Raw genomic sequence first — 136,320 nt, 5'->3', positions numbered from 1 at the left:
CTGCAAACTGTTCAGACTTCAAGCAGCAAGCACCCAACAGGGCTCAGTTCTGCTCCACAATGCATGTCAAGTGGCAGAAAACCAACAGGGTTTACTCCTGCTTTTGCTGGAAAATCCATCAATACCATATGATAGTATACTCACCACCATAAACGTAGGTTGGGATAAGATAATCCTCACCTCCATGTCCTAAGTAAAGTGAAAAATTCTTGTTGTAAAAACTAGAAAATGTTTTTATTCTGTCAGGAAAGGAGCCTCCAATTATGCTGATTCAAATCTGACTAACAAATACATTTAACAAATGAAAAACTAGTTTACAATAGAACTACTTAAATGTCAAGTCCGAGGACCATTCAGCCACTCTTAAGGTGTCTTCAAGCCTAGAACCCAAAGAGAGGGGTTTAGAGGCCATGGCTCCATGGGCAGAGTGTACTCCAAGCCTGCTGGCATCAATACCTGTCTTGGCAATAATCCATCGGACCCACTGGGCAAAGTCGCTGCCACCACAGGCTTAAAAGATTTTTGTCCAGCAATCAAAAGTTGACCATTAGGATCTTCTGCCCTGCGAGATATTCTGCAATCACTGAAATCCAATATTTCAGTGCCAAAAATCCTTTATGATCTCTGCTAACACCCCGGGCTTGGTGCCCACCAAGTTTGTTGATATACCTGACTGCCAAGACGTCCATCTGCAGCAGCATACAAAAATTGTTCTTCTAAGTAGAATGTGTTTGAATAGCAAAAGAACCTGACAAAAGCTTTAGGCAACTTATTTGAAGATCCAATTCACAAGAAGCCCAACAGCCTCCAATGGAGATATCGCCACATCTGGTGCCCGCATTGTAGGAAAGTACTCTCTTTTTGGTACGGATGCTCCCACATTTTGCCTGTTGTCGGTGTGTTTTGACTGATTCACTGGGATCCTGCTAACCAGGACCCCAGTGAATGTGCTCTCTCCTCTTGAATTTGGTTGCTTGGGACTTCACTCACCCCACATTCGGCATACCAGTGGCCCTATATAAGTCCCTACTATGTGGTACTTAGGTACCCCGGGTATTGGGGCATCAGTGGTTCCCCATGGACTGCAGCGTGTATTGTGCCACCCATGGGAGCCCATGCAAAATATGTCTGCAAGCCTGCCATTTCAGCCTGCAGGAAAAGGATCAGGCACCCTTTCACTACAGGTCACTGTAAGTCACCCCTATGGTAGGCACTCCTAGCCCGGAGGGCAGGGTGCAGGTTCCTGTGTGTAAGGGCACCCCTGCATGAACAGAGGTGCCCCTATGACCTCCAACTCCATTACACTGGACTTCGTAAGTGCTGGGAAGCCATTTTACCCATGTTCTGGACACAAGTCACTTCCTGTGTCCACCTACATAATGGTAACTCCGAACCTGGGCATGTTTGGTATCAAACATGTTGGAATCATACCCCAATACTGTTGCCAGTATTGGTTATATGCTTCCATGCACTCTCGGGGCTCTTTAGAGGACCCCCATGCATTGCTCCTTCCAGTCTCCTGGGGTTTTCTGGGCAGCCCGCGCTGCTGCCACACCTCAGATGGGTTTCTGCCCTCCTGCTGCTTGACCATCTCAAGCAGACGACAGCAAAACCAAGGATTTCCTTTGGGAGAGGGAGGCAACACTCTCTCCCTTGGAAATAGGTGTTACATGGCTTGGGAGGGGTGGCCTCCCCAAGCCACCAGTATGCTTTGAAGGGCAAATTTGGTGCCCTCCTTGCACAAAATGGTTTGCACCAGTCTATGGACTCTTGGTGCCTGCTCCGGTGTGAAACTGGACAATAGAAAGGGGAGTAACCACTCCCCTGTCCATCACCACCCCAGGGATGGTGCCCAGAGCTCCTCCAGGTGGCCACTTGATTCTGCCATCTTGACTCCAAGGTGAGCAGAGGCCTCTGGGAGCATCTGAGTAGCCAGGTCAGGCAGGTGACGTCACAGCCCCCTCCTGATAGATGGTCACCCTGCTAAGTGACCAATCCCCTTTCCTGGGCTGTTTAGGGTCTCCCTCTTGGGAGGGTCCTCAGATTCGACATGCAAGATTCCAGCAGGACTCTTCTGCATCGAGTACTACATCTTCTGGCCACGGGAATGCAACTGGCCCCTCCAGAAACCAACAATCTGCAACTCCAGTGACCACTCCGCTTTGCAACATTGTTTCTCCAGCTCCTTCCAGCAACTGCAACATTTCCCTGGCTGTGCATCCTCTGAGAGTGACGAGTCTTCAGCCTGCACAGGAAATAAGAAGGAATCTTCCTTGGAGTGAAGGAGTCACTCCCCTGCATCCGCAGGCACCAACTGAAACGACGACTGGCTGCGTGGATCCGCTCTCCTACAGGACTGCATGGATCCTACATCACAGGTGGTGGTCTGGAGTGGTCCCCTTAGTCTTCTTTACCAGCTATCCAACTTGGGAGACAGTAAGCCCTTGCTTCTCCTTGCATGACAGTTTCCCTGTGCAAAGCGACTCTTGCAGCAACCAAGGCTTGTTTGTTCCTCCTTCAAGGGATCTTCAGTTTCCATGTAGCCCCAGCCCCAAGCACTCCTTCCTGCAAAGCACAGTCTCCTGCCTGCTGCTCCAGCGACGTGGGCCTCCTCTTTAGTTGTGCTGAGTGGGCCTCACTGCGACTCCTGTGCCTGCTGCAGTGGGTCGCCTGTGGGGGCTGCCTCCTCATCTTGTATCTCTCCCAGCTGCTGAGGATCACCTTAGACTCCCCTCCTTGGGTCGGGTCTCCCAGTCATTGCCGGTCCTCTTCAGCCTTAAAAAACCTTCTTCTCCAACTCTTGCATTTGCCATGGTTTGTTGGTGGTTTCCCAGCACCACTGACCAACTGCATCACGACCGCCGATGTGAGACATCACTTGCATTACTCCTGGAACTCCTCTTCTGCTACTGTGCTGCACTGCTGACTTTTTTCATCCACCGTCGACCTGGTCGTGCATCCACAGAAGGGTGGGTGGTGGCTCCTGCCACAGCTGGACACTCCATCATGAACTGGACTTGGCCCCTTTCCTTTGCAGGTCCTCTTCTGTCAGGATCCACCTTTGGTTTCTTTCAGTCTTGTCTGGGTCTTGCACAGTCCTTTTCCAAAGTCCTCCTGTTGGTTTTGGGGAAAAGCAGATACTTACTTCTTCTCTCCTGGTAGCTCTTAGGGTTCCTAGTTCCCCCAGCTCCTTCCAGCAACTGCAACATTTCCCTATCTCTGCATTGTCTGAGGACGATGAGTCTTCAGCCTGCACGAGAAGCAAGAAGGAATCTCCCTTTGAGTGAAGGAGTCACTCCTCTGCATTTACAGGCAACAACTGCAACAACGACCGGCTGCGTTGATCTTCTCCCCTTCGTAGCTGCGTGGATCCTGCATTACAGGTGGTGGTCTGGCGTGGTCCCCTTGGTCCTCTCTACCAGCTGCCTGACTTTGGAGACAGTAAGCCATTGCCTCTCATTGCAGGACAGTGACTCTTGCAGCTACCAAGGCTTGTTTATTCCTCCTCCAAGCGATCTTCAGGCTCTATGTAACCCCACCGGCAGCACTGTTCCATGCAAAGCACAGTCTCCTGTCTGCTGCTCCAGCGACGTGGGACTCCTCTTCAGGTGTGCTGAGTGGGCCTCACTGCGACTCATGTGCCTGCTGCCTCTGGGGGCGGCCTCCTCTTCTTGTGACTCTCCCAGCTGCTGAGGGTCACCTTGGACTCCCCTTCTTGGATCGTGTCCCCATGGCCTTGCAGGTCCTCTGCATCCTTGCAAAACCTTTTTCACTGACTCTTGCATTTGCCAAGGCTTGTTGGTGTTTTTTCAACACCACTGACCGACTGCAATACGACCGCTGATGTGGGACCTCACTTGCATCACCTCTGAAACTCCTCTTCTACTGTGCTGCACTGCTGACTTTCTTCATTTACCGTCGACCTAGTTCTGCATCCACAGAAGGGTGGGTAGTGGCTCCTACCACCACCAGACACTCCAATTCTAACTGGACGCGGTCCCCTTTCTTTGCAGATCCTCTTCTGTCAGGATCCACCTTTGGTTTCTTCCAGTCTTGCCTGGGTCTTGTACAGTCCTTGTCCAAAGTTCTCCTGTGGGTTTGGGGGAAAACCAGGTACTTACCTCTTCTCTCCTCATCACTGGGAGGCACTTTGTTCTTACCTTTTGGGGTACCTAGTTCCTCCAGCTGCCCTGTACCGATTTCACTTCCTTGGGTGGGGGACTGCCTTTCACATTCTACCTACTTAGTACATGGTTTGGTCTTCCCGTAGGGCCTTCACTATTTCCTATTGTTTTAACTATTTGCTATTGCTTTCTATGCTAATCACTGTCTTCTAATGTGTACAGAATAGTGTGTTTACTTACCTCCTATTGGAGTATTGTCTATTCAGTATTTTAGTATTTGTGTTACTATAATAAAGTACCTTTATTTTTGTAACACTGTGTGATTTTTTTAATGTGTGTCAGAGCTGTGTGGCTGTAGTGGTTGTTGCATAAGCTTTGTATGTCTCCTACACAAGTCTTGGCTGCTCACCCACAGCTACCTCTAGAGAGCCCTGGCTTCCTAGACACTGCCTACACTTCACTATTAGGGGATACCTGGACCTGGTATAAAGTGATAACACTATAAGTGCTCACCACACACCAGACCAGCTTCGTACACTCACCCCATCTGCTGGCGGACTCGATCATCACATCTGGTAGAGCAACAAAGATGGCCCTCCCGTTCCAGACGTCCATGTTCCTTACCCACCAGTTCAGTTCTTCACGGGCCTCTTCAGAGAGGGGAATCTGAGTGTTGTATGAGAGGCCATTTCAGAGATGCCTGATCTTCTGACAATGAAGAACCCTGTAATGAAGTGGACCTGAAAATATGGCCTGAAGGGAGGACCTCAGAAGAGTGATCCTCGTAATCGTCTTAATTATATGAATCATTTACTCAACGTAGATCTCAAGACCTTCTTGATGTCTCTCAATTTCTGGGAGGAGAGCTGAAGGAGCACCTTGACCTGGTCGACCTGGAATCCCAGGGACTCTATTTTCTGGGTTGGAATCAGAATAGACTGAGTATGGTTGATGACAAAGACCAAATCTTGATGGTGATGAACGGTAAAGGACAAGTGGTCCAGAAGAAGAGACTGTGATTGATCCATAAGAGTCATATCATGCAGATAAATAAGTAATCTCATATCATTCTCTCTGATCTCTCCACCACAGGCCGCATCAGCTTGGTGAAACACCAAGGCGCTGATGAGAGACTGAAGGGGAGAGCCATGTATTCATACTATTGATACTGCCGTTTAAAATGCAGGAACGTACTGTCAGGTGGAAAGATCGGCACTGTAAGTTAGGCATCCTTCATGTCCATATGGACCCTCCAGCCGTCCACCATCAACAGATCTCTTAAATATATTCCCTCCATTTTGAAATGCTTTTAGACCATTCAGTGATTGAACTACCTGAGGTTTAAAACCATGCAATGACAGTCCCCTTGGACTTGGAAAATCATGCTGCAAAAAACCCTGGGATAAGGGAAAGAATTGCAAATCACATCTTTGCGAAAAAGCTCATGAATTTCTGAATCTATAAAAGTAATTCCTTGTTGGGATAAACATGGAGTGGCAGAGGGGGATTTAATTGGGAAAGAGTACCTGCAAGCTTCAAATGGGATCCCATACCTCACTCCAGAACCGTGAGTGGCCTGTCCCCAATTTTGAACAAACGTTCAAAAGTTGCCCCACCCAACCACATTTGAGATAAAGGGATAATGCTTACAGATGAAAGTTGAAGATGGGGGGTGGGGAGGAGTCTGGATGGACCCTGGAAAGAGCTCCTGCAGTGTCTGCCTCTGGTGAACCAGGACAAGAAGAAGCCTGCTCCACTGCTACCATCTTGCCAGCTTCCTCTCCTCGAGTGCACACTCGAAGGAAGGCCTCAACAGGTTTACTTGGCAGAATTTCCTAGGAGACACCTGAGCTTTGTCAAGGGCCGTGAAGGTGTTAACGAACTTATTGATGCCCTTGACAAACTTCTATCCAAACAGGAGGCCATCAACTTTGGGACCAGAGTCAGAAGTAGCCAGGTCTACTAATGTAGGGTTGTGCATAATCAGGATTTTCTGCGCTCCGAAGAGACAGCGCAGTTGGCGTTTCCAAGGAGGCAAACGCCCTATGCAACCAGCCTGCCAGGATCCCCAGATCTATTGCGGCACCAGTCTCCTGGCCTCAAGAGCCAACTCCACAATTTTGGCCAGGGGACTAAAGAGGTCCAAGAGTGTTGTGGGTCCATTCTAGTTAGTTGCTTTGGCTCAGTGACCGCTTAGTTTTGGCTTGCAGCCTGTGCCCTTTTAACCAGTTAGTATGCTCTTTATTCAATTTTATTCAATTTTATTATTGCTTCTTTAGTGGCATTGTTTTAACCCTTTCTGTGCCGGGACGTAATGGTTACGACCCACCGCACAGTGCTCCTATGCCGAGGACGTAATCACTATGTCCTGGCACTGGCCCACGGGGGGAGCGCTAGCGGTCTCCCCATGGGCCTAGGGGCAGGGATTAAATCCCTGCCCCTTCCACCCTTGTGACGTCTGATGATGTCAGCGCCCAATCGCGTGCTGACCTCATCAAAGGTCGCCCCCATCGTGCTGGAAGCTGAGGGAAGAGAAATGCTTGCATTTTTCTTCCGATCCGGGGATGGGGGCGGGCAAAGAGACATCAAAGGAAAGGAAAGGCTTTTCCTTTCCTATGATGTCTTTCTGAGCATTGCTGTAGCCCGATCGTAAAGCAATCAGGCTGCAGAAATGCCCACTAGACACCAGGGAGTTTATTTACCCTAGGTAAACAAAAAAAGGGGAGCAGCCCCTTTGGCAAGGGTCACTCCCCAAGGTGGGCATTTTATAATAAGGCCATTTCTGCCCCCTTGGGGGTAGATCGACCAATGCTAATTAGGCCCATCTGCCCCCAAAGGGGGCAGAATCATCTAGGCACTAGTTATCATTTTTATTTAATAGGTGGGGGGCGACCCCTTAGGCAAGGGTCACTCCCCTAGGGGGCACATTTATTTTAGGCCATTTCTGCCCCCCCCCCCCCTTGGGCCATGAGATTTTTGCTAACTCAAGATCGTCCTACTTGGAATGGTGAGGGCTGCACTTTTTGGACTTTAGGATGCTGTCCTGTAGAAGAATCAATGAGACCTAGACACATCTGAAAACTAAACATATGGGTGAGTCCAGGGAGGTGTGCTTCACATGCACCCTGCACCATTTTCTTACCCACAATGCCCTGCAAACCTCCAACTGCCCTTTTGGAGCCGCTTTGGTTCCTCCTCAATTTCAACATGTTTATGGCTCTTCCCTGTCACAGGCACTTGGGCCACCTACACAAGTGAGGTATCTTTTTTATAGGGAGACTGAGGGGAGCGCTGCGTGGTAGGAAATCTGTGCCGTGGCAGTGATCCTACACAGAGATGTGGGAAAAAATGTGATTTTGTTTTTAGCTAAATTTGAGATTTGTTGAGGATTCTGGGTAAGAAAACACTGGGGGATCCACACAAGTCACAACTCCCTGGACTACATCTGGTTTCTAGTTTTCAGAAATGTCTGGGTTTGGTAGGTTTCCCTAGATGGCTGCTGAGCCCATGACCAAAAATGCAGATGCCCTCCCCCCAGGACCAAAAACGCAGGTGCCCCTCCACAAAAACTGGTAGTTTTATATTGTTTTGGGGCATTTCCTATTGCGGGCACTAGACCTACCTATGCAAGTGAGGTACCATTTTTATTGGGAGACTTGGGAGAATGCTGGGTGGAAGGACATTTGTGCTTCCTCTCAGATTCCAGAACTTTCTATCACCAAAATGTGAAGAAAAAGTGTTTTTTTTGGCCACATTTTGAGGTTTGCAAAGGATTCTGGGTAACAGAATCTGGTGAGAGCGCCACAAGTTACCCCATCCTGGGTTCCCCTAGGTGTCTAGTTAAAAAAAATGCACAGATTTGGTAGGATTTCCTAGGTGAAGGCTGAGCTAGAGGCCAAAATCCACAGGTAGGCACTTTCCAAAAAAGACGTCAGTTGTCAATGTAAAATTTTGATGTGTCCATGTTGTATTTTGGGGCGTTTCCTGTTGCGGCACTAGGCCTACCAACACAAGGGAGGTACCGTTTTTATCAGGAGACTTGGGGGAATGCTGGGTGGAAGGAAATTTATGGCTCCTCTCAGATTCTAGAACTTTCTATCACTGAAATGTGAAGAAAAAGTGTTTTTTTCAAAATGTTGAGGTTTGCAAAGGATTCTGGGTAACAGAATCTGGTGAGAGCGCCACAAGTTACCCCATCCTGGGTTCCCCTAGGTGTCTAGTTTAAAAAAATGCACAGATTTGGTAGGTTTTCCTAGGTGAAGGCTGAGCTAGAGGCCAAACTCCACAGGTAGGCACTTTCCAAAGAAGCCGTCAGTTGTCAATGTAAAATTTTGATGTGTCCAAGTTGTGTTTTGGGGCGTTTCCTGTTGTGCCACTAGGCCTACCAACACAAGGGAGGTACCATTTTTATCAGGAGACTTGGGGTGGAAGGAAATGTATGGCTCCTCTCAGATTCTAGAACTTTCTATCACTGAAATGTGAAGAAAAAGTGTTTTTTTCAAAATGTTGAGGTTTGCAAAGGATTCTGGGTAACAGAACCTGGTGAGAGCCACACAAGTCACCCTATCCTGGATTCCCCCAGGTGTCTAGAGGTCAAAATACACAGCTAGGCACTTTCCAAAAAACACGTCAGATTTAAATGTAAAAATGTGATGTGTCCATGTTGCGTTTCCTGTCGCGGGCATTAGACTTACTCAGACAAGTGAGGTACCATTTTTATTGGGAGACTTGGGGGAAACACAGAACAGAAGAACAAGTGTTATTGCCCCTTGTCTTTCTCTACACCTTTTCCTTCCAAATGTAATACAGTGTGTAAAAAAAGACGTCTATTTGAGAAATGCCATGTAAATCACATGCTGGTATGGGGACCCCGGAATTCAGAGATGTGCAAATAACCACCGCTTTTCAAAATCTTATCTTGTGCCCATTTTTTAATTACAAATGTTTCCTTGATACCTATTTTTCACTCTTTATATTTCACCAAATGAATTGCTTTATACCAGGTATACAATGAAAACCCATTGCAAGGTGAAGTTCATTTATTGGCTCTGGGTATCTAGGGTTTTGATGAACCAACATGCCCTATATATCCTCGCAACCAGAAGAGTCCAGCAGACGTAACAGTATATTGCTTTCAAAAATCTGCCATAGCTGGAAAAAGTTCTAGAAGAAAACATGGACAGAAATGGCTCTTTTTTTACCTCAACTTCAATATCTTTTTATTTTAGCTGTTACTTTCTGTAAGAAAACCTTGAAGGATCTACACAAATGACCCCTTGCTGAATTCAGAATTGTGTCTACTTTTCAGAAATGTTTAGCTGTCTGGGATCCAGCACTGGTTTCATACCCATTTCTGTCACTAACTGGAAGGAGGCTGAAAGCACAAAAATTTGAAAAAATGGGGTATGTCCCCGTAAAATGTCAAAATTGTGTGGAAAAATTGGGTTTTCTGATTCATGTCTGCCGGTTCCTAAAAGCTGTGAAGATTGTAATTGTAGCACCGAAAACCCTTTGTTGATGCCATTTTCAGGGGAAAAACCACAAGCTTTCTTCTGCAGCTCTTTTTTCCTATTAAAAAAAAAACGAAATTTTAGCTGTATTTTGGCTAATTTCTTGGCCTCCTCCAGTGAAACCCACAAACTCTGGGTACCTCTAGAATCCCTAGGATGTTGGAAAAAAGGACACAAATTTGGCATGGGTAGGATAAGTGGACACAAAGTTATGAGGGCCTAAGTGCAAACTGCCCCAAATAGCCCAAAAATAGGCTCGGCACAGGAGGGGAAAAAGGCCTGGTAGCGAAGGGGTTAATTTCATTATCAACTGTTATTTTGCGAAAGCATCATTATCAGTGTTGTGGACGACATATTTTGCATCATGTTCTTTTCTCTGGAACAGAATGCGAGGCACACAATATATTATTTTGTATTGCCATCCCCAAAACTGCATGAACAGTCCAATGCTTAGGTACATACCCATGTCAGACTTCTGTGCATGACCATAAACATGTCCACTATAAAAACCTCTTGTAGGACAAAGAGTATGAGAGGGGGATTCCAGCCAGAATTTCCATCCATGTTAGATGCCGGTTTTCGGTAGACCTCAGCCTTTGTGTCTCCACTGATCCTGATGTAGGGACCGCCGGCCTGACCTTGTACCAAGGTAACGAGGGTGGGAGGTTGCTTCTCATGAACACTGTACGGACAGATTTGGCTCGCATTACCATGCTCTCACTTAGGGGCTAGAGATTAGGCTTTTAGGTAGTAATTGTGTATTCATGTTGTTACAAATATGTTGGGGTTGTTTATATTCACAGCTCTAATTTTCACAATCCTGATTCTATTGTTTCTCATTAACCTCATCATTGCAGCTCGTGCATTTTATCGTAGATTGCAGTTCCTTCAATAAATGTATTAAAAGTGTTCTGCCTCTCTTCTTGCCTTTGTGTGTGTGAGAGATTTGTATGTAGGGAGAAAAGGTAAGGCTTGTTTCCACTACAATTTCTCTGAGGGGTTTCAAGACTGCCACAAATCACCTTTACCGGTTGGGTTTTGGTGAGAGCATGCTAATGATCCGGGCGGGTTGGGCCGCTGCCATCTCAGGTAGGAGTGAATCAGTTGCCTACACTGCACAGGTGCTGCCACCTCAACTCCAGCAGTCTAGTTACTTTGCAAGAGTTGTTATGACAAGAGTATATCCAGGCACGCTTTCCATGCCCTGTCAATGCTCTTTTTTTTGGCTCCCCGGCATATTACTTTAAAAAGGTCCGCATTTTGGGGTCTATGTCAGGGGTATATATAGTCTTGCCCAGGAGGTCAGGCATACAGTTACTTCCAGACCTCTTTATCAAGCCTTTTCCTGAGACGATAATGCATGTACTCCACCACAGCCGGAGCAGGAGTCCAGTCAGAGGACCTGGGGGTGACAATATCCTGCGGTGGAAACTGAAAGGGATAAGAGCCACAGGGCCCTGGTTGCACTTTGGGGAGGTCACAGGATTTTTTTCTTCTTCCTGGGGGACCAGAGGAATCAGAGCGAGAGGAATAAGAGGAGGAAATATCTGTGTCCGAATCGCCCTGGGGCAGCTTCTGGGGAAGGGGCCAGAAAGGGTCACAGACACTATATCGATGATCACCCAGCCAGTCCTGGGAAAGCTGATCCAGGACATCTGCATGAGGCCAGTTCTGCGAATCTGAGGGATTGTCTCTAGGGGTAGAAGAACTCCCCTGGGTGGAGGTGGCCAAGGCAAATGTCTTCTTTTTGGTCAGAATCCTAATTGATCGGTAATGGGCTGAAGTGCCGAACCCATGGTCACCTAAACTGATTTCTGAACAGGCATATCCGTACCCCCCAAAAGACCCTCATCAAAGTAGTATTTACTCCTTGTTCAAATGCTTCATAGACAGCAGAATCATAGGGCTCACAGACATGATTAAATATCAAGGCTCTTGAACATTGGTACTCGCAAAAGTTTTTTCCACAATTTGTCTGTGGTGTGTCTGAGGGCCGTATTGATGCCAGCAGTGTGATGGTCTGGGTGTAAGATGGATATAAGGGAAGCAAAGCATGCACATTTAGGCCCATATTTATACTTTTTGACGCAAATCAGTGCTAGGGCAGATTTGCGTCAGAAAGTTTACCGCCGGCTAACACCATTCCAACGCGCCAGCCGGGCACCCTATTTATGGAATGACATTAGCCGGCGCTGCGGCCTGGTTAGCGTCAAAATAAATTACGGTAACCGTGCAGCGGAGGCGAAGGGAAGACTGGGGGTTGTGCACCAAAGAATGGTGCACGTCAGGTTAGAGTCAAAAATATTGGCTCTAACCTGACAAGCGCAATTTTTTTACACACAACCCCCATGGAAATGACTCTTGTCTTAGCAAAGACAGGAGTCATGCCCCCGCCCAATGGCCATGCCCAGGGGACTTATGTCACAGTGGCATATAAGGGGGCCCAAGTAAGGCCCCCCTATGCCACTTAAAAAAAAATATATATATATATACTTACCTGCACTCACCATGGATGGGTCCCCCCATCCATGAGTGTCCTCCAGGGGTGGGCGAGGGTGGCAGGGGTTGTCCCTGGGTGCAGGGAAGGGCACCTATGGACTGCTTTCCATGGTCTGCCACCATGGAAATGAGCCCACAGTTCCCTTAACGCCTGCCCTGACCAGGCGTTAAAAAACTGCGCAAATCCGGCTGGGCACCATGTTTTAAGTCCCGCCTCCTCCTGTGCCTCCTTTTGACGCCAGAGGATATATAAGGCACACATGCCTTAGAGTCATTTTTTGCACGGGAACGCCTACCTTGTTTGTCATTAGCGCAGGGTAGGTTTTCACATACAAAAAATGACTCAAACTCCATAACTTTGGCGCTAGACGGGCTAACGCTGAATTTGTGTAAAAAAAAAAAAAAAAACACTGGCGCAACCAGAGTATAAAAATGGGCCATAGTGGCTGAATTGGACAATTTTAACCCAGAAAACCTGGGACCAATCCGGGCTTCCCGACTTGACCAAACTGTGTGATCCTAGGCAATTGTTTTACTTCACCCCCTCCTTTTTTCTTTATTATCATGTACAAGACAACCTTGAAATGCATGACTTCAGGATGTGCGCTGTACAACACTTTCACCTGTGTTTGATTTAATAAACTATAATGCTGTCCCTGTAAAATAGCAACCTAGGCCACCCAAAGGGTGCACATCATATCTGACTTGACTCTTAGTTTATGATTGGCATTGTTGTCAGGGTGGGGAGGAAGCCTGAATGTTTCTAAATTCATGTTTGGAACTTATCACTTAAAAAAAAATTGCACTAATGTAAATTCGAATTTTTGAAGAGACGTTTTCATATTTTTACACCTTTTTGCAAGACGTCTTTGGAAATGAAATTGCACCTAAAGTTAAGCTGTGCAGGACACCCTAGATAATAGTTTTCTTTAACGTCAATCAATTCGTAAATTAATGGTTGCCCCTTTTGATCAGGGGGCCACATGCAAAGGTCAGGAGGGCTGCATGTGGCCCCGGGGCCGTAGATTGAGTATTAAGGCCCATATTTATACTTTTTTACGCCAAACTGCGCTAACGCAGTTTTGCGTCAAAAAAATTAGCGCCAGCTAACGCCATTCTGAAGCGCCATGCGGGCGCCGTATTTATTGAATGACGTTAGCCGCCGTTAGCCGGCGGCGCCGTCTGGTGTGCGTAAAAAAAAACGACGTACACCAGGCAGCGCCGGCGTAGGGGGATATGGGGCTTGGGCGTCAAGAAATGGGGCAAGTCAGGTTGAGGCAATTTTTTCGCCTCAACCCGATTTGCGCCATTTTTTTTCACTCCCAACCCCCATAGAAATGACTCCTGTCTTAGCAAAGACAGGATTCATGCCCCGTTGCCCAATGGCCATGCCCAGGGGACTTCTGTCCCCTGGGCATGGTCATTGGGCATAGTGGCATGTAGGGGGGCACAAATCAGGCCCCCCTATGCCACAAAAAAAAAAAAAAAAACACTTACCTGAACTTACCTTAATGTCCCTGGGATGGGTCCCTCCAGCCTTGGGTGTCCTCCTGGGGTGGGCAAGGGTGACAGGGGGTGTCCCTGGGGGCATGGGAGGGCACCTCTGGGCTCCTTCAGAGCCCCCAGGTCCCTTAACGCCTGCCTTTTGCAGGCGCTAAAAAACGGCGCAAAAGCGTCCGTACGTCATTATTTTTGACCCGCCCACTCCCGGGAGTGATTTTTGCCCGGGAGTATAAATCCGACGCACATGCCTCGGAGTCGATTTTTTAGACGGGAACGCCTACCTTGCATATAATTAACGCAAAGTAGGTGTCCACGCTAAAAAATGACGCTAACTCCATGGACTTTGGCGCTAGACGCGTCTAACGCCAAAGAATAAATATGGAATTAGTTTTGCATCGAAATTGCGTCAAAAAAAAGACGCAATTCTGGCGCAAACGGAGTATAAATATGCCCCTCAGGCTCTAGACACTGGAAGGATCAGGATGGGTTAATCACCCCTTACCAGCCCAGACGCATAGGAAGCGTTCTTCAATGACAGCCTGCACCCCAATTCTTGCAGCCTCCAACAAGGCCCTGCAGGCAGGAGCGTCAACGAGCGGTCAAGCCACAGGCACCAAAAACTGTTGCAACCACAATCCAAAACTGTTAGTCTTGCCAGGTAAAGATAAGGAGATTCAAGGCGCAATAAATGCCCAGGTGATGTGGGGAAGACGGGCCTCCTATTGTTACAGCCCGGAGTAGGCAACTGCAGCCATGCCCAACCCCGCGGAGCCGCGAGAAAGGAGACATCAAAAGAGGATTACACATGGCGTCCAACTGGGCTACACATGGCGTCCAACTAGGCTACACACGTGCAGGCCTCGCCCCCAAGAGCGGATCAGCAACTGAGACAGCCGCTCAAATCAACCCTGTGAAGGCGCGGAGCTTGTGGGGGAAGGAGGCAGGAGAGTGGGGACCACAAGGGTCCCGCGCAGGAGATCAGAGGTGTCGAGCACCTACAAAGCAGACTATAAAATCAGAGGCAAGCAATAAAAGCTCTATAAAATGGCAATTCTTAAAGAAATACCTACAGAAAATCAATCGATGAACCAAGTAAATACCCATCAAACAAACACACTACAAGGAGAAGGGGTACAGAATCGAGAGACACTTATCTTGACTGCTGCGCTGCAAAGAAAGAGGCAGCCGGAAGGTGTTTCTCGGTTCTATGGACATGGAAGAGCTATGTTTGGTGGTCTGGAAACTAAGGGGGTCATTACGACCCCGGCGGTAAGGTGGCGGTAAGTACTGCCAACATGCTGGCGGTACTTACCGCCATATTATGACATTTGCAGGTTGGCTGAAGCCAACCCACCAATGTATAACTCTGACCCCCGTATACATCTCCAGCCCGGCAGCCGTCACTGTTCCGCCTGCGGGATTATGACCCCGCCTACCGCCATAGTTTTCGTGGCTTCCATACCGCCACGAAAACCACAGCGGTAGGAACTATCAGTAACAGGGAATTCCTTCCCTGTCACTGATAGGGATGTCCCCCACCCCTTCCATCTCCAGTTAACCCTACTACCCCCCTGCCTCTCTTAAGTCCCCCCACCCCTACATTCACTCCCCCTTCACACACATAAACACACCATTTTCCCATAAACATCCATGCATGCATACAGCCACTCACACATACCCGCACACACTTTCAGACATCCACGCACACACACACACATTCACAAAACACAACATACACGCACTCACACCTCCATACATGCACACTTGCATCCAACACGCAACACACACCTGCATCCACACACATACAAACATAAACACAACACCCCCCAACCCTGTCGGAGATCAGACTTACCTGTGTGCAGGGAGTCCTCTGGCAGGGGACGGGACTTGGCGCTGCTGCCACCAGCAACGTCCCCCAGAAGAACACCGCCAGTCCGTATTATGGGTCATAATATGGTTGGCAGTGTGCTACTGGCGTTGCGCTGCTGGTGGCAGCAGCGCCACCTTACTGCCATCCGCTGGCATAGCCACAGCTGGGTTTCCGCCATCCTTCTGGCGGAAATCCGGCTGTGGTCATAATACGGTGGACGGCTGGTAGCCGTGGCGACGGTCTGTTGGCGGCCGTCGCCACGGCGGTAGGCAGTTTTTACCACCTGTATCATAATGAGGGCCTAAGTGTATGAAGGGGTGTGTGTTGGAAACTCATGGGATTTGTAGTTTCATTTATAAATGCTTTGATTGGCTGCTGTGGTTTTAGCAGTAAAAAAAGAGCAACATAATTGCCGCCTCGGGTTCGGATATAGAATTTCTAAAGGAATCAATGCAGTTGACAAACTACATTTTATTAATTCACTAAAGGAAGTGTGGGGGGGGTGAAGGTGCTGAAAATGAGACTCTTAGAACTTGTCCCAGGGCCAGAGCAACCTCCAAGCTCAGAAGCTGCATCCGTAAAAGTGTTTCTGTTCTTTACTATCCATCCGGTAGTTTGTTGTGCCAGATGACTAGCTTCTCTCCCCCATGGTGGTCCTACATCCAAAAGATCTTCATGGCATGCGCATCGCAGCACTCTTTAGATACAACGTTTTGCACCACAATGCACACAGTAGTTCCAAGCATCACTCAAACGCTGCCTGACAACATTACACACAACCTTTGCACTGTCATATTGAGAACACAACTGTTAGCAACCTACATGAATAAGCACTTGCCATTCACATACATTTCACACTCAAAGTGGTATCAAAGGAACCTAATGAGGAAATATGACTCAAAACAGAAGGAATTCCACCACCATTATCCAATGCATTCTGTAACACCACATTACACACATCCAAGGTTGCCAGCTTCTATAGATCACAGACAGACCACTAACTCCTGTTCTTTCTTGCCTTCTCAGCAGATGCTGTATATTGGCTTTTACCTGTGTCTCTTGATTTCCTTGCCAATGCACACTTACCTCCTTAGAAGGGCCCCTTCTTTCTTCCCAGCGTTGGCTCACCCCCGTGGCCTCTGTGGCTCTACACCCCGACTTCACTTCCCAGGCTAATGCTGCTGATGCAACCAGGTATCAAGCATTTCTTCAGCAGTTTAAAAATGCACTGCCACGTGTTCTGACATTCTGTGGGAGGGGTTTCCGTTTTTTTAATCTAAAAAAATAATTTATTTGCATTTAAAAAAAATACAGAGCTCAAAAGAATAACAATGAAGATGGCTGTGTCCAGCTGAATGGGGTCATATCCAGAGTCACCATAGAGTAGTTGATATTTGAAAGAAAAGTCCTGCAGCATTGAGTCTTCGTTGGCTGAGAGGAGTGAGCTACAGCAACAGGATACAGCTGGGTGTCTAGAAAAATCTATGTGCGTTGGGGGGTGAGACAGGTGCAGGTCTTGCACAAGTGGCAGGAGAGCACGTGAGGTATTGGTTTCATAATGAACAGGTTACACTTGTAATGAATAATGTTCGCTTGTAATGTTTACTTGTAATGAGTAATGTATCGTAGTGGATACAATGAGAGACAGACGAAATAAGGGGTATCGGAGAGAACAGGTGGGGGCGGGTTAGATGTATTGGGAGAGCGGAGAGGGCTAAAGATGGATTAATAACATATGGATTGGGGTTGCAGCTGAGGACCCAAAAAATTAATGAGGAGTTTCTAGGATGAGTTTGAAGGCAGGTGTCCAGGGCATCCCCGAGACAACTGTGTCAGAGAAAGGAGTTTGTGGAAAGTTGTACATCATTGTCTGCACTTCTTGTGAAGCAAAGCTCTGCCCACCATGTATGAAAGGATATGTTCAGGGCATTTGTCCACTCTGATAAAATGAGATTGCTTGCCCAAGATTAGCATGAGCTAGATTAGAAAAAGATCTGAGATTTTGAGAGGTGGCATCTTTGTGGAGGCAAAAACCCATAGTGAATAATCGCTAAATCTATGGTAAAATAATACTGGATAATTTCTGTATTAAACTTTGGACTTGATTATTTGATATCACTTTAGATAAAAGAATAAGGAGCAATATTTGCTATTTTGCATTGTATTTGTGAATTTGTTTTTTGTTGAAATTTGTCCTGATCTGTTGTCTCCATATTAGTGTGGTCTGAGTGATGTGTTTTGTCAATTATTCAGTGTTTGTCTTCGTGTCTTTACGTAAGTTAGAATAGTATTTTGGATTTATATTTTTGTATGTATAATATTTTTTTTTTGATTTATAACAAAATTTGTATAGTCTCAGACTTTTGTGGTATTTGTTGATGGATGAATGATGTATGTAGAAATATATAGGAGAGAGACAAGTCTCTTTAAGGATTAAACTTTGGATTTGATTCCAGAGCGGGGAGTATGTTTACATTGTAACAGCCTGTGAGGTAGGATCCCTATTTCTGAGTTGCAATTCTAGCATGGTTAGGACTCGATTAGAGTTTGCGGGGCGTCTAGAACGCATTGTGTATCGTCCAGAATCTGAGCAAGTGAGGATGAGATCTTCCCTTTAAAAGGAGAGCGCCAGATCTTTGACCATGCCATCAATGGGATAGTACTGCCAGTTGGGTTTTTAATTATTTAGTTCCATTTTGTAACAGTGTTTCTTGTGGTCTGGGTTTTTGGAAGCAGACAGTAATCCGTATTCTGCAACATGCCCTTGTTTTGGCAGCTTCCCTATTGATGATGGTAGCCTACGCGTGTGAGTGTTGCCTAACTTTCAGGTTGCTTTTTTAAAGAGCTTATAGAAGACCATGTTGGATAGGTAATGGGTAGCTTGTGTTGAGAACGATTTAAGAATTGTCTGTACAACCCAAAGCCTGTATTGCATTAATTCAAGTGGTTGCCCAATTTCCGTAGTAAATTGTTTCACCATCAAGTTTAATGCGTTTGTTGTGCCAGAGGGGGGATAGTATAGATTTGGGCATGTGATGCACAAGCTTTTTTGTCTTATTTTCTCAGAGCATTTACTGTATTGTTAATTATGCTGACGGAGTGAGCAGTTGGGGGAAGGTTAAATTGTGGAACTGAGGAGGACTATAAGGGGCAGAGGTTTGAGAAGATCTATTTCCACAGGAAGCAGCAGTGGAGAATTATTTGTTCTAATAAGAACCACCTGGCACCTTGTTGGATCGAGAAAGCTGTTTGATAGTTAGCAAAGTCTGGGAATTTTATACCCAGACTTTACTAACCACCAACCATCTTTTTCCCTTTTTTAGTCAGCGCTTTTTAATCAATATACAGTTTTCTCGTTCTTTCAAATGACATCAACAGTAAGTTTGTCTAGTGAGTGGAAGAAGGCTTGAGAAAATCTAACTGGGAGCATGCTAGTTATGAAATTAATTTGGGGGTGTTATCATCATCTTGATGGCCTTGATTGTGCCCCACGAGGAAATGTACCTCGGTGACCACTGTCCTAAGAGTTCTTTGATTTTATTGAGGGTTTTGTGTTATTTTATGGCGATAGTGTCTGAGAGGTCTAGTGCCTGAGGTCCTTACCCAAGTATATGCCTAGATATTTATGGGTTTTATTTTGCCATTTCAGGTTCGTGTCAGATATGTCAGATGCTGAGCAACGTATCCTACGGGGGAAGACCTCTGTTTTGTCTGTATTTGTTGAGTAATTCTAAACCATGGAGTATTGTTGAATTTCTTCCAAAATGTGTAGAATCATCTGAGTAGGACATCATCTGCGTGTGCAGCAGCCTTTTCTGGACCCGAGGAGAGAGGGATTCCTGCGATGTTACTGTTTAGACTGATGGGGTTAAGGAGAGGTTCTGTTGTTAAAAGGTCATAGTAAAGGGGATAACAGGGCATCATTTACATGTGCCAGGTTTGAGGGTGAAAGGGGTGGAAAGAGAACCATTACCTGTACCGGAGGCTTGAGAATTTGCATATAAGGCCATTGTCATTCTAATGACGTCATCACCTACATCAAACTTGTGAATGGTAGCCAATAGAAAGGTCAGAGGAACCCTATCAAAAGCCTTCTCTGCATCCAGATCCGTGGTCGCTGCTGGTGAGTGTAGTAGCTTTGCCATTTCTAGGATATGAGAAAACAACTAATATTATCACTAGCCGCCATTATTGAAGAAAGCTTGATTGTGTAGCATGGATCAAATGGGTACGAGCAGGTTCCAATCTGTTGGCAAGAATTTTTGCATAGATCTTGAAATTTGGATTTATTAAAGAAATTTGACAATAGTTTTTCAGGTCTGAATACTCCTTAAACCATCTTTAGGGATTGCCATCTTAGCGGCTTGGGTGGCCCTGCCACTAATCATATCGGTATTTGCAAAGTGATTAAAAAGATAATGGAGTGGATTATTTATTAATTGGGTGTATGTTTCATAGGATTTTCTAGTGGAGGCATCAGGCCCACAAGCTTTTCTACACTTTAGACTCTGATTGATTATTGAGATTCTCTTTTATGGTTCCCTTGGGTGCAGGGAGTTGATATAAGAAATAGTCTTCAATAGAGATCATTTTGTCTGGAGTTTACAGATGTTCAGAAAAGTCCCGAAATTATTTTAGAATATCATTGGTTGCTCTCAAGTTGTGGCCCTGCTTATTGTTTATCATTGGAATAGCAGTTGAGTGGTTTTTAAGCTTAAGATTGTTTGCTAGAGTGCAGCCTGCTTTACCTTTGGAATGTATGTTTTCTGCCTTTTTTAATTGAGGCCCATTTTTGAGTTTTTAAACTCGTAGTTTATTATATTTGTATTTTAGGTTTTTTCGCTCTGGAAGAGTGAAGGATCCTTTTGTGTGACTCAACGTGAATACAAGTGGTTTTCTTTTCTTTTCCAGGTGTGAAATAACCTTAATATTAATTAACTGAACCTCTTGTTGCACTACTATTATTTCATTTAACCTCTCATGGTCACTTTTATGGCGTCCCGGAAGGACAAAGTGGAGGTGACATTAATATTACTTTCATTTAAGGAGTGACCAATGTCTGTAGAGATGAGTTTTTGCAATTCAGCGGAGTCCACCAGAAGATCATTCATTCTCCATTGTTTTTGTGGATCAGCGACGTCTTCTAGCCTACACATCCATGGGTAGAGAGGCGTGGTCTGATACCACCACTGACTTAATTCAAGGGTTCAATATTAATTGGAGGTGTTGACTATCAATTAGTAAGTAATCTATTCTGGCAAAAATGGTGAGAGTGTAAGTAGAATGTGAAATCACTGCCAGTAGGGTTGTGAGTTCTCCATATGGTTGTTGGTTTTGCACAGGTTCAACAATTGGGCATGTGCTTTGTTTGGTCTAAACTTGACTTTCGAGATCCTATCGATAGAGCTCTTTAGGGGGGAGGTTAAAATCTACCCCGATTATACCCAAATTGGATGGTATGTTGCTATTTTCTGTACACAGTATTGAGCAAAATTCTGGTGAGTCATTGTCTAAGGCACAAATATTGACTATATAGAATTTTGTATTGTTGTGTTTTGCTAGTAGAATAAGCCACCTGCCTCCTCTGTCAGTTTTTTGGGGATTGTATTACAATGTTAGATCTTTTAGAAATCAGGGTAATCACCCTGTTTTTTTATCTTGTGCAGGGGAACTCTAACACCTTTCAGTCCAGCTTCCTGTAAACTTAAGCACTTCTCCTGGAGCTGTTTGTGTCTCTTGAAGAACTATAATATCACCTTTAAGCTTATGGTAATAGTCAGTTATTTGTTGCTCTTGACAGGTTGGTTTAACCGTTTAGTATTCAGGGACAGTATCTAAGTAGGTTGACTGTGTAGGCTATTCGTTTAGATTCTTAGATGTTATATGAGTAGTTCTAGGTGCGTGTGTGGTCTCACATCAGTGGATAAGCATGCCTCGTTAAATTCTGGGTCTTTATTGTAACAATAGAGTATTAACTTAAACCAGTAATGCAAGGAAGATAGGGATGGGACATTAGGGGAAAACCAGAGATTTTGAGAGGTAGAGTAGAGAAGGAAAATAAAGTTAAAAGGACAAAAACCCCAAACCACCACAACTTAACTGAAGAGAGCAAGAACGCTCTCTAACTCACATGGGAGTGATATCTTGAGAGAGGGAGCACAGAGCTGAAGCCCATGAAGAAAACTGTCAGGAATGAGAAATTGCTTAGCTCACGTAAAGGAAAGTTTCAATTCTATTAAGAACACGGAGGCAAGGATTATGCACATCTTTCTTCACTCTTTATTATTCAGCAGGCTCAAAGTTAAACAGAAAACACAGGAAACACTACAAATCCCATGAGTCCAGGGGAGCATGTCCATGACAACGATTAACCAATAATAACCCTGTCCGTGAATGCATATAAGTCCATGCCTTACGCAGTCATTCCTCTTCTTCACTGAAGGATGTTAAATTCAAGCAGCCTCAATCCACTTTGAAATCTGAACCTAGGGATGTAACAAACCGGTTAGAATATTCCTGAATTGGATTTAAGCATAAACTAACTCGTACTCCTGTAGCGTTTATGCTTACTACGCAAATTGTGAATAAATTATCATGAATCCATATGATACTCAAGAGTACACCATATGGAGAACTCCACATGTCATTAAATTTGTGAAATTTTAAAGGTTAAATGATGTTTTAAAAGACTAATCACAGGAGGAAAAACCTATAATAAACATTAGTCTACACTATTCATAGCAAATAACAAAGCAAATCAAACGTATACTGAACAGTACATGATACACTCCATTGTACACCCTGGACATGTATTCATTGACCTTACACCAGGTACAACATACTCCCTGTAATGCAGAAATCTGTGTGGGGATGGTATTAGGCATAGGATGATAGACATGGGTGGGATAATCCTCACCTCTGTGTCCTTAATAAAATTGAAACTTTCATTTACATGAACTAGGAATTTTCTCATTCTATGTCAGGACCAGAAGCGAAGATTATGTATTTTTAAAGCCTACGTACCACTAATGATGCAGCATCGTATATTGGTTTAAAGTAGAACCTTTTTAAGGTAGACTCTGAGGACCAATCCACTGCATTCCTAATATCCTACATTTTGCCACCAATCTGACAGTCTTGGATGCCATAACCCACCTGGCGGAATGAGCCTAAAAAGATGAGTATCAATCCTGGCCTCTGACATTATCCATCTTACCCACCTGGCAACGAGAAAAAATTACCTTTAAAGGCTTCTTAATGGCAATCAGAAGTTGCTTTTCGACTGAGGGGTCTTACCTCTGCTGTCATCTTCTCTTAAGCTTTAAGGTATTGTACCATTCAAAGTTTAGGAGAAGCCTCAAAAGATGGATAAGTTACTGACCTGGTATTTGTCTAGGTTCTCCATGAAATAGTAAAAGTGACCAACCCTGACTTTGATATCCAAAGCTCTGATATCCCAAACCCTCTTGCAGGATATGTGATACACAGTATCGTCAATTTTGTGAAATCTCTTTCCGTGCCAGGTACTAATTATCCTGCCACTATGCTAAGAAACGCAATACCATATTAACATCCTAAAGGCTAGAGTATCTGGGTTCTGTGGGCCTTGTCAATCTGATGCCCCTCTGCAGTTTACACACTCATGCGTGTTTGCCCACTAGGATATTCTTGAGAGGAAGGTGGCCCACTGAGATTGCCGATCTGAACAAGTTCACTGGCAGTAGGCGAGGTTCGAACTAGACAGTTCCGCAAGAAAATTCAGGACATCAGTAATTTGTGTCCCCATGGGATCCAGGTGTCTCTCCATACAACAACGAACCCATCTTCTCCAGGCCGACCTGCATCTCTTAGCTGGCCCTGGAGCCAATGCCTATTCTCAGCTACATCCAAAAGTCTGCTGTCTGGCCAACATTGCCTGAAATCCCCCATGCCATGACATGGAGGTGACCCTGCAATACCATAGGATGTGGATGGCTGCTGGGATCCCGAAGGAGCCCTTGGCACGGTGGAATTCGAATCGGTTCCCTTCAAGATAATTCCAGAAGAGATTGGAACCAGGCCTGGGACCTCCAAATCGGGGTCACCAGTAGCAAAGAGGCTCCCTGATGCCGGACTTCAGCCGCCACTCTGGGAATAAGGAGAAACTGAGAGAACACATAAGCTTGCCCCACTGTCCAGTCCTACAGAAAAGTATCCATCGCCCAAGCACCCGGGTCTGGTCTCCAACTGATGTATTGCGGAATCTATGCATTCAGTCTGGGTGCAAATAGGTCTGCCCAGCAAGGGGACCATCAATGCTTGAAAAATCAGTGGATCCAGTCGCTGGAATCCTTGAAGTGTCTGGCATTCCAGCCCACTCTGAGTTCAGAGATCCTGGGAGATACTCTGCCATGACCGAGATTTGCCGTTGGAGACAGAAGTGCCAAAATTCTTTGGCTAGTTCCGCTAAAGCCTTCAACTAAGAACCAGGAGCAGTCAATCCCCTTCTTAGGATCCTTCATATATTTTGAAAAGAAAGTGCAGAGTTTCAGGTTAATGTTGGGAATGGCTGCCACTTCCTCTCCAGCGTTGGTCTAGGGCATACAGCCCCTGCACCTCCTTGTCAATTGGGTGGCAGATTTTTCCAGTCACATAATATGCTATCTTTTGCCCTGGGAGCCATTCCGAGGACCCCAGGTGATAAGAGATCTTCTGGCTCAAATATGTCGGTCAAAGTGGCATTTCTTCCAAGGAACCAGACGAGTTGGGGCGCCATGGCCCCCCAGACTCTCCATGGTCAGATGACCCTGCATCGTCTGTGTAACCCCCAAACACCACTCCACCCCACACCCCCAAACCCCAGCCCAATTTGGGAAACCCTTCTTCAGGGCCAAAATTTTGTGGAACAGCATCTCTAGTCGCACCAGGAAAGTCTTCCTCCTGGTAGGGTACTGTGTTTAACATGTGTGCACTCTTATTAAGACTTCTCTCAGCTGATTGAAGCCTTCAAAGTGCCCCGTGTCACGCTTGTGGGCTTTTAGGGTGGAAGGTGTGAAAAATCCACAAGGCCCTCTCCCAAAGTCCCCAAAAATCCCTGGGCCTCCATAGACCTGGGAGGTCAGCTTGTTCACACTTACCTGAAGGGGTGCCTGCACAGTAGCAACGGCCTGCTTAAGGAGCCTGTCTATTCCCGCAGGAAAATGTTGTTGAGGGGGGGCATTCCTCCTCAGAGGCCAATGCAGGAGCATAGTCATGGTCCTGGAAGGACTCAATGAAATAGAAAAGGGGGTGTGAGCACCAAGCCAACTTCTTGCCCCTAGATAGTGGGCAGCCCTCTTTCAGGTTCTCAGTTTATGTAGTAGCCCCAAGTCCACGGGGATATTATCAATTTGCCTAAAGCCGTAATTTCTTACTGCCTCTACAGTGTAATAAAAAGGTTGTTAGGTGGGAATTCCAACAGACAGTGAACACAGGCCAAGAAGGCCTCACCGAAACTCCCAAAGTATCCACTAGTCTGAAGAGCGCTAAACTACAGCGCAATGCTTCACAGTCCGCGGAACGCCTCACACAGACCACCGATGGAGTGAAACAGCGCCCCTAGTGGACCCACGCGGTATAAAGATGCGCTGATGCCGAAGCTTGCAGCGTAAGAGGAACTGGTTGTAAACCATTCTAAATCGAACATGCACACTCAAAATTACCCCCAACTCAACATACAACCCCAGAAACAAGGTGTTATGTGAACTGATACAGCAGTGAAGAAAGAGGAAGGACTGCATGGACTTATATGTTTTCACGGACAGGGTTACTATTGGTTAATGGTTGTCATGGACATTCTCCCCTGGACTCATGGGATGTGTAGTGTTTGCTGTGTTTAACTTTGAACCTGCTGAATAATAAAGAGTGAAGAAAGATATGCATAATCCTCAACTCTGGTCCTGACAGAATTGGTATCAAAGGTACAACGAGGCAAACAAGCTTTGCAGTGTAATTGAGATATGTAGCAGACCTAAATATGAACAAGAAAAACATACTTTGTAACATACTCTGTAAGGTAAACATCATTACTTGCAAGAGATGTGGAGCATTTCCGATGCTGCAGGATGTTGATTTCTAGAAGGCTTATTAACATTACAAACAGCGCCAGAAGTCACCAGAATTACATTGTATAAGCAAATATAAAACATTGCTTGATAAACTTGGATAGAAATCTCAGAAGGTAAAATACATAACCAACTCTTAATAAGAAACCTATGAGAGTGTGGTGTCATTAGCAAAAGGTTGTAAACTTGATATAACCTCTAGGATACCACTGAAAGTACCTGTGGGTGAGATATCGCTTGTTGATGAATGAGAATCCCATGGAGCTGGTATAGAGACATTTAGTAAATAAGAATCATGAATTGTCTGCAAAGAGGTAGGTATAAAGACACTTAGTGAATCATCCTAGATTGTATGATACTTGCAAGGAAGTCTTGGAGATCCTGGGGTGCCTCAAAGTATCTTGAATTCCCAACATAGGTAATCTTGAATCGAGCAGGACCCGCTGAGAAGGGGATGGAAAGGTCTTGAAGTTTCTTCCCGAGTGTGGGAAAGCCTTTCCTGTGTGGGACTGTTTCCTTTACATGGTCTTGAGCAATGCCAATTTTGGAGCCATTCCATAATCACCTGTCGGTTTTTCTTCATGTGGTTTAGGATTTCTTCGGTATGCCTATAGCTCAGTGGTTTGAAGATCACTGTTTTCGGTCGCCTCATTGTAGGGAGCTGGTTTCTGGTTGCAGTACCCTCCTCCCCCACCTTTTGCCTGTTTTCTTTAAGCAACTTTTACTGAAGTGCACTGGGTTCCTGCTAACCAGCTCCAGTGCCAGTTTTCCTTCCCTAAAACAAAGACACCTGGTCACTTGATCCCCAAGTGACCAGGCCCTTCAGCCCCCTATAAGTCCCTAGTAAATGGTACCTGTAGGAGGCTGGCCTGGTTTGTAGTGGTACCAAGGGGTACTTACACTCTGCACCAGGTCCAGTTATCCCTTATTAGTGTAGAAGAGGTGTCTAGCAGCTTAGGCTGATAGAAAAGGTAGCTTAGCAGAGCAGCTTAGGCTGAACTAGGAGACGAGTGAAGCTCCTACTATATCATTGGTGTCATATGCACAATATCCTAAGAAAACACAATACACAGATATACTAAAAAATAAAGGTACTTTATTTTTATGACAATATGCCAAAAGTATCTCAGTGAGTACCCTCAGTATGAGGATAGCAAATATACACAAGATATATGTACACAATACCAAAATTATGCAGTAATAGCAATAGAAAGCAATGCAAGCAATATACAGTCACAATAGATTGCACTGAGAGCACATAGGTATGGGGCAACACAAACCATATACTCCAAAAGTGGAATGCGAATAACGTATGGACCCCAAACCTATGTGACCTTGTAGAGGGTCGCTGGGACTGTAAGAAAACAGTGGGGGTTAGAAAAATAGCTCACCCCAAGACCCTGAAAAGTGGGTGCAAAGTGCACCTAAGTTCCCCAGAGAGCACAGAAGTCGTGATAGGGGAATTCTGCAAGGAAGACCAACACCAGCAATGCAACAATGATGGATTTCCTGACGAGAGTACCTGTGGAACAAGGGGACCAAGTCCAAGAGTCACGATCAAGTCGGGAGTGGGCAGATGCCCAGGAAATGCCAGCTGTGGGTGCAAAGAAGCTGCCACCGGATGGTAGAAGCTGTGGATTCTGCAAGAACGACAAGGGCTAGAAACTTCCCATTTGGAGGATGGATGTCCCACGTCGTGAAGAAGCTTGCAGAGGTGTTTCCGTGCAGAAAGACCGCAAACAAGCCTTGCTAGCTGCAAGGGTCGCGGTTAGGGTTTTTGGATGCTGCTGTGGCTCAGGAGGGACCAGGATGTCGCCAATTGCGTGAGGAGACAGAGGGGGCGTCCAGCAAGACAAAGAGCCCACTCAGAAGCAAGCAGCACCTGCAGAAGTGCCGGAACAGGCACTACGAAGAAGAGTGAACCGGAGCTCACCCGAAGTCACAAAGGAAGGTCCCACAACTCAGGAGGTCGTGCACTGCAGGTTAGAGTGTCGGGGACCCAGGCTTGGCTGTGCACAAAGGAAATCCTGGAAGAGTGCACAGGAGCCGGAGCAGCTGCAAATCACGCGGTACCCAGCAATGCAGTCTAGCGTGGGGAGGCAAGGACTTACCTCCACCAAACTTGGACTGAAGAGTCACTGGACTGTGGGAGTCACTTGGACAGAGTTGCTGAGTTCCAGGGACCATGCTCGTCGTGCTGAGAGGGGACCCAGAGGACCGGTGATGCAGTCTTTTGGTGGCTGTGGTTGCAGGGGGAAGATTCCGTCGACCCACAGGAGATTTCTTCGGAGCTTCTAGTGCAGAGGGGAGGCAGACTACCCCCACAGCATGCACCACCAGGAAAGCAGTCGAAAAGGCAGCAGGATCAGCGATACAAGGTTGCAGTAGTCGTCTTTGCTACTTTGTTGCGGTTTTGCAGGCTTCCAGCGCGGTCAGCAGTCGGTTCCTTGGCAGAAGGTGAAGCGAGAGATGCAGAGGAACTCTGATGAGCTCTTGCATTCGTTATCTAAAGAATTACCCAAATCAGAGACCCTAAATAGCCAGAAAAGGAGGTTTGGCTACTTAGGAGAGAGTATAGGCTAGCAACACCTGTAGGAGCCTATCAGAAGGAGTCTCTGGCGTCACCTGCTGGCCCTGGCCACTCAGAGCAGTCCAGTGTGCCAGCAGCACCTCTGTTTCCAAGATGGCAGAGGTCTGGAGCACACTGGAGGAGCTCTGGGCACCTCCCAGGGGAGGTGCAGGTCAGGGGAGTGGTCACTCCCCTTTCCTTTGTCCAGTTTCGCGCCAGAGCAGGGCTGGGGGATACCTGAACGGGTGTAGACTGGCTTATGCAGAGATGGGCACATCTGTGCCCATCAAAGCATTTCCAGAGGCTGGGGGAGGCTACTCCTCCCCAGCCCTGACACCTTTTTCCAAAGGGAGAGGGTGTAACACCCTCTCTCTGAGGAAGTCCTTTGTTCTGCCTTCCTGGGCCAAGCCTGGCTGGACCCCAGGAGGGCAGAAACCTGTCTGAGGGGTTGGCAGCAGCAGCAGCTGCAGTGAAACCCCGGGAAAGGTAGTTTGGCAGTACCCGGGTCTGTGCTAGAGACTCGGGGGATCATGGAATTGTCTCCCCAATGCCAGAATGGCATTGGGGTGACAATTCCATGATCTTAGACATGTTACATGGCCATGTTCGGAGTTACCATTGTGACGCTATACATATGTCGTGACATATGTATAGTGCACGCGTGTAATGGTGTCCCTGCACTCACAAAGTCCGGGGAATATGCCCTGAACAATGTGGGGGCACCTTGGCTAGTGCCAGGGTGCCCACACACTAAGTAACTTAGCACCCAACCTTTACCAGGTAAAGGTTAGACATATAGGTGACTTATAAGTTACTTAAGTGCAGTGGTAAATGGCTGTGTAATAACGTGGACATTATTTCACTCAGGCTGCAATGGCAGGCCTGTGTAAGAATTGTTAGAGCTCCCTATGGGTGGCAAAAGAAATGCTGCAGCCCATAGGGATCTCCTGGAACCCCAATACCCTGGGTACCTCAGTACCATATACTAGGGAATTATAAGGGTGTTCCAGTATGCCAATGTAAATTGGTGAAATTGGTCACTAGCCTGTTAGTGACAATTTGGAAAGAAATGAGAGAGCATAACCACTGAGGTTCTGGTTAGCAGAGCCTCAGTGAGACAGTTAGTCATCACACAGTGAACACATACAGGGCACACTTATGAGCACTGGGGCCCTGGCTGGCAGGGTCCCAGTGACACATACAACTAAAACAACATATATACAGTGAAAATATGGGGGTAACATGCCAGGCAAGATGGTACTTTCCTACACAACCCTCCCCCCCCCCCCCAAACGAAGGACAATAAGACTAGCCATGACCTGATGAGTCTTCATTGTCTAAGTGGAAATATCTGGAGAGTCCATCTGCATTGGAGTGGGTACTCCCAGGTCTATGTTCCACTGTATAGTCCATTCCCTGTAGAGATATGGACCACCTCAACAATTTAGGATTTTCACCTTTCATTTGTTTTAGCCAAAGTAGAGGTTTGTGGTCTGTCTGAACAATGAAGTGAGTGCCAAACGGGTATGGTCTCAACTTCTTCAGTGCCCAGACCACAGCAAAGGCCTCCCTCTCTATGGCAGACCAACGCTTTTCTCTAGGGGTCAACCTCCTGCTGATAAAAGCAACAGGTTGATCCTGGCCCTCAGAATTAAGTTGTGCTAAGACTGCCCCTACCCCTAATTCAGATGCATCAGTTTGGACAATGAATTTTTGGGAGTAACAGGGGCTTTTCAGGACAGGTGCAGAGCACATGGCCTGCTTCAGCTCCTCAAAAGCTTTCTGACAGCTAGCTGTCCACAATACCTTTTTAGGCATTTCCTTAGATGTGAGGTCATTAAGAGGGGCTGCAATGGAGCCATAGTTCTTTATGAACCTCCTGTAATACCCAGTGAGGCCTACGAAGGCTCTCACCTGGGTCTGAGTTGTAGGGGGAACCCAATCTATAATAGTTTGGATTTCCCCCTGAAGTGGTGCAATCTCTTCTCCACCTACCAGGTGTCCCAGATAAACCACTTTCCCCTGCCCTATCTGGCACTTTGAAGCCTTGATAGTGAGGCCTGCCTTTTGCAGGGCCTCCAAAACTTTCCATAGGTGGACCAGGTGATCATCCCAGCTGGAGCTAAAGACAGCTATATCATCTAGATATGCTGCACTAAAAGCCTCCACCCCTTGCAGGACTGTATTCACCAACCTCTGAAAAGTGACAGGTGCATTGTTCAACCCAAAAGGCATTACTGTGAATTGGTAGTGCCCTCCAATGGTTGAAAATGCAGTTTTTGCTTTAGCATCCTCTGATAACTTGATCTGCCAATACCCTGCAGTCAAATCAAAGGTGCTTAGATCCTTGGCAGATGCCAGTGTATCTATGAGCTCATCTGCCCTGGGTATAGGGTGAGCATCAGTTTTAGTTACCTGGTTGAGACCTCTGTAATCTACACAAAATCTCATTTCCTTCTTTCCGTCTTTGGAATGAGGTTTTGGTACAAGTACCACAGGAGAGGCCCATGGACTTTCAGAGTGCTCAACCACTCCCAGTTCAAGCATTTTCTGAACCTCTTGTTTTATGCAGTCCCCAACATGGTCAGGCTGCCTATAGATCTTACTTTTGACAGGCAAGCTGTCTCCAGTATCTATAGTGTGCTCACACCAAGAAGTGGTGCCTGGCACAGTAGAAAAGAGTTCAGAAAACTGACCCAGGAGATTTATGCAGTGGTCTTTCTGCTCAGCAGTAAGACAATCTGCCAGAACTACACCTTCGACTAGAGCATCTTGTTCTGTGGAAGAGAAGAGATCCGGGAGAGGGTCACTCTCTTCTTCCTGTCCTTCATCTGTTGCCATGCGCAGGGTGAGATCAGCCCTGTCATATTAGGGTTTCAGGCGATTGACATGGAGCACCCTAAGGGGACTCCTGGCAGTGCCCAAGTCAACCAAGTAGGTGACTTCTCCCTTTTTCTCAACAATTATGTGGGGTCCACTCCATTTGTCTTGGAGTGCTCTTGGGGCCACAGGCTCCAAGACCCACACTTTTTGCCCTGGTTGGTACTGAATCAGAACAGCCTTCTGGTCATGCCATTGCTTTTGGAGCTCTTGGCTGGCCTGAAGGTTTTTACTGGCCTTTTTCATGTACCCAGCCATCCTAGATCTTAGGCCAAGTACATAGTCCACTATGTCTTGCTTAGGAGCTTTTAAAGGTTGTTCCCAACCCTCCTTTACAAGTGTTAGAGGACCTCTTACAGGGTGTCCAAATAGGAGTTCTAAGGGGCTGAAGCCCACTCCTTTTTGGGGTACCTCCCTGTAAGCAAAAAGGAGGCAAGGTAATAGGACATCCCATCTCCTGCTAGTTTTTCAGGGAGTCCCATTATCATTCCTTTGAGAGTTTTATTAAACCTCTCAACCAGTCCATTTGTTTGTGGATGATAGGGTGTGGTGAACTTGTATGTCACACCACATTCCTTCCACATGGCCTTTAAGTAAGCAGACATGAAATTGCTTCCCCTGTCTGATACCACCTCTTTTGGGAAGCCCACCCTGGAAAAGATTCCCAGGAGGGCCTTTGCCACTGCAGGAGCTGTAGTGGTCCTTAGAGGAATTGCTTCAGGATATCTGGTGGCATGGTCCACTACCACCAAAATAAACCTATTGCCTGAAGCAGTAGGAGGGTCAAGGGGGCCAACTATGTCAACCCCTACCCTTTCAAAGGGAACCCCAACCACAGGCAGTGGAATAAGGGGTGCCTTTGGAGTGCCACCTGTTTTGCCACTGGCTTGACAGGTTTCACAGGACTTACAAAATTCCTTTGTGTCCTCTGACATTCTAGGCCAATGAAACAAGGGGACAAGCCTGTCCCAAGTTTTCATTTGCCCCAAATGTCCAGCTAAGGGAATGTCGTGGGCTAGAGTTAGGAGGAACTCTCTGTATTGCTGAGGAATCACCAATCTCCTGGCAGCTCCAGGTTTTGGATCCCTTGCTTCAGTATACAAGAGGTTGTCCTCCCAGTAAACTCTGTGAGAGTCACTGACATCCCCATTTGCTTGTTTGACAGCTTGCTGTCTTAGACCCTCTAGTGTGGGACAGGTATGCTGTTCCACACTCAGCTCCTCCCTGGCAGGCCCCCCTCCACCCAAAAGCTCAGCAGTGGCTGCTTCCAGCTCCTCTGGTGAAGGTTCTGCACAGGGTGGAAATTCTTCTTCCTCAGAAGTTGAATCCACTGTAGAGGGAGGGATAGTAGGTAGTGTTTTACCTTTACTAACCTTAGCTTTAGGGAGCACTTGGTCCATTCTTCCAGGATCCAAGTCACCCTGTCCTTTTTGCCTTTTGGCCTGAGCCCTGGTCAAAGCAAAAATATGCCCAGGAATGCCCAGCATTGCTGCATGAGCCTCCAACTCCACTTCTGCCCAAGCTGATGTCTCTAAATCGTTCCCTAGTAGACAGTCTACAGGTAAATCTGAGGCAACCACAACTTTCTTTGGACCAGTAACTCCCCCCCCCCCCCCCACCCCCAAGTTGAGATTCACAACAGCCATGGGGTGGGTAAGAGTGTTGTTATGAGCATCAGTCACTTGGTACTGGTGACCAAGTAGGTGTTGTTCAGGGTGGACCAGTTTCTCTATTACCATTGTAACATTGGCACCTGTGTCCCTGTAGGCCTGAACCTCAACACCACTTATCAGGGGAAGTTGCTTGTACTTATCCATATTAAGGGGACAAGCAACCAAGGTGGCCAAATCAATGGCACCTTCAGAGACTAACACAGCCTCTGTGGTCTCCCTAACAAGACCAACCCCAACTAAATTACCAAAAGTGAGCCCAGCTACTCCCTTGGATTGGCTATTAGTAGGTTTGCTCCCACCACCACTGCTATTACTAGGGGCACTAGGTGTAGCAGTAGGGGTTGTGGTAGTGGGAGGCTTGGTGCTTTTCTTTGGACAACTGAGATCAGTTGTCCAATGGCCTTTTATTTTACATAAATAGCACCATGGTTTCTTTTCTTTATTTTGATTTGAAGAGGATTTGGGCCCACCACCCCCACCAGAGTGTTTTTGTGGGCCTGATGAAGACTCATTTTTAGATTTGTCCCCACCCTTGTCAGAAGACTTACCATCCTTCTTCTTGCCATCCTTGTCACCCCCTGTATGAACTTTTCTGTTCACCCTTGTTCTGACCCATTTGTCTGCCTTCTTTCCCAATTCTTGGGGAGAGGTCAGATCTGAGTCCACTAGGTACTGGTGCAACAAATCAGACACACAATTATTAAGAATATGCTCTCTCAGGATTAAGTTATACAGGCTTTCATAGTCAGAAACTTTACTGCCATGTAACCACCCCTCCAAGGCCTTCACTGAATGGTCAACAAAGTCTACTCAGTCTTGTGAAGACTCCTTTTTGGTTTCTCTGAACTTGATCCTGTACTGTTCAGTGGTTAAGCCATAACCATCTAGGAGTGCATTCTTAAGAACTGTAAAATTATTGTCATCACTTTCTTTAACAGTAAGGAGCCTATCCCTACCCTTTCCACTGAAAGATAGCCATAGGATAGCAGCCCACTGCCTTTGAGGAACATCCTGTACAACACAGGCCCTCTCAAGTGCAGCAAACCACTTGTTAATGTCATCCCCCTCCTTGTAAGGGGGAACTATCTTGTGCAGATTCCTAGAATCATGCTCTTTTACAGGATGACTATTTGGAATACTGCTGCTGCCACCACAGGGGTGTGGAATTTATTAAAATATCTACTTGTCCACGGGACAGGTTGCTTCTCAAATCTACTTGTCCTGTAAAAAGATCTACTTGTCCCTTTGGTGGCATGTAGTGTGGCGCCAAATTATGGCAGCAATCTCATTATGTAAGAGCTCTTATAATAGCCTCTCTGATTATGCCAGGGCTACTACCATAGTAGGGCTTGAATACTTGCAGTTTCAATCCCTACTGTAGCAATTTCCTTATTTTTCCACGTTTCTGCAGATCTGCATACTGGGGCTGGAGGAAGCAGTAAGCAATAGTTCCAGGGCTGGAATGCCTTTGAGTCTGCAAACCTACTAACCTGCATGTTTTAAAGATTTTCACCAGCTTCTCTCTAATATTTTCCCATAATAAGAAAGGTTGGACATTTACTCCTGACAATGGCAGAATTAGAACTTCTTCCAGGGTTGGGAAGAAAGTGGCTGGAGGGAAAATGAATTTGCAAATGCTCAATAGATTTTCACATGAGCAAATCTACACATGCGTATTAACCCATGCTAAAATACAGTTCACAAATATTTTATAGGGGTACGACATATACCATGGGTGCACTTCTGTGACTTTAAGAATTTGGGGCCACATGTAGGTAGGTTCAGATTTGCGACCCGCAAATTGCAAGTCGCAAATCCGAATGTAGGATGGTGTCCCTGACACCATCTGTGATTCGCAAGGGCTTCGCAAATGCACACCTCATGAATAATCATGAGGTGGGTCGCAATTTGCGACCCCCTTGCAAATGGCGGCCTCACAGGGATGGTGGCCTGCTGGAGACAGCAGACCAACATGTCTGTGACTGCTTTTCAATAAAGCAGTTTTTTTGTTTTTGTAATGCAGCCCATTTTCCTTAAAGGAAAACGAGATGCATTACAAAAACGAAAAATGAAACGTTTTCGTTTCATTTTTTCAGAGCAGGCAGTGGTCCTGTGGACCACTGCCTGCTCTGAAAAAATGTTTACAGTGACATTCACAATGGGGAAGGGGTCCCAGGGGGACCCCTTCCCTTTTGTGAAAGTGTTAGCACCCATTTGAAATGGGTGCAAACTGCGATTGGTTTGCGCCCGCAAAACAATCCTACATTGCACTGCGAGTCGCAATTAGGAAGGGGACACCCCTTCCTAATTGCGAGTCGCAAACCCGTTTTGCGATTCGGTAACCAGGTTAGCGAATCGCAAAACTGGGTTTGTGCATCGCAATGTGCTTTTTGCACGTCGCAAACAGCGAAAGTCGCAGTTTGCAACATGCAAAAAGCTACCTACATGTGGGTCTTGGTCCCTAATGAGGTCTGGTGTTAAAGACATTTTGTTTTTATTAAACTTCTATTTCTCTCTCTTTCGGCTGGCTTTACTGTGAGTGATCGCATTCTTCTCTTCCACAAGGAGCATATTGGCACACAAAGTAGTTTTGTTCAGTGTCAGGAACTACAGTGGCAATCAGTGACGTAACGAAACTGGAGGGTGCCCCTTTACAAAGAACATGGAGGAGCCCCCTCTCCAGACTCACTCAGGGCAGGTGCTGTGCTGAAGGGGCCCCCTGGAGGGCGGCTGCGGGGCCTTTGTTATGCCACTGGTGGCAACGTGTGCTTTTAGAGTTCAAAAACGTTTTGGGGGGGTTTTGCCAGAGTTTGTTACAATGTTGAGGGCCTGGTAGCTCCCACAACAATAAAGTGTTACAAAAGCCATGTCAAAACAAGACACGCATTGATGAAACTAAAAGACTTATAAAAATATGTCAGATCAGTTGGCTTTGTCAGTGTTTGTTTATTTTCATGCTTCCCATAATCATGTTGAAAATGGTTACACTGATTTTCCATTAGAAATATTTTTGGGAAATACTAGCATGCATCAAAACATTTTACTAAATGACACTTCATTTGCATCTAATCAGAGAGCATTCTGGGAGCATTATACTTAGCCTCATAGCCTAAACTTTTCAAACATGTGTATACACGTTTTTTTTTTTTTGTACTGGAACCATTGTCAGTAGTGAAGTGTGACCTTAAAACATTTATTTACAGCACTCACCCTAATAATGAAAGTTTTCAAATAATGAACCATAAATACAAGTTCGAACAGCATTATCTTTTGGAAACACATTACCTCAACTGTAGAGAGTTCCACTCTCTGTAAACAGGCAGCCAAAGGGTTTGTGCTGCAGAGGGTTGGGCCTACTTGTCCCAAGGACAAAGTAAACATAAAAACTTGTTGCCCTTGACCTCAAACAAGATGTCCCGGTCGGGCGATAGGAATTCCACATCCCTGCACCATGGGGTCCAAACCCCAACCTGTCTTTCTTTTTCTAAGTCAAATACTTCCCTGTCTAGATCCAGCTGTTGCTTTTTAAGCTTCAGCCTGGACTCTTCCACTCTCAATCTATTGAGTTCCCTTTCTAACATTCTGTCTTCAGGGAGGGTGGGTTGGGCATGCCTTGACACAGAAGAATGGTGTGAATGAACAGAGGGAGACCTGTCCCTAACAGATGGCACTCTAACAACCTGGCTTACAGAAGTAACACTCCTACTGTGGTGAGAACTCACATTAGTACCAGCCATACTAGGTGGCCTGCTAGGGGGCAGGTTGGGAAGGTTCCCATCTAACACTTTTACTGGGGCTACCCCAGAGTCAGAGTGTGAACCATCAGCTAATTTCTCACCAGATGTGCCACCTAAGGACTTATGTTCAATTAGCATATTAACCAACAATCCTCTAGAAGGATTCTTCCCTACCCCTAAACCTCTATCAATGCAGAGACTCCTTGCTTCTTTCCAGCTAAGGTTGTCATAAGCTATGCTGGCCAGATCAAGAGTTTGGCCTGTACCAGACATGATAGAAAAGAGTTTAAGGGACAGAAAAAGAAAGAAAACGTTTCAGGACTTTTTAAGGAACAGAAAAAAAACTTTTACAACTTTTTAAGAACTTTTTTAAAGTTTTAGAGGTACTTTTCAGCACTTAGCAATAGAGTAAGGAGAGAAAAGCAAAACATTTTGGTTAGGTGTACATACACTGAACTTGTTTTGTATATTTTTCTCTTATGAAAAGTACAAAATGACAAAGTGGTAAGTAGTTGCAAGTACTTATCCCACCGCTGCACAACCAATGTAGGAGGCTGGCCTGGTTTGTAGTGGTACCAAGGGGTACTTACACTCTGCACCAGGTCCAGTTATCCCTTATTAGTGTAGAAGAGGTGTCTAGCAGCTTGGGCTGATAGAAAAGGTAGCTTAGCAGAGCAGCTTAGGCTGAACTAGGAGACGTGTAAAGCTCCTACTATACCACTGGTGTCATATGTACAATATCATAAGAAAACACAATACACAGATATACAAAAAATAAAGTTACTTTATTTTTATGACAATATGCCAAAAGTATCTCAGTGAGTACCCTCAGTATGAGGATAGCAAATATACACAAGATATATGTACACAATACCAGAATTATGCAGTAATAGCAATAGAAAGCAATGCAAGCAATGTACAGTTACAATAGGTTGCAATGAGAGCACATAGGTATAGGGGCAACACAAACCATATACTCCAAAAGTGGAGTGCGAATAACGTATGGACCCCAAACCTATGTGACCTTGTAGAGGGTCGCTGGGACTGTAAGAAAACAGTGAGGGTTAGAAAAATAGCCCACCCCAAGACCCTGAAAAGTGGGTGCAAAGTGCACCTATGTTCCCCAGAGAGCACAGAAGTCGTGATAGGGGAATTCTGCAAGGAAGACCAACACCAGCAATGCAACAACGATGGATTTTCTGACGAGAGTACCTGTGGAACAAGGGGACCAAGTCCAAGAGTCACAATCAAGTCGGGAGTGGGCAGATGCCCAGGAAATGCCAGCTGTGGGTGCAAAGAAGCTGCCACCGGATGGTAGAAGCTGTGGATTCTGCAAGAACGACAAGCGCTAGAAACTTCCCCTTCGGAGGATGGATGTCCCTCGTCGTGACAAAGCTTGCAGAGGTGTTTCCGTGCAGAATGACCGCAAACAAGACTTGCTAGCTGCAAGGGTCGCGGTTAGGGTTTTTGGATGCTGCTGTGGCCCGGGAGGGACCAGGATGTCGCCAATTGCGTGAGGAGACAGAGGGGGCGTCCAGAAAGACAAAGAACCTACTCAGAAGCAAGCAGCACCCGCAGAAGTGCCGGAACAGGCACTACGAAGAAGAGTGAACCGGAGCTCACCCGAAGTCACAAAGGAAGGTCCCACGACGCCAGAGGACAACTCAGGAGGTCGTGCACTGCAGGTTAGAGTGTTGGGGACCCAGGCTTGGCTGTGCACAAAGGAAATCAGGAGCCAGAGCAGCTGCAAATCACGCGGTACCCAGCAATGCAGTCTAGCTTGGGGAGGCAAGGACTTACCTCCACCAAACTTGGACTGAAGAGTCACTGGATTGTGGGAGTCACTTGGACAGAGTTGCTGAGTTCCAGGGACCACGCTCGTCGTGCTGAGAGGGGACCCAGAGGACCGGTGATGCAGTCTTTTGGTGCCTGCGGTTGCAGGGGGAAGATTCCGTCGACCCACGGGAGATTTCTTCGGAGCTTCTAGTGCAGAGAGGAGGCAGACTACCCCCACAGCATGCACCACCAGGAAAGCAGTCAAAAAGGCGGCAGGATCAGCGATACAAGGTTGCAGTAGTCGTCTTTGCTACTTTGTTGCGGTTTTGCAGGCTTCCAGCGTGGTGAGCAGTCGGTTCCTTGGAAGAAGGTGAAGAGAGAGATGCAGTGGAACGCTGATGAGCTCTTGCATTCGTTATCTAAAGAATTCCCCAAAGCAGAGACCCTAAATAGCCAGAAAAGGAGGTTTGGGTACTTAGGAGAGAGGATAGGCTAGCAACACCTGTAGGAGCCTATCAGAAGGCGTCTCTGACGTCACCTGCTGGCCCTGGCCACTCAGAACAGTCCAGTGTGCCAGCAGCACCTCTGTTTCCAAGATGGCAGAGGTCTGGAGCACACTGGAGGAGCTCTGGGCACCGCCCAGGGGAGGTGCAGGTCAGGGGAGTGGTCACTCCCCTTTCCTTTGTCCAGTTTCGTGCCAGAGCAGGGCTGGGGGATCCCTGAACCCGTGTAGACTGACTTATGCAGAGATGGCCACATCTGTGCCCATCAAAGCATTTCCAGAGGCTGGGGGAGGCTACTCCTCCCCAGCCCTGACACCTTTTTCCAAAGGGAGAGGGTGTAACACCCTCTCTCTGAGGAAGTCCTTTGTTCTGCCTTCCTGGGCCAAGCCTGGCTGGACCCCAGGAGGGCAGAAACCTGTCTGAGGGGTTGGCAGCAGCAGCAGCTGCAGTGAATCCCCGGGAAAGGTAGTTTAGCAGTACCCGGGTCTGTGCTAGAGACTCGGGGGATCATGGAATTGCCTGCTTCAGCTCCTCAAAAGCTTTCTGACAGCTAGGTGTCCACAATACCTTTTTAGGCATTTTCTTAGATGTGAGGTCATTAAGAGGGGCTGCAATGGAGCCAAAGTTCTTTATGAACCTCCTGTAATACCCAGTGAGGCCTAAGAAGGCTCTCACTTGGGTCTGAGTTGTAGGGGGAACCCAATCTATAATAGTTTGGATTTTCCCCTGAAGTGGTGCAATCTGTTCTCCACCTACCAGGTGTCCCAGGTAAACCACTTTCCCCTACCCTATCTGGCACTTTGAAGCCTTGATAGTGAGGCCTGCCTTTTGCAGGGCCTCCAAAACTTTCCATAGGTGGACCAGGTGATCATCCCAGCTGGAGCTAAAGACAGCTATATCATCTAGATATGCTGCACTAAAAGCCTCCACCCCTTGCAGGACTGTATTCACCAACCTCTGAAAAGTGGCAGGTGCATTTTTCAACCCAAAAGGCATTACTGTGAATTGGTAGTGCCCTCCAATGGTTGAAAATGCAGTTTTTGCTTTAGCATCCTCTGATAACTTGATCTGCCAATACCCTGCAGTCAAATCAAAGGTGCTTAGATACTTGCCAGATGCCAGTGTATCTATGAGCTCATCTGCCCTGGGTATAGGGTGAGCATCAGTTTTAGTTACCTGGTTGAGACCTCTGTAATCTACACAAAATCTCATTTCCTTCTTTCCATCTTTGGAATGAGGTTTTGGTACAAGTACCACAGGAGAGGCCCATGGACTTTCAGAGTGCTCAACCACTCCCAGTTCAAGCATTTTCTGAACCTCTTGTTTTATGCAGTCCCTGACATGGTCAGGCTGCCTATAGATCTTACTTTTGACAGGCAAGCTGTCTCCAGTATCTATAGTGTGTTCACACCAAGAAGTGGTGCCTGGCACAATAGAAAAGAGTTCAGAAAACTTACCCAGGAGATTTATGCAGTGGTCTTTCTGCTCAGCAGTAAGACAATCTGCCAGAACTACACCTTCGACTAGAGCATCTTGTTCTGTGGAAGAGAAGTGATCAGGGAGAGGGTCACTCTCTTCTTCCTGTCCTTCATCTGTTGCCATGAGCAGTGTGAGATCAGCCCTGTCATAGTAGGGTTTCAGGCGATTGACATGGAGCACCCTAAGGGGACTCCTGGCAGTGCCCAAGTCAACCAAGTAGGTGACTTCTCCCTTTTTCTCAACAATTATGTGGGGTCCACTCCATTTGTCTTGGAGTGCTCTTGGGGCCACAGGCTCCAAGACCCACACTTTCTGCCCTGGTTGGTACTGAATCAGAACAGCCTTCTGGTCATGCTATTGCTTTTGGAGCTCTTGGCTGGCCTGAAGATTTTTACTGGCCTTTTTCATGTACTCAGCCATCCTAGATCTTAGGCCAAGTACATAGTCCACTATGTCTTGCTTAGGAGCTTTTAAAGGGTGTTCCCAACCCTCCTTTACAAGTGCTAGAGGACCTCTTACAGGGTGTCCAAATAGAAGTTCAAAGGGGCTGAAGCCCACTCCTTTTTGGGGTACCTCCCTGTAAGCAAAAAGGAGGCAAGGTAATAGGACATCCCATCTCCTGCGGAGTTTTTCAGGGAGTCCCATGATCGTTCCTTTGAGTGTTTTATCAAACCTCTCAACCAGTCCATTTGTTTGTGGATGATAGGGTGTGGTGAACTTGTATGTCACACCACATTCCTTCCACATGGCCTTTAAGTAAGCAGACATGAAATTGCTTCCCCTGACTGATACCACCTCTTTTGGGAAGCCCACCCTGGAAAAGATTCCCAGGAGGGCCTTTGCCACTGCAGGAGCTGTAGTGGTCCTTAGAGGAATTGCTTCAGGATATCTGGTGGCATGGTCCACTACCACCAAAATAAACCTATTGCCTGAAGCAGTAGGAGGGTCAAGGGGGCCAACTATGTCAACCCCTACCCTTTCAAAGGGAACCCCAACCACAGGCAGTGGAATAAGGGGTGCCTTTGGAGTGCCACCTGTTTTGCCACTGGCTTGACAGGTTTCACAGGACTTACAAAATTCCTTTGTGTCCTCTGACATTCTAGGCCAATGAAACAAGGGGACAAGCCTGTCCCAAGTTTTCATTTGCCCCAAATGTCCAGCTAAGGGAATGTCGTGGGCTAGAGTTAGGAGGAACTCTCTGTATTGCTGAGGAATCACCAATCTCCTGGCAGCTCCAGGTTTTGGATCCCTTGCTTCAGTATACAAGAGGTTGTCCTCCCAGTAAACTCTGTGAGAGTCACTGACATCCCCATTTGCTTGTTTGACAGCTTGCTGTCTTAGACCCTCTAGTGTGGGACAGGTATGCTGTGCCACACTCAGCTCCTCCCTGGCAGGCCCCCCTCCACCCAAAAGCTCAGCAGTGTCTGCTTCCAGCTCCTCTGGTGAAGGTTCTGCACAGGGTGGAAATTCTTCTTCCTCAGAAGTTGAATCCACTGTAGAGGGAGGGATAGTAGGTAGTGTTTTACCTTTACTAACCCTAGCTTTAGGGAGCACTTGGTCCATTCTTCCAGGATCCAACTCACCCTGTCCTTTTTGCTTTTTGGCCTGAGCCCTGGTCAAAGCAAAAATATGCCCAGGAATGCCCAGCATTGCTGCATGAGCCTCCAACTCCACTTCTGCCCAAGCTGATGTCTCTAAATCGTTCCCTAGTAGACAGTCTACAGGTAAATCTGAGGCAACCACAACTTTCTTTGGACCAGTAACCCCCCCCCCCCAGTTGAGATTCACAACAGCCATGGGGTGGCTAACAGTGTTGTTATGAGCATCAGTCACTTGGTACTGGTGACCAAGTAGGTGTTGTTCAGGGTGGACTAGTTTCTCTATTACCATTGTAACACTGGCACCTGTGTCCCTGTAGGCCTGAACCTCAACACCATTTATCAGGGGAAGTTGCTTGTACTTATCCATATTAAGGGGACAAGCAACCAAGGTGGCCAAATCAATGGCACCTTCAGAGACTAACACAGCCTATGTGGTCTCCCTAACAAGACCAAACCCAACTAAATTACCAAAAGTGAGCCCAGCTACTCCCTTGGATTGGCTATTAGTAGGTTTGCTCCCACCACCACTGCTATTACTAGGGGCACTAGGTGTAGCAGTAGGGGTTGTGGTAGTGGGAGGCTTGGTGCTTTTCTTTGGACAACTGGGATCAGTTGTCCAATGGCCTTTTATTTTACATAAATAGCACCATGGTTTCTTTTCTTTATTTTGATTTGAAGAGGATTTGGGCCCACCACCCCCACCAGAGTGTTTTTGTGGGCCTGATGAAGACTCATTTTTAGATTTGTCCCCACCCTTGTCAGAAGACTTACCATCCTTCTTGCCATCCTTGTCACACCCCTGTATGAACTTTTCTGTTCACCCTTGTTCTGACCTATTTGTCTGCCTTCTTTCCCAATTCTTGGGGAGAGGTCAGATCTGAGTCCACTAGGTACTGGTGCAACAAATCAGACACACAATTATTAAGAATATGCTCTCTCAGGATTAAGTTATACAGGCTTTCATAGTCAGAAACTTTACTGCCATGTAACCACCCCTCCAAGGCCTTCACTGAATGGTCAACAAAGTCTACCCAGTCTTGTGAAGACTCCTTTTTGGTTTCTCTGAACTTGATCCTGTACTGTTCAGTGGTTGAGCCATAACCATCTAGGAGTGCATTCTTAAGAACTGTAAAATTATTGTCATCACTTTCTTTAACAGTAAGGAGCCTATCCCTACCCTTTCCACTGAACGATAGCCATAGGATAGCAGCCCACTGCCTTTGAGGAACATCCTGTACAACACAGGCCCTCTCAAGTGCAGCAAACCACTTGTTAATGTCATCCCCCTCCTTGTAAGGGGGAACTATCTTGTGCAGACAACCAATGTAGGAGGCTGGCCTGGTTTGTAGTGGTACCAAGGGGTACTTACACTCTGCACCAGGTCCAGTTATCCCTTATTAGTGTAGAAGAGGTGTCTAGTAGCTTAGGCTGATAGAAAAGGTAGCTTAGCAGAGCAGCTTAGGCTGAACTAGGAGACGTGTAAAGCTCCTACTATACCACTGGTGTCATATGCACAATATCATAAGAAAACACAATAAACAGATATACTAAAAATAAAGGTACTTTATTTTTATGACAATATGCCAAAAGTATCTCAGTGAGTACCCTCAGTATGAGGATAGCAAATATACACAAGATATATGTACACAATAACAAAATATGCAGTAATAGCAATAGAAAGCAATGCAAGCAATGTACAGTCACAATAGATTGCAATGAGAGCACATAGGTATAGGGGCAACACAAACCATATACTCCAAAAGTGGAATGCGAATAACGTATGGACCCCAAACCTATGTGACCTTGTAGAGGGTCACTGGGACTGTAAGAAAACAGTGAGGGTTAGAAAAATATCCCACCCCAAGACCCTGAAAAGTGGGTGCAAAGTGCACCTAAGTTCCCCAGAGAGCACAGAAGTCGTGATAGGGGAATTCTGCAAGGAAGACCAACACCAGCAATGCAACAACGATGGATTTCCTGACGAGAGTACCTGTGGAACAAGGGGGACCAAGTCCAAGAGTCAAGATCAAGTCGGGAGTGGGCAGATGCCCAGGAAATGCCAGCTGTGGGTGCAAAGAAGCTGCCACCGGATGGTAGAAGGTGTGGATTCTGCAAGAACGACAAGGGCTAGAAACTTCCCATTGGAGGATGGATGTCCCACGTCGTGAAGAAGCTTGCAGAGGTGTTTCCATGCAGAAAGACCACAAACAAGCCTTGCTAGCTGCAAGGGTCGCGGTTAGGGTTTTTGGATGCTGCTGTGGCCCAGGAGGGACCAGGATGTCGCCAATTGCGTGAGGAGACAGAGGGGGCGTCCAGCAAGCCAAAGAGCCCACTCAGAAGCAAGCAGCACCCGCAGAAGTGCCGGAACAGGCACTACGAAGAAGAGTGAACCGGAGCTCACCCGAAGTCACAAAGGAAGGTCCCACGACGCCGGAGGACAACTCAGGAGGTCGTGCACTGCTGGTTAGAGTATCGGGGACCCAGGCTTGGCTGTGCACAAAGGAAATCCTGGAAGAGTGCGCAGGAGCCGGAGCAGCTGCAAATCACGCGGTACCCAGCAATGCAGTCTAGCGTGGGGAGGCAAGGACTTACCTCCACCAAACTTGGACTGAAGAGTCACTGGATTGTCGGAGTCACTTGGACAGAGTTGCTGAGTTCCAGGGACCACGCTCGTCGTGCTGAGAGGGGACCCAGAGGACCGGTGATGCAGTCTTTTGGTGCCTGCGGTTGCAGGGGGAAGATTCCGTCGACCCACGGGAGATTTCTTCTGAGCTTCTAGTGCAGAGAGGAGGCAGACTAACCCCACAGCATGCACCACCAGGAAAGCAGTCGAAAAGGCGGCAGGATCAGCGATACAAGGTTGCAGTAGTCGTCTTTGCTACTTTGTTGCGGTTTTGCAGGCTTCCAGTGCGGTCAGCAGTCGGTTCCTTGGCAGAAGGTGAAGAGAGAGATGCAGAGGAACTCTGATGAGCTGTTGCATTCGTTATCTAAAGAATTACCCAAAGCAGAGACCCTAAATAGCCAGAAAAGGAGGTTTGGCTACTTAGGAGAGAGGATAGGCTAGCAACACCTGTAGGAGCCTATCAGAAGGAGTCTCTGACGTCACCTGCTGGCCCTGGCCACTCAGAGCAGTCCAGTGTGCCAGCAGCACCTCTGTTTCCAAGATGGCAGAGGTCTGGAGCACACTGGAGGAGCTCTGGGCACCTCCCAGGGGAGGTGCAGGTCAGGGGAATGGTCACTCCCCTTTCCTTTGTCCAGTTTCACGCCAGAGCAGGGCTGGGGGATCCCTGAACCGGTGTAGACTGGCTTATGCAGAGATGGGCACATCTGTGCCCATCAAAGCATTTCCAGAGGCTGGGGGAGGCTACTCCTCCCCAGCCCTGACACCTTTTTCCAAAGGGAGAGGCTGTAACACCCTCTCTCTGAGGAAGTCCTTTGTTCTGCCTTCCTGGGCCAAGCCTGGCTGGACCCCAGGAGGGCAGAAACCTGTCTGAGGGGTTGGCAGCAGCAGCAGCTGCAGTGAAACCCCGGGAAAGGTAGTTTGGCAGTACCCGGGTCTGTGCTAGAGACTCGGGGGATCATGGAATTGTCTCCCCAATGCCAGAATGGCATTGGGGTGACAATTACATGATCTTAGACATAGTACATGGCCATGTTCGGAGTTACCATTGTGACGCTATACATAAGTCGTGACATATGTATAGTGCACGCGTGTAATGGTGTCCCCGCACTCACAAAGTCCGGGGAATTTGCCCTGAACAATGTGGGGGCACCTTGGCTAGTGCCAGGGTGCCCACACACTAAGTAACTTAGCACCCAACCTTTACCAGGTAAAGGTTAGACATATAGGTGACTTATAAGTTACTTAAGTGCAGTGGTAAATGGCTGTGAAATAATGTGGACGTTATTTCACTCAGGCTGCAATGGCAGGCCTGTGTAAGAATTGTCAGAGCTCGCTATAGGTGGCAAAAGAAATGCTGCAGACCATAGGGATCTCCTGGAACCCCAGTACCCTGGGTACCTCAGTACCATATACTAGGGAATTATAAGGGTGTTCCAGTAAGCCAATGTAAATTGGTGAAATTGGTCACTAGCCTGTTAGTGACAATTTGGAAAGAAATGAGAGAGCATAACCACTGAGGTTCTGGTTAGCAGAACCTCAGTGAGACAGTTAGTCATCACACATGCCAGGCAAGATGGTACTTTCCTACAGTACCCATGGAACTAAGGGCATGGGAACTAAAGAGGGCCTCTCTGAGCTGCAGCACAACTTGTGCCACTCTGAGGGACCCCGCACCAACCTTATGGAGACTACCATTGACCAACCTTATGGAGTGCCATTGCAGGCTGCATGACAAGACGCCCTAAAATTGAAAAACACGTCATGGCACACAGATTGTGTGCCATGTCCCCTAACACTGCATGCAATATATGTAAGATATCCTTCTAACAGGCCTTATAGCCCTAAAGCAGGGTGCATTATATTACATGTGAGGGAATATATGCATGAGCAGATATGCCTCTGCTATGTGTCTGTTGATTCTGAAACATAGTAAGTGGAAGTGGAAGTGATTTTAAATGCATGTGCTGGACACTGGTCACTACGAGTTCCCCAGCTACATGATGGCTTCATGAATGCTGGGATGTTTGCTATCAAACATCTCAAAATAATAAACACACACTGATTCCAGTGAGGGATGTATTAATAAAGGCACCCAGAGGGCACTTTGGAGGTGTATCCTGAAAACCTACCAGCTACTAGTGTGTTAACAGACTGATCCTGACCAGTTCAGCCACCAAGGGCATGTTTCTGGACCCCCGCGGTGAGAGCCAGTGCTCTCGAGGCCTAGCGACAATAGTGTGCCCTGGGCAGAGGTATTACCTCCTCTCCCAGACAGGATGGACATCCCAGGGAGTGGAGCTTCAAAGGCCTTGCTGCTTGATGGTGGAGATGACCAACCCCACTTTTGGCGACAGCACAGGTGGGAATATTAGTAAAATTAGGAGGAGTGCCCACTTCATGCCGGTCCCACCCCTAAGGTGGATGAGCTGAAGTGGGCACTACTTTTCAAAATTCCTCCATCTTATTTGGAAGGAATTAGGCCACTAGGGTAAGGATTATGCCCACTTCTCAACAGAAGTGGTCATAAAAAGGGTGTAATCACCCAAAAGGTGAGCAGCCCATTGGCTACCACCTGGCACTCCCTGTATCGCCGCACTTTGGAGAGGGTTGAGCCCAAAGTTTTTGGAATCCGGGTTTCTGAAAATTCTGCACACGAGGTGGCCCCATCTTCTGTTCCCTCTGAGAGACTAAAGATACATAGGTTTCTTCTACAGTTGCGCTCTTCTAACGCTGTAAGTTCATTGGTAAGGGTGCATATTTTGGTGGATAGGGATGTGCTGTTTTGCATGTGACTAATCCTGGATTCGGCTTTGGATATTTTGCCTGTTAAGCTTTAAAGTCTTGTCTTAATCCTGGTATATCCATCTGAATGAACTCTGTATAAGTCTGGGTTTATTGTGCTACAGTTAGTCTTTGCACTATATATTGCATGTTGGCTGTTTGATCTGATTATGGCTTTGTAGGAGGGTCACTTTAGGTCTTTTCTGACCAGTCGTAATTTCCTCATTGTCTTTCAGGTCTTTCTTCCTGGTGTCTGCCATCCTGGATTGTGGTACAGCAGAGAAAACAAGATTTATGGGAGGAGATTAGGTTTGTGTTGGTGTACACCCCTTTGTTAATGGACGTGCAAGATTTGGCTAAGATGCTGAGGTCAAGTTGAAGATCACATGTTTGAACACTATTGCAATCGTGTTCCTGGGTGACATGAGTACGGCAAAATACCAAGTCAATTGAGCGATCCATTTATTTGTGTGCGAGCGTGCATTTATTTGTGTGCTAATGTGCACCCAGACAATGGTCATATTAGGGGGAGAAAGCTGTTCATCCATAAAGCCCCATAAAGACCCATAGAAACTGTTGTGAAATGTGCAGCAACCTAAGGTAAGGTTGGCAGGTTTCAGAAAGGTGTAGTGTGCAAGGGAGGAAAGTGAAGATTGTATCTCTGTGAAAAAGACGTCTAGTAATGGATAGGATTTGCCAGGATGTCCTAAGCGGTGGCTATTTTGAAGTCAAGCAGACCGAAAGTTCTGATCAGAGTAGAGAAGCTATTTATGCCCAACTATACTGCAGTTGGCAAGGTAAGGTGGCTTCTTCAGTCAGAGTGGTCCACAAAACACTAAAATACCTGGCAGATTTATGTCGGCCAAAGTGATTACACACATGGTCAGCCTGATAGATGTCAGATGCTGAGAGTTTGTCATTTTCTCGGTGGCAGTGCTCAGGAGTCGGCAAAGAAATTCAGCCCTAATAGGGATTTTTAGGAGTACTGCGAGGTATCGTCTAAGGCAGTGAGGGGTCGCATGATGAGAACCCCCTCTACATTGCATCCAGCTCTAAGAATAATTCTGGTAATTGTCTCAAAGGGAGCCTGGTCACACAGAGAGTCATCTCTATGCGGCCATCTTGTTTGAATGCTGGCCACAGCCCCAGGACAGGTTTCAGTTTTTGATGACATTATGGATACCAACATTAATCTGGTATAAATAGTGGTTGTGGTACAATTACTTTGTGACTGGTACCACCCCATCAAGGTTTTGAGGAGGAGTCTATGGTTACACCACACCACATGGATTTGCACTCAAAGGATCAGCAGTCTAAGGCCACCCTCCTTAGTGAGGGTCCCCAAACCCAACAGGTACCTTTCTACAAAGCCAGGACATTCAATAGTTATGAAATGGCCGGATTGTAGACCCCCTTCTGGTCACAGCCAGAGGCTTAGCTCACCTTCCTTTTCGCCCATCAAAGCATGTATGATGCAGGTCTTGGGAAAGAAACATGACACAGCTTGCATGTGCCTCTTGTTATATTTGAAAGTAGAAAATGACTTAGATCCCTCCAGCACCTAACAATTGTAGTGTGCCTGCTCCTAATCACACACATCTTTCTTCAGTCAATGGAATTGAGGGATATTCTTCAGTCCTTAGATGATGGCACTTGGATTACTCTCCCCAACTTTCTGAGGACTGGGGCCACACCTCTCTGAGAAAACTCTGTAATCTAATCCACCTTTCCATTTACTGGCTGGATACCTGGTAGTGAAGCAGCTTTACTGCTGCTTTTCCAGAACCATTCTGGGTACGGACAAAGCACTCTCAAAGGGACACAGACAAAATACTGCAACAAGCGGCACATCACAGATGTGCCATATACTTAGGTAGTGATGTTCCCACAACAACACAGATCCAACAGTACTTTAAACAGTACATTGCACACTCATCCAACACAGCACAAATATATGGTCAAATATGACAGTGCTTAAAATAGCACCCTTCATCTGAACACATCTTGCAATATAATATGAGAGTCCAGAGTAGTCTACAGTTTCCTTTTATGCCTATTATGTCAACAAATAGCAACTGCTACCTTTAAATGCTTGCATCTTCACAGACTAGCAAACACACACTCCAACTCACTTTCACTGAGGAATGCTCTACAGTACTCCACGCATCATCACCTATCACACGCTTGAAGCAATGTTCATCAAATAAACATGGCTCACTCTCACATCTTTGCACATCACAGATAACTTTGAACCCACATGCTAAAGCATCCAATATGCAAACCGCACACTTGTGTAGGAAGGAGGCCCCACTGTCATCTATAAGTTACCCCAATTCTGCACCCTAAAAAAGCAAGCCACACAACTTTATAGTGCTCCTTACTGGTCATTTACCACTCTCTTTAACTTACTACAACATCGTCCACTTCATCTACAGGGCTCCCAGACAGAACTAGGACTTAATAGGCATATGTTCAGTTCTTCCCACCACCTCATTCATCCTACACGGCCACACCACATGCCTGGATCTCATCGACTTCTTGAGGCAACTTAAGTATAAAAATAAATAGCAATGCCCTCTTCAACCTCATCACTTGCCACACAACCAACACACTCCAAATTCTAGATCTCATCACAAAATCACCATCCACTGCAAATCTTCTATACGCCGGGAATAGACCAATGATCCCGCCATCCTGTGCTCCCTGTTCAGCAACAGTATCTACTGAAACAAGTAAAAGCATTCAAATCCTTAACACACTTTTCCATTGAAAACCTAAAGCTTTAATTCATTTTTCACCCAGAACCATCCACATCCAATTTCAACACTACATAAACAACAAACACATGTCTGGACAATCAAAGGAACACCCATGCTTCGACTAAAACACACTTAAGAGCGAGCTGAACCCTTTTACTGGTGCTCCAAAGACCTTGCAGACAATAATCGCTCCATTCAATGACAGGAAAGAAACTGGAAGACAAACAAAGCCCCAATGACATTATAATTCAGCCCCTTTGTACAACATGCACACAGTCACCCCATTACTAAAGGGCCAGTACTGTAGCAACACCATCAATGAAGCTTCCAAAAGAAGTTCTGCACAAACCCTTTTCTGGGATTTGTTGGTCTAGTCAGAAGAGTGACAGCCTAGAGTCAGTATTCACTGCCCTCCTGCTTTGTCTCCATAGCTCAAAGGTTTTTCTTTTTGAGAGAGTGCCCCTCCATGCCCCTGTTTCTATCCTCGGTTATTTTCCCACCTGCGTCTCTTGGGGTGTTATTCCATGCTGCAGTGGAGGCAGAAAAGTGTCAGCTGGTGAGAAAGCAACAGCAAATAGACAGCTTACCAATACAAATAAAAAATAATGCCTTCATAAATTCAGATAAAGATGAACCGTGCCTCCTTAATACTGCTGGACCTCTCAGCTGCCTTTGGCATCTTTCACCATCTGACCCTCCTCCAGACCCTGATGTCTCAAATGGGATTTACTGGTTCTCTTCCTACCTATCCAACCAATACCCGTTTGTTCACATGGGTACTTCAAGATCCCAAAAGATCTTGCTCACTCGCAGAGTCCTTCGCTGTGATTGTCAACCTCCAAATGGAGCCCCGTTGCATGTCACTCAATAACAGCATTAAACATTGACATCAAACTCTTCTTGAACGTCTTCTCCACATCTAATACCGCAAACACTGCATGCATTTGTACCCAGTTGTGGATGTTCAGCACCCTAACAAAGCACAACCCAAACAAAGCACAACTATTACCTTTCGCCACAGACAATGAGCAATGACTAGTACACACTTGGCTCAACAACATGAATTTAAATTGGTATGAATTTCAACTTTCACCCAACACCAAGTCATTCAGCTGCACGCAGACATTGACTTCACTTTCAAGCATCACTTCACCACAAAACCCAAGATGCCCTGGTACCATCTCTCTCTACTTTAGAAAGTATCAAAGGTTCTCTCAGAAATCAACTTCAGACCTGCCAGTCAAGCTCTCTTGCGCTCAAACTTGAAAGGTGGCAGCACCCTGATCCACGTCCTCCCAGACTCCACACTGGCCCTGTTTTATGGGTACCCTAAATGCTGCAGTGCACCTCTTTAATGGCCTGAAGAAATATGACATCAACCCTACCCACCCAGTGCAAGCTCACATCAACATCAAAACCAGTTGCAACATCTGCACAGACATCACAACCACCACCCGCATTTGCCCTACTGATAGTACATCTTCACAAGTCAAATCAGATTATGATCTGATCTGGAAACCTCAGAACCATTGGAAAGTCACTCACTGACTACTGAAGGTGCTGCCATACCAATAGCACACCATACTCCAATATTCTCATACTCTCTCCACTTGTCCTAAGCCTCTACATTTGTAGTAAAGGTGACATGATGGCAAAGTAATGTTCTAGCCATCTGCAGATGATTTTGAACTATAGTTAATCGCCTGAGTTCCAGTCTATTATCCTTGATGGCATTGTTAAATACTTGTTCTGGAATGCAGATAGTATCACTTCAGTAGTTCCTTATTTATTTGTAATCAAAACTACTCACCCTGTGCTCCATCTATGGATTCCAAAAAAACACCAGAAACTGATTTACAAAGCGAAATTAACCAAGAAGCTGTTTTCAACTTTCAGTTAATTCCCACACAATTTCTCAAAATATTTAACAGATGGAAGTTCCTATTGTCAAGTCTGAATGTAGTAGCAAACCTTGGAAACATGGTAGATTTCTGGAGCACCGAAAACTGCTTGGATACTTGTGCCAGGTGACGGTGGTGATATAAAGTGCACAAGAGGTTCCCACTGTCCTGGGTCCATTTCACCTTAACTCAATCCAAATGTACCATGTGAGAAGTGAGTGCACCTTCCCCACCATTCTTGAAAAGCACTTGTCAGTCTGCTTGTCTACTCTAGGAGCTGGCTTCCATCTTCTACACCGGTAACTTCATGATGAACTTCTTGCACCAGAGGTACGATGTTGCGGCACACAGTCCGTACCTGCAAGACCAAAAGGGACACTCAGTGGAAAAGAGGAGGTGAAGCTCAACTTAAAGTAAAAACCACTTATCATATGATTTACATTTTACTAATCATCAGTCCTGTCCTGGAAACGAGTAGTCATCACTAGGTAACTTTTAACCAAACTTATTTTGTGTTTGTACTGTTTCAAGTATGTAGTGACCTAAAGGGCCCGGCGAGAGTTTGTATTCACATCAGCTTCTGAAAACCCTGTTGCCGGGTGTCACTACAAATGGTGTTGGTTGTAGATGTACCTTTGTAAGAGGTGTTGGGTGATGAGTGTGAGGTTTGGAGATGTGCTTAATATTCAGTGTTGCAGTGTTGCTGTGCTTAAAGCATGAAGCGTTGTGGAAAGTGTGGAAACCAAAGAAGTCACAGAAGTTACCATGTTTAGGATGGTCTGTTTCGTACAACAGAAGCCACCATTAATGTGAATCGAATAAGTGGGCCCACAATATGTGATATGGATTTCCACAGGAGTGACAAAGGCCCCACTCCTAGGAACTGTTAAGTCACTTGGGGAGGATATGTGGTCCATCCCAACGCCAGAGCAGATTAACCCCTGGAGACACTGATAAACAACCAGAGAATATTATTTAGAGTCCCCCTCCCAGGAGCAAAAGTCTACACCAGAGTGACAGAAGCCCAAATTAAGGCGGCACAGTTAATTAACCAAAGCATGATATGTGGTTTCCACCCAGGAACGACAGAAGGCCAAGTATTGTACAACCAGGCGTAACAGAGCTGAGTGCAGCAGGACATTATGGAAAACCATAAATCAGATTTATTTATTCATACAGTGAAGTGGTCACCGAAAGGCATTATGGCACTAGGATATTCAACAGGCAAAAATCAGGTGGACAGCGAGACAGAAACAGCTAAAAGGAAAGTTAGCAAAACAGATTAGTTTTATGGTTTTTTTTCTTCCTAGAATGTGCAGAGTTAAAGATAAAGGGGGTCATTCCGACCCTGGCGGTAAATATCGCCAGGGCCGGGGACCGCGGGAGCACCGCCAACAGGCTGGCGGTGCTCCCTTGGGCATTCTGACCACGGCAGTTCGCCTGCGGTCAGAAGTGGAAAACCGGCGGTCTCCCGCCGGTTTTCCGCTGCCCTGGGAATCCCCCATGGCGGCGCAGCTTGCTGCGCCGCCTTGGGGGATTCCGCCCCCCTCACCGCCATCCTGTTCCTGGTGGTTCCGCCCGCCAGGAACAGGATGGCAGTGAGGGGTGTCGTGGGGCCCCTGCAGTGCCCATGCCAAAGGCATGGGCACTGCAGGGGCCCCCGTAAGAGGGCCCCACTTTGTATTTCAGTGTCTGCATTGCAGACACTGAAATACGCGACGGGTGCCACTGCACCCGTCGCACATCCTCCACTCCGCCGGCTCCATTCGGAGCCGGCATCCTCATGGAGGGCTGTTTCCCACTGGGCTGGCGGGCGGCCTTTTGGCGGTCGCCCGCCAGCCCAGTGGGAAACCCAGAATGACCGCCGCGGTCTTTTGACCGCGGTACGGTCTTCTGGCGGTTCCCTCCAGGCGGGCGGCTCCCGCCGCCCGCCGGGGTCAGAATGACCCCCAAAGTGTAAGATCCAGTGGAAGAGCACTGTACAGTTTAGGGCCCAAGATCTCAAAGGATCCACTACCACAATCTTCCTCGTTCCCAACAGAATGCTGAGAAAGGCAAGTGAGCATGAGCGCAGCATCCTAGAAGGAATATGAGGCAAAAGAGAGTGCAAGAAGGGGCAGGAGCGAGAGAAACCCGTTAGCACCAGAAATAGTGGGTGCGCTTCTAGACCGGGAGCAAGCAGCGGGCAACTAAGATATGATCACATCTGCGCAGGCTCCAAGCCACCTGCACGGCCGTGTAGATCATCGGAAAGCCATTAGACAGAGCTGTGACACAGAGGTTGAGAGCTTCAGAGGTGTGCAATGAGTGATTCTTCAAGTGGAAAGCATTTGAGCTTATGGACAGAGTAGGGGTGTGATGTTAGAGGAGTGAAACAATGCAGGGGTTCTGGACCTGGCTCTTAAACACAGGGAAGTAGCCACATGAAGATGTTCTTAACCGTTTTGCCATATTGCTGGACACCAGGGTTGGACGCCCTGGAAAGAACAGTGGAATAGGGAGGCGCGCTGGAGCTAGACTATTGGGGAAGGATAAAAGACAGGGAAGGATGCTGTGGAGGTGAAAAGGGAGAGGAAATCATAGACCCGAATGGATACTGGATGGGAGGCCAAGGAAAACGACTGATGTCAAGAGCAGTGACTGCCTCCAGAGACAACCAAGATGAGGTTTAAGATAAAGTTTGCCATTCAAGCAGACCATGTAAAAGAGAAATACTAACACTTTATAAAGAATGCTAATTCATGACGCAGTAACCCTACACTTCTGCTCTCAGAGTCCAGCTACCTTTCCAAGCACTCATTGACTACATAATTGCCTTTGACCAGTACAGTGCTCCGCTGCCCTTTGGCTGGTCTGGCACTTTACAACTAGCACATGTATTTACATTTCTATTTATTTATTACTCTAGTCCTACTGTACTAGAGAAAAATGAAATAGAAGTAAATACAATTAAATAAAGTAATTTAAAAAAAAAAAAAAAAAAATTTTTAAAATAGAATAAAAGGTACTCTCTCATAAGCTTTACTATGTCTTCGCATCACCTTATGTCTCTATCAATCTATCCTGCATCCCCACTCTGACTCACCCCAAACCCACTCTACAACTTTGATCGCGAAAATAAGCCTGCCTCCCTCCTCTGCCGCTCCTGCCTCACCCCACACCTCAGTTTACTACTACGATCTCCCAAACAACCCTACTAAATTCTCCCTCATTTCTCTCACCTTTGACTCATCCAAAACCCCTTCTGCTACTATGATCTCCCTAACCCTTTCCACAGACTCTTCCCTCCTCCATCTCTCCTTTACTCATCCCAAGCCTAAATCCTTTTACCATAAACTCCCAAATGAACTCAAACTAATACTTTACTCATATTTCCCTACACTAGTCCACCACTAATTCCTCTTGGATTCCAGAGCAGCGTGCTACTGGCCAAAAAGCGCTATGACACCTTGTCAGCGGTAGTAACTGCTATATAAATACAATTACAATTACAATATACTCACAAACTTTCACGGATTCGTCGGCCTAATGAACACCCAACTCTGCACTCCAGTTGACAGGCAGTCAAACATTTATTTGTTTACTTATTTTCCAAGTTCAAATGTGATGGCAATGCTAAGTCCCAACGAGTTTCAGCCTTACATGGCCTTGTTCTGTTGAGTGTGGAGAGAAGTCATGGCTCACAGGAGGAGAACATTCACATGGGGCAAAATGTCCCTTAGGTCATATATTGGTGAATAAAACTAAGTTTGCACTCACTGATGAATATGGTGTCTTCTGCAACACACCACTAAAGATTCAGCTTCTCCAGTTACTTGTTAGCTGAGCAGCTATCCCTGCACATTTTGTCTTAAAGTAAAGGCCCTGAAAAGTCAGCCTCCCCAAAACAAATCAAAATAAAACACCCTTGTTGTACTACTGGGTTCTTCATCCTTCTATTTTTGAAATGGCATGTCCACCGCTCTATTCCTCGCCAGGGCATACTTGTAGTCTTCAGTCATCCCACATTTTGTTATCCCAAAAGGCTGCATTTGTTCTAGGGAAAGCATGTCCTTTACAGTAATGGCATCAGGTGATTTTAAGGGGACAGACCGTAAAAAACTATAGAGGGCATGAGGCGGTCCGGAGGCATGATATATTCAAAAATATCACCTCTCTGAGATCCTATAGGCTCCTGGAAAAGATATGTGCTAATGAAATGCATCCTCACTACAACTGAACTAGGTATCTGAATATTCACAGCTAGAAAAATGCTCCCATTAAACATCACATAGTACTTTATCTTATGATATATACACCCCTTCAATGCTTCCTCTGTATTCTTACATTCCTTTCCCTACACTTTACTTCTCTGCTCATCGACTGTTGTCAGTTCCTCCTTAAAGGCACACAATGGATTCATTAATAACTAGATCTTTCAAACTCATTCACCATGGTTAACCAACCCAGATTAAAAAATACATTCTCCATTGCTGCAGGCCCCAGAACTAAAGAGACATAAAGACTCCCCCACAGACACCCCTCAGGCTCCTAAGTGGGCTCTATTCCACTTCGCCTTCCGAACTGAGATCTCTCACTGTCTCTTTAAGGATGCACTTTCCAACCAACATGTTGCCTTTTTGAAAGCCCAGAAGGCTCATCTTTCCATAATCTCACTTAAGGACCGGTAATTGTTGCTATTAGTACAGCACAACTATACTCGAGAAGACTTATTGGCAGGAGGCAGAGGGCTACAATGCTCAAGAGTATGAAGACCAGGTGAAATGGGTAGAGAAGAAACGTCGGTTTCTAAAAAGGCAAAGAGTCAGGAGCTTCAAAACACAAGGGTAGGGACTGAGAATGTCCCATCACCCGATCTATGGTGTCCAAAGTGCAGCACTCCCAAAAAGGTACCTTGTTTTCATTTGCCTGATCAGGACTCCTAGAAATAATAGGCTCCCATTGTTTGTCCCATTGCTTTTTTGTTCTGGCCATCACAGAAGATCTTTAACTTCATCTCTATGCTCTCTTTAGTTATTGCTAATACCTCCTTTGTTACAATGTAAAGACCACGACAACCTGAGATGAGAACCCCACCCCATAAGGAAATATTTTACACATTTAGATTTTCTACAGTTCAATGTCCACATTGAGAGACTTCACTACAAAGACACCCTCCACAGATCCTTATTGCTGAAATTAGGCATGAGGTGGCACCAACAATCTCAAAAGTATTTGAAAGTGTTTAGCCAAGATTCATACTCATATAGGTTAAAGTCTGTCATACTAAAGAATAACCTGTACCTTTCCTTTCAGTAGAAAATTTGCTGATTGCTGCACCATTTATTGTGTGTCTTTAATTCAAGATCATCCACTACATTAGCGATATCTGAAGCTTACCAAGTCACGATGTACTGCATATGCTCGTTCCTCAGTGTCACTCTTGTTTGACCCCCGATGGGCCCTCCTGGGACTGTGCTCTCTGCAGGGAACAGATCATGAAAAGTAAGGCGATGGAACCAGTTTTATGCCAAATTACTTAAATGGCAGACACACCAATCAAGTTTATGTGCGGGTTTCACTGTGGCCACGTAAGATACCATTTGATAAGGATAATATTATTGACTTCAACCATAGATAACAGACCCACAAAACCTATTTCAAATGTTTTTGTCTGCACTTTCTGTTGCAAAGTTTCTTTTAATAAATTCAGATCCTTGAAAGTTCATCCACACACACACAAACATGCACACTTTTATTTAAATCAAATGTTAAGAGTGCTTACACTCTTTTTTTAACTTATTATTTTTACTGAAGTAATTTCTTTATCAAATCAGGGGCGTCAGTGCTGAATCAATTGTGGCACTATCTTTTTTCTATTACCTCATAGAGTCCTCCTTTCAAAGAGCTGCAGAAGATCCTGGTTTGTCAGCCGTTTTTCCTGTCTTCCCAGCTAAGGACACTTCTGTCAAGCAGGTGCCAGAAGGTTTATCTACAGTCGAACTGGCCCAGGCATTAAATACACTTTCAATAAAAGTCTCCGGTGGAAGTGGCACCTTGATGAGGCCTCTTCTGACCAAGCTGTGCACTTTCAAATGTTCAGCCGTAAGACAGAACTCAAGGTGTGCAGCTTTGAGGAGCAAACCAGCAGACAGACACTAAAGAAAGCGCACACCTTCTTACAAAAGTCTCACAAACATACCTTTTAAGGAGACATTCTGTGAACACCAAGGTTGTTTGCCTTATCCTCAACCGAAGGACAACCACTGCTGTACAAGATTAATTCATAGTAATGATGCACCATGCAGTGCTGTACAAACATTAAAGTCACACACGTCAAGCATCTCAGTCAACATCTCTTGGCTACGCTGCGGGTCGCCCTCTTTCGGGGTTTATTAGGTGGGACTTGATAAGGAAATATCCAGCGACTACCACATAACATTCCATAGTTTCAGACCGGTAATTAGATCGCAGAAGTGTCAGTCCAGCAGGGAAGTTGAAATTGCAGGAAAGGCTTCTGAGATGCAATATGCTTACCTTCAGAGTTCGTAAATTAGGTTCAAGGCTTCTTCTTTTGTCCCTCAAGTTTCTTGGTGGTACCTTCTTCTAGCCCCAGTTAAAGAACACAGATGGCCTAGTGGTATTCTGTTTCCTTCCCCCTTCTACAATCTGACATTGCTCTCATCCCTGGATCTATGCTTGGACACAATGTCTGAAATCGAAGAGTAACCTGGCAGGCCGCCCCTTCATTGGGTTCCAGCATAGTAAGAATTTAAATTTAAAAACTTACGGACAGATGTAAAAAGAGTTTTAGTATTTGCAAACACCAGAAGTCTTTCCTATTGTACTAAATCTGTTTAGCTATTCTAAAAAGTTGTTTTAAATCACTGAATGGGTTTAGAAATGGGTATCAAATCTCAGTTTGGAAGGGACGTGTTTAGGACATGTCATCTAATTTCAATTCATTATCTATGTATCGATGGTCTGAGACAAGAATTCTAGTCGCAAGCCATTGCAATGTCACAGGCTTCCAACCTGGGGTGGTATCGGATTCACAAAGCGGTACTCCTTGAACAGCCTCTCCTTTGGAATCAGGTTGGCAGCTTCAGGAGGAGTAGGCCGGGGTCTAGGGTACCGCTTTTAAAATAAAAAAATAAAATAAAAAAGTTTTCTGTTTTCGAAAGTAATAACAGAGATGGTGATAGGCTGTCCCTTGCAGGCCACTATCACTGTGATTGTAGCCAATCACAGGGGCTCGCAAATTGTGATCTACCTCATGAATCTTAATTAAACAGGTTGTTCTGTGACCCCCACGCAATTTGGTATTTTGTGAGCCAGCCTATTGGACATACGTCGGTTCACAAAATTAGATTGCATTCACATAAAGTTACTGCTGTATTTGCAACACTTTTAGTGACTGTAATCTTAGTACATCTGGCACTTGGTATCTGTCCACAATTTTGATTAAACAAATCTCAAGCTGCTTTCCCACCAGCTATGTGAGATTTAAAGACACATGTGGCGACTGCCTGCAGACTACAAGCTTTTGATTACTAGGTTCTGAAATTTTCTGCCTTTACTTGCTGGAAAACCCAAACTGGGTTTCTAAAGACGCATCTATACCTATGCTTTCGGATCACAATATCACGTGGCATGGTATGACACAACATCTGTCAGTTCGTTGTTGACTTGGTGCTGGTGGGTCTCTGTTTGCACCCTACTGTTTGCCAGTTGTTATTATTCTCAATGTAAGAGGTTCGTGAGAATGGTCACGCTTCACCATGATCCCCGAACTTAATCAAGTGTTATCAGTGGGTCTTTTAAAACTCTGTCCTTTGCATGCAAACTACAGTTTGATGGTTAAGTTTTTCACCACAGTGAGGGCACAGAATGAGGGTCAGGTCTTACAACATTTAACTAACCTGTGTGAGTGTGAAAAGTGGGCCTTGTGTTTCTGTTACAGGGTGTGTCTGTGGCTCACATGCTGTCTTTAGAACACAGACTGTTGTCTGCTGATTGTAAGTTCTCCCAGAGGCAGTAGCTCTGAAAGAGGGGGTAGAGCAGTGGTTTTCAAACCTGTTAATGTCACGCCACCCCCAAGTGGGGAAAAATAAATCATTGCCGCCCTCCCCCCCAGAATGTTTCATAACTATTCTATTAAGTTGGCAATGTTTAATTAAGTCTTGACTTATTTAAACATTGCAGTTAAGTTCTGTTACCTTTTTACAAATGCAATAAAGATTTTTCTGCTTAAAACAAAGCACTATTATCTGCATAATCCTCCTTTTGGCCACAGCCTGGTGTCCCCCCTGGGATCACAAGAGACAGCCCTGGGGGGGGGGGGGGGGGGGGGGGGGGGGGAGCATCCCCCAGTTTGAAGACCTCTAGGCTAAAGGGTTGGCAGCATGTAGGCTCCTGCGACCTTACACCAAGATATGTAATTGTGTATGTCCAGTTCTTGGTACATAGACATTTGTCTCCCGGTAGAGGTTTCCCAAAGTAAGGACTCTCAGGTGTCAGGCCTTGCGCCCAACAACAGACCTTTGGAAAGTAACCGGTGGGCCTGGTATTTCAGTTCCTGTGTGCATGTCAATGTCTCCACACTGCACAGTGTGGGTATTCTGGTTCTCCATGTGTATCCTGTTGTCTTCTGATCAGTCTGCTCCACCGGCTGGGTCCCATCTCGTGACTTTCAACAAACCTGTGAGTGTCTTCAGTGAATCGTATATTACAGTTTGTTGCGCTCTGTGTTCGTATCTCTCCCTCAGCAGTAGTGAGGCTGCTGTCTGCTAGTTGTTGGTTTATCTAGCCCTATGCGTTTGCACTCTCAGATGCTACAGTCATGTATTGCTGTTCATTGTCAGTGTCTGCACACTTTCCCCTTAATCTGTATCACAATGCTATTCTTTATGTTATTGTTTAACTATTTAGGTGCCAGGGTTCCTTTTTTAATTAATTTGTTTTCCATCTCAGATATGTGATGCTATTTGCTTGTTATTTTGTGTGTGCAATAATGGACAAATGTTAATTTTGATGCACAAAAAAAATCACATCATGAGAGAGATTTCTAAAATCAGTGCATCTAGAAAACATTGCAGAGACATGGAGGGGAGGAACATGCATGGAGAAGAACAGATGCTTAAAGTAGAATTGAGATTGGATGTACGGTGAGGATGTGGTTCATTGGGAAAAGAACAGCTGGAGTGGTTTAGAACGGGCACCTGTGTTCGAGCCGCTGCAGGAAGAGATGCGAATCTGAAGAGGTTCATGGAGAGGTGTGGATGAAGCTAAGGAAGTTATAGACAGAGTGAACAAATGTATTACTTCCATACTAACTCAGATTTGCATCGATTAATATGGGCTCTGCTCCGGTGACTCGCCCCATGGCCTCCAAGTCCTTATAATGCCAGTGATTCCTTTCAATGTCATTCTGCGGAACAAAGGGTTTGCGAGTTTCCGACAGCCTGACTATCCCAACAAGCTCAACTTCATCTTCGATCTGCAGAAAAGAAAAATTGATTATTTAGTTACTTTAAAAGTGCAGTCACTCAGACTGATATTCAAGCAGTACTTATGAAAGATGTGTGAAGCGAACCACAAAAAGAGGCTAATCGGTGCATCAGGAGAGGCAGGCCGAGCAACACACTGGGAGTTGTGTCACCACTGTTTTGCATAGAGTGACCCATCTTTTCAGTTCAGTACAATACTTTTGAAGTACTGAGTCTAGCACTGGAGGCCACATCAGTAGTTCTGGAGTAATACTGCAGGCCCCATCTGGAGTATTGAGTGAAGTTCTAAAGTCTAAGGGCCAGATGTACGAAAGGATTTTACCCATTCTGTGTCTAAGGGAAAAAGCTTTCGTACATATGGCCCTAAATGTCTCACAGGATAAAGACACTTTGGAGGTTGCCGAAAATTGATCTACCAGAACAAGACATGGTTCAAAACACAAGTGCCACTAGGGGCTGCTCGATAATTTAACAATTTCACAGTAAAATCCTAAAGCAAATTAACTTTGTAAGACCTTGCACTTTTCAGCAGTACTGAAGAACCCCTGGAAGTGTTCTCTAGAACACTCAAAGGGCCACAGACATGTGTGCTAGAGGACAGATCCAGATAATACAGGGTTTGCAATCTCCTATGTATAAGTTACTATTGGGAGATAAGATGAATCCTCGTTATGTTTGCTCAGATGTTTGTGTAGACATGCACCTCAAGGCCTGACCTCCTAGTGCCTGTCCCTGAAAAAATAGTTTGCACACAAAATGAAATCAAATACAGCCTGGGCTCCCTAAATTGCAAAAATACCAGGCATATTCATTGCAAATGTAATTTGCACCACTGAGTTTTTTGGTCTCATCTGTATCACACTCAATAGGAAAAGGTGGGGTCTGCCTGAGACTCCTCCTTCGGGGGCTCTAAGTCAAGCAATCCTCAATATAGTTTCATGGATGTCACTCAGCAATCTCTCCCCAGTACAATCCAGTGGCCTCAATGACCCCAAGCTAAACTCCCCAGAGTACTATCTGCATCAACTAGCAGACTGCACACATTAAACTGCACACATGTTGACAGTGCACTGCTCTACCTGTCCTCGGCTTCTTGTGGATGGATTCAGCTTCTTCCTTGGAACGAAGCCTCTGTTGACGAGAATTGTAACCCTACGTGAAAGAAAAGCAAGATCAAAACAGGCATGTACTTTCACCTACCCAAATCCTGGGCTTCAGTATTAGGCTATGGAGGACAGTACCCGAGGTCTGTGCAGTAAAATGGAGTGATAACATTAGCACCACTGTCTGCACTGGATGCCAGCTTCCCCGCTTCTCGCGCCTCTCGCTCGGGGTCCACTAGGGACCGAGGCTGGATGTACAACTCTTTGCTGTGATCGAAGCGACCTCTGACCTTCACAGGTCTGTATTCCAGCTCCTTGAGTTCTAGGGGACTGAACAAATGAAAAAGAACACCAAATTGCTTTAAAAAAACAAATAATACAAAGGGCAAGTGAAAAAAAGAGTAACAGCTGCAAAGTAGTCAGGAAGCTCCCAACCGTGGGGATGTGTTATTTTTCAAATTTAAACTCAGCAAAAGGGGCTTAAAGAGTATGTTGTGAACAAAGCAGTGTTCGTCAAGCTGAACTCACATCTGCCAACCTGAGCAGTTGAGATCCGTGCTGCAAGCATGGACTATATTGTGCCACGGCAGACTTACGCTGGGCAGGACAACAGATGGAGGAACCGACATCGAAACGTTCTAAGCCTTATAAGAACGGGCATCTCAAGACCTTTTTAGGGCCTCGGAGACAAAAGGTTCACATCATGCACTGCAGGACGAACCCAAGAATAGAAACACTTTGGTGAAAGCACATGGGTTACAGTCCTGGACACCGTTGCCACTACGCGTGGCAGAAACTATATAGAAAAGTACTGGGCCAAGAGAATGTCCTTGAGCCATACATCCGACACAAAAGGCTGCCACCATCTTCAAAAACATGCATCTAAAGTAGGAAGCAGACTCCTAGGGCCACTTCAGCACTTCTCTTAGGATCTTCTTGAAGACCTTTTGGTTACGCAGGACGAGCAGCGATGTCAGAAGCTCTGGTCACAGAAATAACTAGCCTATAGTTATCTTCATCAAAAAAACATAGAATAGCCATAAAAGGGTATAAAAAGAGCAGTCAAGTCACCCAAAATTAAATGCAGTTAAAGTTACCCTTCAACTACTTCCCATTTTCTGCAAATGCCACAAGACCGGAAGCGGCAGCAAAGTATGAGAACTTTAACCATGTTCCAGCCAAAGATACCAGCTAAGCAGACCTTGTGCGATGCTCGATGCAATGACAAAATGTCCAAATTGTGATAAAAACCTCCTGACATGAGCGGATCTATAGCGCCAAGACAATCAAGAGGAGTAACCCAAACCCAACCTCTGTGCGCAAACCTTGTCACTCACTCTGTAGGCAGGGGGATCGGTTCTGCTCGGACTCTGGCTTCCAGATCTGCAATCAGTTTCAGTTTCCAGCGCCGACGCTGAACCTAAAGGAGATAACACAAAACAACACAAAATAGGTTAATCTCACCATGGGCAAAATATAGGATTGACTTCGAAGCTCACCATAGCAGTGGTCTCCTAGACGCAAAGGAAAAAGAAGCATTTGCAATGCGATAGCTCTTGCATTTTCTTGCGTAAGAGCTACTGGCATTGTAAATTCATAACTGGACTTTTCTTGCCACATAAATTGGTCAACCCTGCCTCATAATTTAGTCTTTTCCCGCCATATAATTCCAGTGGCCCAGCATTTAACCAAAGCACTTACATTTAGGTTCTTCCTCTATATTAAAACAGATACAATCATATAAACTTTTGGCATTAGATGGTAATGCTCAAAACAAAATTATAATTTGGGACGGATTGGAGGGTGAGGGGAAAGAATGAGTCGGGAGTGAAGATGGAGAGGACAAGTGGCGTAGTAACGGTTTCATGGGCCCTTGAGTAAGAAAGGAAAATGGTTGACTACAATTTCAGTAGGAAAATACAGAAGTAATTTGAACTGTGTGATGTCCATAGGTCTCTGGGCCCCGGTGCCACTGCACCTGTTGCTCCATTGATAACTAGGCCTCAGGAGAGAAAGTGGATGGGACAGAAAAAGAGAAGCGAAAGGAATTCAACAGACAAATGGAAGAAAAAGAAGGGGTCGCAAAGAAATAAAAGAAAGAAGGGAAACAAAACGAGAAAATGAAAACACGACAGAGAGAAATAGAGCAAACATGTGAGACAAAAGAAAAAAGGGAAGGAAGCTAGCGAACGAAAGATGAAAGGGAAAAAATAATGAAAGAAGTGTGAGACAAAAAGAGAGCTGGTGAGAGAAACAAACAGCGAAAGAACCAGGGCAATTATGTATTGACACATTTCCCACAGACAGAGAATGGCTGACACTTCAGGTCCCGACAAGTAACTTGTGGGTTCCACATACAGACAGGAAAAAGAGGGATTTATAGTAAAACATGAATTGACAGCTAAAGATAAGAAAAACACCAGAGGAAGGAAGAAAGATCTAAAAAAAAATAAGTGAAAGGACGCATACCGAGTCAAAGGAAAGAGCAAATAGAAATAAAAGAAAGAATGAAAGGAAGAGAAAAAATAGTGAAAGAAAGAACACCTGATGAAGAAAAAAGAGAGGAACGCAACAAGGAAAGAAATAACCAAGTTTTTGCGAGTTTGATGAAGGAAGAGGGAAACAAAAAAAAGGAGAGGAGTAGAAATAAACAGCTGAAAGAAAGAGTGAAACTGTTAATGTGTGGATTTTAAGAGCTGGAAAGAGAAAAGTGGGGGAGAAAGAAAACATTGAGAGCAAACAGAGTAAAGGAAAGAACGGAGTGAGATAGGTAAGGCAGACCCTCCCAAATAAAGATGGCAGCAAAGAATAGATTTAATTGGCTCTCCCACGTCCTCAAACAGAAGTGAGAGTATGGAACAGCAGGGGGCACTGCAGAACAGCAGGAGGTGCATTAGCAGAGTTGTATGTGAACCCCAATACAGCAATACTGAGGTGCTTCAGATCAGGATTGGGGTATAGACCAAGCTGTGTACCGGCCCAATGGTGGCATAACAGAAAGGCAGAGGGTGAGGAATGAGAAAGGGAGCGCCTTGTAATTCCTGGTATTGGAATAATGAGGCGCTGCAGGTTAGGGTTGAGGTGCACTGACAGAGCTGTATGTGGGCTGCAGTACTCGAATAGTAACGGCACACAAGGTCAGAAGTGAGGTATGTTAATGGAGCTATGTGTGGCACCCAGTATTGGTGTGCCAGTGTTCCCAGGTGTTAGCCTGGAGGCGCCCTGGTGAAGCTTCCAGTGGGGCCCATATGGGAGTGGCATTACCTTTGAACCACAGAAACGAGAAGTCCTGAATGGCATGTGCATGAGCCACAGTACTGAGAAGAAATGTGCACTGAATGTTAGAATTGATAGATTCTGTCAGAGCTGTGGTTGTTCCCATAAACAGTGGTGCTCGATATTAGACATGAGGTGCACTGACTGAGACGTGTATTGCTCTTTTGGGCCCAATATTGGCTTGGCAGTGGGACTGAATATTGGAACTGAGCTGCTATAATGGAGCTGTATGTGAGCCGGGTCCCAGTATAGGAAAGGAAGTGACCTTGCAGGGGTAGAACTGAGGTGCACTGATGGAGCTGCACCTGAGGTAGTTGTACTGGAACCGCAGAGTGTACGGACTGTAAGAACTGAGGTTCTCTGGCAGACAGTGTGTGGGGGGCTCTGGCACGCTGAAGGCTTGGAGTGTGTGAACTGCGGTGCCCTGAAGGAGCTGTGCCCGAGGACTCAGTACTGGAGGAGAAGAGTATACTGACTGCAAGAACTGAGGTGCTCTGGCAGTCAGCATGTGTGGGCTTCCTGGCAGGCATGGCTGAGGGCTTGGAGTGTGTGAACTGCAGTGCACTGATGTAGCTGCGCCCGAGGTCCCAGTACTGGAGCTGCAGAGTGTACTGACTGCAAGAACGGAGGTCTGGCAGACAGGGTGTGTGGCGTTACTAGCACAGCTGAGGGTCTCGAGAGTGTGAACTGAGGTGTACTGATGGAGCTGCGAGTGGGATCCCAGTATGGAGGAGAAGTGGGCACTGTCTCTAAGGATTGTGAAGCCCTGGTAGAGCTGGGTGCCTAGGCTATAAGCAAGTACAAGGGATCCTCCGCCCTTGCTCTCAGCACACAGGCAGGCACACTTGGTAAAGAAAATTCAACCCAAAGAAGGGCGGGAGCCAGGCAGCTGTGAGAGGGTGCAGAGAGCCCACAAAGACCAAATGTGACCAAGATAACAGCCTGATATATGGCCTTGTTTACAGCTAAGCTCAGAGGAAGAACGCTCTGCAAATGAAAAGGGAAAGTTCCCTGGACAGGAGCAGGAAACAAAGTAAAAGAAAAGTCCCCTCAGACCAGATAAACAGGACAAAGCATATTTGTACAGTAGTTCGTCACTGCTCCCACACAGACACACAGGAGAAAGAGGGACAAAGAAGCATGACTGACCACTAGCAAGCAAGGATTTTTAAATGACACTGAAACTTAACAAATGAAATAGCTGGAAGCCCACAGAAGAAGTATACTTAAAAGTATACAAGAGGTCGAACGCTTGTGCTCGACCTAAATGAGTCTTCTCATTGGAAGGTCCAGTTAAAACAGTCTGTTAAAATGCACAACTATTAAAGTTCTTTAGGATAAAAATAAGTAGTACTAATTTAAATGTGTAGAATGCACCTTATGCCCCCCGTGCTCCAGGATTCTCATGATATACCACTTCCACTTATTCAACACAAATCACTGACTCCCAGCACCATTTCCCTTCCATCAAAATGTCCAAGTGAGATGACTTATTGTTAAATAATGCACCTCCACAACCATGATTGCTTTTTCCAAGGACTAAGTGAGGTACAGTCATCCCGCACAGCTACAAGAAGCCTGTGAACTTAAACATACAGACAGCTTTCAGAAGAAGAGATTCATGCACAGGAACCCAGCAGCTAACCTTCATTAGGACTGTTCCCTGCTATTTCCTATAACCTGGCAAGAATAAGCAACTTCATGTTGAAAGACTGAGACAAATTATTAAGCCAATTGTTGCCCTTTGCTACAATATGACCAGAACCGAACCATGATCGTATACAGGACTTCAATGCGGACAAAGGGTGTGACCTTTTCAGGTGATACCTTTCACACCATATGCAAGGCTATACTCCTCTCCTATTTACTGTGTCGCTTCACTGTGTTTGTAGCCTCTCTTCCCTGAGCCCACATCCAGATAAAGGTGTCCACAACGAGAAGGAAAGCCCAGCACTCTAGCTGTCCTGTTCTGAAGATACTTAACAGACTCTGTTTAAAGTTCAAGTACACAGATAAATGTTCTTCACTACTTGGAGAGCGGTGCCATTCTGACTGATCCCTTTCTGTTTCACAGAGTGCTGTGAACACACTCCTATCCGCGGAGTGCGCTCTACATTGTTTTGTTGCTTCATCAAGACAGCACCAGGCTCTGCTAGACTGAGACACATACCCATAGCTGGAGGGTGGTCCTGCCCACTTACTTGGATAAAAGGAACATTTGGTTAGTGGCAGCTGATTTTATATGCAGGGGTACAAGACTTTTACTTTACCATACACGCCTGAAAGTGGTATATGCATGCCCTCATACTGAAATCCATGAATGTGGTCCTTTATTTTCCCCTTCCTGGAGCTAGACCTGTGTGGTGCCTGTGTGTGTCCCTGTTCTGTGCAGCGGTGTCCTCTGGTAGAACCTGGTAAACAGAGCACAGAATGACAGTCCTCTTTGGATTATCTTCATCCCGGTGATCCTGTCAACCTACTAGTAGCACTCCTTTGGGCCTGTGCATCAGGACCCTCTAGGTGCACTGGATGTAATGAGCAATCCACATACAAATCCTGCCAGATATGGAGATATTTTCAAAAGCAGCCCCAAGCTGTTGTGTTACAAATAAGGCCTTGTTCTGCCAAGCAATCAGTTGACTCCCAACTTGGGAGATCATGCTTAGGCCTCCCAATACTCATATCAATAGCCACTTGGTATCCCCCTCCTCTAGTGTAGAGAGACTGGGAAGTAGCAAGGAAATAGGTTTCATGCTCTTGTCGTCTGGGGAGTGAAAAGGAGGCAAACCATTTTGATTAGGCTCTAGGCTTTTGCTAGTGCTTCCAGTCTGGTATAAGTACTCCCTGCCCCCCCCCCCCCCCTTCCCCCCCCCCCCCCAAACCAGTATCTTGTTCTTGTCTGGGACTTCCGAATGAAGCACTGCAACACTACCTCAGAGAACGAAAACTCTGAGTCAGGATATCCTGTAATTACTTTCCTCAAGGCTGGGACTTATCCTAGGCCAAGAGGAGACTAATGAACTTACTGCTCCTGCCTGGAACATGATATGCTTTACTTCCTAAAGTAGAGGATAGCATTCCTCGTGCTGATTTCCTTCTGGCCAAGGTTGAAGATGTGATGTGGGCCTTTGTAGTGGGGTGAGCCAGAGTTGGTTGAAGCCATGAGGGTGGCTGTTTCCTGGATGGATAGTGGCTTCCAGTCGTTGATGAGGTGGCTGGAGGAGTCCTCAGACAGAGTCAGTAGGTGTTTGATGCTGCTGGGCTGGGGGGTGAACATTTCTGTAGATCACTGTGATTTTGTTGTGAAAGTAGTCGGTGTCAAAGCCCAGCTCACCTGAGTTCTTGTTCAGTTCTGATGGAGGTTGAAGACAATCCGACCCCACCCTGAAACTGCTTGTTCCAGCACACTAGTTTTTAACACAGTGCACTAAGAACAGAAGCTCAAGGGTAGGGGGGAAGTGGATAAAATAAAAAAAGAGAGACAACACCGTTCTTGCGTTTCCACTGTTGAAGTGCTGCACAAATCTGCGGCCCTTTCTGACTTCCGTAGAAACTGGTGCCTCTTGGATCCTGGTCTCGAGTTTCCAGGTTTGGAATGTGTTACTGCTCTGGGATGTGCTTTCTATTACTGTAAAGCTTCTAAAACATTAAACAAATACCGTTATCAGAATTACCAATATCAAACATTCATCTTAATATAACTAAAGCCTAAATTCCCAATAGCAGACTCACTTTTCCCATATCTCCAGAATCTTTTGGAAAACAAATACTGTACTTTTACATCAAAATACAGCATGTAATTTGTGCAAGTCCTTGATTTACTGTTTGCCTTGCTGTTAATGGTTTCCACTGTTCGATTCTTAAAAGTTCCATAAAAAAAAAAACAATGTTTGTTTCACAAAGCTCCGCAAGGTATTCTTGCAACAAAGAGCCTGAATCACAATGTTCGTGGAAGGTATCTTGCTTCAAACCGTCCACACACGAATCCAGAAATTGTTGTCAAAGTTCCTTCAGGTAATAAAAAGTTTTGCACTTACTTGTTGCTGGCAAGAGATACTGATCAGTCTAACCTTGTCTTCTTTCTCTTTTGCAGGTTGTTTGTAGGAGAGAGGCTGAGGCAAGGAGGAACCGGAAACCAGAAGAAGGAAGAGCCAGCAGCTGCGCGCATTGAAGCCAATGAAAGTCTGTAGAGAGCAGGAGTGCCAGCGCCGAGGGATCTGTTCTCAGGTAAGCGGGAGGTAGACGAGCACAAGCACTGGGTGAGGCTCGGGGGCTGCCTTTTATAGACAGGGCTGGGTGTGGTTCGAAGAGCTGGGTGTGGTTTGAAGGGCTGGGTGTGGTCCTCACATGCTGCACATGTTCTTGAAAGGTGTGCAGAGTTTCAGTTATTATGCAAATGAGTTGAATTAACACATGGCCTAAGGAGGAGTGTTTTAAAGAAGCCTTGGTAAAAGCAAGGCCCAATGTGTAAACAAAACAGCACATTAAACAACATACACAGAAGCCTAAGGGGGGGGGGGAAGGTGAGATAACAAGAAAGGGTTTGAATAGTAAGTTTAAAAGGGAGCTATTACAGAACCCACTAGTGCAGTGAGAGGGGACATGCTCTTTGCTGTGCACAAACCCTAACAGTTGCCCCCCTCAAAGGCCCTCCTACAGGACGGGGTTTTCCTGGGTTTTTTAAATAAAACCGTCTAATCAGCTGTGGGGCATGTACATATGATGCTGGTTCCCATGAATTCTCAGATTCATCATATCCTTTCCATTCTACTAAATAAAACAGACGTCCACTAATTCTTTTTGAGTCTTTTATGCTTTTCACTTCATATTCTAGATTTCCCTTAATTGGTATGGGTGGAGGTGGTGGTTCAGGTCGGGTTTTTGGGTTGTACGGCTTAAGCAAGGACACATGGAATGTAGTATGTACTGGATATTCTTTTGGTAAATCTAATTTTACTGTTACCGGGTTTACTATGGCAGTTATACTAAAGGGTCCAATGAAACGTGGTTGCAGCTTTCGGGATCCCTCTATGTTTAGGTTCTTTGTGGAGAGCCATACCTTGTCACCAATTTTATACATTGGGGCCTCAGATCTGTGTTTGTCTGCTTGTCTTTTCATGCTTTCCTTGTACTTTAATAAATGTTTCCTGGCTTTGTCTTGTATGTCACCTAACCTCGTTAGTCTATCCGTTACTGTAGGCAACAGGGACTCTTCTAACAAAATGGGTATAGCTCTTGGATGATACCCCTGCAAGAAATAGAATGGTGAGCAAAGTAGAGCTGAATGCTCAGTATTATTATAAACAAACTCCGCTACAGGGAGAGCTTCCAACCATTCACTAGAATAATCAGCCAATAAACAACGTAGCGTTTGAAGTAAGGTTTGGTTCAGTCGTTCAGTCTGTCCATCTGTCTCTGGGTGGAAAGCAGTGGATAATGCCACATCTATTTTCAGTTTTTCACATAATTTTTTCCAAAATCTAGAGTTGAACTGGTTCCCTCGATCTGACACCACTTTGCTTGGCAAACCATGTAAACGCACAATTTCCCTTATAAAAATATCGGCAAATTCTGCCGCCGTGGGTAATTTCCGTAATGGTACAAAATGTGCCATTTTAGATAAAAAATCCACTATAACCAACACTGTTGTGAAGGATTTTACAGGTGGTAAGCCTACAATAAAGTCTACGCTCACAGTGTGCCAAGGTTGCTTGGGTGTTGGCATTGGTATTAACAAGCCGTCAGGGGCCTTATGAGAAGATTTATGTCTTGCACAAATTGGACAGGTAGTGACAAATTGCTTAATGTCCTTTCTTATAGTGTCCCACCAAAAGTGTTTTTGCACATTTTCCAGGGTTTTTACCCAACCAGGATGACCTGCCAATGGTGAGGCGTGATGCCAAATTATCACCTGTGTTTGTAATTCAGAGGTGGGCACTAACAGCATGTTGTCGTGATACAATAAACCTCGTTGTATTGTGTTATGGGAATCCTTTAACCAATCCTGAGGTGCTATTTGCATGTGTGCATTATATAGATCTGTGATGAAATCCTTCTGTTGTACTGGTGCCAAAAACTTTTGGGGAGGAATAATGGGTTCTCCTATTTTATCTTGTTTCATGTCTGAGGTATGTCCGTATCTAGATAACACATCAGATTGAATTTGTTGTGCACCTGGTCTATAGGTTATAACAAAGTCAAATGTGCTAAAAAAATTTAACCAGCGCATCTGACGTGGTGTTAGTGCTTTAAGTGATCCAAAAAACTGTAGGTTCTTATGGTCAGAAAAGATTGTAACTGGGTACTTGGCTCCCATTAAATGATGCCTCCATTCTGAAAAGGCTACTTTGATAGCTAGTAGTTCCCTTTCAGCCACAGTGTAATTTTGTTCAGCTGGTAATAACTTTTTGGAATAGAAGGCTATAGGATGTAACTGGCCATCTACTATATCTCGTTGAGAGAGAACTCCTCCTAAAGCTACTTGTGAAGCATCCGCTTCAACAAAAAAGGGCAAGTCAGGATCAGGATGTTTCAGAATTGGGGCTGAAGTGAACTTTTGTTTTAGGAGTTGAAAGGCGTGTGCCGCCTCATCAGTCCAAAGAAATCGTTGCCCTTTCCGCAACAAGGTAGTTATTGGGGCCGCAATGTCTGCAAAATGTGCAATAAACCTCCTATAAAAATTGGCGAAACCCAGAAATTTCTGAATATCTTTTACAGAGGATGGTTCTGGCCAATCAGCAATAGCACTGATTTTCTTTACATCCATAGTTATTCCTTGAGGTGACAGGCAGTATCCTAAAAAGTCCACCTTGCTGACATTAAAAGTACACTTTTCTAACTTAGCAAAAAGATGATTTTCTTTTAACTTTGATAATACTGCACGAACATGTTGGGTATGTTCTTCTGAGTTCTTAGAGTAAATGAGGATGTCGTCTATGTATACTATGACACAAACGTCCAGGAATTCGTGTAGGACCTCATTTATAAAGAACTGAAAGGCCGCAGGGGCATTACATAACCCAAAGGGCATTACTGTGTACTCAAATAAACCAAACTTTGTCTTGAAAGCTGTCTTCCACTCATCCCCCTCTTTTACTCGGACCAGGTGGTAAGCTCCCCGCAGATCTAGTTTAGTGTATACAGTAGAATGTCTTAATTGATCCAACAACACAGGTATTAGAGGAAGAGGATATTTATTCTTTATTGTAGCCTTATTTAGTCCTCTATAATCGATACACGCGCGCAGGGATTTATCCGGCTTCGGGATAAAAAAGAGTGGAGATGATACCGGAGATGTGGAATGACGGATGAACCCAGACTGTAGTAGGTCATCTAGGTAGGTTCTTAAGTATTTGGTTTCTTCGTCAGTCAAAGCATATACTCTGTTATTAGGTAAAGGGGCCCCTGGGATAAGATCTATACGGCAGTCATAAGACCGATGTGGGGGCAGCACACTAGCCTTTACTGGATCAAAGACGTCTTTAAAGTCAGAATATTCAGGAGGGAGACTTGGTTCATCTTGTGTAACACTAGCACAGTGTAATACTGTGCTCTGTTCTGTACCTGCTTCTTGATAGCAATTGGTTCTACAGAAAGAGGAATCCAAAGTAACAGTTCTATTCACCCAGTCAATTTTTGGGTTATGAGTTGTTAACCAGGGTACCCCGAGAATCAAACCAAAATTAGGAGTATCTATCAGATCAAAGCTAATCACCTCTGTGTGCCCGTTCTGACAGACCATAACAAGTGGACTTGTTTGTTTTGTGATTAATCCAGAGGTCAATTCTGACCCATCCACTGCACATACTGCTTCTGGACAAGGCTTTAGGCACATAGGAAGTCCTAAGTTTTCAGCTAACTTATTATCCACAAAATTTCCTGTCGCGCCTGAGTCCAGTAGGACAGGGAGAGAATGCCTCACTTGGGTAGTAACAATTAAAACGACCTGAATTATGAAATGTCTAGGAATGTGCGGTACCATGAAGGCTGCAGCATTAGAGGTTTGATTAAGATGTTTTCTCGAACAAGTAACCTCTCCCCTTGTCGAGCTTAATCGTTTCCCGATTCAGTTGAGGAGGTGGAGGAAACAGCACCCTTTTGTGGAGTTTTAGGCTTTACTGGACATTCTCTGGCAAAGTGACCTGCCCTGCCACAATATAAACATAATTGAAGTTTTCTCCTTCTTTCTTTTTCCTCTGATGTGAGTGGACCTCTGAGTGTCCCTATTTGCATAGGCTCAGGTTCAGGGAGTTTATTATCTGTGTCTTTCTTCTCGTGTTTAATAAAAGTTAACCGTGATTCCAGTTTGTATTTATCTCCCTTTCTTTCTCCTAGTCTATGTTCTAATTTCACAACTAAATCTACAAAGTCCGAATAGTCTTCTGGCAAATCAACGATATGAGCCAGCGCGTCTTTTAACTCGTCTCTCAAACCTTTATAAAAAAGGGAGACACGCTTTCCTTCTGGCCACTGTGTCTCGGTGAGTAAACGATTAAAACTAGTGAGATAGGTCAATAAATCCTTGTTACCTTGTTTAAGATTTAAAAGCTCATTATCACTTGCCTGCATGAAAGTGTGTTTTGCAAAAAGGCTGGTCATGGTACGTTTAAATTGATTCCAATTATGGAGGATGGGATCATCTCTATCCACGAAAGGAATTGACCAATTGGCTGCTGTGCCACCCAAATAAGACAAGACGAATGCCACTTTCGTAGCATCAGTAGGGAACTGTTGTGGCTTACAAACGAAGTGTAATTGACATTGATGGATAAAAACATGGAATTTGTTACTATCTCCATGAAAACGTTCAGGTGCTGCTAAGGGCACAGCATTAGGAACATTAACAGTAACCTCAACTGGGGGAGGCAAAGTTGTATGTTTTGATGGCGCCCCTGTCTCTGAGGTGGTTTTAAACAAAGGCGTAAAAGCTGTGTTCCACTGAGATCCCCTAAATTTATACCTGCTTAAATCCTGTTTTAAAGAGGTATTCTCCATCTTTAATCTCTCTATTTCCTCTTGCATATGTTGTAATATGCCAGACACTGATTCATTATGAGCCAAGTCCTCATTTAGGGCCTGCGCCATATCCGTGACGTCAATGCCCTCTATTTCTTCCCCGGTATTCATCGTCCACCAGAACTGAATTTTTTTAAGGCTTGTGCTTCTGTCAAAGCCCAGCTCACCTGAGTTCTTGTTCAGTTCTGATGGAGGTTGAAGACAATCCGACCCCACCCTGAAACTGCTTGTTCCAGCACACTAGTTTTTAACACAGTGCACTAAGAACAGAAGCTCAAGGGTAGGGGGGAAGTGGATAAAATAAAAAAAGAGAGACAACACCGTTCTTGCGTTTCCACTGTTGAAGTGCTGCACAAATCTGCGGCCCTTTCTGACTTCCGTAGAAACTGGTGCCTCTTGGATCCTGGTCTCGAGTTTCCAGGTTTGGAATGTGTTACTGCTCTGGGATGTGCTTTCTATTACTGTAAAGCTTCTAAAACATTAAACAAATACCGTTATCAGAATTACCAATATCAAACATTCATCTTAATATAACTAAAGCCTAAATTCCCAATAGCAGACTCACTTTTCCCATATCTCCAGAATCTTTTGGAAAACAAATACTGTACTTTTACATCAAAATACAGCATGTAATTTGTGCAAGTCCTTGATTTACTGTTTGCCTTGCTGTTAATGGTTTCCACTGTTCGATTCTTAAAAGTTCCATAAAAAAAAAAACAATGTTTGTTTCACAAAGCTCCGCAAGGTATTCTTGCAACAAAGAGCCTGAATCACAATGTTCGTGGAAGGTATCTTGCTTCAAACCGTCCACACACGAATCCAGAAATTGTTGTCAAAGTTCCTTCAGGTAATAAAAAGTTTTGCACTTACTTGTTGCTGGCAAGAGATACTGATCAGTCTAACCTTGTCTTCTTTCTCTTTTGCAGGTTGTTTGTAGGAGAGAGGCTGAGGCAAGGAGGAACCGGAAACCAGAAGAAGGAAGAGCCAGCAGCTGCGCGCATTGAAGCCAATGAAAGTCTGTAGAGAGCAGGAGTGCCAGCGCCGAGGGATCTGTTCTCAGGTAAGCGGGAGGTAGACGAGCACAAGCACTGGGTGAGGCTCGGGGGCTGCCTTTTATAGACAGGGCTGGGTGTGGTTCGAAGAGCTGGGTGTGGTTTGAAGGGCTGGGTGTGGTCCTCACATGCTGCACATGTTCTTGAAAGGTGTGCAGAGTTTCAGTTATTATGCAAATGAGTTGAATTAACACATGGCCTAAGGAGGAGTGTTTTAAAGAAGCCTTGGTAAAAGCAAGGCCCAATGTGTAAACAAAACAGCACATTAAACAACATACACAGAAGCCTAAGGGGGGGGGGGGAAGGTGAGATAACAAGAAAGGGTTTGAATAGTAAGTTTAAAAGGGAGCTATTACAGAACCCACTAGTGCAGTGAGAGGGGACATGCTCTTTGCTGTGCACAAACCCTAACAGTCGGCTAGTGAGTTGCGAAGGGTCTGGGTGGGCTGGATTGTGTTTTCAGTGGCTGCTGAGCAGGAGAACTCTTTGACGATCTTGAAAAGTTCCTTTGGGCAGTTGGTGCTCTCTTCAATGTGGCTGAGTAGGGTGACCTTTTTTGCTTCTCTGAGGCAGAGATAATATTTGTTTAGCGCATCTTTGAAGGTGGTGCGGTCTGCGAGATCCCTACTACTACGCCACCATCTTTCTAGCCTTTTGCATTCTCTCTTAAGTGTGCGTAGTTTGGGGGTGAAACACTTTGCGGGCTTGCTGGATCTTCTGGGGCAGAGCTCCTTGCAGGGGCAATTTTGTTGGTGCTGTTGAGGATCCATTCGGATAGATTGCTGGTGTCTTGTACAAGGATGCCGGAGAGGATGACTTTGCTGCCCTGGAAGGTAGTGGTACATTGGGTTTTTGTGACTTTCCCCCCCATCTGTGGAGAGGGGGGGAGTTGGGATGTGGTGGACGGCTCTGGTCTGCTGGTTATGGCGAAATGTACCGGGGGTGGTCCATGTGAGCTCCATTGTGTGGGAGAACTTGATTTCTTCACAGGCTGTGGAGATGGGGTCCAGGGTGTGACCTGCGGTGTATGTGTGGGGCTGATGACTAGTTGTTTGAGTTAGATGTTGCTTAGGTTACCCAGGAGATTGGTGGAGTTGTGGTCGCTGGGGTCATCTACATGGCAATTCAGATCTCATACGAATATTTAGTCTGTCGTGTCGATGGCTGGGGGGGCGATGAGGTCAGCGATGGTCTTGCAGAAGGCGGAACAGGGCCCTGGGGGTCTGTATGCGAGTTTCCCGATGGTTGTACTGGTGTCAATTTGAATTAGGAAGTTTTTAATGTTCGATGAGGTGGGATGCCTCTTCTTCGAAGGTGATGCACAAGAGGTTGATCTTATGCAAGATGGCAATCCTTCCCCCAGGCTTGTTGTGGGTGTCTTTGGAGTTCAGTTTGTATCCTTGCGGGGTGGGGCAGGTGATGTCGGGGGTAGAGGTGGGTGTGAGCCAGGTCTCAGTGAAGAACATCAGGTCTAGTCTGAGAGTGGATTCGGTCTCCCATATTTCTGTGGCACGTTTGCAGAGGGATCTTGTGTTGAACAGCAGGTATTGAAGTTGTTTTTTCAGGCTTGGAGGGTGCCAGTGCGGGAGCGGTGTGGGTTTCAGTGTTGCAGGTGAAGTGGCATGGAAGGCAGGTGAAGGGTCCAACTGTGATCTGGGGGGAGGAGATGCAGCAGTTGTTGTCCCTGGGGGCCAGGGTCCAGAGTTTGGCGGCATAGTATTGGTGGATAGTGGGGGAGCCAGGGTTCCTGGTGATGGGCGCGGTCCACGCGCAGACGGGCTTACCTTTGGAGTGCGAGTAGCGCCCCGATGTGTGCGCCCACCACACTGTGACTGCCATTAAGTAGGTACTTGGATAGGAGGAGGGTGGTGTGAGGAAAAAGCAGGAGGGCACCAGGGGCAGGGAGACAGGGAGCACAGGCAAAAAAGAGTGGCACAACCAAAAAGGAGCAGCAAAGGCCAACCAGCACCCTGCACCTGCTCAGCAGCGTAGGTAGGCAGAGGCACGAGGCAGTGGGGGGAGCTGGCATAGGACCGGCTCAGTGGGGTCGCACTTTGACTGCTATTAAATAAGTCTTGGGGTGGGAGGGGCACAGTGGGAGGAGGGTGGCGCAGGGAAAAGGGGGGAAACAGCAGGAGGGCAGATGGGTTTGGGGGGCCAGGGGCACAGGGGTACAAGCAAAAAAAGAGTGGCACAACCGAAAAGGAGCAGCAAAAGACCAACTAGTAGGCAGGCAGAGGCAACAGGCAGCGGGGGGAGCTGGCACAGGACTGCTACTTGGCACAGGACTTTATTGTCGGCGTTATCACCCTACAGCCAGAGGAATGCAGGTAATACACGTCCATTGTGTGGGGAGGCTGTCCTCATGAGCCATCCTGTCCCATGCTGAACCAGGCCCCATCTAAAATGGATCCCATTGGTACCAGCAAGCATACTCACATGGCACACAGAGCCTCACCGTCATTTGGGAGCCACACATCCACCATGAACAGCGACACAGACAAAGAATCTCAGCACAAGGTTCTGAGTGCCATATTGAAGAAGAACTTTTACTCAAAGGGTCTGGTGCAGTCCTCGCTGACACAACAAAAGGTAACCTCAAGAGTATAATTTGAAAGAATAGGTATGCTGCCACCACATCCTCATGTCAATGGCCCAGGATACGGGCTTTCGTCTCATGTCGACAAAAGAGAGCACACCTGTCCCACCGGGTCTCGGAGCCTGTTCTAGACCTTTGTCTAACCAAGGAGCGGTCTAGGACACAGTGTGCACGTTAGATGAATGTGTTAGTTCACCCAATACAAAGTCAGGGTGCCAGTTTAACATGCAGTTGGGTCTCTCAGGGTAGTGGAGCACACTCATGTACTCATGTAGGGCATGTGTTCCCGTCTCAGCATCCATGCTGACCAACAGTCCGAAATATGGAGAATGGATAATAACCTTTGGCTACCCGATGACCCCAAAAAAGGCATCAAACAGAGTAAACTCAGAAACCTTTATCTCAGTCCCAAATTAATGTTCCGAAATGCCCCAGGAATGCTTTAGAAACCAAGTAGAAGAGCACACCATGAAAGTCACTGAGCGCCCCATACCGCGTCCCCCCACCCCCCAGGAAGGCAACCACACAACAAGCTGCAATTCAAGGAGAGTTTGACTTTATTCAGTTTACTGTGTACATCTGCACCCACACCACCTCTCCTCTAGCAAGAAACTAATGCTCAACCATTTTTCTGAAAAACCTACAAACCACCTGCTTCAGTCAGAAGCAGTCTGAGTTGGTTTATGTTACACAGAAGCATCATGCAATGGGCTGGGGCAACTTAGAGGGCACTGAAGAAGCTGGTCACGGTTTATGAAAGTGAGACTCCTTTAACACGTACCTGCCACGTGCCGAGGCCGAAGGTGGTGGCCGGGATGAGCAGAAGAAACCACTTGAGCAAAGTATCCTCTTGGGACTCTGCAGCTTTCTGAGCGCCAGCAACGGAGGAGCTGCGGCCCCTGATCCCCTTCCAGGGAAGATCTGAAAAGGAGAACAGAGTGCACCAAGATAGTTTATTTGACAAAATCTCATTTAAAAACTCTCAAGGTGAGGGAATCCGCAGTCTGCTAATGTGGATCCCCTTGTGAAGGTTACATAATAATCTCTGCCCCTGCTGGAGCTGCATAGGCAGGTTTTCACTTATTACCTATCAAAGCAGTCCATGATCAGAGGTTTGTAAACATAGCACACCCTAAAAACTGATGGATGGCAGATCTCTTAATTACTGAGCCCCAAAGCCAACACTTCAAGGGCATTACAAGGGCAAATAAGAATATTTCTGCTCACTTTAGAACACAAGATTTCGCCACATTCAGACTGGAAATATGTCCTGGGCAACAGATACATCAGAAACATTGAGGTGTCAATAAATGAGAATGTGCGTCTCACTGCACGTGAAACACGGAGACCCAACATCTAATCTGGAGAAATGGTTTTCAAATGAGAGCTTTAACAGCAAGACTCACCGATATACCATCTGTAGAATGAGATCACACAGTTCAATGCCCTAGGGGACCTTAAAGGACATTACGTAATGTAATTTACATTGTGGCCTAACGGTGCCACAAGCGGGATAAGTATTCGATAGCTATTAACAAGAAAATGGTGAATAATACAGAATAGTTGATATTTTGTATATGCTTGCGTTACTGAGGTGTGAGTCGAAGAGTTTCCTTGTACGCCGCAATGCTCACTGGCTTTCGCAGGGTGCACGGATAGTGGATTTTGCAAATCAATGCTTAGATAGAGGGGGAGTTTGTTGCCCAGATTGAGAGCTGTAGCAATTATCTCATTTGGTCCTCTTTCTAGAAATTGTAATTTCAGGTTAAGCAAAGTGATGTGCGCACAGCAGCCCCAATCCACGAGCTGTCTGGATAACTTAGTGAACCGACAGCCTGAGGCACTGATGTGTCCCTCATTTCTTTGGTATTGCTAATGCAGTAAGAGTAGGGGTGGGGGTGGCTACCCCCAGATAGGGAGAGATTAAACTTGGGTCTGTGGTGGTGTTATTGTGTGAGAAAATAGAGTTTGTAGATAACTAATATATGTGATGAAACATACCTATGAGAAGAACCTGGGGAGAGGAGGAATGTTCAGAAGAAAAGCTGCAAACCACCCAAGGAATGAGTTACTGATGGAAGGGAAGCAAGGCTCAAGTCAAACACTGAGGGGGTCTGTGGCATTATAAGTAGCTGTGGCAATGCCCCCACTGGCTGGGCAGGGCGCTTCTTACATGCACAATGTGTTATGGTACTAATGCAGAACATGGCCAAGCATTACAAGGAGTAATGCACATGACGTAAGTGAATCCAAGTCACGGATAACATTGAGACCCACTCTAAGAGTTTTACTAACATCATACATGCTGGGAATTTCAAGCTTATGCTCTCAATAGTGGAAAGACCAGTACAGATCCCAGAATTCAGAGAACTCTCTGTTTTAAAGCCAGAGTAAGGTTAAGGAGGCACTTTAAGGCCGGGGGCATTTGGCAGCTTTCTGAAAGGTTTACATTACCCTAAATTGAGCTGCGAATAACACGCTGTGCGAATAGAAGTCTGTTCCCATTCAACAGGCAGTGAAGCAATCTGCCAATTTTAACATTTATTACCGAGTCTACAAAGACACAGTTGGTTTTAAGACGTCTGCTGCATTTGGCAAACGTATTTAAAAAGGGTTTGAATTACTATAAACTAGCACTTTAACTGTGGTTATCTACCAGGATTAGCAGCGGTCACTTTTGGACAAGGGTGGCATTCACACGTAAACTCTGGGTAACCACAGCTAGAGTCTGCCCTGATCCCATTGCCTCCCTCTGATCAGCCTCGGACGCTCCCTTAACAGAAGCAGACTTGGCCCATTCTTATGGGGCGCTCCCCCAGATGCTGTCATGGTGGAATACCGATTCTGGATTCCCCAAGCAGCCGAAGGGTTTTAAGTTGTGCATTTGAAGTACTCACTTCTTTGCAGCATCCTTTGGTTATGACCTGCCAGGCCAAGCCCTGTTGTAGGAGATCCAGGAACCGCTGTGCTGAAACAGCTGTTTGGTACCTACAAGAACAGACCATTTAGTACATATGCATGGATGACAACATTAGCACAGCTCAATGCCCTAGATTCTCATACATGTGCCCTTTAGCTAGCGTTCATGCCATCATAAAACCACTTTAAATGTGTAAAAACAACCAGAAGGACATAGGCTTGGAACAGTTTTATTTGGTTATTGCAGTTCTGGATGTGAGGAAAGGGTGTGCTCTCAGTGTGTGGTAGGAGATGTGAAAAGGCGCGAGCACACTTTTTTTAAAACTCTTTTTAATAAACAATGCGTGACATACAATGGATGATTCGGAGAAAATATTAACATCATCATACAAACATGTGGATCAGGGTACAAAACCCACTCAGAATTAGCAGAAAGGACAAGCAATTGCAGTATCTGTTTTTCTCTTGTCTTAACAGTCCAGCCCAGCCCTACCTCCACCCCCACCCAGTACCCTTTCAGCCCTCAGCTTGCCCCCTCCCCTCTGGAACCATGAATGACCCTCTACGGGACCCACACCTTCTCCCATTTCTTGGGGCAGCCTTTACTTTGATAGACTACCCTCTCTGCTCTTCGACACCCGTCCATATCGGAGGCCCACTCCTCCACACTCAGATGCTGGGGAGCCCTCCCAAGCCACATTCCATTTGGCCAAACCGTCTGCAAGCCACAGCCATATGTGCTGATAACTTGTCCACGAGGAGTCCCCCATTACTGACAGGAGGAGCCACTTTAGGGACTGATATCCTCTGAACCCAAGAGATTTCACTCACCACCTCGCCCTAAAAAATCTGGATCCGGAGGCAATCCCAGAGGATATGGTGGAATGTTCCCACCATCCCGCATTCCTGCACACATAGTTCCGAGGCGGCACACCTCACCCTCGGTACTCAGGAGAGGTAGGACCTATGTAGGAGACTAAGGGCCTGATTCTAACTTTGGAGGACGGTGTTAAACCGTCCCAAAAGTGGCGGATATACCACCTACCGTATTACGAGTTCCATAGGATATAATGGACTCGTAATACGGTAGGTGGTATATCCGCCACTTTTGGGACGGTTTAACACCGTCCTCCAAAGTTAGAATCAGGCCCTAAGTTGTATGAGATGGAATCGGGCTCATATTGCTATTTCCCGGGCACTTTTCAGGGCATCTGCCCAATCTTCGTCATCAAAAGTACCTACGTCCTCTTCCCACGCCACCGCCACCCCCCCATGGGATGAGGTGAATTATTAATCAGTTTCCTGTAGATTGTCGAAGTTGCCTTTTCTAAGAGTGGCTCTGTAAGAACCCTATCAAGCAGTTTCACCTCCTGTAGCTGTTCCCCCTCCAAGATGTGCCTCCACAGCACGTGGCCCAACTGGAAGTACCTGTAGTATTCAATCCCTTTCATGTCATATTCCCTTTGCAATCCCTCCAAGGATATGAAGGTATTACCTCTCCAGATGTCCCCCAGGTGTTCTATGCCAATTAGCGCCCATTTCGAGAATCCGTGCACCCGCTCACCTCCCGCAATGGGTCGCTGTTCCAGAGCGGTGCGCATAGACAGCATCTCCCTCTCGCCCAAATAAGAGCGCACTTCTCTGCAGGTGTGCATTTACATGACTATGTACAGACACATTCAGTCAGGATTTATCCCACAGAGAAACACATTACACAACCTACGTCGCCTTGCTCATGTGCTACACGCACCAGTACTGGAGCATGACCCTTATGCACTCGCCTTTCTCGATACTGAACAGGCTTCACGCTGGGAGTATGTATGGCAGGTGCTGGACTGGCTGGGCCTGGGGCGCACCTACATTACTTGGGTCCAACTGGTATATAAGGCCCCAAGAGCGCAGGTGAGAATGGGGCAACTCGTCTCTGCAACAACTGACTTATAAAGAGGTACCCGACAGGGATGCCCCTTGTCCCCTCTGGTTTTCGCCACTCCTATGGAGCCGCTGGCCTGCAGACCTTAGCAAGCCCTACATGGATGGGGTATACAGACTGGCAATTGGGAGCATAAAGTGTCACTGTATGCAGACGATGCCATGATTTACCCCAGACAGCCAGATCTCTCAGGCCCACTACTACTTAACCTTATGCAAGGATTCTGGGAATACTCGGAGATGCGGGTGAACAGTGCTGAACCTGCCCTGCTCCCCCTGGGGCAGCAGAAGGACCTTTGACAGACCGGCTCCCTGAGACAGGTCTGCCCTGGAAAGTGGACAAAGTTAAATATTTTGGCATGCAAATAGTGTACGGGATGCAGCGGTCATGTGACCTAAACCTAGGCAGAGTGCTCCGCAATCTGCGCCCCTCAATCACATTCTGGAACACCTTTAAATTGTCCTTGATGAGTAAATGCGTTAATAAAAATGGTGATTTTACCCCAGTTCTAATATGTCCTCCAGGGCGCTATGTATGAGATCCCGCAGGAAGTATTTCAGGAATTTGACTCCCTATTGGTGGGATTGCTCTGGGCTGGTGGAAGATGTAAAGTAGGTGTCAATACTCTTAAGTGAGAGTGGGACAGAGGAGGGACAGAAGTTCCAGATCTGGAGCTATACTACTTAGCAGCACATCTGCAACATGCTGTACACTGGCTAGATGGCGCCCCAAGTGGGAGAAATCCTTATTTGGAGGCGCAGATGAAGTATACCAGCTACTGATACGCACAGAAGGGGCATGGTAACGAGTTAGCAATGAGCCTCTCACTCCCAAAGCCTGGCCTGAGGTTTACACTAGGGTTCGCAGGGTGTCCACTTGTGCCCGATTCAAACAGATTCAGTATAATATCGTCCATACGGTGTAACTATCCCCTAAGAGATTGCATTCCATCTAACCAACTGGAGCAGCGTTAGCTGGTTTCCTACACGTGTTGTGGCAACGAGCACCTACTATACCTTCCTGGATGGAGGTAATGCCCCCTACCGGCTGGGACGTGGCCCGACGGATTGCCCTGTGTGTGCTGGGACTGATTCTCAACAAACCAAAAAAGACACTGAGTAGGCAAAACGGTGCACACTGATCTCCTGGTTGAGTCCTCATCCCCCGACTGCCCAGACCGGGAAAAAAAAAGTTATTTGAGTGGGCCGGGGCAGAAGAGGCGGACATGAGAAAAACATGCAGATATGTGAAGGTAAATGATGCACTGTGAGGCTGGGGCGCCATGACACAAGCATTACTGCAGCCCATAGAAGGGGGGGGGGGCGAGGGTAGTAGAATGGCTCTGACAAGAATGGGCGTCTGCTCCTGACAAGGAGTGCTAAATCAACGTCCAAAATAACTTCTAGTGACTGAACTGTGAACAGCACTGGCAACAACTTCTTGGTGTTTGCTACAATACTGAGTGAAAGCTACGGAGGGAGGGCTGTGGAGGGGAGGGGGTTCTACCTAATGTTTATTTATCTCTTCATTAACTATGTCTGTATCCGTTGTACGAAGTTGTATTCACAAACCCTTTGTTGGGGATGTGTATGATGTTCCCAGATTGGTATGTGGCAGATATTGTTGATTGTCTTTGTGACTGATAATATTTTCTTCATTATTCACTGCTTTCCGCTACTTCTGGACAGGATTATGATGCAACTATATGTACACTCCCGATACCCTGAGAATTATTTTTTTCATAACGTTACTGCATTGTACCTTCTAATATGCTCCCAACTGCCAATAAAGAAATATATTTAAAAAATATTTAAAAAATACAGACACATTCAAGTAGATCTTATGCTTCTGTGAGTAAATTAAAATAAATAATTCCACTCTGGATTACCCACCCCAAAATATGCCCCCAAACCCAGCTGAAGCATGTACACTTCTCCTGCGGGCATTGTCAACTCTGAGCCTTGAATCACAAAGGACTCAGGTGTCTGCGCTGCAGATAAATGATTAGTGTATCTCGGAGAACACTTCCTGATCCTGCCCGAATGTTGATCGGATGGCCACCTGGGAGCTATTCAAATCTTTAAAGTTCGGATTACACTACATTTTGCCCTTTTTTCCTGTGCACTATTTTTGCAACAAGAAAAAAAAATGTCTCTATGAAAAAAGCCTTCCCCAAAATACCTGTAAAACATGAGGGTAGTTCCTTTACCATCCAGGAAAAAAAACATTCTCCTGTTTGCAGGAACACTCTTCTGTGTCTGTATAGGCAGGGAAGGGCCATGCAACAGCTTAGTGAATACCCCAAAAGCCCACCTTCGAGAGTGGTGGCGTTGATCTGTGTGTTGTTTTGATTTGGCATGACCACTTCCACAAAACACCCTACACTGTTCTTCATCCACCTTATCTTCGACTTATTCATGTTCATATAACCCATGCAGGCTGACTTCACATGAGCACAGGTTTCTTCACATTATTTTTTTTAAATCAGGATTTGCTTCCTGTCTTTTCACCTGTAGCGCCACCTACAGGGAATTAAACATTCTGCATTAAGGCCCCTCTTAAAAATACTTTGTGCAGGGAACATATTCCTGAACAGGTGCAATCTGAGAACTGATTTAAAACTAACAGAACAGGAAACATCGTCTAGCTCTCCCGCCAAAATCAAACATGTTACTTATTTGAAAAGATCCACAGGTGGAGTGTATTAAAGACGACCTCACATCCATAGGCCTTCTAGAACAATAAAAGTGGACCCTGGATTAAAATAAGCTAACAGTGTTTCAGATGGGCGAGGGAAGACAGAAAACATCCTTGAGAACTGTCTCACTAGAGAAGAAAAAACAAAAGTGTATTTAATCTGTCTACATGCAGCTAATTCTGTAAAGATAGGTATTATGACCAGGCACATACGACTAAAGCACTTGCAACTTACCATGTGTCTGACATTCTGCAGTAAGAATCTCTTCACTCCCCCATTCACCAAGAGCAGCTTTAACGCAGACATGGCGAATGAAGCTGTAAGAAACAACGAAGAGAAACTGATCAGCGTATAAGGCAAGAACATTTTACATACAAGTACACTAAGGCTTCCCAAAGTACGGATAAAGCTAACATCATATAAACTCAGACCTAGAGGAGGACACCAGCTTACCCATACTCTAATGTACCAACCTTGGAAAGCGAGAAGACCCCCTTCTTTAATTAGCACCTAACTGACACCATCAATCTAACAACAAAACTCCCATCCTCAAATTCCTCGGTTATCTGAACCATCTCGAATCTGCATCTGTTCTATTGGTTTCTTGTTGATACAGCATTCTGTAGCTTCCCCTGTAGGATTGTGCTACATAAATATAATAGCATTACCTTAAATATATAATTAAAGTCATCCTGTAATTGTTGTGGAGAGGTGTGCTATTGATATATCACCCTTCCCCATAAAAGAGATTATCATGTTTTAGTCTCAAACTAAAGACAATAAAAACACACAGGACCGTAGCCTTGCTTTCAGAGAATCAGCTGCGAGCTAACTGACAGTTCACACTACAAAGGGGATAGGGAAAGGGCTTTTTCTTTAACAGCCACTGCATAAAACTGTCAAGACTATCACTGTGTGTGTGACCCGCCTCGTGCGCCCAAGAATCCTCTATTGTCATGATTATCATTGTGGTCTGAGGCCGCGAGTCAGGCAGCTTCTTAGAAACAAACTACACATGGAGGTATTAGGGGGCGTAGGAGTCATACATCAGCATCAGATTCGGAAGTAAAACAGCTGGACTACAGAAGGCTCCCCTTCAGTCTCCCTTAAGTACTGTTTTTCCTCAGTACTGTGAGCTGAGTGCCAAGGCTTCTCTTACGAGACTGGACGATCAGTACAAAAAGCGCGTGCAAATTAATCTCAAGTAAAATTAGACCTCAATTGGGGCAAAATTCAGCAAAAGCAATCAAAAGGCCTATATTTTTTTAAAAAACCTGCAAGAGTAATAGCGTCTCAAAGCTCTAGCACTTGTAGGAAAAGCTTCAAAACACTCAGTTCTGGGGTTCTCAGGTCGAACCCGGAGCAATCAATGCTTTAAATACCTAAAAATCCTTCCCACACAGAACTAAAAAAACATCAAGGACAGCAGTGACGCAAAGGGAAAACCCTGGTAAACAACATCTCTTCTTTGATGCACCTGAAGCACCTTCAAAAGTGCGGATTGTGATGGACCAGTTATTGTTACTTCTGGAACTGATGCTGTCGCTGGGGCTCCCTGGGATGCTGTCAACTGACTCCAATTGACTGATCCCAAGAAGATGACTGTGGATGTTTCCTGGGTGAATGCACTTGAAAACAGAGGTTTTCTATGGGAGTGTTCTACTCATTCTTTCTACAATGAAGAAGTGTCACTATTTCTTCTACGAAATGAATGTCTTTCCTATATTGGTAGAAACGAGCTTGCCTTTGACTGTTGGTGTCACCTCTCCAAGGAAATTAAAATATTGCTACCTCGACAATACAATAATTAGTACAGGCAGCACATGCCACACTCAGCTCCCATCTGGCACCATGGAAAATTGCAGGATCTCCACTTCATGGCTTCTCTCGCCTGACAGAAGCTGCTGTTGCAAGCTTCCATCTCGAGATTACCTTAAAGTCTTTAGTGCAACTGAGCTAGAGTCCTTCTCATACACAATGCTTCATATTGTTCACTTTGAGGTCCTTCTTGTGAATGTATAGAACTAAATCTCAGAGAGCCGCATATGTATAAGAGTGGGGACCACAACGATCTGCTCATCCCTGGCCTCCTAAAAGGACACCACAAACTGCTTAGGGTCTCCTGGTGGGCTACACGTTTGCCATCCTAATAAGAATCCATTCCATGTTATATTCATTAATTTCCCTAAGCCAGCAGTTCACATTAGACACAGCTTGTGGCACCATCATATACACAACATTGCTCGAACCCATGAAGTTAGTTAAGCAACAGCTAGCTCACCAGCACATCCACACCACGATATATTCATACTCAGCAATACACCAACGATACACATTATACACAACCCGACTCCAAAATGCTCACAAAAGGCTCCGAGTCGTACTACTAAGTGGTTGCCTCTAGAACACCTATAACAAGTTATATTCATGCCTCATCCTACACCAACAGTTCCTATTAGACACAACTCTAAAAATAGTATGTGTGCACAACATGGCTCCACGCCACATAGTTGGATAAGCACAGTCCCTCCAATAGCATATCTATAGAAAATTGTATTCATTCTCCTAGCACCACCATGCACACAGCACCCACAATTAAGACCATTCTTCTCAGACACATGAGGAATGCAACATCCATTCCCAAATTTAGAACGCATCTAAAGAATGCGCTGTTTGAGAAACAATTTACTCATCAGTTGCTTTCCTGTCCTCTCTCATCTTCATTGTGTCACCCTTTGATAGGCTACCTCATTATATTGACTTCTCATTTCTCTAGCCCATTACATTCATCAAAACTTTAAAACCTCATAAACAACTTTCACGTTATTCCTCACACCTTTGCTCCCAGACTTACTGTTGATGCTAAGTCTATTCTTGCTTCCCCACCTGATATATCGAGCTGAACACATCAGTTGCTACATATGGAAAATATATATCCAGTGCCTAACTTGTTCTGGTCAGATACCACGAGCCGCCACCATTAAATGTTGGGGTGTCAAATGCCAAGGCTTTGCTAATTCAAATCCTCCTCATGCCTCTTTAATCTACTACCAGACATTCTCTGCTCCTTTATCACACTCTTAAAGATTCCTGCTTTCACCCTTTGTGACTTTTATCCATCTCTCTTCCTCCCTCTTTCACCTTTGTGTGTTTTTCCCTTTCTTGCTCTCGGAAAATATCTGATGAGGAAATATTATTGCCAGTTCTCAAACTACCATCAGCCACAGGCTCAAATTAAACACTGTATGTATCGCTCTTGACTTTTGAAATGCCTTTACCTCCTATCCTTTTGTTATTATTTTTACTCAGTTGCTGACATCTTTATGATGGATTAAACCAATAATACTACAAACCTAGTGTTAAATCCCTCTATATTAAAATATCACACTCTTTACTCACACACATACCAAATGGCTGATAATTGTGTTAATTATTTTAGGGCAATTCACAAAAGGTAAATATACAACAGTATATTTAATTGTGTGTGTATTTACTCTTACACCTAAGTGTAACTATCTTATTTTTTGCTATTCACCAATCTAAGTGGAGATTTACCCTTGAAATTAGTTGATGGATTTTATGTTGACCACCTCACTTTAACAGTTCAACTTATGTACTGTTGGTGTGGCTCTTGTAAAGGGTTTGGCATCTCAATGTTATTGTTGCCTAATAGACCACCCAAAGTCTTCAAGAGACCTTCAAACCGAGGGTCTCACCCTTATTTTTCTATCTAAGCATATTTTTTTTGTGGCTCTCCTAAAGTATTACTTTTGACCAATGCATCTAAATTGGAAAAAGACCCGTATATACATGTTTCGTTTCAATGAGTAATTCTGCACATTCGTTCATTAGCTTGGAATATGCCTTTCAAAATTCTAGTCCTTTAAAGACCCTATCTACCACAGTTTGGTAGTGCACTATTGCGGTCGCCATTCCGATTTTGATGTCAATACTTCCCCTGTTACCTTCCCTACTGCGGTCTCTTGCAAACATAACCTGCTTATTGGGCAGGGGTCTTCAAACTGGGGGCCCTCAAATGATCGCAAGGGGGCACCAAGCTCTGACCAAAAGAAGCATTATGCTAATAACAGTGCTTTGTTTTAAGCGGAAAAAATGAGCAGCAGTAAGCCGCTTTGTAATTGGCCATCACTAATATCTTTGGTCACTTATATTTCAGCTGGGAGTATGTGTCAAAATGGAAGAAACTCCAAATAGTCCTCAAAAGCCGCATCCACCATTTCTAATGATCACACTATGGATACATTAACACGTTATTTAAGGCCTGCCTAATATGTTTGGCAATCGTGTATTTACCTGCATTTTTAAAACTGTAACCAAACTTAACTGCAATGCTTAAATAAGTCTAGACATAGTTAAACATTGCCAATTTAAGAGAATAATTGTGAAAAATTCTGAGGGTGGTACGATTACTTTTTTTCCCACTGGGGGCGTGGCATTTAAAGGTTTGAAGACCACAGTGCTTTAAATGGGCCGGTACTCTCCGGTACTGAGTACCGGCACTTTTTTATTTTGAGAGGGAGAGTACCGGCATATCTCAAGAAAAACGTAATACTTTTAATTGGAGAGTATCGGCACTTCTCAGAAACAAGCAGGTACTCTATCACAGAGTACCTGCACTTCTATTTTTCCATTTAAAGCACTGTTCTAGGCGCTTGACTTGCTGTTTTAACTGGGTGCTATTCATGTCGTCTGAGTGCACTTGGGATCACTACTGGTCACGAGCATCACCCCCCTTTTCACACCTACGCCGGCCCTGCCCCCACCCCGTTTATGGTTGTTCCTAACTAATGTACTTAGTCTGTTTCATCTTCACCTCTGTTTCCTGCTTGCACGAGCCCGGCTGCCAGCCTAGTCCTCACTTCCGGGTCACGGGGCAATTCGGCCACAGAGAGCAGGATAATGACAGCCCAGGCAAGGAGCCATCTTGGAACGGTATATCTGGGTCCCAAGGTGCCGCTCACACCGCCTCCGCCGAGACTTCCTTCCTCGAAGATCTGTCCTCTTTCTATTTCAACCACTTGCTGCGGAAGGCCTCTTTGTTGTGTTTATGTGGCTTGCTCGTCCGTTCTCTGTGTCAATGAAGTGTCAAGGCAAGAGTTCCACTTCCGGGTCAGGCCCGGTTTCCCCTGTGGCCCCACATGTAGGGAGATTAAGTGTCAGTGGTGGTCGCTGGTTCCTCCGGTGCTTCCGCCAGAGAATGAACGAGCTCCCCGAAGAGATCCGGAGCTTCCTTCTGCAGCATCCCACCCTGGGGCTGGTGGAGGGCAACAAGGTAAGGGGGAGTGTGTCGTGAGTGACAGCCGGCTGCTGCCCCCGGGACAGCGCTAGAGCTACTTCGCAGCGCTAGAACTGCCGGCCAGCGCCGGCCCCGCCTCTCTCCTCCGAGGGTTTACAATGTAACAGGGTGATGTCCTGTGGGCACCGCTGTGTGCGCGCCCCTCAGAGCTGCCGCCAAGGTAAAGCTATCTGTGGGTGTAGACCACCCGAAACTCTGCTTCTGCCCCCCAGACCCTTACAGAGGGAAACTGTATGAGCTGATCCTTCTCGGGGAGTGCAACCAGGGTCTGGAAGTGTTTACACCGAGCCTTAGGCCCCACTAACCCAGAGACAGTCTTTGAATCAAAAATTTTCTAGCTTTCGCGTCAAGAATTTTCAATTCTATTAAGGACACGGAGGCGAGGATTATGCTTCTCTCTCAATGCTTTATTTTTCCAGCAGCCAATCACAAGAGAGTAATTAAAACAAAACATATCCCAACATTCAAGGGAAGACGTCATAACCATAGAGATCAGTACTGTATATAAACTACCGAGGATAAAGCACTTCCTCTTTCTTTGCGGATGCTGAACAAAATTCAACAAAACAGTCAATAACCGGATCCAAATGAAATCCAAGAACCACGTAGAAAAAAGGGACCAGGAATCCAACGGAAAACAGGCCGAGACTCCCACGAATGTCCAGATCCTCATTGTTTCTGTTCAAAACCTAGAGGACACAAACAAAACTAGTCATAGACCACGGAAAAAAGATCATAAACTCTTATACAAAGGGAGGGCATACAATCAAATCACAGTGAAAGTAAAACATAAAAAAATACTTAACTCTTAAATATGTTAATCTCTGTAATCCGGGTGGGATAATCCTCGCCTCCGTGTCCTTAATAGAATTGAAAATTCTTGACGCGAAAGCTAGAAATTTTTTGATTCTATGTCAGGACCGGAGGCTTCGTATTATGCTAGTTCAAAGCTGACTAACCACAATTGACGCGATATCCACAATGGGTTTATAATAGAAAGTCTTAAAAGTAGACTCAGCGGACCAGTCTGCCGCTCTCATAATGTCTTCTAGTCTGGTTCCAAGAGAAAAAGCCTTCGAAGCCATAGCTCCACGGACCGAATGGGCTCCAAAAACGGAGACGTCAATGCCCGCTTCAGACAAAATCCACCTAATCCATCTCGCTAGAGTAGCAGAGGAAACGGGATTAAAAGGTTTATAAAGAGCAATCAAAAGTTGACCCCCGGGGTCTCTCCGGAATCCCTCTGTAGACGCTTCATAAGCCTTAAGGCACTGAACTAAACAAAGTTTAGTATTATGAGGAAAAGAGGGATAGGAGATCGAAGAAGTACCTGTCTTAGTACGACGGGAAATCGAAAAGGAAACTCCAGAAGGAGTAAAACTCCTTCCCGATAGATCCAGAGCTTTAATGTCAGATACTCTTTTACATGAAACAAGACATAGAAGTAAAGTAAGTTTGGCCGACAATTGTTTACGAGATAAGAATTCATTGTCAGGCCAAGAAGAAATAAAAGACAGGACCGCGTTAACATCCCAAAAGAGGAGTAACGCGGGAGGGGAGGATTAGTAAGCCGGATACCTCTCATCAGTTTACAAACCACAAAGTGTTCTCCTATAGGTTTACCTGACACTGGAACATGGCCCGCCGATATGGCAGATCGATAATTGTTAATAGATCTGTACGCGAGGCCTGCAGCTGCCAAAGAGGCCAGAAAGTTGACTACTAGATTGACATCTGCTTTAATGGGATCGGAATCCCGTTCCGAACACCAAGTAACCCAACGCTTCCATGCAGAGGCATATCGTTTGTGTGTACCAGAGGACCATGCCTGGAGGATAAGCTTTGAAGCTTGTTCTGAAATACCTGGCAAAAGCCATTGTCTCCGGAAAGTTTCCATGCCACTAGTTGTAGCTGGCCTGACAACATCAGAGGATGAGGATTCCCCAGAGGGTCCAGCAACAGGTTGAGCTGGTGCGGAATCAAAAGCGGAAAGTCGCACAACAGCTCGAGAGCTAGAGGAAACCATGCCTGAGCTCTCCAAAGGGGGGTCACCAGAGCAATCCCTACACGCTGGCGTCGAACCTGGGATAGAACTCGAGGAATCATGTTGAAAGGAGGAAACGCATATCCCAGATGGAGAGACCAGTCCTGAAGGAAGGCATCCGTGGCTGTCGCCTCCGGATCCGGCCTCCAACTGAAGAACAACGGAAGTTGTCGGTTCAGGCGTGAGGCAAAGAGGTCGATGGAAAAGGGACCCCACAACTGGTGGAGGTGACAAAACACCTGAGGAAGGAGCCTCCAGTCGCTGCCATCCCGCAGAAACCTGGAGTTCCAATCCGCCACTGTGTTGTCCACTCCTGGGAGATGTTCCGCAATCACTGAAATGCGGTGCTGAAGACAGAACTGCCAAAACTCTTTGGCAATCTGAGCAAGAATCGGAGATCTCGTACCACCCAGTTTGTTCACATATCTGACCGCAGATATGTTGTCCATCCTCAAAAGGATGCAACAGTCTGATTTCAGGGGAGACAGACTCCGAATTGCAAAAGAACCGGCCAGAAGTTCCAGACAATTGATGTGGAGGCGGAGTTCCTCCTGGGACCAACGACCGCCCGTGGACAGAGCACCGCAGCGTGCTCCCAGCCCCACCTGCTGGCGTCCGCCTCTAGTATCACATCTGGCGAAGAGCCGAATATCGCCCGACCATTCCAAGCGTCCATGTGGTCCAGCCACCATTGGATCTCCGATCGGGCTTCCTCCGACAGAGGAATCTTGTCTGAGTACGATAGGCCCTTCTGAAGGTGGGAAATTTTGAGACGTTGAAGGGCCCGGTAATGAAGAGGGCCCGGGAAGATGGCCTGAATCGAGGATGACAAAAGACCTACCATCCGGGCTAAGCTCCTCAAAGACACATACTGTTTCGACAACAGAAGACGCAACTCCTTCTTGATGTTGCAGATCTTCTGGGCCGGAAGGATCAGAAGGGAACGAATAGAGTCTATTTGGAACCCCAAGAATTCCATCTGCTGGGATGGGACAAGGCAAGATTTGGGCTGATTGATGAGAAATCCCAGACTCTGAAGAAGATTGATTGCCCAGGACAAGTGTTCCCGGAGAATCAACAGGTCTTGAGCCATAATGATCAAATTGTCGAGATAGACGATCAGGCGAACTCCTTTGGCCCGTAGGGATTCGACTACTGGGCGCATCATCTTGGTAAAGCACCAAGGTGCGGAGGAAAGCCCAAAGGGGAGAACCTGAAACTCGAAACATTGGTTCATCCAGAAGAACTGGAGAAAGCGTCGATGAGGAGGAAAGATTGGTATGCTTAGATAAGCGTCTTTTAAATCTAAACGAACCATCCAATCTGATTCCTGAAGAACATCTCTCAGGAGGTGGATTCCCTCCATCTTGAAATGCCTGTAAACTATCCAGGCGTTGAAATCTTTGAGGTTTAGAACTAATCTTGAACCGCCGCCCTTCTTTTCCACCAGAAAAATGGGGCTGATGAACCCTCGAGGATGAGGGTCTGCCCGACAAATAGCTCCTTTTTTGAGAAGAGCAAGAATTTCCGAATTCATGATTTCTTGGTCGGGACGGGAAAAACGGTGAAGGGGAGGGATAAAACGTTGCACAGGGGAGCGATAGAACTCCAGTTTGAAACCTCGAGCGGTTTCCAACACCCAAGGGTCCTTGGTTATTCTCTGCCATTCCCCAAGACATGTTTGGACCCTGCCCCCCAGCAGTACCTCCGAAAAAGGAATAAGTCTCACCTGCAGAGGAGGCATCCTGGGAGTTTCCTTGCTGACCCTTGTAGGCGTTTCTACGGAAACGAGATCTCCCTGCGCGGGGGCGTGTGGGGTAAAAGGTGTTGTCTGCCTGCTGATCCCTGTAGAAACCCCTGCCACGGGAGAACGAGTCTCTTCTGGGGCCTTGATAGAAGGAACGGCCTGACGAGCGGCCCGACCGCGTCCGGCCCTACGAAAAAGAGTCTCCCTGAATACCTTCTTAAGGGAAAGCTGCGCCTTATCCATGGAGCTAAATGTAGCCGCAAATCTGGATAAATCCTTGAGGAAGGGAGCTCCAAAAAGGAGGCCTTGTGCGGCTTGCCCCGCTTCCGAAGAAGCTAGTTCGTTGAGTTGGGGATCGACACGCATCAGAATAGAACGGCGTAGTTCAGATGAAATCGCAACATTGGCATTCCCCAAAAGGCAGATGGAGCGTTGTGCCCAACCCATGAGAATGTCAGGATCAATAGGGGCATTCGATTCTTTAGAGACATAAGCCAACTCCAGGATTTTTGCTAGTGGGCCGGTGAGGTCTAGAAGTTTATCCTGGCATGATCTCCATGCCCGATCCAAGCCCTTCTTAGGGTCTTTAGCCCACTTCTTTAGGAAAGTCACCATAGTGGGGTCTACATCTGGGGTATCGGTGACTTTGCCTTCCAGCTCTGGTCTGGGGCATTCTGCCTTTAATCTCGCTCGAACTTCCTTATCGAAGCCGGCTCTAACATGCTCCTGCATGTACAACGCTACTTCTGGAGGGGGAGTCCAGCTGGAGGAACGAGGATGAACAATGTCCTCAGGTTTAAAATTAAGAAGACGAGGGGTCTTGGGGGGCCTGATGTTTGGACTTAGAACGCTTCTTGCGCTTAGTAGGTGCTGAATGGACACTATGCGTAGAATCGGAGTCAGAATCTGATGAGGCATTTGGCGAAATATTAGAAGAGGAGTCTGAATCCTGGACCTCTTGCAAATTGAGTGAGCTATAACCATGCTCTGAATGAATAGTGGCGGCCAGCTTGTCAAACAGCTCTGAATGTGCCCATTTCTGCTTTTTTGACTTGCCCTTGGAGGTGGAAGGGAGATTTTCAGGGGCGTCTTTATGGGCATCTTGGGTCGGTGGGATGGAGGGAACCCAACCTTTCTGGCGCGCAAAATTTTCAAAATGGTGAGTCAGGGGACCCAAAGCCTTGGCCAAGGCTTTGTTAACAGATAGCTGAACGCTATTTTCCAGGGCACCCACAAGGGACTCTTCTAAAGAAGGGGCGTCTTCGCCATAATAATCTTCCTCGTCATAGGCGAAGGATTGCGCCATGTTCAGGGCAGTATGGGTAACTGCAGTCAGAGTAGTCAAGGACTACAATCAGGGGGAGTGCGGAACCCCAGCAGGCTATAAGGCACCAAAATATAATTGAGCGTGGAGGGAGCAGCCTGCTGCACTCTAGGCAAAGCCTATGCAAAATTGTTTCAACCCTGGGCCGACCAGATGGCCCCAGGGCGTCAGGGAGTATCACCAAGCCTGGAATCAGAGCAAGGTGGGAGTTACCGGCCAGGTGGAGAGCGCTAGCGTTGTTCAGAATGGGCCAAAACGGAAAAGAACTCTGCCCGCGATCACCGCGCCGAATTGCTGTCAGGCTCCGAATTTCTGAATGAGCCGATCGGCAATTCAAAGCGGAATGAACGCGCGCCAAAGCGTGCGTGCGTGTGCGCGATGAAAATGCTGCCGGTACTCCTGATCGGAATTCCGATCCTCGCCAGGGGGGGAACCCCTCTAGCGAAACTCCCGCTCCACAGTGCCACAACACTATGAACACGCGCAAACTACAATTGCCATAAATGCGATCAAAATTGAAAACACTTAACTGGCTGCGGCAGCAGCAAAGAAAGAGGAAGTGCTTTATCCTCGGTAGTTTATATACAGTACTGATCTCTATGGTTATGACGTCTTCCCTTGAATGTTGGGATATGTTTTGTTTTAATTACTCTCTTGTGATTGGCTGCTGGAAAAATAAAGCATTGAGAGAGAAGCATAATACGAAGCCTCCGGTCCTGACATAGAATCTGAACTGGCAGCCTTCCAGTTCAAACATTATTTAAGTTAATTTCTCCTCGTACTTAAACAGGTGGACTTAAATACCTCTGTTTTTTTATCTCTACCTCGATGTTGTGCATTACATTCCTGAACCTGGCTACACGTTGTTACTTATTATTTATGACTTTTGTTATTTGTTTGTTATATAATATATTTCCTGTGTAAAGGACCATAACACCTTATTGTAATGGTTGCTGTATATCGAACCGAATAAATGAGGGTTGTCTTCACGCTTGGCCTGCACCCATCAAGAGACCCTGCAGAATATAATTAAGCTGGACGTACTTACCCAGACTCTTCAAACATATAGACATAGTTTTTATAATGCAAGGAGATAATATACTACAGAACAGAGTCAGTCTTGTCGCTTATAAAGTTCCAAGGAAAAAGCAGTTCTGGTTGTTATAGGGTTAACAGCAGTTAAAGAAAATAAAGCTTGTTCATGCCGTATGGGGATTTTTAGGTCAAGTGTTCCAGATAGAGCAAACTGCTTGGTTGCAAAAAAACATTAATGTGAACTTCCCAAGACTTTGCAGGCTATTGCTGACCATTGGTTGGTCCCCTGTCACTCTCATATGCTTTGTTATTAATTGATGTCTTTCCTTTTCCGTTTTGCGTTTTTGCCTCCTCTGGAGAATAGACTCTTTATCGTCTCTCTGATTAACTGGCTTTTGCATTCCACAGTTCACATTTAGGTAACTACTTTTTTCTATACATTCATCACTCCATGTGAGTGCTTGTATTTTCTAGCTCTCTCCCCATGTGCTGCTTTCCACTCTCCTCAAATTCCTGACACCCCCTCACCCCCCCAAAAACACTGTGCTGTTCCCAACACCTCCCAGCTTGTCTGTAAAAGCATAGCAACAGGATTATTTTTGCTGTGGTATGGCTGAAGAACAGACTTTAACCCCTTCGCTGCCATGCCTTTTCCCCCCTCCTGTGTATAGGAATGTACCCTCTTTTTGACAATATTAGCCCCACTTTTTGCCTGCTGTCAGTGTATTTTGACTGTTTTCACTGGGATCCTGCTAACCAGGAGCCCAGTGATTGTGCTCTCTCCCTCTAAATTTGGTTGCTTAGGACTTTGACCACCCCACAATTGGCATACTGGTGCCCACATATAAGTCCTAGTATATGGTACTTGGGTATCCAGAGCATTGGGGCACCAGGGGTTCCCCATGGGCTGCAGCATGTATTATGCCACCCATGGGAGCCCATGCAAAATGTGTCTACAGGTCTGCCATTGCAGCTTGCATGAAAAGGTGCATGCGCCCTTTCACTACAGGTCACTGCACCAGGTCACTATGTCACACCTATGGTAGGCCCCACTGCCCCTACAAACTCCAGCTCCATTATACTGGACTTCGTAAGTGCAGAAAAGCCATTTTACAACTGTGTAGCTACATAATGGTAACTCAGAACCTTGGCATGTTTGTTATCAAACATGTCGGAATTATACCTCAATACTGTTGCCATTATTGGTTGTATGATTCCATGCACTCTGGGGACTCCTTAGCGGACACCCAGTATTGCTCCTAGCAGTCTACTGAGGTTTTCCGAGCAGTCTGTGCTGCTGCCACACCACAGACATGTTTCTGCCCTCCTACTACTAAACCAGCTCAGACAGAGGAAGGTAGAACAAAGGATTTCCTGTGGAGACAGATGTAACACCTTCTCCCTTGGAAATAAGGTGTTACATAGCTTGGGAGGGGTAGTCTCCCCAAGCCACCGGTATGCTTTGAATGGCACATTTAGCACCCTCCTCGCTTTAACTGGTTTGCACCAGTCCAGGGACCCCAGGTCCCTGCTCTGGCACTAAACTGAACAATGGAACGGGGAGAGATCACTCCCCTGCCCATCTCCACTTGAGGGGTGGTGCCCAGAGCTTCTCCAGGTGGCCACTTGATTCTACCATCTTGAATCCAAGGTGAGAAGAGGCCCCTGGGAGCATCTGAGTGGCCAGATCAGGCAGGTGACGTCACAGCCCGTCCTGATAGGTGGTCAACCTGCTAGGTGACCAATCCCCCTTCCTGGGCTATTTAGGGTCTCCCTCTTGGGTGGTTCCTCAGATTCAACGTGCAGGATTCCAGCATGACTCCTCTGCATCGTTTACATCATCTTCTGGCCATGAGGACTGCAACTGGACCCTCCAGGAACCGACAATCTACAACTCCAGCGACGACTCCTCTTTGCAACATTGTTTCTCCGGCTCCATCCAGCAACTGCAGCATTTCCTTGGCTGTGCATCTTCTGAGGGTGACGAGTCTTCAGCCTACACAAGAAGTGAGAAGGAATCTCCCTTGGAGTGAAGGAGTCACTCCCCAGCATCCGCAGGCACCAACTACAACAAAGGCCTGCTACGTGGATCCTCTCTCCTCCAGAACACCATGGATCCTGCATGACAGGTGGTTGTCCGGAGTGGGCCTCTTGGTCCTCTCTGCCAGCTGCCCAATATGGGAGACGGTAAGCCCTTGCCTCTCCTTGCAGGACAGTACCCCTGTGCACCGCCACTCTTGCAGCTCCCAAGGCTTGTTTGTTCCTCCTTCAAGGGATCTTCAGGATCCATGTAGGCCCGGTCCCAAGGGCACCTCCCTGCAAAGCACAGTCTCCTGCAGCAACGTGGGACTCCTCTTCAGGTGTGCTGAGTGGGCCTCACTGCGACTCCTGTGCCTGCTACCAATGGTTGTCTCCTCTTCTTGTGGCTCTCCCAGCTGCTGAGGGTCACCTTGGACTCCCCTCCTTGGTTGGAGTCCCCTGGGCCTTGCCGGTCCTTTTCAGCCTTGCTAAACCTACTTCACAGACTCTTGCTTTTGGCAAGGCTTCTTGGTGGTTTTCTAGCACCACTGACTGACTGCATCACGACCGCTGATATGGGGCATCCCTTGCATCACTTCTGGAACTCCTGTGCTGCACTGCTGACTTTCTTCATCCACTGTCGACCTGGTCCTGCATCCACAGAAGGGTGGATAGTGGCTCTTGCCACAGCCAGACACTCTAACCTGAACTGGACTTGGTTCCCTTCTTTTGCAGGTCTTCTGACAGGATCAACCTTTGGTTTCTTTTAGTCTTGTCTGGGTCTCGCAAAGTCCCTTTCCAAAGTCCTCCTGTTCGTTTTTGTGGAAAACCAGGTACTTACCTCTTCTCTCCTGGTCGTTGGGGGGACACCCTGGTACTTACGTCTTGGGGTTAAAAGTTACTCCAGCTCCCTTCTCCTGCCTCATCATTGGGTGGGAGACTGACTTTCACATTCCACTTACTTAGTATATGGTATGGTTTCACCCTAGGGCCATCACTATTTGCTATTGTTTTTACTATTTGGTATTGCTTCTATGCTAATCACTGACTTATAATGTGTACATAATAGTGTGTTTACTCACCTCCTAGTGGAGTATTGCCTATACAGTATTTTAGTATTTGTGTTACCATAATAAAGTACCTTTATTTTTGTAACACTGTGTGGTTCTTTCATGTGTAAGTGAGGGGCGACTGTAGTGGTATTGCATAAGCTTTGTACGTCTCCTAGATATGTCTTGGCTGCTCACCCACAGCTACTTCTAGAGAGCCCTGGCTTCCTGGACAATGCCTACACTTCACTAAAAGAGAATACTTATACCTGATATAAGGTCATAGCACCATGGGTGCTCAGCACATACCAGGCCAGCTTCCTACACCATTTATTTGGGGTGGGGTTATGGCCACACCCACACCCTCCTTCTTCTTTTTTGTTATTTTTTTTAATTATTATCATTATAATCTTCTCTAGTGTCTAGTGGGCACTCTGCCACCCCCTTTTGGGAGCAGATGGGCCTAACGTAAAGAGGCTGATCTGCCCCCAAGGGGGGCAGAAATGGCTAAAATGAATGCCCCCCAAAAGGTGAGCCTTGCCCATACATAATGTGCCCTCAAGTAAGTTTGGGGTTAAAAAGGAAGTATTTGGAATTATTTGTTAGGGCATGGGGGGATGGCAATTCAAGGTACATTAAGAAGGTACAGTAATAAGAGTAGGAATGGAGGCAACTAGGCAGAAGGCTGTACTTTCCAATCCTACCTCTTTATATGACTGGTGTAAGGAAATGCCTCCTTGGCATGGTTGCCCCCTGACTTTTTGCCTTTGCTGATGCTATGTTTACAATTGAAAGTGTGCTGAGGCCTGCTAACCAGGCCCCAGCACCAGTGTTCTTTCCCTAAACCTGTACTTTTGTATCCACAATTGGCAGACCCTGGCATCCAGGTAAGTCCCTTGTAACTGGTACTTCTAGTACCAAGGGCCCTGATGCCAAGGAAGGTCTCTAAGGGCTGCAGCATGTCTTATGCCACCCTGGAGACCTCTCACTCAGCACAGACACACTGCTTGCCAGCTTGTGTGTGCTAGTGAGGACAAAACGATTAAGTCGACATGGCACTCCCCTCAGGGTGCCATGCCAGCCTCTCACTGCCTATGCAGTATAGGTAAGACACCCCTCTAGCAGGCCTTACAGCCCTAAGGCAGGGTGCACTATACCATAGGTGAGGGTACCAGTGCATGAGCATGGTACCCCTACAGTGTCTAAACAAAACCTTAGACATTGTAAGTGCAGGGTAGCCATAAGAGTATATGGTCTGGGAGTCTGTCAAACACGAACTCCACAGCACCATAATGGCTACACTGAAAACTGGGAAGTTTGGTATCAAACTTCTCAGCACAATAAATGCACACTGATGCCAGTGTACATTTTATTGTAAAATACACCACAGAGGGCACCTTAGAGGTGCCCCCTGAAACTTAACCGACTATCTGTGTAGGCTGACTAGTTTTAGCAGCCTGCCACAAACCGAGACATGTTGCTGGCCCCATGGGGAGAGTGCCTTTGTCACTCTGAGGCCAGTAACAAAGCCTGCACTGGGTGGAGATGCTAACACCTCTCCCAGGCAGGAATTGTCACACCTGGCGGTGAGCCTCAAAGGCTCACCTCCTTTGTGCCAACCCAGCAGGACACTCCAGCTAGTGGAGTTGCCCGCCCCCTCCGGCCAGGCCCCACTTTTGGCGGCAAGGCCGGAGAAAATAATGAGAAAAACAAGGAGGAGTCACTGGCCAGTCAGGACAGCCCCTAAGGTGTCCTGAGCTGAGGTGACTCTGACTTTTAGAAATCCTCCATCTTGCAGATGGAGGATTCCCCCAATAGGGTTAGGATTGTGACCCCCTCCCCTTGGGAGGAGGCACAAAGAGGGTGTACCCACCCTCAGGGCTAGTAGCCATTGGCTACTAACCCCCCAGACCTAAACCCGCCCTTAAATTTAGTATTTAAGGGCTACCCTGAACCCTAGAAAATTAGATTCCTGCAACTACAAGAAGGACTGCCCAGCTGAAAACCCCTGCAGCGGAAGACCAGAAGACGACAACTGCCTTGGCTCCAGAAACTCACCGGCCTGTCTCCTGCCTTCCAAAGATCCTGCTCCAGCGACGCCTTCCAAAGGGACCAGCGACCTCGACATCCTCTGAGGACTGCCCCTGCTTCGAAAAGACAAGAAACTCCCGAGGACAGCGGACCTGCTCCAAGAAAGGCTGCAACTTTGTTTCCAGCAGCCTTGAAAGAACCCTGCAAGCTCCCCGCAAGAAGCGTGAGACTTGCAACACTGCACCCGGCGACCCCGACTCGGCTGGTGGAGATCCAACACCTCAGGAGGGACCCCAGGACTACTCTGATACTGTGAGTACCAAAACCTGTCCCCCCTGAGCCCCCACAGCGCCGCCTGCAGAGGGAATCCCGAGGCTTCCCCTGACCGCGACTCTTTGAATCCAAAGTCCCGACGCCTGGGAGAGACCCTGCACCCGCAGCCCCCAGGACCTGAAGGACCGGACTTTCACTGGAGAAGTGACCCCCAGGAGTCCCTCTCCCTTGCCCAAGTGGAGGTTTCCCCGAGGAATCCCCCCCTTGCCTGCCTGCAGCGCTGAAGAGATCCCGAGATCTCTCATAGACTAACATTGCGAACCCGACGCTTGTTTCTACACTGCACCCGGCCGCCCCGTGCTGCTGAGGGTGAGATTTCTGTGTGGGCTTGTGTCCCCCCCGGTGCCCTACAAAACCCCTCTGGTCTGCCCTCCGAAGACGCGGGTACTTACCTGCAAGCAGACCGGAACCGGGGCACCCCCTTCTCTCCATTCTAGCCTATGTGTTTTGGGCACCACTTTGAACTCTGCACCTGACCGGCCCTGAGCTGCTGGTGTGGTGACTTTGGGGTTGCTCTGAACCCCCAACGGTGGGCTACCTTGGACCAAGAACTGAACCCTGTAAGTGTCGTACTTACCTGGTAAAACTAACAAAAACTTACCTCCCCCAGGAACTGTGAAAATTGCACTAAGTGTCCACTTTTAAAACAGCTATTTGTCAATAACTTGAAAAGTATACATGCAATTTTTATGATTTGAAGTTCCTAAAGTACTTACCTGCAATACCTTTCGAACAAGATATTACATGTTAAATTTGAACCTGTGGTTCTTAAAATAAACTAAGAAAAGATATTTTTCTATACAAAAACCTATTGGCTGGATTTGTCTCTGAGTGTGTGTACCTCATTTATTGTCTATGTGTATGTACAACAAATGCTTAACACTACTCCTTGGATAAGCCTACTGCTCGACCACACTACCACAAAATAGAGCATTAGTATTATCTATTTTTACCACTATTTTACCTCTAAGGGGAACCCTTGGACTCTGTGCATGCTATTCCTTACTTTGAAATAGCACATACAGAGCCAACTTCCTACAACTGGCTACTACTTTTTCAGTAGCACTACCTATCCCCTGATGATTCATGCCTACTATTCTACATGCTACTGCTTTTTCATGAAACCAGAGGGGACCTCAGTAATTCCTCTACTTCCACTGTGGAAAGGAAAAAAATATATAAAAACAAACAATAAATCATGCCCTGTGCAGTCTGGAGTGGAATGAATTCCTGTCCAGCTAAAAAAACAATTCCATGTGCAGTATAACAGGCTGCATGAGACTAACTGCCCTCTTAATTCCCAGTCAACTCCCCCCTCCCTCCCCCTCCCAACACACACACACATCCTGCTAGTGAGAGGCCCTGAGACTGGGGCTGAGTGGTTTGCACCAAAAGCTTATATGTGACCCCAGTGACTTGTGTGAATCTGCAGAGGAGGGTGCAAAATAAGAAGTGAGTAGATGGGCAGGCAGTGCAGAGATGGGATTGGAGCAGCATAATGGGGGAGGATGATGAGCGGTAGATGAGGCAGAAGATGGGTTGAGTGTGGGGAATGGGGGTAGGAGGATGCAGTTAGGCTGAGAGCAGGTGGGGAATAGGCAGAGGATAATCATAATGGAGGAGACTGGGCGGTGGGGGAGGGGTATGGAGGTAGGAGCTGATGATGGGCAAAGGAGGGTGAGTGTGTGTTTATGGTGTGCTGTTGGACAATTGGTGCTTTGGGGGGGGGGGGGAGGGGGTTAGGCATTACCCTCTTATTGCTGTCCTCCTCGTCCCAGTCCTTACTTTTGAGGTGACTGCCTCAGACAGAGGTTTTTCCACTCCAGGTATCTCTGATCCCTCAGCTTAATGCCCCCCCCCCCCCCCCCCCCCAGCCTTGCTGTACTCTATTCTCTACCCTCCCAGGCGAGAGGTAAGCTGCGCCAAACTTAGAGTAGCCTAACTGCTTATATATATATATATATATATATATATATATATATATATATATATATATATATATATAATTACTATTTTTTTTTTTTAATTGACATTTTTACCTGGTCTCTGTCACGGGCGCAAAGATGTTGATGCACAATTTTTCAGCATGCTCCCCATTCATGTTTTGTGCTTATACTGGGAGCTTCTCACACGATAGAATTCAGGCAGATGAAGAGCTGTGTTGAGCGGTGTCGGAAACCGATGGCAGCTGCTGTATGTGCACACAGCTTTGAGAGGCAGCACTGCCTTGTGGGACAGCAAGAACGTGCAAGAGTGGGATTTCATTGGTCAGCTACACTATAAAAGCAGGAAGAACCCTGCTTTAGTATGTTCAACTGTGCTGATTAATATGGAGGGCAGAAAAGCAACTCACAAACAGCATTGCAATGTGCACACTATACTTGAAGAAGAGCCACTCCAAAATTCTCTTCAGAATTGCAAGCTCTAATTAAGGAGGCTGTGGATTCTGCATTGGTGGAGTCCTCATAAAAAAAATTAAAAAAAATTGAAATTTGACTTTGATTAGGATGCTGAACCTAAACCTAGGGCAAATGTATTTAGGGTTAACAATTGAGACACCTACTTAAGCACATTAGAGAGGTCTTGGGCTTTGAGGAGAAACCCTAACAGGAAGACTGGTTTTATTCTCAAATTAGCTCTGTGGGTTGTGATGACCTGCAGCTGCATGAAGTAATAAAGTCAATCCTGTGCAAGGAATAGAAGGATCCAGACGAGTAAGCAATTCCTTGCTTTATTAATAAGCGTTTTGTACTTAAGGATTTTGATGGACTCTTTCCCTAAGTCTAGCGTCTGAGAAATCTACTTTGTCTGATGTTGTGGTCTCCCTTAAGAGATGCTATGCTTCAACAAATTTGTCCTTAAGGGCAAGGTATCTGTGTGGCCTACATATCGTAGGCTCTATGCAAAAGACTATCAGACCCTATATGATGCCCCTCAGAATGATGATCATGCTCCCAGCTCTCTACAATATGGAGTTGCTAGCTGAATTTCTTTTGGACATTACTTTTTAATAGTTTATGGGCAGCCTCATCTTCAGCAGGTGCTTCATTGACTGGCCGTAGGCTGTTGAGGATGAAGTTGGACTTTAGCCAGCAGTCTTTCATTATGACACTTCCATTCACTGGTCAGAAGCTGTTCGGGCCGAAACTAGTGCAGAAAGCAGCTGAAGAGAAAAATATATTGAAGCCCTTTCAGCTCTCGGTTGGGTGTAAATCTTTCTTCACAAAAACAATATGGCTTAACTTGTGCCTGACAAATGTCCCTTTCGGAGCTGGGCCTGTGGTCATTTGGGGGGGGGGGGGGGGGGTTGGGGGTGGGTTTGTGGGGTTGTGAGGGGTATCGGGGGCGTTTGCCAGTTAAAAAAAAAAAAAAAAAAAAAAAAAGACCAAACTTTCCGACTGGTCAAGAACAGCCCAACAAATGACTGTCAAAAGGCTGGGGCTCGCTTGAGTCTTTACTCCTGTCATGGGCAGATGGGTCCTGCAGGTCATTTAACGTGGGTATTGGATTCCTTTTCGAGGTCCTCCTCCCAGGGGGTGATTCCTTTCTACCAAATACCAAACGACAAGCTAAAACTGTAGGTCATGCTTAAACCGTTTCAAGCTCTTTTAGACAAAGGGGCAATAATCCCTGTGCCCTCATCTCTTATTCCCTGCTATTTTGGTTCCCAAGCACAATGATCGTTTTCGCCCAGTCCTCAACCTCAAGGCTCTGAAAAAAGACTTTGTGGTAGAACATTTCAAAATGATTTCAGTCCAGTCGATTCTTCCTTTGCTGGCTTAAAACGACTATTCACGTTGGACCTAAAAAGACGCTTACTTTCCTGTCTCTATCCATCCGAAGAGTCCAATATCTGATTTTCTGTTGGAAGTCGGCACTTTCAGTGCCAGGTTTTGCCCTTTGGACTTGCAACTTCTCTAAGTTCACAGCTTTACAAAAGTACTTGCCGCAGTGGTGGCCTTTTTCATTTACAATCGAGTGTGTGCATTTTATGGGGACCTCTTGGTTGGATCTATTTGGATCACCACACAAACCAATACTTCATCATTTCTGCTCTGAGGCGCCATCTTCCCAGGTTTGGGATGCTCTCTCATTCCCGTGGCCCAGGGAAATTCTGTATGCCTTTCTTCTGATTCCCTTCCTCCCAAAGGTGCTGCAGAAGATTTGGGAGGAGAAGAGAACTGTCATTGTCATTGCACCCTTTTGGCCTTGAAGACCATGGTTCCCACTTCTTCATGACACTTTCCAGAGGAAACTAAATTAATCTGTAAATCCATCCATCTCATCTCCAGTACATGACTCTTCCAGAGGTGCATCTCCGTCATCTCTGGTTGACAGCCTGGAATGTAAATAGTAGGGCTCGAAAATCTCTGATGTTCTCATGTGGTGGCTTTGGCTATTCAAGTCTCTCGAAAACCATCCATCTTAAAGTCCTCTTAAAAACACTAGGGTTCTTTCCAAAAATGGTGTCTTTCTAAGGATTTTATCCCTTATCCCTAGATAGTTGTGCAATTCTGGATTTTCTACGGGACAGATTCATGAAGGGGCTTGCATCATCTACTGTCTGTTCTCAGTGGGTTGCCATAAGAGCTTTTCATGTTCAAATAGATTTTTCTAAGATTTCTCCGTTGGTATCCAGGCTTCTTAAGAGTTTTTTCGGTTTAAGAGCCCCCTTCTTGCTAATCCTGTGCCTTCTTGTGATCTGTCAGTGGTTGCAATGACTTTAGTCGGCCCCCTTTGAGCCTTAGGATACCGCTCGGATGTCCTGGTTGTCTGCTAACACAGCTTTTTTGTTGCCCGTTGTTAGAAATTGGGACTCTAGCTGGCAGAGGTGTGAACCCTGTCTAAGGAGGGACCACAATCCTATTTAGGGTAAGTCACAACACACCCTAAATTATCCTGTGCTCACTGTCTGGTAGCTTGGCAAAGAGCAGTCAGGCTTAGCTTCAGAGACAATGTGTAAAGTATTAATGTAACACACAAGCAGAAACAGAGTGAAGACACCAAAAACACACAACACCATGTTAGAAAAAGAAAGTACAGTTTTATGAGCAAAATAAGACCGAAATGACAAAAACAAAGTAGAAGTTGAGCAATTAATTTTTAAAGAAGAAATGAAACTGTGGTGCTGTGGTCAGCAATGAAATCCTCTTATTCTTGCAGCAGCGGCGAGCTGTCTTCAATAGTGATCCGGTGTCTTGATCCACGCAGCAGCTGTGATGCATTAGTGATGCGTCAACAGCAAAGCGTCCCTTCCGATTGGCACAACACAGTCGATGTGACATTCTTTGTAGGACTTTCAAGGTTCCTAGACTGAGTTGGCACCATTTGGCAAGTGCAGAACTCAGTTGGCAAAGTCCACAGGCGGTAGCAGGATTGTTGGAAGTCTTTTGTGTCCCTGAGACTTCAGATAACAGGAGGTAAGCCAGCAAGCCCATGGAGTCACTCTGGGTCCAAGTGATGCAGGTCCAGTCCTTCTCACCCAGGCAGGGGGACAGCAGGCAGCTGAACAGCTCAGCAAGGCAAGAGTCCAGCAATGCAGGGATCCAGCAAAGTAGCAGTCCTTTAAGCAGCTCTGCAGTCCTTCTTGGCACAGCTTCACAGGTACAGAAGTGTACTGGAGTACTGGCGTCATGGGTCCAGAACCTATACCCAGTTGTGCCTTTGAAGTGTACAGAGGTCACCCTTTCCTGTCCTGGCTCCAGATTTACTACTGGGGATAATTAGCCTTTTGTCTATGTGTAGGCATGTTCTATTCAGGTATAAGTGTGAGAATGGGCCCAGCCCTTCCCTCCCATCCTACCAGAAGATAAATGCAGTCACACCCTGGTTCCCTTAGTGCGTCACTGTCTAGAGGGTATACACAAAACCCAGCTGTTACACAGCCCAGACTGACCAGAGGCGGGCAGAAGGCACAAGATAGCTATAGACAGTAAATGCCAACTCTCTAAAAGTGGCATTTGCTAAACTGCAATTTAAAATTCAACTTCACCATAGGTTGGGATTTTAAATTGTGAGTCCAGTGACACCAGACTCCACAAACTTATCTCTCACAGATTGTGAATTACACTTAATAACATGTGATACGGTAATCCATGGGCATTAGCCTATGGGAGAGATAGGCCTTGCAGTACTAAAAAACAACTTGGGCAGTTTTTCACTACCAGGACATGGAAAACTTAAAAGTATGTGTCCTACCTTTTGAATACATTGCACTCTGCCCTCTGGGTTGGTGAGGGACTGCCTTAGGGGTGACTTGTATGTATTAAAAAAGAGGGAAGGATTAGGCCTGGCAAGTGGTTTATTTTACCAGGTCGAGTTGGCAGTGTAAACTGCACCTAGCTTTGTAGTGGCAGGGCCTGGGTCATGGTTAGAGGGCTACTCGAGTGGATGGCAGAATGAGTGCTGTAGGTCTACTAGTAGCAATTAATTTAAAGGCCCTGGGTACTTCTAGTGCACTTTACTCGGGACTTATAAGTAAATTAAATATGCTAATTGGGGTTAGGCTAATGTTACTATGTTTAGGGGAGAGAACACAAGCAGACTAGCACTGGACTCTAGATAGTAATTGCACTGTTAGTTTAAACAATTACAAAAGTCTTCAAAATGTTTGCATCATCAACAAAAAGTATAGATTAGCTAAAACATGCAATAAAATACATTTTTTATTTTCCCTATTAGTCTAGATCGTGAGTAAGCACAAAAACTGCCATAGGCCATGTGAATTGCATCAGTACCAAATACTCACATAAAAATAGCTCAACGAGGTAAAGCTGACGTGCTACACACACTACCTCAAAATACCAACAGCCAGCATCGATCCCCAAAATAAAGAAACTACCATAGGCAGTATAAATGACATCACTGGGGGTTGGTTATATCACGATAATTCAAGAGAGTAATGTGACAATGCATTTACAACTCTACATTTCTTTTCTTTTATGGCAAGGTTATAGAGTAATAATTCTCTGCAGTTTTCAGACTAGTATGTTAGCTAGAGCACCCCACTATTTTCTCGTCTCAGCATCACCAGCCGGTGGTTGAATTATAGCTAGTGACTAACAGTCTGCATAGTTCTGCAGCATAATGAGGTGATCTTATAGTTAGTCACTTACTGTGGTCTCCGTTAATCTGCTTGCATACTGCATGAATCTCATGAATCTAGCTGCAAGCTGGGATGATTGCGTCGATAAATAGGCCATAATTGCTTCCCAGCATCATCTTATCTGCAACTGTAGGAAAATCGAATGTGGCCAGTAACGTCTCTAGGCCAGAAATGGCTCACAAACGCAGATAATATTCATTAATGACTCGGATGTCGCCCAGAAAGTCTACAGGCCCAGCCAGTAGTGCTAGTTATGCAACCATAATGATACTCTATAAGAAAACGCATACCACTCGTCAGTCGTAATAACTGTTTTTTCCATACAGAGTTTCAACAGATAATCCAAAAAACTCCTAATGCTACCCGCACTATATTGGAGCGGAACAGTGCTTACAAAGGCAAGTTTAACAGCTTTGATATTGAGATCTTTTGATATTAACTTTGCCTATTTCATCAGGATTCTGCCTAGTGTTTTAGGTGGAAGAGCACTTAACCCAGAGATCCAGTGCCTTCATAGTTTCAATTGAAGCTCTCAAATATTTGTCACTTAAGCTTATCATCTGAAAAACTTTGCCAGATTTGTATATTTCAGTGTACCGCTAGTTGCGTTCTTCGCTTTTAATCCATATGCCAAAAAGTGTGCTTTTAGCATCAGTTTGTTTCGGCAAGTTAAATTCTAATTGTAGACAAGACGCTGGTAATGAGTTTGGCAGGGTGAATACTGAACATTGACATTTATTTTGTGTCTGGGTCAGCCAAGTCTCAAGGCGGTCTCTAAAAGTCAATACTCAAAACATCAAGGACAACATAAGCTTGCTGTTAATGACCTTGCAGGTCGCTGACAAGTTGGGGCCATTCATTTTTTGCAGCAGCTTGCAAAACATCGGTCAACGCTGAGCAGGTACATTTCTGTGATGTTAGGTGATCCGAACAGCTAGCCCGTTGGTTGAGACACACGCCCAGATACTTAATTGTTCTTACTGTTCAGTTTCTTTTAGGCTTATTACTAAGATCTTACTTTTGGCACTGTTCATTTGAATATTATTCATCTTACTATAAATGTCCAGAGCACTTGGTGAATCTGCACATGGTCAAAAATAATGGCATCATCGGCATACTGATAAAGTTGAATTTTTAGGCCTGCCAATCTTAGTGGAAACGCCTGTGCTCCTGCTAAGTATTCATTAATGTCGACTAGGTACAGGTTGAGGAGTAAGGAACAATGATGCAGGCCTGCTTCACCCCTCTTGATGTTTCAATTTTATCCGTCATAACCCAGTTGGAGGTAATTCGTATCCACAGTAGTGAAGTGCACAGAGTCCTAACACCAGCAAAAACAAAGTCGGAGAAGTAGAGGGAGATGGGCAGAAAGTGGGGAAAGACCACCCTAGGGCTGTCAGGTCTAACAACCATTACTTCTGCCAAATGTTTCGGGGAATTGGGGGGCATTCCTGTAATATTTCCCTTTTTACGTTTTTTCCCTGACAGAGTGGTTCTTAGACCAGACTTTTCTTTCATTCCCAAGGTGGTTTCTTCCTTCTTCTTCAGTCAGGAAGTTGTTACCAGTTTTTCTTTCTGAGCTAGAGGGAGTTCCCTCTACACTTGATGTGAGCCACACATTGTCTATTTGTCTAGGACCCAGGATTTCCAGAAATGTTTCCTATGGCTCAGCTAATCAGGGTTCCAAAGTCTCCTCCCAGACCATTGGCAGATGGGTTCACCAGGCGATCACTTGGGCGTTTAAATCAGCTGGGGAAATTTCTCACATCCAGGAACACTCTACTAGGGCAGTGGCAGCCTCATGGGCAGAAGCAAGTAGAGCCTCCATTCATTAGATCTGTTGCGCTGCTACATGGTCATCCCAGCAGATGTTTGTTAGACTTTATCATCCACAAATGCCTGATTCTGTGGGTTCTTTTAGTGCTGCTGTTTTAAAAACAGCAATGATGTAAATGTTCTCATTAAAAATATTTGCATCCATAAGTGTGTTGATGGTGTTCTTGCTTGGTATATCCTCCAAAGAAGGACTGGGACTAGGAGGATAGAGGAGAGGGGGTAATGACCCTATCACTTACCGGTATTCTTTATTAGCTGTAAGCAATAGGACCATTAGTAGAGCTGCTTAAACTAGTCTTGGAAGAGCAGAATGATATTGCTCCAGGTCAGGATTCTCAAGAATGAATCGTGTTTCTGATGAAGGCCCCACTACTGCTGTAGTTGGGAGGGAAAGCTTAGTTCTACCAGTGGCTACAATTTCCAGTAATGGGCTTTTTATTTAACAACTTAAATCATTCCTGGGAACTGTAGCTTTGATCCACTTTAAGTGAGGAAAAGACCTGAAAACAATGTTTTAAAAAAGCTCCTGGCTTGAATTTGTTGTCACTAATTGCGTGGAACATCTGGTAATGCGGCTACTGGGCTCCAGGTGGGACAGCCCTGCCTTGAATGACATAGTAATTTCCTGTGGAGACATTATGGGCAAAAACCCATAGGATTTAACATGTGGTGACATATTATGCTGATCAGTAATTTTGAACCCTAAAAAACAAATCTGCCTCTTTTTAGTTAGTGTTGATCTGTATGGAATGGATTTTTTACTGTACCTAGATGTTTTATAGGCAAACAGTAATAGAAGTTTAGGATGGGGCATTGTGCTGTAGGGCAGTAATGGGAGCTAAAAGTTGGGGATGTAAGAGTGGCAAGGGAAAGTGAACGATAATGGGATGTACACATTTGGCATTGGTTGGGGGAACATTAATTCAGAGATGTGCTTCGGGCGTGGTCTGCGGGACAGTAATGGAGAGCATACATCAGGATATTGGAGGGAGATGGGAATGCATGCTAGGGGTAACAGAACATGTAATGAAAGAGTTTGGATTATATTGGACAATAATGGAGAGCATACATCAGGATATTGGAGGGAGGTGGTAATGGGAATGCATGTTAGGGGGTAACAGAACATGTAATGAGAGTCTCTGGATTATATTGGACAGTAATGGGAAATGGATACGGGGAGGCAGACATGGAAGGGGTGTAAGGATCTGTTGAAGGGCATTAATGAGATGCCTAAGGGGGCATGGAGAAGAGGGCAGGCATTGATGTACACCTGGGGGCTTGCGGGGCAGAGTATTGAAAGGCACGCAGAGTAGTACTCGGAGGGTGAGCGTAATGGGAGGATGGCGGTACACAAAGGGAATGTAACAGTAAGAGCTGGTGCGCGTGCCCCTTGGAGCAGGGAGAGGCACACAGTGAGATCAGAGATGCTAAGACTGAGTGAAGAGTGCACAAGAGGGCATAGGAAGGCCACCCGTAAAGCGATGTGGAGATTGGCAGAGACGTAGGTCTGCAGTAGTAGTCACAGGAGATGCACAGAGGGCATGATGTCTGGTACACTTGTGAGATTTTCATAGTCCCATCGTGATGTTAAAGGGAAGTGAACCTGAGTGATGGAGAAGTGCATCAAAGGGAGGGGCACAAAGATACTTGGAAAGGGTAGAATAATGGGAGCTGGACACGGGTCAGTAGGAGATAAACACAAGATTGTGGGGGTGATTCTGAGCTTGGCGGGCGGCGGTAGCCGCCCGCCAAGCGGGAACCGCCAGAAGACCGTACCGCGGTCAAAAGACCGCAGCGGTCATTCTGGGTTTCCCACTGGGCTGGTGGGCGCCCGCCGAAAGTCCGCCCGCCAGCCCAGCGGGAAACACCCTTCCCACGAGGACGCTGGCTCAGAATTGAGCCGGCGGAGTGGGAAGGTGCGACGGGTGCAGTTGCACCCGTCGCGAATTTCAGTGTCTGCTAGGAAGACACTGAAATTCTTTTTGGGGCCCTCTTACGGGGGCCCCTGCAGTGCCCATGCCATTGGCATGGGCACTGCAGGGGCCCCCAGGGGCCCCGCGGCACCCCCTACCGCCATCCTGTTCCCAGCGGGAGAACCGCCAGGAACAGGATGGCGGTAGGGGGTTTCAGAATCCCCATGGCGGCGGAGCGCGCTCCGCCGCCATGGAGGATTCTGAAGGGCAGCGGAAAGTCGGCGGGACACCGCCGACTTTCTGTTTCTGCCCGCGGCTGAACCGCTGCGGTCAGAATGCCCAGCGGTGCACCGCCAGCCTGTTGGCGGTGCTACCGCGGTCGTTCGCCCTGGCGGTTTTTACCGCCAGGGTTAGAATGACCCCCTGTGTGTCGGGGACCTAAATACTGTGCCCTAAAATGTTGTCTTTTGAGTGTAAATTTTATTTTAGTCACTTCAATTGGCGTGATTTTTATAAATGATATTTAGGACGGGATTTTAATGCCCGAAGATACGCAGTATTCTGGGACACCACCATACATGAGGAGGGGGAGTAGACGCAGTGACACACTGTAAAGGGGGAGCAGCATTGGGCGGTACATGTGGGTGCATGAGAATGGCCGCAGTAATTGAAGATGAGTAGGATGGACCAGGGCAGCGAGGTACACATGTGGCATGTTGTGTGGCATTCATTGACCTGCACGCAGAGGTGGTTGGGGGCAGAATAGGAAGTACACATTGAGGGCATTAAAAGGTGCCCCCAAAGAGGAGCCTAATCTTGTGGACCCATCTAGATCCTGGGTTAGAGGAAGTAAAAACACCTTTGGGGGGGTGCAGGGAGGCCCAAGCAGATGAACATAGATCTTTCGTTTTTTCTCTTCCAGGTAAGGTGCAGATTGACTGGCCACGAGCTGCCTTGCCGGTTGCCCGAACTACAGATATACACCAGCGGAAAGAAGTATCTGCGATTAATTAAGACTACAAAAACATTTGATTATTGCGAGTTTGAGCCTCATGTTGTGCCAAGTACTAAAAATCCGTACGTGTCTTCCAAGGTGCTCGGCAGCTGCTAATTGTACAATAAACCATTGATGTGTTTTTAATTGATTCCCAGCGCTCACAGGGCTAGCAGAAAGGTGCATCTGTGCAAAGATTGACTTGTCTCTCCTACTGTCCCAGCTGATTACATTCGGCCTGATATGACCACACCAGCGAGAGTTCAGCTGTACATATTCTTTCCCTTTAAGCTGTACTGAAGTTTGCTTTCTTGCCGTTGTCAGGGACCTTGCCTGTTTGGCTTGACAGCTCCTCCAACACACTAAAATCTTCATGTCCCAGTAACTAATGGGCCTTGTCTTGTGTTAAATTCCAGCAGGTATGACCTTCTGAGATTTAATGTGGGTGTCGACTTTTAGCACCTAGTAATTACCAGATACAGTAAAGTTTTTCACAACTCATTATTTCGACCCTTGCACACTCGGGCGTTGAAATTATCAGGACCAGTTGTAAGGCGAGAACCACTGTATATGGTAGCTTTATAGGTGGCACATTTCCACCAAATATATAGATATATAGTTAGATAAGTATAGATTGCCCCTGATGAAGGGTTATTGCTGATGTTGAACGTTTAGACTACAGTGGGCCTATATTACATCAGACTAGTGAGGTCTCATAGATCCACCCCAGCATCTCGTCTTGCTATTCCATATTCCTCTTGTTGGAGAATCTGCAGTAGATCTCCAGAGGGCCAGAGCTATCTTTGCCACAGGACCCTAGAACTGTAGAATAGTCTTTGGACATTAGTTGATACCTGACTGCTAGCAACCTCTCATGCCAGTTGTTGTATCCCATATTTTCCCCTATCAGGCACCAGCTGTTCTGCAAGTTAACTCTGCGTCACATAAACAAAGTACCTGAGCATGTGCTGCGTCATGTACAGGGAAGGCGGTACCAGCGAGCATTGAAGAGATGTGAGTACATCCTGCCGTCCACCTGAATGTTACTTTCCAGGCAGAAGTTTCATGTAGTCTATTTGTTATTGCCCTAATGGCTTTCAGGGATTGAGCTGGTGAATTCTACAGGTGTTTTATGTTGTAATATTTGTATATAGTGCAGTAGTCCCAGTTTTCCACATCCATCCGCTCTATTAAGTGTTGAAAGACAACTGCACAACTGTGTTCTAGGTCTGTACTCCTACATCCTGAAGTGCTTGGCAGCACAGATTTAGAACATGGCTATACAGTGGCTAAGATGGCACACTCGCTTGCATTGCTGGGGTTGGGTTAACAGGGCTATTTGGGAGTTCCTCTGGGTAGTTTTTGGTTTACTTCTATACTTCCTAAATTGTTCACAAAATGAGATCCTGAGCCCCGTGAAAAATGGTATTGGACTTCCTAGGTAGCAGGCTTCCACCATCTGCTGCATACAATGTTTGAGTAAATTCATTGGGATTCCCCAGTAGTTGGTGGTGTTATATTGTGATCTGGAAGCCACAGCAGCCCTAACAATTAAATATTTGTCCATATGTATGGGGCTGAAGGGTGGTGAGGGGGTTCTGCTAGCTGAATTGGTAGGTTGGGTATTTGAGCAATCTATCATTGTCAGATGCTCCATCAGCTTGTCATGGTCACATGCCAGCCCCTTTGGTCTATAATCATGGATAGAAGCCTTTTTGGACCATTTTTATTTAACACCTGTTTATTGGCTCCTGTCAACTGTGACCAGCTTTCTCCTTTCAAGAGCAAGATCATATGATTGTTAGAGAGGAGACCAGTGAAAGGCTGAAAACACCATAGACCATTCAGCAATGGATTTCTACACCATTCCGTGTGACCGTCCGTCCTGTGGTAGAATTACAAACCTAGGGCAATAGTCAACCATACCAAAGCAGCCAGTGATCTTGTGACAAAGCTTCTCCTTCCTAATCTAGATGAGGAATGTCAGGCTGAAGGAGTGGAGTATGTCCCGCTCTGTCTGCTCCAGAAGAAAAAGCGTCCACCACGCGAGGAAGAGCCGTTCACTGGTAAAAAAGAGCAGAGCAAAAAGGGGGAAGTCTGGGAACCTGGCTCCAGTGAGGAAGAGGAGGATTCTGACGACAGCTTAAGTGACCTCTATCCAGGTGAGCTCAAGAAATGTTATTCTCTTTTCAGAGTAGTATCGCAGTCTTCCATTTATAAAGCAACAAGATCCTAAAATTAATCATACTGTGGTTTGGTAATATTAACCTTTTTGTGGCCAAGGTATTTCATAACCTGGATTAAGCATATATTGAAACATTTAAGTAAACACTCATTATATCTAAATTTGAACATTCTTGGTAAGCCAGTTGTCAATACAATACCATTTAAATCTGGCTAATACGAAAGGTTGCTTGAAAATTTATGATGAAGTGTTCACACAGTGAAGATTATTGACTCGGTGCAGGTCTGTAAATATGTACAAAAGAATTCTTTTTAAAGTCAACGTGTCTAGCCTGGATTTTACAATATGAGTAAACAGATGGTGCAAGAAGGCCTATTCTCACTGTTGAAGTCACGTGTGATAAGATTCTTCTGACTCCCATTCTCTATTCTCTGAACGCAGCACTTGTGTGCATTTATCAGGATAGGGATGATCTACCATGCCCAATTGTCTTTTTTTTTGTTTTTCAAAGCGACTACTATTTTGCATTGCCAATTTCATGTAAGTGGCCGTTTCTTGATGGAAAGTTTACGTAATTTGTGTTTTTTATTTTGAATGCCGTTGTTGATTTTGAAAACCTGATGCCGAAGCAGAGAACCGCCTCGCGGCCATCATCTCTAAATGCAGACACTGCTCTCACATAAGTCTTGTTCTTTCATGGCTGGCTGTAACAGTCTCACTGCTGGGTACAGACCACTGAACTCCTCACAGTGGGTCCTCTTGCTGGATTTTTTTTTTTTTTTTTTTTTTGGTGAGCTCCCTCCGTAAAATTCTGGGAAGTGCACTTTCGTGGTACACTGTCTCTTCCCCCTTTTAACATCAGTGTCACACCTGGTAACATCTTTTTCCATTATAGTACCAATTATGGGTCCAAATCAGTTCATGCGTGACTAGTTCTTCATTTTGCTCAGGTGTTTTTCACTTGGCAACTTGTGGTTTCCTCACTTTTGGACATATAATATAATATTATTTCACTTTTTATTACAGTAACTCCATCAACAAAGTTACAGTCTGCCTATTAAACACTTTTTTTTGTTGTTGCTATTTTTCAAGTGCTTTTATAAACCATTTTCTCCTGATGATGATGATATTACAAATTACCAAAAAGATTGAAACTTCAGTATTTCAACAGACTAGCTTATCTTGCACAGTCTAAGAAACTGTTTTGGGTATCTCTATTCTAGAAACATGACTGGACATTTTGACCTTAGGCTTTTGTTTTCCACATATATACAGACTTGCACTCTGTCCTTACCCTTCAATAAGGGAATGCTATGGCACTGAACCCTCCTTTCCTGTTAGATGAATCCAGAACTCTGTAATACATACTTTATAATGGCTAGCTTTGTTTATGATCTTCATTGCATTGGCAATTGATTACCAAGATTGTTTCAATTCAGATTAAACTAGTGCTAGTCACCCGGTCACACTAATACTCATGTTTGGAGTCCACAGTAATTTAGTTCCTTCAGTAATTGTTTGCACTCTTGCTTAAGTCGCATCCCAGTGATTTGTTTTGGGCAACTTGAAATAAAGCAGTTGGTTATCCTTTACACAATATTTGCACTCTGGCAATGACTGCACACTGACTTTCTTCCATGCCCTGGTTATGTTCCCAGCCGAGCTGTTCAGCGAGAGGGGAAAGAGTGCCTCGGTGAAAGGCAAAGCCCCCCCACAGCAGAGTGAGAGGGGGGCAACCGTGGACGCGGAGGAAGGAGACGGTGACACCAGCAGTGGACAGGATGCAGGGATGGACGTGGAAAGGCCTCCTGCCCCAAAGAGGCGTCAGGTGAGCAGCTGCAGCACTGAATAGCAGTGGCTGAGTTGGACTGTGGATCTTACATTGTGATATGGTGTTGGACTTTACTTTGTTAAATTGTAGAGCTGCCAAGTGAAAGTAGATGAGCACCGCACAGTGTGGAGGTCTAAGATATAGTTTTGCACTGTTGGCTACTCAGCCTGCTCAACAGAACATGTCTTTGGTGTAGATCCGATTCCAACTTCTCTCCGTTATAGCGCCCTTTTCAGTCAATTTGCCTTCTGACTGATTTTCTCTTTAAATAAATCGTTATACTGCTATAAAAGCTCAAGTAAAGTTCCTAATGTCAGGTGGACGTGAAACTAATGTGCTTTAAAGATTCCACTGGCACAGTTAGTTCTGCTTTAAAGCTACCTGTCAAACTAACGTGTTACTAGCTGTGGGCAAGTGATGGAGTCCGTCCTAAGCTTGGGATTCCTTTATGTGGCAAAATGTAATGCACTTGTTTGGAGAATTGAGAGCTCTCTCTCCTAGGTATCCAGCAATCTCATTCATTTTGTTAACACTAAACATACATTACAACTGTTAAACAGAGCAATGCCCCCTTCCGAGTTAAAAAAGAAAGGCAGTTTCTCATTAAGAGTTTGTGGCATTGCTACAGGGAGATGCTTTGTAAGCTGGGATGCAGTCTCTCCTATAGCCGTACAGATCTCCTGCTCTCTACACAACACTTGGGTCGTTTTGTTACTGCATGTAAATCTCGGATGTTTAATGTCTGCTGTGAGAATCCTTTTTTGTTTGTACTTGCTAAGCTTTAATTCATTACCCCTCAAGAAACCTGAAGAATGCCGAACAGCTGGAGGCAAAATGCTTGAATAGTCAATTGAGAAGGTTCCTGAAACAGTTCTGTATTAGTTGGTATACACCGGTGTGACACTCCTCTTTTTTAAGCTGACTCTAAATTTCTCTTTCCTTTTGCTCATCTTTGTTGCCCCTAGAAATGATTTCATCCAAAGTGTGCATGCTTATTAGTTCAGTAACTAAATAACTTCGGATTTCCTGTGGTCTCAAGTGTATTAGGTAGAAAGGCGTCTCTCTCCGCCAGTGTTTCTCTCTTGCCCCTACCCTTCCCCAATCCACTGCATAACCCCACACATCTATGCCCACTAAAGTAAGGTAGATGGATGTGTGTGTGTGTGTGTGTGTGTATGTATGTATGTATGTATATATATATATATATATATATATATATATACATACATACATACATACATACATACATACATACATACATATCTCTCTCTCCCTCACTCTCCGTGTCCTCTTTCTTTTGAGCGCGGGAAAGTGATGCTAGGTGACAGAAAATATTTGAGTGAGACATGGGTTGCAGGTGGCACACCCATGAAGCAGTCCACTAGCTAACAGGCTGTAAGAGTGGCAGAAGTCGGGAACCTGCCCAACACCTCTTCCAAGCCTTAAATGTCACTGTTGTCACCAGGAGGTGTGTGGTGAAGGCACCACACACCCTCCTAGTGATGACAGTATGAACTGTGCCGGCAGTGTTCTCCAGGAAGGAGCTCTGCAGGAGGTGGGCTTACCTTCTGGGCACCACACACCCTCCTAGTGATGACCGTATGAACTGTGCCAGCAGTGTTCTCCAGGAAGGAGCTGTGCGGGAGGTAGGGTGCCTAGAAGGTAAGCCCGTCACCCTCCTAGTGATGACCGTATGAACTGTGCCGGCAGTGTTCTCCAGGAAGGAGCTCTGCAGGAGGTGGGCTTACCTTCTGGGCACCCTGTCACCCTCCTACTGATGACCGTATGAACTGTGCCGGCAGTGTTCTCCAGGAAGGAGCTCTGCAGGAGGTGGGCTTACCTTCTGGGCACCCAGTCGCCCTCCTAGTGATGACCATATGAACTGTGCCGGCAGTGTTCTCCAGGAAGGAGCTCTGCGGGAGGTAGGGTGCCCAGAAGGTAAGCCCGTCACCCTCCTAGTGATGACCGTGTGAACTGTGCCGGCAGTGTTCTCCAGGAAGGAGCTCTGCGGGAGGTAGGGTGCCCAGAAGGTAAGCCCGTCACCCTCCTAGTGATGACAGTATGAACTGTGCCAGCAGTGTTCTCCAGGAAGGAGCTCTGCAGGAGGTGGGCTTACCTTCTGGGCACCCTGTCGCCCTTCTAGTGATGACAGTATGAACTGTGCCGGCAGTGTTCTCCAGGAAGGAGCTGTGCGGGAGGTAGGGTGCCTAGAAGGTAAGCCCGTCACCCTCCTAGTGATGACCGTATGAACTGTGCCGGCAGTGTTCTCCAGGAAGGAGCTCTGCAGGAGGTGGGCTTACCTTCTGGGCACCCTGTCGCCCTTCTAGTGATGACCGTATGAACTGTGCCGGCAGTGTTCTCCAGGAAGGAGCTCTGTGGGAGGTGGGCTTACCTTCTGGGCACCCTGTCACCCTCCTAGTGATGACAGTATGAACTGTGCCGGCAGTGTTCTCCAGGAAGGAGCTCTGCAGGAGGTGGGCTTACCTTCTGGGCACCCTGTCGCCCTTCTAGTGATGACAGTATGAACTGTGCTGGCAGTGTTCTCCAGGAAGGAGCTCTGCGGAGGTGGGCTTACCTTCTGGGCACCCTGTCGCCCTTCTAGTGATGACAGTATGAACTGTGCCGGCAGTGTTCTCCAGGGAGGAGCTCTGCGGGAGGTAGGGTGCCCAGAAGGTAAGCCTGTCACCCTCCTAGTGATGACAGTATGAACTGTGCCAGCAGTGTTCTCCAGGAAGGAGCTCTGCGGAGGTGGGCTTACCTTCTGGGCACCCTGTCACCCTCCTAGTGATGACCGTATGAACTGTGCCGGCAGTGTTCTCCAGGAAGGAGCTGTGCGGGAGGTAGGGTGCCCAGAAGGTAAGCCCGTCACCCTCCTAGTGATGACAGTATGAACTGTGCCGGCAGTGTTCTCCAGGAAGGAGCTCTGCGGGAGGTAGGGTGCCCAGAAGGTAAGCCCGTCACCCTCCTAGTGATGACAGTATGAACTGTGCCAGCAGTGTTCTCCAGGAAGGAGCTCTGTGGGAGGTGGACTTACCTTCTGGGCACCCTGTCACCCTCCTAGTGATGACAGTATGAACTGTGCCGGCAGTGTTCTCCAGGAAGGAGCTCTGCTGGAGGTGGGCTTACCTTCTGGGCACCCTGTCGCCCTCCTAGTGATGACCATATGAACTGTGCCGGCAGTGTTCTCCAGGGAGGAGCTCTGCGGGAGGTAGGGTGCCCAGAAGGTAAGCCCGTCACCCTCCTAGTGATGACCGTGTGAACTGTGCCGGCAGTGTTCTCCAGGAAGGAGCTGTGCGGGAGGTAGGGTGCCCAGAAGGTAAGCCCGTCACCCTCCTAGTGATGACAATATGAACTGTGCCGGCAGTGTTCTCCAGGGAGGAGCTCTGCGGGAGGTGGGCTTACCTTCTGGGCACCCTGTCACCCTCCTAGTGATGACAGTATGAACTGTGCCGGCAGTGTTCTCCAGGGAGGAGCTCTGCGGGAGGTGGGCTTACCTTCTGGGCAGGTGTGCCTCCGCTTCCTGCTCTCCTCCTGTCCTAGCAATCCTTGTACAGAATGCCCATATGCTGGTACTTCGAACCGTCTTGTCGGATGGCATATGACTTACTGAGGATTTGCGGACCCCCCTACTGGTAGGTATGCTAGTTGCTGGGGGAGGTTAGATAGCAGTTCTTTGTGGTGGGGGTTCTTTGCAAAGCACCACAGTACAATGAGATGCTGGAACTCCATAGTATAAAATAAGCAGAGACCTTGGATACCCTGCAGACTGCAAGACATGCCCCAGATTGTGGTGAAATGTGGTTTAAAATGAAGAGGAGAATTGATGCAGGAGGGTGTTGGGGTGAGCAGAGGTGTTGAAGTAGAGAATGGATTGTTGTGGTTGCATGAGGTTAAAGTGGGTGACATCAGCAAAGGAGAAACATACATTTTCGTAGTGTCTTTTAGGGCTTTTAGCCTCTTTTGATTCTGGCCACGTGGCCTTAAAGTCACAAATCAGCATGGCTGCATTGTATTGGAACTTTCATCTTAACATTTATATGAATCCACAGAGTAGTCAGCTGAATGTCTGAGACAGCCCTGCTTTGCTCTCTTGCAACATAACGCTTATCGTCCCAGGAGTTCTAGCGAGGGCCTTGCTGTGAGCACCGGTACCCGGGCAGCAGTCCTTGCCAGTGCTTGCAAGCCCACATTGATGCTGATGTGTGAACGAGTCTCCATGTTTTGCATCACCTATGTTATTGCTCGACTCTGCAGTCCGCGCGCCACCTGATGACATGTGTCCTCTCTTTACAGAAGCAGGCGGGGTCTTTGAAGAAGAAGTTCAAGAGTCACCACCGGAAGCCCAAGAGTTTCAGGCAAACTGTAAATGGGAAATAGACGTTGTACAGGTCCACTGACAGAGACGTTTAACTAAATTCTATAATAAAAGAAAGTGTTTTTGGTTACAAACCTCCTCTTCAGCATCATTGTGTGAAAGCAGATGTACTAAAATGCAAATTTGAAATAAAAAGATACGTATATAAGGTGGCACAACAATAGGGGGCAGGCATAGGGTCTGCAGGAGGAACATACTACGTTTTCATGTCCGTTTCCTGTGATCTGTGTGTGATGGGTCAGGAAATGGTTGATCTTTGTATTGTCACAGTACCAGAAGTGCCCAAGGAAAGATACAGTGCTCTAGAGCAGTGGTTACCAACCTTTTGACTTCTGTGGTCCTCCACTTTATCAGTACTGGAACCCGGGGACCTGCACTGAATCATTAGAATCTGGGGATCCCCCCTCCCCCCCAAATGAGTCATTACTGAAAGCTGGGGACCTAATCTTAATATCGTATTTTCTAAACCGTCACGGACCCCCTGAAGAGGCGTTGCGAACCGCATGGGTCCCCGGACCACAGGTTGGGAACCGCTGCTCTAGAGGCAAAATAAAATCTGTAAGCTGATCAAACTTAAAAGGACATCCGATCAACAAGCATACAGAGCCATCACCAATCCGAGCTATGCAGAGGTTGTTTTAAAGTGCTGTGTTTTTTAATGCTGCTTTAAAACTAAATGGCGTGGGTGGAAGGAAATTACTGTGGTGCAAGCCATTCACTGGTGGCTGTTATTCTGAAAGTCTGAAGAGCCTCTGCCCATGTTACTTGATACTGATGGAGTGTCTGGCAGGCATGCAAGCGCTCCTGATCATCCTAGAACATCACAGGTTTGCTGTCAAGAGATCTGAAACCTGCTGTGCTTGTACCTGCACATTTCCACCACACAGCCACAAGTTCCCAGAGCTCCTGTCTTAACTATTCATTAATACAAGTAATCAAATCTGTATATATGATGTGGATCAAAGAAAGGAGGCCAGACGAGAAACAGGTGTGTTGTAGAGAAGAAAAGTGAAATACGGATAAGGACCACCCTACTCGGCTTAGCGTGTAACTTTATAATTGCATAGGCTTTACCCTTTTCTCCCTAATTGTGGCAAGCTTAAGAAGAATTTCTCATAATCTTGCGAGGAAGCAGCAGAAAAACCTGACCGAGATAGGCCAGTGAGAAGCTTAGTAATAACTGCCAGTCTGATTGTTCAGGCGAGACCTCAAGTCAACACATTGTTGCAGGAATATGCGAAGATGTCAATGCATCAGATTTTCAAAACTTGTATAGAGGGTATGTCATTAGAAGACATTGCCCATTTTGCTTTTGCTATGGGAGTGAAAACCCTAAAGGATTGGAATACTGTTAGCTGAATAGCACTACGGGGTTTCCCTTCCAGGGAAGAGAGATTGTCCCCTGAAAAGCCCACTGAAATCTCGAAGCGTGTTTAAAGAGCAGTTCTCCCATGTATAGAAACGGAGCCTTCTAAACGTCAAGATTGTGACGAATTCCTTGTACAAAGGAGAAAAATGTCAGCAGGTACATCTGGATGGTCCACCCGATGACCTGGTTGTACGTTTTGAAACGTATATACAGTTATATGTATGTTTTGGTATTTCTAATTTACGCACCTTGCTGGGTAGCAACAGCACACGATACATAGAGCAAGCCCCAGTGGGGATACGTGGGTGGGAGGGAAGAGGGTGTGCTAATGGATTGGGTGAGAAGTCAATGTCTCTGAAATAGTAATCCTGGAAGGGGTTGGTCTTTAATCTCTTCCTGGTATGTAGGAGTGTTGGTGCTGTTCTGATGTCTATGGGGATGTTGTGCAAGATCCAGGGGTGGGAGGCTGATAATGCTTGTTTTTACTCTGTGTCGATGTTTGAGCTTCTTGTCTGCCCTTGCCGTCCTGATAATATTAGTTTGCTACCTAGATATATAGGGGTCATGGTTTAGGCAGTCGTGTAATTGATGCAACTGTGTTTGAAGATGATCCATGCATTGAAGGGGGAACAATAGTAGATCTTGTATCGCGTAAATGTGCGGTCAGACTTTTTTTTCAACCCCTTGATGAACCATGCTGCTACGTGAAATATGCTTTTCAAAGGACTAAGAGTGGTCTCTGGAATGCAGTTGAGCAGCACGTTGCCTCTTTCAAGATGGAAGAGGATTTAGACTTGAGCTGTCAATCCGAAGTCTTCTCTTGGGAGAAAAGTTTTCACCTTTTTTCAGGAGACCGAGCTGGTCCCAGGCTGTTTTCGTCTTCTAGGCAATGTCTTCTTCAAGTGAGAAATTTGAGTCCAGGATGAATCGGGGATTTGGGCAGTTCTGTCAGTTGTGGTGCAAGGCCTGTTAGGTTTAACTTGGATAGCAAAGAAGAAGAATTCGGTCTTCTTGGGCCTTAGCATCAAGTAGTTTGTTGACATCCAGGTTTGGATGTGTTCAAGGCATACTTTGAGTCTCTGTATGTTGTTGGTTAAGGTGATTTCTAGAGTTGGGTATCCTCAGCTTACTTATGTTGCTAGCTGCAAGGATGGCTCTGAAGGGTTCCGTATAAAAGTTGGAAATGTTGCATGACAGGATGAGCCCTGAGGGAATCCTCCGGTGCCGGGGGAGCCCGGGATCTGGTAGCTCCTATCTTATCCATGCTATAGTTTCTAAGGGTGCAAGAGGTTGACGTAATTCCAACAAATAAAAGCTTTTTTCCATAAAGTAAGCTTTACTTACTGGAACTTATATGACCAAACGGCATATGAGCCAGCAGTACTAGAAGAAGGTAATGGTTCCAAACTCGGCAGTGCTTGTCTACTGGGGAAGAGTTGTAGCAGCCGTCAACATAAGCCGCAACAGTGTCATTCAGGAACAGAAAAACATCAAATTCCAAAACTCCTGTAAACTTATTGCTGCTAAATATGTGTAGGAGGCTGGCCCGGCTTGTAGTGGGTACCAGAGGTACTTAAACCTTGTGCCAGGTCCAGTTATCCCTTATTAGTGTAGAAGAGGTGTTTCTAGCAGCTTAGGCTGATAGAAGGTAGCTATGGCAAAGCAGCTTAGGCTGAACTAGGAGACATGTAAAGCTCCTACTATACCACTGGTGTCATATGCACAATATCATAAGAAAACACAATACACAGAAGTACTAAAAATAAAGGTACTTTATTTTTATGACAATATGCCAAAAGTATCTCAGTGAGTACCCTCAGTATGAGGATAAGTTTTATATACACAAGATATATGTACACAAACCAAAATTATGCAGGTTATAGCAAGAAAAGTAATGCAAGCAGTGTAAAGTTACAATAGATTGCAATAGGAGCACATAGGTATAGGGGCAACACAAACCATATACTCCAAGTGGAATGCGAACCACGAATGGACCCCAAACCTATGTGAGCTTGTAGAGGGTTGCTGGGACTGTAAGAAAACAGTGAGGGTTGGAAAAATAGCCCACCCCAAGACCCTGAAAGGTAGATGTAAAGTGCACCTACTACCCCCAGAGAGCACAGAAGTCATGATAGGGGGATTCTGCAGGAAGAACAAACACCAGCAATGCAACAACAGTGGACTTCCGGACCTGAGTACCTGTAAAACAAGGGGACCAAGTCCACTAGTCGCGGCAATGTCGAGAGTGGGCAGGAGCCCAGGAAATTCCAGCTGAGGGTGCAAGGAAGCTGCCACCTGTTGGAAGAAGCTTGGAGTTCTGCAAGAACGAAGAGGACTAGGAACTTCCCCTTTGGAGGATGGATGTCCCACGTCGTGAAGAAGCTTGCAGAGGTGTTCCCACGCAGAAAGGGCGCAAACAGGCCTTGCTAGCTGCTAGGGTTTTTGGATGCTGCTGTGGCCCAGGAGGGACCAGGATGTCACCACTTGGATGAGGAGACAGAGGGGGCGCCCAGCAACGTAGGGAGCCCTCACAGAAGCAGGCAGCACCCGCAGAAGTACCTGAACAGGCACTTAGAAGAAAAGTGAACTGGAGTCCACCCGAAGTCACAAAACGGAGTCCCACGACGCCGGAGGACAACTCAGAAGGTTGTGCTCTGCAGGTTAGAGTGTCGGGACCCAGGCTTGGCTGTGCACGAAGGAAATCCTGGAAGAGTGCACAGGAGCCGGAGCAGCTGCAAATCATGCGGTACCCAGCAATGCTGTGTAGCGTGGGGAGGCAAGGACTTACCTCCACCAAACTTGGACTGAAGAGTCACTGGACTGTGGGAGTCACTTGGACAGAGTTGCTGAGTTCCAAGAACCACGCTCGTCGTGCTGAGAGGGGACCCAGAGGACCGGTGATGCAGTCTTTTGTTGCCTGCGGTTGCAGGGGGAAGATTCAGTCGACCCACAGGAGATTTCTTCAGAGCTCCTGGTGCAGAGAGGAGGCAGGCTACCCCCAGAGCATGCACCACATGGAAACAGTCGAGAAAGCCGGCAGGATGAAGCGATACAAGGTTGCTAGTAGTCGTCTTGCTACTTTGTTGCGGTTTTGCAGGCGTCCTGAGCAGTCAGCGGTTGATCCTTTGGTAGAAGGTGACGAGGGAGATGCAGAGGAACTCTGGTGAGCTCTTGCATTCGTTATCTGAAGAATTCCCCAAAGCAGAGACCCTAAATAGCTAGAAAAGGAGGTTTGGCTACCTAGGAAGGAGGATTGGCTACCAAAAGAGGTAAGAGCCTATCAGAAGGAGCCTCTGACGTCGCCTGCTGGCACTGACCACTCAGAGCAGTCCAGTGTGCCACAGACACCTCTGTTTCCAAGATGGCAGAGGTCTGGGACACACTGGAGGAGCTCTGGGCACCTCCCCTGGGAGGTGCAGGTCAGGGGAGTGGTCCCTCCCCTTTCCTTGGTCCAGTTTCGCGCCAGAGCAGGGCTGGGGGATCCCTGAACCGGTGTAGACTGGCTTATGCAGAGGTGGGCACCATCTGTGCCCATCAAAGCATTTCCAGAGGCTGGGGGAGGCTACTCCTCCCTAGCCCTGACCTCTTTTTCCAAAGGGAGAGGGTTTAACACCCTCTCTCTGAGGAAGTCCTTTGTTCTGCCTTCCTGAGCCAAGCCTGGCTGGACCCCAGGAGGGCAGAAACCTGTCTGAGGGGTTGGCAGCAGCTGCAGTGAAACCCCGGGAAAGGTAGTTTGGCAGTACCCAGGTCTGTGCTAGAGACTCAGGGGATCATGGAATTGTCTCCCCAACGCCAGAATGGCATTGGGGTGACAATTCCATGATCTTAGACATGTTACATGGCCATGTTCGGAGTTACCATTGTGACGCTATACATAGGTAGTGACCTATGTATAGTGCACGTGTGAAATGGTGTCCCCCGCACTTACAAAGTCCAGGGAATTTGCCCTGAACGATGTGGGGGCACCTTGGCTAGTGCCAGGGTGCCCACACACTAAGTAACTTAGCACCCAACCTTCACCAGGTGAAGGTTAGACATATAGGTGACTTATAAGTTACTTATGTGTAGTGTAAAATGGCTGTGAAATAATGTGGGCATTATGTCACTCAGGCTGCACTGGCAGGCCTGTGTAAGAATTGTCAGAGCTCCCTATGGGTGGCAAAAGAAATGCTGCAGCCCACAGGGATCTCCTGGAACTCCAATACCCTGGGTACCTCAGTACCATATACTAGGGAATTATATGGGTGTACCAGTATTCCAATGTAAATTGGTAAATGTAGTCACTAGCCTGTTAGTGACAAATTTGGGAAGCAGAGAGAGCATAACCACTGAGGTTCTGGTTAGCAGAGCCTCGGTGAGACAGTTGGGCATCACACAGGGAGCACATACAGGGCACATACTTATGAGCACTGGGGCCCTGCCTGGCAGGGTCCCAGTGACACATAGACTAAAACAACATATATACAGTGAAATATGGGGGTAACATGCCAGGCAAGATGGTACCTTCCTATACAAACCCCCCTCCCCCCCAAATGAAGGACAATAAGACTAGCCATGACCTGATGAGTCTTCATTGTCTAAGTGGAAATATCTGGAAAGTCCATCTGCATTGGAGTGGGTACTCCCAGGTCTATGTTCCACTGTATAGTCCATTCCCTGTAGAGATATGGACCACCTCAACAATTTAGGATTTTCACCTTTCATTTGTTTTAGCCAAAGTAGAGGTTTGTGGTCTGTCTGAACAAAGAAGTGAGTGCCAAACAGGTATGGCCTCAACTTCTTCAGTGCCCAGACCACAGCAAAGGCCTCCCTCTCTATGGCAGACCAACGCTTTTCTCTAGGGGTCAACCTTCTGCTGATAAAAGCAACTGGTTTATCCTGGCCCTCAGAATTCAGTTGTGATAAGACTGCCCCTACCCCTAATTCAGATGCATAAGTTTGAACAATGAATTTCTTGGAGTAACGTGCTATTTAGGACAGGTGCAGTGCACATGGCATGTTTGAGCTCCTCAAAAGCTTTCTGACAGCTGGCTGTCCACAATACCTTCTTAGGCATTTTTTTACTGGTGAGATCATTAAGTGGGGCTTCAATGGAGCCATCGTTTTTAATGTATCTCCTGTAATACCCAGTGAGGCCTAAGAAGGCTCTCACCTGGATCTGTGTTGTAGGTGGAACCCAATTCATGATTGGCTGGATTTTCCCCTGAAGTGGTGCAATCTGTTCTCCACCTACCAGGTGTCCCAGATAAACCACCTTTCCCTGCCCTATCTGGCACTTTGAGGCCTTGATAGTGAGGCCTGCAAAACTTTCCAAAGGTGGACCAGGTGCTCATCCCAGGTGGAGCTAAAGACAGCTATATCATCTACATATGTTGCACTAAAAACCTACAACCCTTGCAGGACTGTGTTCACCAACCTCTGAAAAGTGGCAGGTGCATTTTTCAAACCAAAGGGCATCACTGTAAATTGGTAGTGCCCTCCTAAAGTTGAAAATGCAGTTTTAGGTTTAGCATCCTCAGCCAATTTGATCTGCCAATACCCTGCAGTCAAATCAAAGGTGTTAGATACTTGGCAGATGCCAGTGTATCTGTGAGCTCATCCGCCCTGTGTATAGGGTGAGCATCAGTTTTTGTTACCTGATTGAGACCTCTGTAGTCTACACAAAACCTCATCTCCCTTTTTCCATCTTTTGAGTGAGGCTTTGGCACTAGCACCACAGGACTCCCCCATGGGCTTTCAGAAGGTTCAACCACTCCTAGATCAAGCATTTTCTGCACCTCTTGTTTTATGCAGTCCCTGACATGGTCAGGCTGCCTACAGATTTTACTTTTGACAGGCAGGCTGTCTCCAGTATCAATTGTGTGTTCACACCAAGATGTGGTGCCTGGCACAGTTAAAAAGAGTTCGGAAAATTGTCCAAGGAGGTTTATGCAGTTGTCTGTCTGTTCTGCAGTCAGACAATCTGCTAAAACTACTCCCTCCACTAAAGCATCCTCTTCAGTGGAGGAGAAGAGATCAGGGAGAGGGTCACTCTCTTCTTCCTGTCCTTCATCTGTTGCCATGAGCAGGGTGAGATCAGCCCTGTCGTAGGGTTTTAGGCGGTTGACATGAATCACCCTAAGGGGACTCCTGGCAGTGCCCAGGTGTACCAGATAGGTAACCTCACCCTTTTTCTCAACAATTAGATGGGGTCTACTCCATTTGTTCTGGAGTGCTCTTGGGGCCACAGGCTCCAATACCCACACCTTCTGTCCTGGTTGGTACTGAATCAGAACAGCCTTCTGGTCATGCCATTGCTTCTGGAGCTCTTGGCTGGCCTGAAGGTTTTTACTGGCCTTTTTCATGTACTCGGCCATTCTGGATCTTAGGCCAAGTACATAGTCCACTATGTCCTGTTTGGGAGCTTTTAAAGGTTGTTCCCAACCCTCCTTCACAAGTGTTAGTGGACCACTTAGAGGATGCCCAAAGAGGAGTTCAAAGGGGCTGAAGCCCACTCCTTTCTGGGGTACCTCCCTGTAAGCAAAAAGGAGGCAAGGTAACAGGACATCCCATCTCCTCCTGAGTTTTTCAGGGAGTCCCATTATCATTCCTTGGAGAGTTTTATTAAACCTCTCTACCAGTCCATTAGTCTGTGGATGATAAGGTGTGGTGAATTTGTATGTTACACCACATTCCTTCCACATAGCTTTTAAGTATGCAGACATAAAGTTGCTACCCTTGTCTGATACAACCTCTTTTGGGAATCCCACCCTGGAAAAGATTCCCAGGAGGGTTTTCGCCACTGCAGGTGCTGCAGTGGTCCTTATAGGAATTGCTTCAGGGTATCTGGTGGCATGGTCCACAACCACCAAGATAAACCTATTGCCTGAAGCAGTAGGAGGGTCAAGGGGGCCAACTATGTCAACCCCTACCCTTTCAAAGGGGACCCCAACCACAGGTAATGGAATAAGGGGAGCCTTTGGTGTGCCACCAGTTTTGCCACTGGCTTGGCAGGTCACACAAGACTTGCACAAGTCTTTAGTGTCCTCTGACATCCTAGGCCAGTGAAACAGGGGGACAAGCTTTTCCCATGTTTTGATCTGGCCCAAATGCCCAGCAAAAGGAATGTCATGTGCCAGAGGTAGGAGGAAAACTCTGTACTGCAGGGGAATGACCAATCTCCTGGCTGCTCCAGGTTTTGGGTCCCTTGCCTCTGTGTACAAGAGGTTGTCCTCCTAGTAAACTCTATGTGAGTCACTGACATCCCCATTTTGCTGTTTGACAGCTTGCTGTCTGAGACCCTCTAATGTGGGACAGGATTGCTGTGCCACACTCTGCTCTTCCCTGGCAGGCCCCCCTCCTCCCAAAAGCTCAGCAGTGTCTGCTGCCAGCTCATCTGGTGAAGGTTCTGCACAGGGAGGAAATTCCTCTTCCTCAGAAGGGGAATCATCTGTAGAGGGAGGGATAGTGGGCAGGGATTTACCCTTACTACCCCTAGCTTTTGGGAGCACTTGGTCCATTGTTCCAGGATCCAAGTTACCCTGTCCTTTTTGCTTTTTGGCCTGAGCCCTTGTCAAAGCAAAATTATGCCCAGCATTGCTGCATGAGCCTCCAACTCCACTTCTGCCCAAGCTGATGTCTCTAAATCATTCCCTAGTAGACAGACTACAGGTAAATCTGAGGCAACCACAACTTTCTTTGGACCAGTAACCCCACCCCCCTTCAGTTGAGATTCACAACAGCCATGGGGTGGCTAAGAGTGTTGTTATGAGCGTCTGTCACTTGGTACTGGTGGCCAAGTAGGTGGTGTTCAGGGTGTACCAGTTTCTCTATTACCAAGGTAACACTGGCACCTGTGTCCCTGTAGGCCTGAACCTCAACACCATTTATTTAGGGGAAGTTGCTTGTACTTATCCATATTAAGGGAACAAGCAACCAAGGTGGCCAAATCAATGGCACCTTCAGAGACTAACACAGCCTCTGTGGTCTCCATAACAAGACCAACCCCAACTACATTACCAAAAGTGAGCCCAGCTACTCCCTTGGATTGGCTATTAGTAGGTTTGCTCCCACCACCACTGCTATTACTAGGGGCACTAGAATTTGCAGTAGGGGTTGTGGTAGTGGTAGGTTTGGTGTTTTTCTTTGGACAACTGGCATCAGTTGTCAAATGGCCTTTGACTTTACACAAATAACACCAAGGCCTTTTAACTTGATTTGAAGAGGATTTGGACCCACCACCCCCACCAGAGGAGTTTTGTGGGCCTGATGAAGACTCAATTTTACTTTTGTCCCCACCCTTGTCAGAAGACTTACCATCCTTCTTCTCGCCATGCTTGTCACCCCCTGTATGAACTTTTCTGTTCACTCTTGTTCTGATCCATTTGCCTGCCTTATTTCCCAATTCTTGGGGAGAGGTCCGATCTGAGTCCACTAGATATTGGTGTAACAAGTCAGACACACTGCTATTCAGAATATGCTCTCTCAGAATAAGATTATACAGGCTTTCATAGTCAGAAACTTTACTGCCATGTAACCACCCCTCCAAGGCCTTCACTGAACAGTCAACAAAGTCTATCCAGTCTTGTGAGGACTCTTTTCTGGTGTCTCTGAACTTAATCCTGTATTGTTCAGTGGTTAAGCCAAATCCATCCAAGAGTGCATCCTTCAAAACTGCAAAATTGTTAGCATCACTTTCTCTAACAGTAAGGAGCCTATACCTACCCTTTCCATTGAAAGATAGCCACAATATAGCAGCCCACTGCCTTTGAGGGACCCCCTGTACCATACAGGCCCTCTCAAGTGCAGCAAACCCCTTGTTGATGTCATCCCCCTCCTTGTAAGGGGGGGGACTATCTTGTGCAGATTCCTGGAATCATGCTCTCTCACAGGATTGCTATCAGGAATACTGCTGCTGCCACCATGGGGTCCAAACCCCAATCTCTGTCTCTCCTTCCCCAGGTCTAAGGATTCCCTATCTAGAGCCAGCTGTTGCTGTTTAAGCTCCAGTCTGGTCACTTGCACTCTCAACGTTTTGAGTTCCCTTTCTAACATGTTGTCTTCAGGGTGGGTGGTTTGGGAATGCTTGGACACCGAAGATAAATTGGAAACAACAGAGGGAGATCTGTCCCTAACTGACTGGAATCTAATAACCTGGCCTCCAGGAATAAAAACACCCCTACTATGATGGGAGCTTCTATTACTACCAGCATTACTAGGTGGTCTGCTAATGGGCAGATTTGGAACAGAACCCTCCCCGCCTCCCTCAAGGAGATCCCCTGAGTCAGAATGGGAGCCATCTATTAACTTCTCATTTGAAGTGCCTGCTTGGGACTCCTCATTCACAATAAGCATGTTATATAGAAATTCTTTAGTGGGGTTCTTTCCTATCACTAAACCTCTATCTAAGCAGAGACTCCTTAGGCCCTTTTAATTCAAATTGTCATAAGTAGTATTGACCATTTTAAGAGCAGACTCTACATCAGACATGATAGAAGAAGGTTTAGAGGCAGTGAGAAGAAATAAAAAGTTTCAGAACTTTTAAAGAACAGAGAAAAAAAACTTTTTCTAACTTTTTAGAAACTTTTAGAAGCTTTAGAGTACTTTTCAGAACTTAGTAAAAAGTTTAAGAGGAGAAAAGCAAAACTTTTTGGTTAGGTGTACATACACTGAACTTGTTTTGTATATTATTCTCTTATGAAAAGTACACAATGAAAAAGTGGTAAGTAGTTACAAGTACTTATCCCACCGCTGCACAACCAATTAGGAGGCTGGCCTGGCTTGTAGTGGGTACCAGAGGTACTTACACCTTGTGCCAGGTCCAGTTATCCCTTATTAGTGTAGAAGAGGTGTTTCTAGCAGCTTAGGCTGATAGAAGGTAGCTATGGCAAAGCAGCTTAGGCTGAACTAGGAGACATGTAAAGCTCCTACTATACCACTGGTGTCATAGGCACAATATCATAAGAAAACACAATACACAGAAGTACTAAAAATAAAGGTACTTTATTTTTACGACAATATGCCAAAAGTATCTCAGTGAGTACCCTCAGTATGAGGATAAGTTTTATATACACAAGATATATGTACACAAACCAAAATTATGCAGGTTATAGCAAGAAAAGTAATGCAAGCAGTGTAAAGTTACAATAGATTGCAATAAAAGCACATAGGTATAGGGGCAACACAAACCATATACTCCAAAAGTGGAATGCGAACCACGAATGGACCCCAAACCTATGTGAGCTTGTAGAGGGTCGCTGGGACTGTAAGAAAACAGTGAGGGTTAGAAAAATAGCCCACCCCAAGACCCTGAAAGGTAGGTGTAAAGTGCACCTACTACCCCCAGAGAGCACAGAAGTCGTGATAGGGGGATTCTGCAGGAAGAACAAACACCAGCAATGCAACAACAGTGGACTTCTGGACCTGAGTACCTGTAAGACAAGGGGACCAAGTCCAATAGTCGCGACCATGTCGAGAGTGGGCAGGAGCCCAGGAAATGCCAGCTGAGGATGCAAGGAAGCTACCACCTGTTGGAAGAAGCTTGGAGTTCTGCAAGAACGAAGATGACTAGGAACTTCCCCTTTGGAGGATGGATGTCTCACGTCGTGAAAAAGCTTGCAGAGGTGTTCCCACGCAGAAAGACCGCAAACAAGCCTTGCTAGCTGGGTTTTTGGATGCTGCTGTGGCCCAGGAGGGACCAGGATGTCGCCACTTGGATGAGGAGACAGAGGGGGCGCCCAGCAACGTAGGGAGCCCTCACAGAAGCAGGCAGCACCCGCAGAAGTACCTGAACAGGCACTTGGAAGAGGAGTGAACCGGAGTCCACCCGAAGTCAGAAAAGGGAGTCCTACGATGCCGGAGGACAACTCAGAAGGTTGTGCACTGCAGGTTAGAGTGTCGGGGACCTATGCTTGGCTGTGCACGAAGGAAATCCTGGAAGAGTGCACAGGAGCCGGAGAAGCTGCAAATCACGCGGTACCCAGCAATGCAGTCTAGCGTGGGGAGGCAAGGACTTACCTCCACCAAACTTGGACTGAAGAGTCACTGGACTGTGGGAGTCACTTGGACAGAGTTGCTGAGTTCCAGGGACCACGCGCGTCGTGCTGAGAGGGGACCCAGAGGACCGGTGATGCAGTCTTTTGTTGCCTGCGGTTGCAGGGGGAAGATTCCGTCGACCCACAGGAGATTTCTTCAGAGCTCCTGGCGCAAGAAGGAGGCAGGCTACCGCCAGAGCATGTACCACCAGGAAACAGGCGAGAAAGCTGGCAGGATGAAGCGATACAAGGTTGCAGTAGTCGTCTTTGCTACTTTGTTGCGGTTTTGCAGGCGTCCTGAGCAGTCAGCGGTCGATCCTTTGGCAGAAGGTAAAGAGGGAGATGCAGAGGAACTCTGGTGAGCTCTTGCATTCGGTATCTGAAGAATTCCGCAAAGCGGAGACCCTAAATAGCCAGAAAAGGAGGTTTGGCTACCTAGGAAGGAGGATGGGCTAGTAAGAAAGGTAAGAGCCTATCAGAAGGAGTCTCTGACGTCACCTGATGGCACTAGCCACTCAGAGCAGTCCAGTGTGCCAGCAACACCTCTGTTTCCAAGATGGCAGAGGTCTGGGGCACACTGGAGGAGCTCTGGGCACCTCCCCTGGGAGGTGCAGTTCAGGGGAGTGGTCACTCCCCTTTCCTTTGTCCAGTTTCACGCCAGAGCAGGGCTGGGGGATCCCTGAACCGGTGTAGACTGGCTTATGCAGATATGGGCAGCATCTGTGCCCATCAAAGCATTTCCAGAGGCTGAGGGAGGCTACTCCTCCCCAGCCATCACACCTATTTCCAAAGGGAAAGGGTGTTACACCCTCTCTGAGGAAATCCTTTGTTCTGCCTTCCTAGGACAG

General features: G+C 46.3%; 2 protein-coding genes across 2 annotated transcripts; one reads left to right on the top strand and one right to left on the bottom strand.

The window, feature by feature from the left end:
* Positions 1 to 51,735: 51,735 nt before the first annotated feature.
* SURF1 (SURF1 cytochrome c oxidase assembly factor) lies at positions 51,736 to 91,009 on the bottom strand. Its single transcript, XM_069241803.1, has 10 exons — positions 90,788 to 91,009; positions 86,188 to 86,270; positions 81,301 to 81,391; positions 79,185 to 79,324; positions 63,799 to 63,881; positions 62,600 to 62,791; positions 62,438 to 62,510; positions 61,186 to 61,348; positions 57,250 to 57,331; positions 51,736 to 52,228 (listed from the first exon to the last, which is right to left on the bottom strand). Exons 2-10 carry the CDS (start codon positions 86,257 to 86,259, stop codon positions 52,162 to 52,164), a joined length of 963 nt encoding a protein of 320 aa, XP_069097904.1. The 5' UTR covers positions 86,260 to 86,270; positions 90,788 to 91,009; the 3' UTR covers positions 51,736 to 52,161.
* Positions 91,010 to 91,052: 43 nt separating this feature from the next.
* Positions 91,053 to 123,165, top strand: SURF2 (surfeit 2). The gene is made up of 6 exons (XM_069241802.1): positions 91,053 to 91,246; positions 114,629 to 114,783; positions 115,611 to 115,714; positions 116,674 to 116,862; positions 118,544 to 118,713; positions 123,010 to 123,165. The coding sequence occupies exons 1-6, from the start codon at positions 91,172 to 91,174 to the stop codon at positions 123,091 to 123,093; spliced, it is 777 nt and encodes a 258-aa protein (XP_069097903.1). The 5' UTR covers positions 91,053 to 91,171; the 3' UTR covers positions 123,094 to 123,165.
* The last annotated feature ends 13,155 nt before the right edge of the window (positions 123,166 to 136,320 follow it).

The sequence above is a fragment of the Pleurodeles waltl genome, chromosome 6 (assembly GCF_031143425.1).
Source record: "Pleurodeles waltl isolate 20211129_DDA chromosome 6, aPleWal1.hap1.20221129, whole genome shotgun sequence".
NCBI lineage: Eukaryota > Metazoa > Chordata > Amphibia > Caudata > Salamandridae > Pleurodeles > Pleurodeles waltl.
This window is presented reverse-complemented; position numbering and strand designations above follow the sequence as displayed.

Coding starts and splice junctions, on each gene's coding strand:
- SURF1 (XM_069241803.1), bottom strand. CDS start 86,259: ATGTCTGCGTTAAAGCTGCTCTTGGTGAATGGGGGAGTGAAGAGATTC. Junction 63,882..79,184: donor TCGGCCTCGGCACGTGGCAG/GTACGTGTTAAA, acceptor TATCTCCTTTAG/GTTCAGCGTCGGCGCTGGAA. Junction 61,349..62,437: donor CCACAAGAAGCCGAGGACAG/GTAGAGCAGTGC, acceptor TCTTTTCTGCAG/ATCGAAGATGAAGTTGAGCT.
- SURF2 (XM_069241802.1), top strand. CDS start 91,172: ATGAACGAGCTCCCCGAAGAGATCCGGAGCTTCCTTCTGCAGCATCCC. Junction 115,715..116,673: donor CCAGCGAGCATTGAAGAGAT/GTGAGTACATCC, acceptor TTCCTAATCTAG/ATGAGGAATGTCAGGCTGAA. Junction 118,714..123,009: donor CTGCCCCAAAGAGGCGTCAG/GTGAGCAGCTGC, acceptor CTCTCTTTACAG/AAGCAGGCGGGGTCTTTGAA.